Raw genomic sequence first — 144,179 nt, forward strand, 5'->3', positions numbered from 1 at the left:
TGCTCCCAGACTCTGTGCAGCCCTGTCTGTCACTCGGCCACTAATGTTCATAGCACGGGGGTCTCCAGATTGTCCTTTGCCAAGGAGTGAGCTCTCTCAGGTTAGTTCAATTGGCAATTACCTTGAGGCAGGAATTTTCTCTGCCCCAGTTTACCCATGTATAGAATACGGCAAATAATCTCTCGCAGATGCACGTTGGGAGGATTAGTTAATGTTTGCACAGCACTTCGTGTGTGTTGAGTGCAAAGCAATTCCACATATTAGTGGTGCTAAGTTTATGCTGTTATGTTTCAATTCCACTATACAAGTCGCTCAAGCCCCTTTGCTAACTAGATATTTATTGATTCCTCTCCCCCCTTTTCTTTCTCTACTTGTACTTCCCACGTTGTGGTGCTGCTTTGCCTTTGCTATGCTTGACTATTGCCTTACTGCTTGAGCTGTCCCACTGAAATCAGTTGGTTTCTTTGATGAGCCAGATACCATTCGATTTATATTAGCTAAACGTTGAATATGGCTGCATTATGTTTAAAGATGGTTGGCTCTGGGTTATAGCCATACTACAAAAATGTTAACTCCAATACAGATATCATACTGTAGATATTTATGGCTGAAATCACTTTTAATTTTTTTGGCCCTCACTCATAGTTATTCCTGAAAACTAGATCAACTTTGGTTTTTTAAAAGCCCACTGCTTTGGAACTTCTTCGGCATAACTATCAGTAAGAACACATCCGTACTTACTGTGATAGAGATCAATCTTCAGGCATTCGATTTAGCAGGTCTAGTAAAGACCCACTAAATCAAATGCTGAGGGTGCCCCTGGTCGGCACTGGTACTTCCCTGCTAAAAGGTATTGGGTTACAGGCACAAATATAGATTAAAGCCGAGCACTTGAAAAACTCTGCTGTCCTTTCATTTTTGTTATGCCAGTGCACATTGCACTGCCTAGCATGTTGCTAAAGTCTTTAGTCCCACAGGTGGAAGAAACCAAAACCGTGGCTCTAAATACATGGGTATATTTCTATCCACAGTCATCTTTAGGTGTTTTCCATTGGTGCAGCTGCCTTATGTTTTAAGCAGAGACTCTTCTAACAGAAATTAAGCATTCTTTTAGCCAAAAAGAAAAAGGGAAGATCACTGTTATGACAGGCTACATCTACATTACCCAGTCTTGCGCAAGAACATATGCAAATGAGGCATGGCGATGACTATCACCGCACCTCATTTGCTCTCTTAATGAGCCGCCATTTTTTGTGCAAGGGGCGTTTGCACAAGAGCTGTTCTGCCTGAAAATAAGTGGCAGAACAGCTCTTGTGCAAGAGGTTTTTTTGAGCAAAATGGCGGCTCATTAAGTACACAAATGAAGCACGGAGATATTCATCACCATGCCTCATTTGCATATGTTCTTGCGCAAGACTGGGCAATGTAGACGTAGCCTTGCAATTGTGTAAATGGGGTTATTGGACAATAGAAACCATAGGTGCCTTTTGTGTCATGCAATGGCTATAATTGCTGTCTGATATTTTATTAGCAGGGCAGTTGTCATAGCCTTTTTCCTTGATTTATTTGCTTTGGTGCTATAAAACAGACCTGACCTACATTAAAAGTGTTAGTCACGGCATGTATCTTTTGCTGTGTCCATTGTATTACAAAATGGAAATTCAACATAAGAACATAAGTATGACCGTACTGGGTCAGACCAACAGTGGCCAATACCAGATGCCCCTGAGGGAGGGATCACAGCAGGTAATCCTCACATGATCCCTCCCCTGTCACCCACCTCCAGAGAAACAACAGCTAGGGACATCATTCCTACCCATCCTGGCTAATAGATTCATGAAGGTTAAGTCCATCAATGGCTATCTCTTTTTTGAACCCTGTTAAAGTTCTAGCCTTCACCGCATCCTCTGGCAAGGAGTTCCACAGGTGTGCTGAGTGAAGAAAAACTTCCTTTTGTTTGTTTTTAACCATGATGCCAGCAATAGTTTGCGCTACTCAAAATAAGTCACCACAATAATCCAGTCAGTTGCCTTATGGCCTAACAATTTTTTAATCTAAAGCAAAGGCCGCAGCAAAGGGCTATATGATCTTTCTAAAGTAATTTAATATCAAATATTACCCCTAAGAATTTGAACTTTTTAAATATATTTGTTCTCCACACAGATACTATTTACATTCATTTGTAGCTTTCCTTTTTGTAAAGAGCAGTCCTTTGGCTTTAGCAATGGAGAACTGGAAACCCCATACATTTCCCCAGTCAGAAGTCTTTTATAACTATTTGTTGATTCTTTTTTCTGCTCAATATTCTTGCCCCTCATCCATAGGGCACCACCATCTGCAAACAGAGTGACGCCTACCACAATGCTTATTTTTTGGGGGGAAGATCATTTATCATAATCGTTAAGAAAATTGGGCCACAGAGCCAAGTGAGGTCCCTCCTGTATTCATACATCTGTTGAAGATGAGAGAATTTTGCAAACTTGTTCCTGTATGGAGAAGAATCTGCCTCTTGATTTCTCCACAGAGATGTTGGGCCATTCCATCCCAGCCAATCTCAATTGCTGTGAAGGGACAGATTGACTTTCTTGTTTATGAACTGAAGTACTACTAAGTGCAGACCAGAGGGCACAGGTGAGAGGTAAACCTATCTTTTTTTCTGTTACATGATCAATGTCATTTTCACAATTACATACAAGATTTTGATTTGCGTACACACTTGAGACTGATTTCTGTTCAGCGATACTGCAGGTGTGCACCACATTTTCCACACCCATTCCCAGATATTTGCACAATTTTCACACTAGCACTCCTGTAGAAAATTGTGGCTCACGTCTTACACTCTCCTCTAGCATGATGCCAAAGACTTTTACATGTGTAAACCCTTGAGGAATCGCACTAATGCATTCTGCATTAACCGTAAGTGATTTTACTTAATAAATACTTTATTGTTTTGCTATTAAACATACAAGTAATGAAAGTTCTTCACACGTATCATTGGGCTTTCTGAACAAAGAGGTCAAGTTTCACAAACATATAAGAAGCACCCAGTGCATAATTTTAAGGCAGAATATTCCCATATATTTCATAGAGTGTTTCATATTTACATATACCAACTCATGTGAGACACATTGAAAGGCAATATGACATGCTGGTCCCAACCCTGCTAAGTTCTTCTCACTTGAGCAGTCTCTAGTCACATGAGAAGATGCACTGAAAGCATGTGCAATCCTTACTTGCATAAATGTTTTGCTGAATGAAGCTCTAAATGACTAACTACTCCCTTTTCTCTCCCAGACTAAGATGATACAATCTTGGCATAGGAACAGGCTTGAAGGATAGCTCCAAATAAAACATCATTTAACATTTATACTTGAGTAGCACGCAGTCAGGGTTCAGGGCCACAGTGTGTTAGATTGTAAATGTGTCAAGGCAGGGGTTGTGTTTTAGGGTACCGTTATTTCGAAATAACTTTCCTAGTGTCTACACAAGCCAACTGCTATTTCGAAATAGCGGAGGGCTTATTTCGAAATTGGTAAACCTCACTCCATGAGGAATAGCACCAATTTCAAAATTGCTATTTCGAAATAAGCGCTGTGTAGACGCTTATTTCGAAATAGGGGGCCTCCAGCCCTTCCCAGGCTGACCTGCTGGCCACCCTGGCCACAAGGTAACTTTTGACCTGATGCCCTGCTGGAACCAGTTCCAGCTGGTCTTAAATGCGATTCAGCATCCAATCAGTGTGGACGTGCTATTTCAAAATAAGATATTTCAAAATAACTATTTTGAAATTAGATATTTCAAAATAACGCTGTAGTCTAGACATACCCAGAGTCTGTTGGGCTACGTATAGACTGGCATGATTTTCCGGAAATGCTTTTAACGGAAAAGTTTTCTGTTAAAAGCATTTTCGGAAAAGAGCGTCTAGATTGGCACGGAAGCTTTTCCGCAAAAGCACTTTTTGCGGAAAAGCATCCCATGGCCAATCTAAACGCACTTTTGGGCAAAAAAGACCCAATTGCCATTTTCGTGATTGGGGCTTTTTTGCGCAAAACAAATCTCAGCTGTCTACACTGGCCCTTTTCCGCAAAAGTTTTGCGCAAAAGGGACTTTTGCCTGAACGGGAGCAGCATAGTATTTCTGCAAAAAGCACTGATTTCTTACAGTAGGAAATCAGTGCTTTTGCGGAAATTCAAGCGGCCAGTGTAGACAGCTGACAAGTTCTTCCGGAAACGCGGCTGATTTTCCAGAAAAACTGGCCAGTCTAGACACAGCCTTGGAGTCTAAGGCCCCAATCCTGTAAACTTTTATGCACGTGCTAACCCTTTACTCATGTGAGTAGTTCCATTAGCATCCAAATGGAAATGGAATCCATTCCGCATGACTTGGTACAATGAGGTTTGTTGGTTTGAGAGACACCTGAGAAGTATTTTGAGGCATAAGGTAAAATACTCAATGCCTTCAAGTCTAAGTGTACCAATCCCAAGACTGGCTTACTCCAAATGCTGTATCAACTAGAAATTATGTCTCCATATAAAAATGTTAGCTGCTGTGTAGACTGTTGATTTGTTAAAAATCCCTGGTACAGAAAGAAGAAAAAAATTCATTATGCCACCAAAACACTTGGTTCTGCATGCTCACAGGGTACCCATTAGTCACGTGAGCAAGGATTGTAGGGTTAGATTCCAAATTAACCAAAACAGGTCTTTAAAAAACTAGTGTTGCCTCCGAATTGCCTCTCAGTACCAAAAAGAATATTTCTATTGATAATTAAGAATTATTATCCCCCCCCCCCAAAAAAAAGATGTTAACTTTCAACATTTACTTTTCAGGGAGTTTTTTATCTTATCCCCACCTTAGAGCACAATGGGTCAAATGGTGCCATAAATACACAGGCACCTGTTGAGAGGCATGGAAGAGTTCCCTGGATGATTCTTCCTCTGAGCAGCCTGCCATGCAGAGGGACTGTCCAGGCTAGCAGAGCACAAACTGCTTCTCCCATCGTACCCGGCACATTGTACAGGGCTTAGCTACAGAGTCACCTCCTCCTTAACCCCCTTCCTTTCCCACTTTTGGGCACTGCATAAGAAGCAGGTGAGGTCCTATACGTTCCCTTCCCCCTCTTTTGTCCGTGTGCACAGAAGGGTCAATCAGACCCAGCACATCCTTTCAAAGGCCGGTCACAAATCAAGCCTCACACGACACAACCAAAACAACGAGAAGGAGCCTGGAATCTCATACATCCAGAATGGGAAGTGACTGTCTAGGAAGGAGTACTGAAGAAAGGGAAGTACTGCAGAAAGTACTGCACAAGCTAAATATGCGTCAACAATGTCACACTGTTGACAAAAAGGCAAATATGATTCTGGGTTGCATTAACAGGGGCGCTGTGAGCAAGACATGAGACGTCATTCTTCCCCTCTATTCTGCGCTGATTAGATCACAGCTGGAGTACTGTGTCCAGTTCTGGACATCACATTTCAAGAAAGATGTGGAGAACTTGGAGAAGGTCCAGAGAAGAGCAACACAAATGATTAAAGGTCTAGAAAACATGAAAGCTCTGAGGGAAGACTGAAAGAAATGGGCTTGTTTAGTTTAGAAAAGAGAAGACTGATTGAGGCCATGATAGCAGTTTTCAAGTATCTAAAAGGGGTGTTACAAGGAAGAGGGAGAAAAAATGTTCTCCTTGGTTTCTGAGAATAGGACAAGAAGCAAGGGGCTTAAACTGCAGGAAGGGAGATTTGATGTTGGATTTTAGGAAAAACTTCTTAATTGTCAGGGTGGTTAAACACTGGAATACATTGCCTAGGGAGGTTGTGGAATCTCCATCACTGGAGATATTTCAGAGCAGGCTAGATAGACACCTGTCAGAGATGATCTAGATGGTGTTTGGTCCTGCCGTGAGGCCAAGTGATGGACTCGATGACCTCTTGAGGTTCCTTCCAGGTCTAGGAGTCTATGAGAATGGGCAAAATAGCATTGCACACTGCTTAGGTTAAACTCTTCTACTTCATTCAAACACAGTTCTACTCTCTTCCACAGGAGCTACTCATCTGAGTAAGCCAAGGAGGACACTGTCCTTAGTTAATCATAGCAATAATTACCTAAGGATAGGCTGCTTATTACAGTATTAATGAGTAGCTGACAGCAATGTTTGAGAAAAGTCTCCGAGCTATTTCCCATGAGATGCCTGTGTCCTGAATAGTATTATTTACCGTATGAAATAAATGACTTATGACTCCCGCCCTCATTTCTATCCGTCCAGGCTGCTTTGTTCTGGTGTGTTCAATTTATGAAACCAATCCTGATGCATTTTCTGTGTGTATAGATATAGCTTTCTTCTTGACCATTTATTGTCTGCACACTCTTCCTCCTTTGCATTGAATAGTTTTAATACAATCATTTCTTTATTTTGAGCTATCTGGGTATAAATAGAAGTTTCACACTGACAGCAAAAGATACCATGTCCGTGTTAAGAATATCCGGATTACCACTGAAATCTTATTTCTCTTGAAAGGCCTCCATGACTCTAAAATATACCAACTACATTACCATTTGCACAGAGGCATTCTTCCAAGCTAAGCACCTGCCCTGAGAATTTTCATCTGGGATAAGATATCAAGTCTATTCTAAATAATTACATGTTAAGTACGGTCATTTTAAATTGCCCATATAATATTTCATTGGGTGTGTTCAAAAGAAAAGAAGCACAAGGGCAAGATATTCTGCTGAGGTAAAGTCAATGGAACTATATGCATTTACACTAGCTGGGAACATGCTCCTCAAATTTTCGAATGTCAAGCACACAGCTCAGTAAAAATGATTGGGAGGGGTTGCAGTTGCTGGAGAAAAGGTCTAAAGTAAACAGGATGAAATTCAGTAAGGACAAATGCAAAGTGCTCTATTTGGGAAGGACAATCAGCTGCATACATACACAATGGGAAATGACCATCTAGGATGGAGTGTTGTGGAAAAAGATCCAGAGGTCATAGCAGATCAAAATTAAACATGAGTCAACAGTGTGACACTGTTGCAAAAAGAGCAAATGTCATTCTGGGATGTATTAGCAGGAGTGCTGTGAGCAAGACATGAGTAGTAATTCTTCCACTCTATTCCACACTGGTTAGGCCATAAATGGAGTATTGTGTCCATTTCTGGGCACATTTTTTGAAAGATGTGGACAAATTGGAGAAAGTCCAGAGAAGAGCAACAAAAATGATTAAAGGGCTAGAAAAACATGACCTATGAGGGAAGACTGAATGGACTGGATTTGCTTAGTCTGGAAAAGGGAAGACTAGGAGTATAATAGTTTTGAAGTACCTAAAAAGGTGTTACAGAATCACAAGATCACAGAATCAGAGAACCGGAAGGGACCTCGAGAGGTCATTAAGTCCAGTCCTCTGCCTTCAAGCACTGGTTACAAGGAGGAGGGTGAAAAATTATTCTCTTTCCCCTCAGAGGATGGGACAAGAAGCAATGGACTTAAATTGCAGCAAGGGAGGTTTGGGTTGGACATTAGGAAAAAATTCCTGTTAGGGTGATCAAGCATGGGAATAAATTGTTGAGGGAAGTTGTGGAATCTCCACCATTGGAGGTTTTTAAGAGAAGGTTAAAGAAACACCTGTCAGAGATGGTCTAGATGGTGCTTGGTCCTGCTATGAGTGCAAGGCACTAGACTTGCGAACCTCAAGACGTCCTTTCCAGTCCTATGATTCCATGATTTTCATAACAAATGATGTCTAAGTCATTTGCTTCAAGTTTGCACACTAGTGACTAGTACACCCATCATTCTATATGCAACAAGAGTGAAAAGGATGTGGCTCATTTGGGTAATTAGGCCAGTAAGTGGCCTGTGCAGAAAAATGTATAGACACGCCACTAGTAAGGTCTCCATCTGGCAGTCTTTGCTCAGGCAGAGGTGCCCCAGAATTCCACGCTATCCTGTACATAGATACACACACCCATCAAGGGCAATGTGCTTGCACAGGTGTCACTGGGGGCAGAATTTGATCTGCAGAATCTTTATTACTGGGGATGATGCACATGCAACAAAGAACCCAGCTTGATTCTCAGATTCCATGGAGAACTGGCAGGACTGACAGAAAAATAACAAACTTTCACTCTTGCAAACTGAACTGTCTCTAGTGGACACAAAGGCTGTGTCTACACTGGCATGAATTTCCGGAACTGCTTAAAACAGAATACTATTCCGTTTTCAGTTTTTCCGGAAAAGGAGCGTCTACATTGGCAGGTTGCTTTTCCAGAAAAGCCCTTTTTCCGGAAAAGCGTCTTTGGCCAATGTAGACGCGCTTTTCCGGAAAAGAGCCCCGATCGTCATTTTCGTGATTGGGGCTTTTTTCCGGAAAAGACTACTGGGCTGTCTACACTGGCCCTTTTCCGGAACAGTGTTCCGGAATAAGGACTTATGCCCGAGTGGGAGCAGCGTAGCTTTTCCGGAATAGTGGCTGATTTTGTACAGTAGAGCGTCGTTGCTTTTTCGGAAATTCAAGGGCCAGTGTAGACAGCTCGCAGCTTATTCCGGAAAAGCGGCTGATTTTCCGGAATAAGTGGCCCAGTGTAGACACAGCCAAATATAAATACAAGAACTGTCACACCAGGCCAGACCAATGATTCTTCTAGTCTAGTATCATGCCTCAGAAATATTACTCCTGGGAGAAATGTCAGCATCTCTGCAATGGAAAATTACGGAATAACCTAGCCACGAGGAAACTTTCTTCCTAACACATTCAGCTAGTAATTGGCTTAGGCTCTGAAGCAAAAGGGTCTGTATCCTTGATATACAAAAAGTCATGACTAAGTTACTAGTCTGATCTCATAACCCATATAAATATCTACATCTTGTTAATACTACTACGTTATTGTCTTCAGATGTCTATTAGTGGAGAGTTTCGCTGCTAATTTACGCACTGTGGAAAATTATGTACCATTTAAATTACACATAACATTACATTGGGTGTGTTTATCCTCAACTAAGCGAGAGTCTTACAATTCTGTTTTTAAGTATGTTTTTAGCCAGGTTTCCTGGTGCTAAAACAAGGCCCACTAATCTATAATTCCCAATATAGCGCCTAATACCTCTTTCTAAGGGCTTGTCTTCACTATGTGGAGGATTGAGGCTGCCACGGTCGATCTTCTGGAGTTTGATTTAGTGGGTCCAGCTCCTGACATGGGAAGCTGGCATGAGCCTCTCTCTGTGGAGATGGTGGGGAAACTCAAACTCGACTGTGGCTATGTAATTAATGTAGCTGGATTTGTGTATCTTAATTCGACCTTTCCCTGTAGTGTAGACCTGGTCTAACATAGAGACAGTATTCACTGGCCTTCATTCCTTGGGTATAGAACATCCACTGACTTCAAAAGGCCTTATATCAAGCCCCACAAGAACAAAACCACACTCCCAGTAGTGGTGATTATTTTAAAAGAATGGCCCATTTAGCCTGGTATCCTGTCTCGGACAGTGGCCTGGGCCAGATGATTCACAAAAGGGCAATTTCAAGGGATCCATCCCTCATCATCCAGTCTCAGTTTCTGGCCAGTTTAGGCCTCAGTTTATGGAAAAGACCCCAGGGGCCTGAACCCAAACTGTGTGTGCGATGGGCTTTGAAAATATCAACCCATCAGTTAGTGCAAGAACTGCTCATTATTAGTCTATTTCCAAATTTTAACTAATAGGAATGAAGATATCTACCACTTTGCTTTCCTCCTAACTGCAGCACTGGCTAAGGATATCTGCAATTTACCCTGGCCATTTTTACCAAAAATCTAATATGAGAAAGAGAAATAAAAATCCACTTGTCCTTATATGAGCCTTGCCCCGTGTCCAAGAATTTGGTTGACAAAGCTATTGCCAACACTGCCCATGTTAATAAATAAAAAAGGATGCACCGTTTTTTGGAACAAGACTCTGAATACGCTGGTAAATCAGGACCTGATCCTTCTAGGTTTCTAAAATCTTGGTACTGTTCAGCCTCTTATCAGATTCGGCCTTTAACTGCAGAGAAGCTACATACCTGGTACAAAGTAAAGAAAACAAATTGCTACAATTTTATCATAATTGAGGGGCATTAAATAAGGGTAACATGATTCTGTCCTCACAAAGGAGTATCTGCTTTTGAGCCCTTTCTGAACTCGGATGCAAAGAAAGGTGTGACTTAATTTACAAAGCCATTTCTAATGCACGGGCTTTTTCCATGAAATTCTTCTTAAATGGCATCATGAAGTCATCAAAATCCACCTCATAAGTAAAGCGTTCACGACGCAATTCCCGCTTTCTTATTAGATTGGCTGTTGTAGCTTCTGGGCTCCAACTCTGGAAAACACAAGTAAATACAATTGTAACAATTAAGCCTCAGTATGGTCAGAATGTTCTAATTAACTAATAATACTTACACAATGCTCTCAACATTTTTTTTTCAAATTAGAATAAATACCATAGAGATAAAGTGATGGTTAGTTAGTTGCATATTTGCTTTCTTAGATGAGAGAGATCTGTGATTTAAACCCTGGAATGCACCAGGATATTACATTAATTGCATCCTAACTTTCATTGACTTCCAATGGGAATTGGAAAACTAGTTCACTTATCTGCTTCGGAAAATCCTATTCTGTGTCTCTTATACACTTCTAAAAAGCTCACCCTAAAAATAGACTGTATAGTTATAAAACCTCTTCCAGATTCAGTAAAATATTAGTGGGCATTGCTTCCTGCCTCAATACCTGGCACAACCAAAAATCTTCCCTTGCTGAGAGATGACACAGGGACAGAGAGTCCCCCAGTAAAATTTCCAAACATCTTTAACCACCATCTTTAACCTTTGCCATATTCACGTCAGCGTCAACATGCTACAGTATTGAGGCTCTGCAAATATACTTACTTTTCTTGGTGTGAATGTAATATCAACTTTCTTAGTGGCTCCACTGGTTATCAGAGAATTCAGATGCGCGACATTGTCCTTATGGGATTCTTTCTTTTCTTCAAAAATTGATTTTTCTACAACTGGTGGAGGTGGCTGCAAATGTTTAAACACAAGACGAATATGTCACTCTTTCAAACACTGTACATACTAGTTGCTGTAGGATTTTTTTTTTTTTTTACCAGCCAGATACATGAGAGTGCATATTCAATCCTGGAAAGGATTTTTTTATTGAATGTTTTTTAAATTTGTAAGCATTTATTAGAAATAAAAATCAGGGAAGCATTTTAAGAATCAAGCAGGGTGGATGCAGTTCTTGGGAATTTACAGATGAAACGTTAACATTTGCAAAGGAATTGGTTGGCGAGCTTGGAAAGCTTGATGCTTTTTACTATGAACTAGGGATGTTAAATGTCAATTAATTAGCTAATTGAATAGTCGATGCAATTTGCATCAACTATTCGATTGCTCGATAAAGGCGCCTCCGCCTTTGAAGTGTAGCAACAGCCCCAGGGCTGTTGCTAACTTCAAAGGTGAAAGCGCTGTGGGAAGCATGGGGCCAGCAGGCACCCCGCTGGCCCCATGTTCCCTGCAGCATTTCAAAGCGGCAGCGCTGCATGGAACCCGGGGTCAGCACAGGAATCCCCAGCTGAGCCAGGCTCCATGCAGTGCTGCCACTTTGAAATGCTGTGTGTAGCCTGGAGCCAGCTGGGCTGCTGCTTTGAAGCACTCCCTCCGCTTCCCCTCCCCTTGCTGCCTCTTTCTGAGAGAGGCAGCGGAGGGGGGGGGGGGAGAGGGCAGCAACTAGTCAACTAGTGTGTCGACTAGTCATTCGCATGCCTACTATGAACCTCAAATATTAACTAGCAAGCCTGTGAAGAAAACCCCCAGAGGGCATTTGCACTAAGGAGTTGACTAGAGTTTAGATTCTAGTCTGAGTCACATTTCCCCTAGATTGTCATGGACAGAATTACTCGGGGGGGGGGGGGGGGGGGATAGATAAAGCTTTTAATCCTGGAGGGAATAATTGCACTGCCTCTAATTAGTGTCCCCTGGGACTAATTAAGAAGCAGCGCTAACAAACTCAGAGGAAAGTCAGGCCTGAAAAGGTAATAACTATGATGAAGTTGCAACAGCTGGTGTTAGAACATGAATTAGAGGGAAATGATCAGGTACTCAGGGCTGCGGTTGGGACACAGAGACCCCACAAGGGAAAAGAACACCCAGAACAGATGCAAGGTTTGAAAAATACGAGTCAAATAGCTCAACCTTTGCAAAGGCGGATTATGCAGTAACAGCAGACTCACTGCTGTAAAAAAAAAAAAAAATTCAAGGGGCTTTATCCAAAGCCCACTTAACTCAATGGAAGTCTTCCCGTAGACTTCAAGAGCTTCAGGTCAGGCCGTAGATGTGACAAGGTCTTCTTTTAACAAATCATGATCATCTGCAGCTCAGGACTGGCCTATCCCACTGCGGGCCATCGGCCTAAGTTGTGCAACTTCAGCTACACGACTAACGTAGCTGAAGGTGACTAGGCCTGCTTCCAGCAGTATCTTCACAGCAGAAAGTCAACAGCCGACACTCTCCCATTGACTCTGCTTCCTCGTCTCATTTTGGTGGAGTGCCAGAGTTGTGGGGAGAGTGCTCGCCAGTTGATTTATTGTGTCCATACAATTCTAGGTGTGATAAATTGACCCCCACTGGACAGATTGCTGCCATCGATCCAGCAAGTAGTGAAGACATGCCCATGGTCTCTACAGTACCATACGTGATGACAATAAAGATTACACAAGGGAAAAGGACATTTCTCTACTTTGTATTTAGATACCATAGAACACACAATTCCTGAAATATCACACATCAACCAGGACAGTGGGTGATCCTGCACTAAAATACTTATCCAATCTGCTGTTTTGACTGATGGATGAGGTGAGTCATTCAGAAACTATGCAATGCAAGGTACAGACTTTAAACAAAGTACTACTCTTGATGAGGGAAAAGTGCTATAATCATACATATAGGGTATGTCTAGACTACATGGCTCCGTCGATGAGTTTACTAGACATAGCAAAATGAAGCGGCAATTTAAATAATCGCCGCTTCATTTACATCAAAATGGCCACCACGCCGTGCCGATCAGCTAATTGTCGGCACAGCGTGGTAGTCTAGACGCTCCGTGGTCGACAAGGGAAGCCTTTGTTGACCGCTCCGGTAAACCTCGCCGCTTCATTTTGCTATATCTAGTAAACTCATCTACATGGCTTTGTCGACTGAGCCATGTAGTCTAGATGTACCCTTAGATACCTGCCAACAGGAGTGTTAATTTTTTTGCACGCTTTCGGTGGCCAAATCCATTGACACAGCAAGCATGGTTCTGGGTACTGACCAATGTTCCTCTAATTTTTCCATGTGCAGAATAAATATTATTACATGCACCAAGGCATGTGCAGAGGTGCACCACCAATAGAAACACATGCTGCCAGTTGTGGTACAGTGGGTGCTCTGCTAATCAGGTGGGGGGCATTTGAATCTCTCCTGGGTGGCCGCCCAAGCGTTCAGCTTATGGGGACCAGTGGTACTGACTGTGCAGCTTAGCAAAAGGGAAGGCTGAAGTTGTGGGTACAGTTCTGGCTCTGATGAGCTGGGTTTGTGGCTCTGACACAGACTTCTGGTGTGATCTTTGGAAAGACACCTAACATACTTAGATTGAAATCTCTTTGGGTCAGGGACCATCTTGTTTTTGGGTGTCTCTACAAAACCTCACCTAATGAGGCCCAAGACTGGAGCATCTAGATATTAAAGCAATACAAATTAATAATAAACTCATCATCATCATCATAATGATAAACTCTGTATCTGACTTCTTCTATCTGCAACACTCTCCATTCCCATGGGTGACTTCTCACTCCCACAGAATTCTTTACCCCGGCCCTCAAGCATTCTAGTTTGGAGGTCAGGCAGACGGTAACACTTCTGGCCTGACCACCAACAGCTGTGGGAATCACAAACCAGCGCAGCTAAAGCCTGACAATTGAGCTCTAATTCTGCAACATTCTCCAGAGCTGTGAGGTCCAGACAGCCCGTCCATCACTACTTCTGCTTGGTATAAATCTCTAGCATTCATGCTCAGGGTATCACCCCTCTCACCCTCAGGATCCCAAAGAGCTAAATCCTTTCCCACCCCAACCTGCATTACCACCAATACTGCACTTGGGAATCCGATCTGTAATACCCGTATCTCATGCTGAATCTCCTGGGATAGTACGTAACGATATTGCAAACTCAAAAATATGGGTTACCTTGGCCAAAAGTGATTTACTTAAGGCCAGTGTGACAGGACTGCAGCACCTGATGGGGCACTGATAACTATGAGGCAGGAGTTCAGGGACCAGAGACACAAAAAAGCAAGCTCAAGTTACTGAGGAGCTGCAATGCTCCTTATGCTATTGGTCTGGGGGGGATACCACACACGCTCTTATTATTACAATAGTGCCCAGAGGCCTGAGTGATGGGCACTGTCCCTGTCCCAAAGACTTTCCAATCTGAACAGACATTTTCCAGAGGGGGAAGTGCCTATGGTCATACAAAGAAGTCTGTGGAGGAGTTTGGTATGGAACACTGATCTCCTGTTATCCTCTGCCTTGATGCTTTCTCCCAGCCACCTGTTTCAGTGCTAGCATGAAACAAAATACAGGACTATGTAGCACTTTAAAGACTAACAAGATGGTTTATTAGGTGATGAGCTTTTGTGGGCCAGACCCACTTCTTCAGATCAAATAGTGGAAGAAAATAGTCACAACCATATATACCAAAGGATACAATTTTGTTTTGTATTTTGTTTCAGCTACACCAGACTACCACGGCTACTTTTCTATCTCTAGTGCTAGCATGGTTTGCTTAAGTATTTTGTAGATCAACTTCATAGCGTTTACCTGGAAAATAAACTAAGAAAACCAGCATTTTACTAATGGTTGGCAACCCGCATCACCACCTTCGCTGTATTTCATTACCCAATGTCGTCTATCATACCTCTTCTTTCACAGCTTCAGCCTCCGCACGCTTGGGCTTAGCGGCTGGTTTAGGCTTGGCAGGTTTCTTCCCTTTCTTCTCTTTATCCCCTTTGGCTTCTGGTGGCTTTGGCAAACGGTCCAGTTTTTCTTGAAGCAGGTCAATGAGTCTAAAGTCAGCATACGCCTTTGCAATGTCCAAAGTATTTTGACCTGGTTGAAAAGAAAAACAAGAAGCAAACCAAGTTTGTGATAAGAATCACTGGCAGGGGCTGTCAGCCATGACAATAAACAATAGGGTTGATAACTTTAACTGCATAATGACACTGAACTCAGAGCTCCAGCTTGCAAACCATTAAACACATGAGTGGCACACACTCATGCCAGCAGCCTTGCTGTCATCAATGGCAATACTTGCAAGAACAGGCAGTTGCAGGGCAGGGGCAGGGCGGAGGAAACTTCATGCGTTTTCCCCCCGCCCCCAAACCCTGATTTGCCTGGGAGCAGAAGAGGGCGTGCACGAAGTCTCCTCCCACTGCCGGGGCATGGGCACCTATGGGGAACCTCTGAGGAGGCAAAGACTTTATGCACTCCCCCACCACCAGACCAATCATGGTCTGTGGGTGGGAAAGCAGGGAAGTATCTTGGCCCCGCCCCTTCAGCCTAGGACCCCGCCCCTTCTGGTGTGGCCCAGGGCCACTTGCATATTTTTTTACTGGGGGCGACGTCAGCAATTTTTGCCCACCCCGATATAAATAGTTACCTTTTCTGTTTTCCATCTGGACTTTCGCCCCAGAATCGATTAAATACTGCACGGAGTCCAGTCTACAACTCTCAATAGCTCTCATCAGTGGGGTGGCATAGTTGATTGTCACTGCATCTATGACTGCTCCAGAGTTCACCAGCAGTTCTGCAATGTCCTGTTGACCTGCGTGGCACGCATGGTGCAGAGGAGTCCACTTGAAATTGTCAGTTGCGTTTACATCAGCCCTACCAATGAATAAATATATAAGAATACATGAAGAGCCATACTGGGTCAGACCTATGGTTTACCTAGCCCAGTATCTTGTCTTCTAACGGTGACTGATGCCAGATAGTCCCGAGGGACTGAGTGAAATAAGGCGATTATTGAATGATCCATCCCCTTGTCGTCTAAATCCAGCATCAGAGGTGAAAAGATTTAGGAACACCCAGAGCATGGGGTTGCATCCCTGATCATCCTGGCTAATAGCCATTAGTGTACCCATACAGTGTGAACTTCTATATTAGGGTACATCTAAACTACATGCCTCTGTCGGCAGAGGCATGTAGATTTATTTGTTCAGCAAAGGCAAATGAAGCCGCAATTTAAATGATCACGGCTTCATTTACATTTACATGGCTGCCGCGCTGAGCCGACAAACAGCTGATCAGCTGTTTGTCAGCTCGCGCGCTAGTCTGGGCGTTCCCCCTGTCAACATCAAAGCCCTTTGTCGGCAGCCCCGGTAAACCTCATTCCACGAGGAATAACGGGGCTGCCGACAAAGGGCTTTGATGTCGACAGGGGGAACGTCCAGACTAGCGCACGAGCCGACAAACAGCTGATCAGCTGTTTGTCGGCTCAGCGCGGCAGCCATGTAAATGTAAATGAAGCCGTGATCATTTAAATCGCGGCTTCATTTGCCTTTGCTGATCTGTCTAATCTACATGCCTCTGCCGACAGAGGCATGTAGTCTAGACACAGCCTTAAAGAGGCACTACGTCTACGTCTACACTGGCATGAATTTCCGAAAATGCTTTTAATGGAAAAGTTTTCTGTTAAAAGCATTTTCGGAAAAGCGCGTCTAGATTGGCAGGATGCTTTTCCGCAAAAGCACTTTTTGCGGAAAAGCGTCCGTGGCCAATCTAGACGTGGTTTTCCGCAAAAAAGCCCCGATCGCCTTTTTCACGATCGGGGCTTTTTTGCGGAAAACAGCACTATGCTGTCTACACTGGCCCTTTTGCGCAAAAGTCTTTCGGAAAAAGACTTTTGCCCGAACGGGAGCAGCATAGTTTTTCCGGAAAAGCACTGATGATTTTACATGAGATCATCAGTGCTTTTCCGGAAATTCAAGCGGCCAGTGTAGACAGCTGGCAAGTTTTTCCGCAAAAGCAGATGATTTTGCGGAAAAACTTGCCAGTCTAGACACAGCCTATGTGTATATAGAGGTGAATGTCACTGTACAATACGCATTAGGTGCACAACATTTTCTCAGTGCAATAAGCCTTTTCGTGGATTTTCATCTCACTTTCATACAGCTTTGCAATGTTTGAATGTGTCTGATGTGGCTTACCATGGAACTCAATGGATCTGAGGTGTCTGTATGACATAACTAGTCCCATCTTGGAACACTACAGGGTGCCTACTCACCTTGCCAGGAGAATGCTTTCCCTGCAGAGAGGAACAATAGGGTTGTAAATCATTCATGTCACTGATCAAACATATTGTTTCTACAGTGCTGCCATGTGTGCGCTCTGGCTTCCTTTCGGACCAGATGATGTGATCGTCTAATCCTTAGGGCGACGTTGTACCCTCCTTAACACAAGATCAGCATTCTTCTTAGGTTCTTTTTGCCAGAACAATTCAGGCTGTGTGTCACTTTACAACCTGTCCTGCGTAAGAGTTGCCTGGGGTTATGCTGCTCCAGAAGCATTGATCGAGGGGACAGGAATCTGCCTTTGATCTACACTAAGAGGAATTTACTTTTCACAAGTGAGTAGACTCCTCTGTGTTGGCTCACTGTAGGAAACAGAGTCATAGCCACTTCCTGTCCATGCCTGCCTTCCCATATGACCCTACAAAGGTTGCTCTTTCCACAGTGTCCAGGCACCTTCACACTCCTGTTACACATACAGGGCAAGCGGGGATCTTGCCCCTAATGGAAAAGAAAGTGGAGATGAGATTGGAGGGTGTTTGCACTTGGAGGGTAGCTTTAAACCTAAGTGATGCTTATGCTGGAGTTCATAAAGCTGAAAACTGTAGGTACTGTGGGTACTTATATATATATTTTTAAATAAGGGGTACTTATAATTTTTTAAATGGGTACTTTATAAAAAAAGGTTGAGAAACACTGTTCTAAGGGACTGGCCACCATAGATGTGAGGCAGAACCCTCCCAAGTAATATCTTTAGATTCTGGTTACTTATTTCAGTTCCCTTCCCAGTAAAACATTTCACCCATTGAACATTCTTCTGCAGAAGGCAACAGCACCCACAACACAAAGAACTACTAGGAATGACAGTGAAATGAGACATGAAAGATAAGCTCATACAATTATCAGATCATTTCTTTTCATTTTCTTGTTATTTTTCTCAACTGTTTTTTAAAAAACAAGGAGCAGTCCTCTGGCACCTAAGGGTATGTCTACACACAAAATGCATTTCAAAATAGCATTTGGCTATTTCGAAATAGCGCGTCCACACTGAGTGGACGCTGAATCGCATTTAAGGCCGGCCGGAACCAGGTCCGGCAGGGCATCAGGTCAGGAGTTACTTTGTGTGGCTGCTGCCTGAGGATATCTGAGGCCTGTGCTTAAAGGGACCCCCGCTGGACAGCCGGTTCTCAGCTTTCCCTGCTTGCTTGCCTACCTCGATGAGGGACAGCAAAGCATTTTTGTCTCTGCGTGCCCTGGTTGCCTTCACTTGGGACACCACAGCACTCTGCAGCATGGAGCCAGAGGTGCCCCTGGGCACTCTGGTGCTTCTCGTGGACATGTTGCTGCAGAAGGCGTTATTGCATCTACACTGTCCTTTGTGTCTACACTGTCATGTCGACAAAGCGGCTTGCTTTGTCGACAGAACTGGATGTAGTCTAGATGTTCTTTGTCAACAGAAACTTTGTCAACAGTATCTGTGTGTGTCTAAACTACACCCCTCTGCTGACAGAGGGATGCAGATTAGGCTTATCGCTATTGCAAATTAAGCGGGGATTTAAATATCTCGTGCTTCATTTGAATAGAAATGGCCGCCGCTTCTTGCCACTGCGGCAAAAAGCGGCAGTCTAGACGGGGATCAGTCGACAAGGAAAGCCTTTTCTGACCAATTCTGTAAACTTTGTTGCACGAGGCATAAGGGATCAGTTAGAAAAGGCTTTCCTTGTTGACCGATCCCCGTGTAGACTGCTGCTTTTTGTGAGCACAGTGCCGCGTCAGCAAAAAGCAGTGGCCATTTCTATTCAAATGAAGTGCAGGAACCGTTTCATTTGCAATAGCGATGTACCTAATCTACATCCCTCTGTCAGCAGAGGGGTGTATTTTAGACACATCCTAAGGTGCCACAGTCTTTAACTTTAAAAGCAGTCTTTAACTTTAAAACCTAACACAACTACCCCTCTGTTTTTTAAAAAGTCAGTGCACTTGATTTTATTCTGAAGTAGTTACATTTTAAAGGGGATGTGGCCAACTGGTTTATAATCCAAATTTCACAATAGTTGAATGGATGCATATTGTAGAATCAAATATTTCTCATCTTTGTTTTTAACACTGAACAGACTTTCTGATTATGAATCACCAAATCTCTGGCATAAATCAGCATAGCTCCATTGAAACAAAAGTATCTGTGTTGATTTATACAAGCCGATGATCCCGCATGGCATGTCTGTTTGGCTTTAGGTTAGAAAATGTCAGTATTTTAGAGCAATTCTTTAATTATTCAAAGATAGAAAGATTGATATTAAAAACTGCACACTGGTGTAATCAGGGGATGTTTTCAGTGTTGTTTTTCTAGTTTATCCCACATAGCAGCACAGTAAGGCTATGTCTAGACTGCAAGCCTCTTTCGAAAGAGGCTCTTTCGAAAGCATCTTTTGAAAGAGGCTCTTTCGAAAGCATCTTTTGAAAGAGCCTCTTTCGAAAGAGAGCGTCTAGACTGCACGGAGAAATTTCAAAAAAGCGGCTTGCTTTTTCGAAAGAAAGCATCCAGTGAGTCTGGATGCTCTCTTTCGAAGACGCCCTATTTACATTGAAGAACGCCTTCTTTCGAAAGAGGAACTTTCGAAAGAAGGCGTTCTTCCTCGTAAATTGAGGTTTACCGCCATCGAAAGAAAAGCCGCGTTCTTTCGAATTAATTTCGAAGGAACGCGGCTTGAGTCTGGACGCAGGGGAAGTTTTTTCGGAAAAAGGCTACTTTTCCCGAAAAAACCCCTGAGTCTGGACACAGCCTAAGGGTGGAATATGCAACATGAGAGAGGGCATAAGAGGCTAGCAGAAAGAATATAAATATTTTATATTATTACAGAACAGAAACAACCAGCATTGCTGCAATATTGTTGATACAGCTGTTTCAGAAATTGTGAACTGAATAGCAATCTTCAGTATGCCTCCATTCTTTCTAAATCTTATACTGATTTTTCCCTTCTTCCATATTCCCTTCTGGTTAATTAATTTTTTTAGTATTTCCCCATTAATATCTTTTGCATTTGCTCTCTATTTTATTCACTGATTATTTTATTTTATTACTTTCTGGAAATGAAAATTCATACGCAAAGAATTGGATTAACACAAATGCAGTGATTTGAGAGGATGTCTTCAGTCTAAGGCAAGTAGATCCAGGGATGCAGACATCTTTGAGCATCTATGCAGGACTAGAACCCTGCTGATTGTGGTATCTCTTCCTCAGGGGGACCTCAGAACAGGAGGCGGTCCATCAGTATCTTTTTCTGGTTACCAGGAGCTGATGGAAACTCAGAGAGGAGACCCAAAAGCAAAGTCTGGAGAGTAAAAATCACCAATGTTCCTTCACAGTTACCAAAGGGGAGAAAGATGCTGCCTCCTGTTTCTGAACAAGCCATAAGCTCTTCCCACTGCATGCACACACATCAGCTACACCAGCTTCACTGACTATGGAACTGTCCCATAGAGGTACAATGTAGAAACTGCTGCACTAGAGAAACCATTAGCACATTAGTCCAGGAGCCAATACCAGATGCTTCATAGGAAGATGCAAGAAACCCAGCAGAGAGAAGATGTTTCAGAGAAAGTTTCTTCCTGATCTGCTCTGGCCAGAAGGTCACATATGCCTCAAAACACAAGGGTTTTCATTCCATCCAAATGTCTTTTCAATTCTTTACTAATATAGTCCTGGGTGGTCTTGTAATCTACATAAATGTCTAATCCTTTTAAAAATCCTGCTGACGTCTCGCTCTCAGTGATATCTTGGCAATGAGTTCCACAGGCTAATGGAGTGTTGTTTATTTACCAGTTCTAAATTTGTTGGCTTTCAGTGTCATTGAATCTCACTTGATTTTGTATTAGGGTGAAACATAGCACTCAATCATCCTCATACCATTCATTATTTTATACAGCACTATTATTTCCTATTCATCTCTTTTCTGGAGTAGATGATTCACAACCCTACCATATGGAATATTTTCCATCTCTGCAATTATTCTCCCTGAACCTCCTTCTTCCCCCCTCTGCACCCTGGCTTCTATTTTAGGTGCAAACTAATCAGATCTGAACAGAATATTCCAGGCAAGGGCATAACATTGATTTACACAGGACTTGCACATTAGCATTTTCTCTTGCTGTATTTTTTAAATCAAACTGATTTATGATACGGTTCCAAGCAAAACTGTGCAAGTAAACCAAAGCACGCACTGTCAATTTATGTTTAAACTGCACTGTTTTCTCTGACCTTAGAGCACACACGGAACTCTGTGCATTGCACTCAATACGATTGGTTGAAAGACCATATTGTAAAAAGGAGCCCTGTTAGATTCCCTTAGCAAAGTTTTCTACTTAAATTCTCTCTCGCTGAAAGGTGCAAAGCTAACATTTACTATAGCACAATTCCTCTGGATTTCCTGGTTTTATCAGTTTAGAATCCCAAAAACAACACTGCTTTACCATGTTGCGAGGTCCAAATATTACACATAAGGGGCAACATTTATCCAGGCTGTAACTCCACTGAAGTCAACTGAGGTTTTAAGTTAGTGGAAATTAGTTGGTCCAATGAGCATAACCACCTGACCCCAAGAATGCAAAGACTTCCACATGTACGTAACTTTGCAAGTGTCCCCTTAATATTAGTGGGACTGCTGAAATGTGTACACTTCCATGAGTTTAAGTCTCTGTAGGTATAGATAATGCAGGCCTTGCTGGAATTCAAGGAACAACTACCAGTACGGACCAAAGGCTGTGAACTAGAGAAGGCCTTGCCTTTGCAAAAATTCAATCCACCAGGTATTAGTGAACGCCAATTAAGAGATTTAAATATTTGACTGGAGAGGACGGTACACAAACACTCAGTGTTCTCAAGTCATTGCATGAGCGCATTCTCTGGGGGTTATTCTGGGGCAGACAGACCCCCTCTGACAATGGATGAGGAGGTTTTATTAGAACTAGCCGGTGCAAGGTAGAAGAAAATAACAAGTGCGTGGAATGTAACACGTCACTTCCTTGAGTCAATGCTAGCTGGAGGCAATATGAGATGGGAATCTTTGTGCTGGCTTAGGTGTCCTGATGGAGCTGGTACCATTGTCATGGGCATATATATATTAGCGTACCTGTAGCTCCTACGGGGCACACATTAGTACAGGCAGTCCCCGGGTTACGTACAAGATAGGGACTGTAGGTTTGTTCTTAAGTTGAATTTGTATGTAAGTCGGAACTGGTACATATTGTAGGGGAAACTCTAGCCAAACATTTCTCCAGAGCTCAGTTTTATTCTCCCACACCTCACTTCCCTCAGTCCTTTATTCTCAAGCTGAGGTGTCTGCTGAGAAAAGCCGCTCCGCGTCTCCTTTGTCCGCTGGGGGGGGGGGCGCTAGCTTCGCGTCTCCCTGGTCTGCTGGGGGGAAGCAGCTTGTGCGGGGTTGCCTCACCCCGTTTGTAAGTAGGGGTCCGATGTATGTCGGATCCATGTAACCCGTGGACTGCCTGTACTGTCTTCTGTTGACAAGGAACCTAGCCAAGCACTTTTGCTGCTGAACTGAACCTGTGGTCTTTCTTTACGAACCACAGTGGCATGGGCATGAGAACTAAGGGTGCAGGGGGTGCCTGGGGTCCCAGCTGCCATCCCCATGCTGCACTGCATGACAGGGTCTCTCCTATCGATCTTGCATGCTGGGATCCCAATTCAAGCTCCGTACGCTGGGGGCCTCCCCTGCTGCTGGCCGTCTCCCCTGCTGCTGGCCGCACACGCAGAGTCCTGCTGCCACCTCACACACCAGGTTCCCAGCTGTTGGCCCACATGCCAGGGGTTCTGCTGTTGACCCCATGTGCTGAGGTCCTGGTTTGAGCCCTGTATGCTGGGAGGCCTTTGCTCCCAGCCTCAGCTGGGGGTAGGGTTGGACAGGGGTAACAGAGTTCAGGCATCACCCCTTTTAACAAAGTTCCTGCACCAATGAATATTGAGTTCTGCAGAACTGGCAAGCTGTTGGTGACACTGACATTGGATACAGCACCTACCAGCCTCTGCAAGGCTCCACTAACAACAGAGCCTAAGATTAAGTATCAGAGGGGTAGCCGTGTTAGTCTAAATCTGCAAAAGTGGTGAGGAGTCCTGTGGCACCTTATAGACTAACTGAAGTGTAGGAGCATAAGCTTTCGTGGGCAAAGACCCACTTTGTCAGATGCAACCTAAGAGCCTAAGATTGTAAGTAACTGTGCTTATCCTGGCAAACGGTGAGCTGTCTTGCTATATGTGGGAGTGTAACGCTAACGTAAATGTCATTGCCTTTAAAATTTAAAAAAAAATGTTTTGAAAAAACCCGCCACGAGTGTGTAGCAATTATTGCATCGAAACATACCAGATTTCTCTGTGAACAGACACCCTGTCATGCTCTGGTATTGCCCTAGAGTCATTCAGATAAATGCTTAAGGGAACCTCTTCCAAATTACTTTAATGAATCGTTAACTATCCTTCAAAATGAAACCCCTCGCTTTTATCATTAAGATTTCCCCAAAGTGTGTCTGCTGACTGCAGTCTGCTGTCGAACTTTTAAAGTGGTGAATAAATTAAATAGCTGTGTCTGATGACAGCCTTACCACGAATCTATTCAGCACCTGATGTGTCAGCCTGCTCCGGCTGGAAAAGAAAAGTGATGCTTTTATGCAATGGTCACGTACACCCTTTTGCCTCTAAAAGCAGGAGAACTGGGATGTATTTCCAGGTCTGTCAGACTGCTTATGTAATCTAAGGCCAATCCCTTAGGCCAACATTTTCAAAAAACATCCACTAATTTTGAGGGCCTCCATTTTTGGAATGCCCACTTTGGAACTCACGGGGTCTGATTTTCGAGAGGTGCTGAGTACCTATAGCTCCTGACTTCAAGGGGATAATAGGTGAGGTACCCAGTGCTTCTAAAAGTGTTTGCTCAGACTCTCCAAAGTAGCAAACACTTGGAAAATGTTACCTTTACCACTTCTGAAGATCATCTTTAAGTACCTCTGGGTGTGTCTACACTAGCCCCCTAGTTCGAACTAGGGAGGCTAAAGAAGGCATTCGAAGTTGCAAATGAAGCCTGGTGGAATCTCCCTCTCTGGAGATATTTAAGAACAGGTTGGATAGACATCGGTCAGGGATGGTGTAGACGGAGCTTGGTCCTGCCTTGAGGACGGGGGGCTGGACTCGATGACCTCTTGAGGTCCCTTCCAGTCCTATTATTCTATGATTCTATGACTTAAATATCCCGGGCTTTATTTGCATCTTCCCATCCGGGTGCCATTTTTAAATCCCTTTAGTCCGAACTAACTGCCTGCGGTTACACGCGGCAGTCAAATGTTAACTCGGACTAAGTCCTTAGTTCAATTTAACTGTTACACCTCGTGGAATGAGGTGGAATGAGGTGTAACAGTTAACTTGAACTAAGGACGTAGTCCGAGTTAACGTTTGACTGTCACATGTAGCCGCGGGCAGTTAGTTCGGACTAAGGGGATTTAAAAATGGCGCCCGGACAGGAAGATGCAAATAAAACCCGGGATATTTAAGTCCTGGGCTTCATTTGCAACTTCAAATGCCTACATTAGCCTCCCTAGTTTGAACTAGGGGGCTATTGTAGACATACCTTCTGTTTCCCTATTTTCTAAGCAAGGATCACAATAACAATACCCTACCTCTCAGGGGTGTTATGAAGCTAAATTCATAAGTGCTTGCAATGCTTTGTTTACACAGTGATAAACACGACACAAATGCTTACAAAGAAAGTTGAATAGCTCCAAGTTTCTTTTTGGGGGGTTTAAGTGACTATCAAATAAGAACATAAGAACAGCCATACTGGGTCAGACCGAAGGTCCATCTAGCCCAGTATATTGTCTGCCGACAGTGGCCAATATATACTCTGTGCAAAATATATATACTCAATATATATACTCTGTGCAAAATCAAGAACAAGAACAATCCTCCCCATGAAAAAATAAGAAATCTTATAAAAAGGAAAAACATACCCCTTCTCTAAAAGGAATTTCACAGCGTCCATATTCCCACTTCCACATGCAGCCATCAATGGAGTTTTATAATATACATCTCTAATGTCCACTGGTACCCCCTCTTCAAAGGCTTTCTTCAGTGACACTATGTCTCCTTCTTTACTAAGATAGATAATTTTGGTGTACGTTTTCTCGGGCTCATCAATGTACCATGCAGAGTCGTCCTGCAAAGGATGTTCAGGGGGGTGATCCCGATTAAAACGGCTACTGTCGGTAACATTCTGATAGGTCTCAATCATGTACATAGGGGGCCCTCCGTCTGTTCGACGTGGGCACAAGCTCTCTGGAAGGACACAGATAGGCATGGGTATGGAGAACTTGCCTTTCTTGCCTTTTCCTTTCTTGCCTTTCTTCTTTTTGGGTCCAAACGATGAAATGAGATAGGCTTTTTGCAAGTATTTGGAACCTTTAAAAAACTCTTCAATGTTAACCCCCCCAGCGCGAGACTTATCATGCGCCTGGGCAACCGTTTGTATTTGTTCAGCATCTACAAAATCACACTTCTCCTGAATAATGGATGCAAAGTCATCTTTGGTTACTGTTCCGTCACCCCTGTCCACTATCTCAAATGCCTCGCGAAGGGCTGTCTGATGTTCTAAGGACCAGTCATGCAACCTCATCGCCCAGCGTGGATCATCATCCTTCGCACCAGGTTTGGAGACTTTAGCATGGAATCGTTCAATTTTGCGCAGTTCCTTTGAGGCTGCTTTAAAACCACCTTCTTTGGCGATCATCCTTGGGGTCTTTGTGAGCAGGTTCTTCCATTTCGGATCGCAACCTAAAACACAGAAATGGTTTTACTAAAAATACCAGATGGTGTATGCAACTAGCTAAGTCTTCATACAGATTTGCAACAAACTGCTGTAGACAATTATTAACAGAGCCTATCATTTCTGGGATTCAGACAGAACTATTAAATTGCATTTCTAACTATAAAGTGGGATAGTTATTAAAGACAAAAACAACACTGAAAGTATTAAAGTTTGTATTTAAACTTAAAAAAGAAGCCATAAAGATCAGAGCTAAGGTTGAACTATTATTTTTAAATTCCCCATTCTGTACCCAAGAATTGAACTTTGGCTGTGGGTGGTGCCATTACTTAAAATGTTCAGACCTCATCAACAGAGGATGGACAGGTTTTGCAGTTTCATAGGGAAACAGTGAAATTCCAGGTGTGACACTGGATTTGATTTTTGTTAGCATGACATAGCTTCTTTGAGGCTTGATCCAATGCACATCGGAAAGTAAGGGGAGTGTTTCCATTAACTACAAGAGGCTCTGGATCAGGCCCTTGAAGCGTTTAGTGCTACAATGACTATTTTGCTTGGAAATGTAGACTTTTGAAATGCAGACGTTTCACAAGCACTGTGGACACTTACTTCTGGAAGACTTAAGTCCACCCCAATGCTAATGGAATGTCATTTCCAATTTTGTAGGCTTAAATGTTTGGCTCAGTATAGTTTTAAATTATTTAAACCTTTTGAGATTCCACTGCCTCCCTGGAGAATTGTTCTACAGGCTTACAGCCAGACTGACAGAAATTTTTTCGGACACTCTATATTTGATAGTGCAGGGGTGGGCAAATACTGACCCATGGGCCAGATCTGGTCAACTAGGGTTAGCTCTTGGCGGGCCACCACTGCCATATTTACCTGCACCTCTGCAGATATGGGAGATTGCAGCTTCCACTGACCGCAGATCGCTGTTCCTAATGGCAGCTGCAGGAAGCAGTTCCCACTGGTCCATGCTATTTCCCATTGCTCCCACTGGCTGGGAATGGCAATCCACAACCAATGGGATCTGTGATTGCTGGTACCTGTGGCTGTGCAGGTAAATATAATGGCAGCGGACCTCCATGCACTAGCCCTACAAGCCACTTCCATGTTATTGCCCAACCCTGTGTGAGTGGATTAAGTGCTCAATAAAAGCACCACTATGACAGTCCTGGAAAATCAAATCCTCCATTTATGTAGAAGTGAAATCCTGTATTGAGCATAGAAGACAGCAAAGATTTGTATGATCTATGTAAGTATGCATTTTTGTTTACCTCTTTGCCCTATAAATTTGCAGCAATCCGCAAAACCCCCAGCAGCAGCGTAATGAAGTGGCGTGTTCCCATTCATAGCAATAAGCCCCACATCTCCATTATAAGCTGAGATTATCCTGAGGATCTAGAAGAGCAAAGTCAATGCCATTAAAAACCCTGTACTAAAGATACTGGGAATTGTGGGTTTTTTTAATTAATAATTGAAATTAGGGCTGTCAACTAATTGCAATTAACTCAAGCAATTAATTCAAAACAGATTAACTTGATTAAAAATTAATTGCAATCAGTTGCAGTTTTAATTGCACTGTTACACAATAATCAGAATACCAATTTAAATGTATTATAAATCTTTTGGATGTTTTTCTACATTTTCAAATATATTAATTTCAATTACAAAACAGAATACCAAGTGTACAGTGTTCAGTTTATATTATTTTTATTACAAATATTTGCACACAAAAAAGATAAAAGAAACAGTATATTTCAATCCATTTCATGCAAAGTACTGAAGTGCAATCTCTTTATTGGGTAAGTGCAACTTACAAATGTATAGTTTTTACATAACTCAACTTGAGAACAAAACAATGTAAAACTGTAGATCCTATAATTCCACTTAGGCCTACTTTTAGTTTAGCCAATCACTCAGAAAAATAAGTTTATTTACAGTTACAGGAGATAATGCTGCCTGCTTCTAATTTACAGTGCCATCTGAAAGTGGGAACAAGTGTTTGCATGACACTGTTGTAGCTGATGTTGCAAAGTATTTACGTGCCAAATATGTTACATATTCACATGCCCCTTCATGCTTCAACTGGTAGACTTGTTCATCATCTTTACGGTGCAAACATTTGTAATAAAAAAGAATAATACAAAGTGAGTGCTCCACACGTTGTATTCTGCACTGTAATTGAAATCAATATATTTGAAAATGTAGAAAAACATCCAACAAGATTCATAGTAAATTTAAATTGGCTTTCTGTTCTTCACAGTGAGACTAAAACTGTGATTTATTACATTAATTTCTGTAATTGTTTGACAGCATTCCTTGAAATACGGTGTAATCCATAGCCACACTGTGTGGCTCTCTGATGTTCTCCACTGCTCAGTCTGCATATAAAAGTTTATCAGGTTGCCATAGTAGTTATGTGGTTCTTTAATTTAGGCAGTGGGAACTTGAGCTTTTAGATCCAGAGTGTCCATGTTCAGTCCCAGTTCTACCCACCTATCTGAAGCTGTTGTGTTTTAAGATGCAATTAAGGGTGGTAGCTAGCTGGAGCGACCTAGAGCCAAACAACAGGATACCAAGGGGATGGGCATTATCATTGGGATTCTCTCTAGCAGAAAGGTAGAGATATTTTGGGGCACGATGCTGCGGGGAGGAAGCTACTGCTGATCAGTTCCCCCACATCTGTTGAAATTTCAGGGGGGAAATCCATACCACAGCTGTCCTGAACATGGAGAGACAAGAGGGAAGAAAAGAAGCCATTTCCTCATTATTGAGCATCTACAAGCATTAATTCCAAGTGCTCTATTATAACAAAAACACCTCAATCATGAGACGCACCCATGACACACAACCTCATGAGATACCTCTGCCCTGGTGGAGCCATATGCATAAGATGTAGGCAGCTACATGTATTTATAAATCCATGTATTTACAGGAAACGGTGGCACATTTAAAAGAGAAAACCTGTAATTTCTAAATTCCCTGAATGGTTTAATAGAAAGCATTCATGAATATTGATTTTTCTGCTTGGCTTGGAACAAGCAGGCTCGGTTGCTTTGAAGTTAACTTTCAGTCCTCATAAAAAAAGATACCTCAAAAAAGCCTCCTTTGGCAGCGAAATGTGCAGCATTGTGTCTTTCATTGTCGAATATGTTAACATCTCCTCCTCTCTCAAGAATGCCACGCACAACCTCTATCACGCCTTCTCTTGCCGCTTCCATTAAGGCAGTCCGACCTGTAGCCTGCAAGTTAAACAGACGTGTTTTATGTTCGTTTTCGTGTTAGATAATCCAAGTCAGTGTTGCAAGGGGATATCAGAACTGTAGGCCTCCTCTATGAATCATAAAAAAGCAAAGCAAGGTACAAGCCCAATCATTTCAAGTCCTTGGGAAATCATTCCCCTTCTTGGCCCGAAATAGCCTCTGTCTCTTGACCTTTAATGCACAGAGCTAAGCCCATCTATTCTCATGCTCATCCTGAGAGACAAAAGTGTGGTGGGGGACAATGTTTGTGGGCACACGAGGCATGTTCGGACTGTGCAATTTTAACTAGAAGGAGAAGAATATGCTCCTGGATTTGTGGTTACCTGAGATGTATGGACCATTGAATGTGCCCTAAGCAACGGTCTGGCTTTTTTAAACACATAAATGACTTGGATTGTAGCTGCCCGTTGCACAGAGGTGCAAATGGAAAGGAGGGTAAAGGGCACAGTTTCTTGGAATATCTCATTGTCTTTGGTTTTTTGCCGGGTCGGCCACATTATACTTCTAATTTTATTGAATAGAATTTAAAACAATAGACCAGATCTCTTGGCCAGTGGGCACAGCTTCACTGACGTCAACAGGGATGTAGCAATTCACACTATTAAGAGAGCTGGCCTGGCTGTTTTTATGCATATAAATAATTGGATCACAACCTACCAAAATCCAAAAGAGGAGAGAAGTGATCCAGGGTGTGGGACCGCAGCAAAATAAAACAAGAATGATGAAGGAGAGGCACCATTGCTAGCAATAACCTATGCATTGCCCGGATTATTTCACATTTAAAGATTTATGGTCACTTATTGTCGTGGTCCTACAACAGCATTACAACAGTATGTACACATATTGAATTATAGGCACATTCCTACTGGGTTTATTGCATTGGGGTTTGCTCCTCTTTCCAAAAATTTCATACACGTTTCTTTAATCTCATGGGCTTGTTCACAAGCTTGCAGGAATACTGGCTTCCCATCAGTAGTACAGTTGTTAACATCCGCGCCGTATTCTAACGCAATCTGAAAGCAGCGGCAGTGCCGTTTCGTGGGTAAAATACAGTAAAACAAAATGCCTGCAACAAAAAAACAGAACAGCTGTTAAGCAACAAAACAGGGGGCTGAAATAAAAAGCACAAAAGCCCCTAATTCAAAGACAGCCCCCTTAGACCAATACAGAAATGCTCTAATATCTCAGGTATAAGGGTCTGTCCATTTGAATCCAATTATAGGGTCAACAGCTTAGAGAGTAATACATGAAACAATATTTGGGATTTCAATGGGACCAGTGTGTAGAATAAAGCAATATTCAATGTGAGTGAGTATATTAGAACCTGACCTTTAATAGTTAGACACATCTACAACTTAATACAGGTTGGACCTCCCTGGTCCGGCTGTGACGGGGTACACTCACCCCGCCGTGGCGGTGCGGACTCGCCCCGCACTCAGCCCTCTCCAATCCCCGTGCTTCATGGGGAGCATGGTATGCGGCCCGCCACTTGAGCCACATGTTCTGGCACCATGGCACAGCTGATCGAAGTCACGGCTGGGAGACACATGCCCGAGCCATGCTAAGGGCACGTTGGGCTGGACGCAAGGGAAGGGTGGTGGGGGCCTCGAAGGGCGCACGGAGCATACGTCACCGGGAGGGGCCGGCATGGGAGGCCAGGCGGGAGATATAAAGAGGGTACGGCCATGAGAGGAGAGGAGGCTGGAGGAGCAAGGGGAAGGAGCACCAGGAGCAGGGGAGAGAGAGAGGGAATGAGAGAGAGAACGAGAGGGAGGAAGACGGTCGCCGGCGGTACGCTGGCCATCTGAACGAAGAGGCAGTTGTGAAGGAGAACGGTCTCCCCCCAGCTGCACTTGGGGGTAGGAAGTAGCCAAGGGCAGGGCTTTCCTTCTGGTAGCCTGCAGACTGCTATGTTACGGCAGGAGGCCCCACCAGCCTGACAGGACCCTAACTGACCCTGTCCGTAGGGCCCTGGGCTGGGACCCGTGAGAGAGGATGGGTCCAGGACTCCTTACCCCATCCACCACAGGCGGTGGTGAATCTCACAGGACTGCCACTAACAGTGACTTTGATAGACTACCAGCAAGGCACAGGAGCCTTGAAAAACTCTCTATAAAAGGATGGCTAGGCAGCCACGAGGCCCAAGTGTGACTGAGAGGGAAGGGAGCAGGGAGCTTCACAACTGGTGGAGAATGTGGGTACGAGTCCCGGTATCCCTGGACTGAAGGGAGGACTGGAATAGCGGGGAGAATAAGCTTCAGTGCAGTAGGATTCTCTGTCTTTCTGGGTTTTTTTTTCTCTTCTCTCCCGTTGCTAGTTTGTTTTCTTTTGGAAGGAGAGATGGAGTCTGCCAAGATGTTCGAATGGCTGACAGAAAACTAAAGGCAGCAGCAACAACAACAGACTTTGCTGATACAGTAGCTGTCATCAGCAAAGGCAGCTCATGTGGGAACTGGCAGAGCAGTACTGAGCGCAACACGAGCGGTGGGTACAACAGTACGGGACGCCGGCGCGAGGCTGGGATGTGCCTCTGGTGAGCCATGAGACTGACCAGGGCTCGGTACAGCAGTTGCCAATACAACTGGCTAAAATTGGCCCAACAGATGACCCTGAGGCATTTTTTATAACGTTTGAGCGGGTGGCCACTGCGGCACACTGGCCAGAAGAACACTGGGCCACCTTGCTAGCCCCATACCTAACCGACCCAGCCCAACTAGCCTACCGGAGTTTGAACCCCAGAGACTGACCTCCAGAGGTTCAGACAGGAATGGTACCCCCAGGGGGCGAGGCCCCGAGTCATCACGCAAAAGTTGAGAGAGTCAGGGTGGAGTTGGCTGGAGCCGAACCAGACGTCGGGGGCCCAACTGGCAGATCCAGTGATTTTGGAGCAATTCTTGCACATGCTACCCGGTGGGGGACAGCAGTGGATACGACAACACCACCCCTCTACTGTGAACGAGGCAATCACGCTGATGGAGGACTACATGATGGCGGAGTTGGCTGAGGTAATAGGGAAACCGGCTCAGGATGTTCTCCCACTGAAGCCCGGAACTGACATAGCGACCCGACAGAAAGAAAATAGTGTGGGAGAGGAGGGGAACGTGAGCGCAGGGAAGAAGTGAGGGACGACGACTTAGCCCCAGTGTGGTCACCTCCTGTGCAAGAACCGGCACCCGCAAAGGCCCTTCGGGCAGCCAAAAGGGACCGAGCCCAGATGAAAGGCGGGCCTTCCAAGGGCGTGTGTTTCCAATGCAGGCAGGAAGGGCACTTTCAGAAAGAGTGTCCTTATATGGATTGTACATATGGTCAAGTTTTGATGGGAGAAAAATCCTCTGGGGGCAAGAGGGGTGGAGAATTCTGAGAGCAATTAAAATAGAGGGCGTGTCTATAATGGCACTAGTAGACTCCGGGTGTGGACAGACCATAGTAAGGGCTGATTTGGTAGAGGAAGGCGGACCTAGAGGACTGCCAGTCTTCGTGCCATGTGTGCATGGGGACATGAAACCGTATCCTATAACGTGGGTGCGAATTATAGATGGGCAAGTGGAGGGATGGTGTTATGTGACCATCGCCCCAACGTTGGCCTACCCCGCTCTCTTAGGGAAAGATTGGACGGGGTTTAACCGTGTGGTCGAAGAGTGGGGGCGTCAGGTCCGAAGGAAGGGATCTGAGGCCTTGCTAGAGGAAGAAGTAAGGAAGGAAGAAATGGAGCTAGGTATCCTGAACCCCAGCCCCACAACCCATGATCAGGCTGCAAACCCCAACCAGCTGATTGACCCAGATCTGGCAGCCCGACCTGAATTTTGGGATGGAGATTTCATCCAGGAGCAAAGGGAGGACCCGTTACTACGTCATGCCTGGGAGAACGCCAAGGAAATTGACAGACAGGGAGACTCGGCCGTCTGGATGATGACGAGTCTCCATTTTGAAGTACACCGCAATCATTTGTATAGGGTCACAGAAGGGGTGGAGGGCAGCGGGACGGTCCAACAGCTATTGGTCCCAAGGAGATATCACAGGCAACTCCTAGAACTAGCACATGCGAACCCATGGGCCGGTCACTTAGGGTGGCAGTTGCTACAAAGGTTTTATTGGCCGGGGATATACCGGACGGTGAAGGACTTCTATAACTCATGCCCTGAGTGTCAGAAGGCTAGCCCAAGAGGAGTACCCAGAGCCCCTTTAGTCCTGTTACCCGTGACTGAGGTTCCCTTTGAGAGGGTCACCTTAGACCTGGTGAGCCCTCTCGAGAAGACACGAACAGGGTATCAGTACATCATGGTCTTGATAGACTACATGACAAGGTACCCCAAGTCCATACCCTTGCAGAATACTACCGCCCCTGTTATTGCCGTGGAACTAGTGAAGATCTTTTCATGGGTGGGGATCCCCCGTGAGATCTTAACAGATCAAGAGACTAATGTGACTTCAAAATTGATGGAGGAGCTTTGCCGGCTGTTGCGGATTAAAGCACTAAGGACCTCTGTTTATCACCCGCAGACCGACGGGTTGGTAGAAAGGTTTAATAGGACATTAAAAAGTATGTTAAAGAAGTTCGTGGAGGAAGATCCTAAGGAGTGGCACAGGACTTTGCCCGCCTTACTCTTCGCAGTCCATGAGGTACCTCAGATATCTACCGGGTTCTTGTCATTTGAGCTTTTATACGGGTGGTAGCCCCGGGGTATATTAGATATTGTTAAGGAAGCCTGGGAGGAACAGGCGATCCGGGTACAAGGTTCAGTGCAGTATATACTTAAATTGCAGGAAAAGTTGCATAACCGGGGGGAGTTTGCAAGGGAAAACTTATTGATGGCACAAGCAAAGCAGGCTAGGTACTACAACAGAGGGATACGCTTAAGAACTTTTGAACCAGGAGACAGGGTCCTACTTTTGCTACCCGCACAGGATTCCAAGCTGCTGGCCAAATGGCAGGGGCCCTTTGAGGTGGTCTGCTGGTGGGAGAGGTTGACTATGAGATAAGGATGCCGGGGAAATGAAAAAATACCAGAATTTATCACGTCAACCTCTAGAAGGCTTGGAGGGAGCAGGAGGGGTTAATGATTAACCCGGTAACCCCCGAGTCTGAGCTGGGACCCTGGGGAGGTAGGGACACTAACCCTACAGCTGGGTCGGGAGCTGACACCAGTCCAACATACCGAACTACAGCGCCTGTTACACACATTTTCACAAGTCCTGACCAATCAACCAGGACAGAGGACTCTGATTTATCACCATATAGCAACAGAGCCCGGTAAGAAGGCCCAAGACTCGGTGCAACCCCTCCCCCAGAAGATGTGGGACACGGTATGGGAAGAGGTCCAGCGAATGCTGCTCTGGGGCATGGCGGAGGAATCTCACAGTTAGTGGAGGAGCCCTGGTACTGACAGGACGTAATTGCTCCCAGACGAGGGATTTTGCCAGGCCTGGGTAGGTCATTTCTGGACCCCCTGGTGCCAGCTCCACCCCCTGCCCTGCCATTCCACTGGGCTTCCCAACTCCCTCGGCAGCCCAGATGGATCACACGCCGGGTTTTCTGATCCCTTCCTCTGATCCTCCCCCCTCCTCCCCTCTCCGCAGCCCAGCTGAGCCACATGCCAGACTCCCAGACTCCCCCGGGCAGCCCAGTTGGGCTGCATGCCAGGCTCTGCCTTCCCCGCCCCTGAATAGAGCCGGGCTCCTGGCTCCCCCCATCCCCCGCAGCACACCAGGACTCTCTGATCCTGGAAAATCCATGGTCTATTGCCAGATCAGAGTGTTCCCGTTTATAGAGATGCAACCTGTATCGGAAAAAGCCACAAACGAAATGCCTGATCCAGCCAAAATGTCTTCACTTTCAACATCACAAAAACTCCTACGAAAAAAAGGCTTTGTTGGGTGGTATGTGTAGAAAACCCGCATCTTGGACTAAACCCTGGGATGTTTAGAGTAGCAAGCCATAGGCCTTTGCTACATGAGCAAAAAAACCCAGTCCTAGAGCAAAAGACTCTTCCCCACTATGCTGACCAGCCATTAGAGAGGGAGGGGCACATTACACACATGGCTAGCACGTGAGACGTGGCGAGACAGCCGGATGCAATTTGTAGAGTCTGGCTCCAAAGATACTTTTTCTATAAATATGATTAAGCAGGACTCCTTTTACCTTTTCCTTCATTATCAACTATGGTCATGTCTGCCTCGGCCTTTACTAGTTTATCCAAGGCTAACTCATGGCCCAGGTCAGCTGCTTTCATGGCAGGAGTGCACCCCATTCGGTCTTGGACGTCAGGGTGAGCTCCTTGCTCCAGCAGGAAGCTGCACATATTAATGTCATTTGCGATGCATGCCAAATGCAGGGCGCTGTCTCCGTTGACCGGCTCGGTGAAATTAATGAGTTCTGGGAATCCAAGCTTGGTCAGTTTCTCTATCTGCCGCTTGTCCTTCTGGCGAACACATTGGAGAACTTTGTAGATCTGCAAGTTTTCAAGTCTTTTGTCCGTCAAAGACATCCTTGACCAACTGAAGTTAGTCTTCTTCAAAAGGAGCGCTTTCTGGACAAAATAAATAACCATGTAAACACAGAAGAAGTCATTTATGGGATTGATCCAAATAACATGTGACAAAGTTTTTCCTTTTGACTTCAGAGGTGACTGAGCAACCTCATTATTCTTGATTTTATATGTGCATATGTTCATATTATATACACATCTAGGTACAGACACACAGACAGTACCGTATTTTCTGGCGTATAAGACTACTTTTTATACTAAAAAACATCCCCCAAAAATCGGGGGTCGTCTTATACGCCGGGTATAAACATACTGTAGCTTCGGCTACATACAGAACGTCCCTGTGCTGATACTGTATGTACCGCGCTGAGCCAATCACGGCAAGCGGTGTCATCTATTAATGCATACAAAGCCTGCTCGGATTGGCTGAGTCAGAGAGGTGGGCTATTACAACCTTTGCCAATCCGAGCAGGCTTTGTATGCATTAATAGAATACACCGCTTGCCGGGATTGGCTCAGCGCGGTACAGACAGTATCAGCACAGGGACGTTCTGTATGTAGCCAAAGCTACAGTACTGTATTAGGGCACATCCAGCGGGCTGGTGTTTTTAAATGGTGTTGCCTCAGAAGGGGGGGGTAGTCTTATACGGTGAGTATAGGCCAAAACCTATGTTTTAACTGGAAAATTAGGGGGTCGTCTTATACGCCCAGTTGCCTTATACGCCAGAAAATACGGTAAGCACACTTAGCACTTTGAAAATAATTCCTTTACAAACCATTTCTGATTATCAAGTGTTTAATTTGGTATGAAGAGGTTTTGTTTAAAGTGGAAATTAAAAGCTGGATTTAATGCAGTTCGGAGCTAACATGGAACATAACATAAGAACAGCCGTACTGGGTCAGCCCAAAGGTCCATCTAGCAAGTATCCTGTCTGCTGACAATGGCCAATACAAGATGCTCCAGAGAGAGGGAACACAACAGGTAATCCTCATGTGATCCTTCTCCTGTTACCCATTTCCAGACAAACAGAGGGTAGGGACACTATTCCGACCCATCCTGGCTAATAGCACTGATGGACCCATCTAGCTCCTCCTGTGCAGAGGGTCAGCAACTGAACTCTGCCCCACTGAATACCAATGGAGCCCTGTTTTGTAGAAGTGGTGTGTGGATCCTCTGTTAGGTCATCTGCGCAAGGGTTGAATTGCACACCCGTTGATTCCTGTGATAGGTCTCCTGAGGGAGGTATTTTGGAGACAAGAACTCTAGTATTTGGGCTAGGCCCTGACGGCCGTATTTACCCTAGTAGAGGGGACTCTGATATTGGACTAGGCCTCTCAGGCTGTATTTACCCAAGCAGAGGGGACTCTGATATTGGACTAGGTCATAGCGGCCGTAACTATTCTAGGGGGGGGGGGGATACACCCCCACCCCCCCGACACGGGGCTCTGCAGGTTCCTCTCCCCTCCTCCTCCCCTCACAGCTACAGAGATTGGGGATTTCCTCTCCCCACCCCCACACCTACTGGGACTTGCACACTTCCCCTCCCTTGCCACTTCACACAGGCAAGGGGAGATTCAGCACCCCATGCTGTGAGGCTCCTGGGGGAGGCACTAGCGATTTCCCCAACACACACTTCACCTGGAGAGAGTGGGGATTCCCTTGGGACTATTACACCACCAGTCACACAGGAGGATACAAATACCAAAAGGCCTCACTCAGGGATTAAGGCCCATTGCGCTAGGATCTATGCATGTGTAACCCACACACCTAGGCTATGTCTACACTGGCGGGTTGTTGCGCCAGAAATATGCAAATGAGGCTAAGTGTGGAATATCGCTGAGCCTCATTTGCATCTCTAATGAGCCGCCATTTTGAGGAAGAGGCTCTTGCACCAGAAGGAGTGTCTACACTGCCCCTTCTTGCACAAGAAAAACCCTCTTGCGCAATGCTGCTGTGCTGATTATTTTCACCAGGACCGTGCACGGGATAGGCAGCACCCCAGGATCTGCGTGCGCCCGGGCCAGCCACACTCCTCGCTGGCCTGTTCCCTCCCAGCCAGCCCCACATCCCCCAGCCCTCTCCTGGCCAGCCCTGCTTCCCGCTGCCCGGTTTTCCTCTCCCCTCCCTGATCTCCCCCGGCCAGACCCACTCCCCTTGATCCCCTCCCAGCCAGTCCCACTCCCTACCGGGTGGTTCCCCCCCATTTTCCCCAGCCAGCCCCACTCCCCCAGACTCCCTCCCGGCCAGCCTCACTACCCTCCATTCTGGTCCGTTGTCCTGCCCCTCACCAATCTGAGATCAAGTGTGTCCGGTATTTTTTTTGAAACCATCTGGTAACCCTAATTTTGACTGGTGTAATATCCAGCGGACAAAGACATTGTGCAAACTGCCTAGCCCTTGTTGAGTGTTTTGTGAGACACAGAGGCTACGTCTACAGTGGTGCATTCTCACGCAAAAACTCTTTTGTGGAAGAGTTCTTCTGCAAAATCTCTTCCAGAAGAGAGCGTCTACACTGGCATGTGCTTTTGCACAAGAGATGTGGTTTTGCACAAGAGCATCCATGCCAGTGTAGATGCTCTCTTGAGCAAGAAAACTCTGATGGGCATTTTAGCCATAGGGCTTTCTTGCACAAGAAATTCTTCTGGAAGAGCTCTTGTGCAAGAGGGCTTCTTCCTGAGTGGGAGCGTCAGAGTTCTCGCACAGTAAGTCCTGATTTTACACATTAGAATGTCAGTTTACTTGCGCAAGAACGCGCAGCCAGTGTAGACAGGCAGCACGTTTTTGCGCAAGAGCGGCCGCTTTTGCACCAGATCACACCAGTGTAGACACAGCCCGAGGCTATGTCTAGACTACACTGATTTATCAGCAAAAGGTATGCAAATTTTCAGAAGAGGCTTTTCTGAAATTTGGCCCGTCTACACTGGGCCAAATTTTGGAAAAACCTACTCTTTCAGAAGAGCCCTTCTTCCTCGTGGAAGGAGGAAGTCAGGGCTTCCGAAAGAGTGCGTCTGCTCTTCTGCAAAAAAAAAAAAAAAAAAAAGAGCAGATGCATTCCCAGGACATGGCGGAGTTTTTCCGGGATACCTCTGGTATCCCGGAAAAACTCCATAGTGTAGACATAGCCAGAGTGAATTTTAAGGAGTGAGGATGTGTAGTGATGATGTAGATCTTCACAGTAAATGCCTCCCATGAATGAGAGGCAGTATGGGAGAAAGTGAGAAAATGCTCATTAGAAAAAATAAATAATGGGCACTAAGGGATAGCATTGGTGCCAGAGCAGAACTGGAGTTTGCCAGCAAAGCATGATTTTGTACCCTACAGGGATGGGTGATGTCCCTTTGTGAACTCCGCACAGGCTCTGGTAGAGTTAATTGGAGCAGAAGAACTCAATTAGGCCCCTGGTTGCAGCTGGAGAGTGTGGACCAAGCCCAATTAAAAACAATGCCCAGCTGGGGGAAGATGCAGGTAGTTACCATGCAGAGTAGAAGAGGGCTGCAGGGAGTGAATGCTGAAATGCCTCTCTTAGCAACAGAAAGGAAAGTAGGTGTAAAGAGGAGACCCTGGACTCCTCTCCTGCGCAGAGAATTTTTACACAGAGCCAGGAACAAAGCAGAGAGGTCATTGGTTTGGAGCAAACTCTGGCAGGGAGACCTGACCGAAAAAGGCCTCACCTGGTGCCCAGGGAAGCATTCAACTGAGGAACAAAGCTTGGGGAAACCTGGAGTATGGCAGGGTAGAGTTGAGCTGCTCTGAGGCAAGGACCATAGGGTCTACGGTTCAGGGGGCAGAGGCCTGAGACAGTCTTGAAATTATTTGATGGACTTCTTTTTGTGGGGGGTTTGTCCCCCTGTGGTGAGTGAGGTGGAAGAGTGGGGTGATAAGTGATAAGCTGGAGGGCTGAGTTCCAGGAAGACAAAGACCATTATGTGGCTAGAGTGACTGTCCCTCATGAGGAGAGCCTCCTGCCTCACTCCCAGGCATGTGCCAGTGTGGACTCCCACTTCTTTAAATACGTGGGTTGGCCTGAAATTGTTTACACACTTGTTCTTTTACTTCTCTGAAATTCTGGTAGTCACTCTACCTGTGTGGCAAGGAAGGCACCTGACTAGGTCCTCAGCTTGTATACGTTAGCATAGTTCCACGGTCTAGCCCTCTGTTAATTCTCTTGCTTAGCTTGGCTACCAGGCCTGCAAGAGATGGATGCAACCGTCTCATTGAAGTTGCTATTTGCGTTCAGTATCAAGTCACTGAATGCAATCTGACACCGCTGTGTACAGCCACTGTTAGGCAAAGCAACAGAACTAAAATAGCAGGAGGGTTGCAGGAGGGGCTCCCCTGACCCCATCCTCAGGCTGCTGCGCCCCCAGCCCATAATCCCTACTCCCACGCCCCTCAAATACCTGAGCAAGGGATGTTGTGACCTAGCATGTGGGGTCACAGTGCTGCTCGGGTTTAGCCCAGCTGCTCCTTTATCATGGTCTGGCCCAAACAGGAGTGGCACTGTAACTCAGTGTATCAGGTTGCAGTGGCTCAGGTAGCCATCCATTGCATTGTGACCTGGCATGTGAGGTGATGCATCTCTTCTGTTTGGCCCAGCCAAAAAGAGATTAGGCCCTGGGGCTGGATGACTCCCACTCCAGCTCCATGGCCTGTGGAATGAGAAGAATTGCCACTTGGGTGGAGAATGTTTGTACACTGCCCAATCACTAGCATGGCTTGAAAACTAACAATCCCTTGCTGTGGGAATTTTTGAAAACTCCATGTAAACTTTGGTATGTACTGGAAAGCCACGTTTTGTTGAAAAAGTCTTGCCCAGTTCTTACATCCCGCTATACTTGAATCCAGCAACAGCAGCAGCTCCTTGCTTTGAGTATTGCATTAGCTCAGAAAAAAATGTGCAAATGTAATCCACGCACCTTGTGTGGTTCACTGTCCCATGCCCATCCCCTAGACCACAGCAACAGATAAGAACAATAGACCACTACAGCAGGAGCTGACAATCAGTTGGCCTTATAGCTCAAGATGTAGAGGTGCCTGTATTAAGCTTCTGAAGTCCCAGGTTCAAATCCACCTGGTGGCAGTTACCCAAGTGTTTGTGGTTTGTAATGTAAACTTGCCAAAAGGCCTCCAATGGATACCAGCCTATCATTTCTGGAATTATAATTATGTATTTATATTTAATCTTAGAACAGCCAAAGTATCCTGTATTCTGACAGTGGCCAATGCCTGGTGCCCCAGAAGGAACGAGCAAAACAGGTAATCATCAAATGATCCAACCCCTGTTGTCCATTCCCAGTTTCCAACACCACTCTGGCCTGAAAGCCAATGATGGACCTATCCTCCATGAACTCATCGAGCTCTTTTTTCATCTCTGTTAGGCTACGTCTACACTGCCCCTTTTCCGGAAGGGGCATGTAAATTTCACCAGTCGTAGTAGGGAAATGCGCGGGGGATTTAAATATCCCCCGCGGCATTTAAATAAAAATGTCCACCGCTTTTTTCCGGCTTTTAAAAAAGCCGGAAAAGAGCGTCTACACTGGCCCCGATCCTCCGGAAAAAGCACCCTTTTCCGGAGGCTCTTATTCCTACTTTGAAGTAGGAATAAGAGCCTCCGGAAAAGGGCGCTTTTTCCGGAGGATCGGGGCCAGTGTAGACGCTCTTTTCCGGCTTTTTTAAAAGCCGGAAAAAAGCGGCGGACATTTTTATTTAAATGCCGCGGGGGATATTTAAATCCCCCGCGCATTTCCCTACTACGACTGGTGAAATTTACATGCCCCTTCCGGAAAAGGGGCCAGTGTAGACGTAGCCTTATAGTCTTGCCCTTCATGATATCTTCTGGCAGAGTTCCACAGGCTGAGGCTACGTCTAGACTGGCATGATTTTCCGGAAATGCTTTTAACGGAAAAGTTTTCCGTTAAAAGCATTTTCAGAACAGAGTGTCTAGATTGGCACGGACGCTTTTCCGCAAAAGCACTTTTTTGCGGAAAAGTGTCTGTGGCCAATCTAGATGCACTTTTCCGCAAAAAAGCCCCGATCGCTATTTTCGCGATCGGGGCTTTTTTGCGGAAAACAAATCTCAGCTGTCTACACTGGCCCTTTTGCACAAAAGTTTTGTGCAAAAGGGACTTTTGCCCAAACGGGAGCAGCATAGTATTTTCGCAAGAAGCACTGATTTCTTTCAGTAGGAAGTCAGTGCTTTTGTGGAAATTCAAGCAGCCAGTGTAGACAGCTGGCAAGTTTTTCCGGAAACGCGGCCGATTTTCTGGAAAAACTGGCCAGTCTAGACACAGCCTGACTGTGTGCTAGTGGGAAGAAATACTTCCTTTTGTGTGTTTTAAACCTGCTGCTTATTAAAGCTATTTATTCCGCAGGAGCTCTGCCTCATTAAGTACACATGAATGAGCAGCTATTCAGTATCTCGTTTAACCCTTAGGCTACGGTTACACTACATGCAAAACTTGCAGAGCAGCTACACTGCACACGCATTCTTGCACAAGTAAATTTACAGTAAAGCATTGGAACAGAGGGCTTCTTCCGCAATAGTTATTCCTCTCCCCACGAGGAATAAGCCCTCTTGTGCAAGAGCTCTTGCGCAAGAAGGCTGTGTGGATGGGCAACAGGGGTTTCTTGCGCAAGAGAGCATCCACACTGCCATAGACGCTCTTGCACAAAAGCACATCTCTTGCGCAAAAGCACATGGCAGTGTGGACACGCTCTTGTGCAAGACCTTTTGCACAAGAACTCTTGCGCAAAGCAGTTCTTGCACAAGAAGCTTGCAGTGTAGACGTAGCCTCAGTGTTCAATGTCTGAGTCTAGGACTTATTTACTGCATGCTATTCAAGCCCTACTCTGAATACAGGATTATTAATTCCCTCATGGGCTCATCACTGGGAGTGCTTCACTAACATTAATTTTCTCCACACATCTATGAGGTGAGGCAGTAAGATTCCCTCTGACGGGCATCTGCACCACAGTGGCCCTTTAAGGGTTAATACCCAGCCTGGTGGAAGGGCTGGAGTGGTAGAGCCAGCAGCTGAGGTAGAGATCACCAATTAGGGCCCAGCTAGGGGTATATAAATAAAGGCTGCTGGAGGGGTGGAGACACAGACTCACTCCAGCTATGGAGGAGGAGGGACCTAGCTGCCAGGGAAGCTAGAGGAGTCCAGACTTAGAGCAGGGCTGGGAAGAGGCAGGCAAAGCTGGGGAAGCTCTGGTCAGGGGATTTCCAAACTGGTTGCGGGCTGCCCTGAAAGAGGTGGGGCCTCAGAGGGAACAGGTGGGGCCAAGAGACTTCAATTGCACTCCTACCCACAAACCCTGATTGGCCTGAGGGTGGGGGAGTGCGTGAAGTCTTTCTGCCCCTCGTCCTGTCAGGGGTGCCCAGCGCCTAGAACCCTGGCAGTGTGAGGAAACATCCCGTGCTGCCTCCGTAGGGTCTGGGGTGGGGGAGCACGCAAAGTCTCTCGCTCCCCAACCCACCCTGCCAGGGGCACGTGGTTCCTTCTTGCCAGGGCAGGTAGAGACTTTCCGTGCTCTTCTGCCCCCAGGCCCTGATTGGCCTGAGGGCAGGAGAAGCGTGCAAAGTTGCCTGCTCCTCCCACAAGGGGCACACGATTCCCTCTGGTGCCATGCACCCCTGGTGGGGAGGGGGGGAACTTTGTGCACTCCCCCATCCCCAGATCTCAATTGCCTGCAGGCGGGGGAGCAGCGGGGGAGCAGCAGGGCAGCCGCAGGCTGGGTCAACCCATTTGGCAGGCTGCATCTGGCCTGCTGAGGCCCATCTGCCCACCCTCGCCTTAGAGAATAACAAATATATAGTATCATGAGCTTTTGTGGGCACAACCCACTTCTTGCTCCACTCATCTAAAGAGGTGGGTTGTGCCCAGGAAAGCTCATACTACTATATATTTTTTGTTAGTGTTTAAGGTGCTACAGGACCACTCGTTTTTAAATCTTTCACTAAACTCATTCTTGGAAATCACTGATCCATTTTTGCTGAAACTTTTCTAAATAATTCCATCTCAGACTAACACTCAGCATGGAACATTCCAGCCCAGTTATAATTTGTCAAAGATACAAACAACTGAAAACAGGATAAGAAAATGGGAAGTGTCAGGAAGTGTTAAAATATAAGTGGTTACCAACACCAGCTAAAATTCAGTGCAATTTGCATCTACATTGGTGTTGATTTAAAAAAAAATCATTTAACATCTTGCTAGTCTGTGGTAAGCAACAGACTCATTAGATAGTTTTAATCGGCTTTTATGGGACATATTATTCTTTGCTGGGAGGAAGAACTGATCATAATAGCACAGCCTTGAGTCAGGTCCAATCTAGCAAACATCACACATTGCTATGCCAATAAGCCTAAATGCCAACCTCTAACACTTCCATCTCTCTAATCTGATAAACCCGGAGGGAGATTCTAGCTAATCTTCCCAGATTCCATCGTAGTGTTGTGATGGACTAGGCTGAGAAGCAAAACCCATGGTTTAATTTATTTCTCCACTTCACCAATTAATAGGCCCATCCTTTAAGCAGATTCCTCTTTTTTCATCGAATTTGCCAAACTAGCTTGATGCACAAGGGGAAACTCTTCAAGGGCACAAGTTCGAGTTAGCTGTCCAACTCTCATTTACTGACTTTTCATGGAAGCTGAGGGCAAAATTGCACCTGAATGACTTTGAAAATCCCCTCCCCCTGCATTTCTCAAAGGCCATTCTAAACCATTAAAATATCACACCACTGTCCAGCTTTTTTTCCTGATATTGTTACCACTCCAGTAATCCCTAAGGCACAATCCTGAAAACACTTCTATATGTACTTTGCTTTACTCACCAATGTATTCTCAATGATTACAGTAAATCTTTGCAAGAGCAAGGCCTTAAGATTTGAGAAAAGAGAAAATTGTTTTCCTGTTTGTTTACTGCGTGCCCATGAGAGTACTTTGTATACATACATACTCAATCATGAGCCCATTTGTTCATAAGCCTACCCCCCGCAAGTTAACAAAAATTGTATTAAATTGCAATGATCCGTTCATAAAATGATTCTGTATTGGCAATTTGTAAACTTCTGATCCCAGCTTGTCAGTGTAAGCTGCTGGCACTTTGAGATGTATTGTTTACCTGGAATGCATGCAGGCAGGCATGGAGCCTCTCAGCTCCCAATGGGAGCTACAGGAAGCAACACGGGCCAAGGGATGTGCTGGCCACCACTTTCCGCAGCTCCCATGGACCCAGAATGGCAAACAGCAGCCACTGAGAGCTAAGTGGCTCTGTGCCTGCAGACGCTCCAGGTATATAAAATATCCAGGTGTGCCAGCAGTTTGCCCTGCTGGGCTAAGAACTGAAGTTTGCCAATCCTCCCAAGTTTAAAAAGAAAAAAAAAAGGTAAAACGCAATGATTTGTTCATGAGCCGACCCCCACTCTTTACTACGTCATTTGTTACACAAATATTTGGCTTATGATTGATTTTATACGGTAGTTGGCTCTTTGCCATTGTTTGCATAGGAAACAACCCACCACCACCACCAACAATGAAATACTTTAATTAATAAATAAATAAATAAGAAAACCTCCCAGCCCTGAAAGACGTAAAGCCACAAAAATTGGCCGAGAAACTCAGGAACATGTGCAATAACTGAAACGCCTTTTCCAAAACCTAAATTTCAAGTTGACAAAAATTAATAAACAATGTTATCACTTAGAAATTTTAAAATGCTTATTTAAAAAATACGAATTAGTGATACATATTGACAGTGTGTATCAAAGCATGACCCTTACAATAGGACATAAAATAACTTAATATAATAACAGTATCCTATGTGTTTATTGCTTTACACAAATATATACAGGGGACGTCAACTGCATGACTAAATTTGACCCATGTTTAATGGGAACTGAGCAATAAAGTCTCATGAACACTTATCCCAATACATTAAGTACCCTCCACACTTGAGGCTAAAGTTAAGGCTCAGTTAGATAACCCCCTACCCTTTTAAATCTTTCACTTTTAAGTCATATGTAACTTTTCCAAAAATGTTCGTTTGGACCAAAATATACTATATAACAGAGAGTGATGGACATCTAGAAAATTAAAAGTCAGCTTCAGTGTCTGTTTCTAATGTGTAATGGCCAAATTTCCAATTCCTACTCTGAGCCGCTCACAGAGGGTCCTCTATAAAAGGCAGAGGGGTGCCACACCAGCATAACTGCCTGCCTCTGCAGAGCTACTGCAGGACTGGGGTGTATGCAGGGGAGCACAGAACAGCCTCCTCAGGCCCCCGGGCAAGGTGGGGGGCAGCTCTTTGTCCCCAGAAGAGGAGGGGCCAGAGGTGAAAATAAGCAGGTGCGCCCTGGTCAGTGGCGGCGTGAGGCGGGCTGCGGCAGCTGGCGCCCCAGGCGGAAGGCGCGATCGGCGCCCCCGCCTGCACGGCCGTCAATGGCCATGACATCGTCATCGGGCACCCTAGGCGACTGCCGAGTCGGCCTATGCTCACGGGCTGCCCCTGGCCTTGGTGCGGGGAGCTATTGAAGGAGCTGGTGGGGACCTGGGTTGCAATAGGATAGTACCTGTAAGAAATTAAAAGTTACGTTCCCCGCTGGGTGGGGCCTTGTGCAGAAAGAGTGGGGCAGGGCAACCCGCCAGCCCTCAGCACAGCCCTGATTGCAGCTGGCCTCCCGCCAGCCCTCCACGCTGCCCGGACCCCACAGCACGATGCCCTCCCCTCCAGGCAGTCCTAAGAGCCCAGGCACCCTGGCGGGGGTTTGAAGCGGCCACAGTGGCTGTGAGCCCCAGACCCCTTTGAATCGCCAGCCCCCGGGGCAACTGAGCCTGTGGGCAGGCCCGGGTCTCTGGGCGCCACAGGGGGAGCCAAGGGCTCCCTGGATCTGGTCTTCTGCCAGATGGGCACAGGCAAGGGGCAATGCAGGCAGGGATGGGCTGGCACGCATCTCCCCCCGGCTCGCCCTCCAGGGAAGGGTCCTTCAGAAAACCACCAGAACTGGCAACGCAGCGGCTGCATTGCTACGGGCAAGACGCACGCGCGCGCGCTCCCGCCGCCATGCAGCCAGCTCTGGGGCGGAGCGCGGCAGCGGAGCAGCGCGCCCCTTACAACGCCCTGCCTCTCCCGTGCACGGAGGTGGAGCTCCAGCGCGCGCTCTCCCTTCCTCGTGACGTGCGGGGAGGGGGGGGTCGCGCGAGCCGCGGGACTCACCTGGCGGGGGCCGCTGGCGCGAGAGCCGGCCGGCGCCAGGGACGCTTTAGCCCGCAGCCCCTATAGCAACGGGAGCCCCGCCCGCACAGACGTAACAATGCCGCCGCCGCGCGACGGGGGAGGCCGCTCTCTGGGGGCTGCATCCCGCCCCCTTTCCCTGCACTGCGGGCCGCACCTTGCGTTCGCCCGGAGCTTGCTGGAGGCAGGGTCGGCCCGTGCATTTCGCAGCCGGGGTGCTCTCCCGGGCAAGCCAACCTTCCAAACAGGGCTCTCAGCCTCCCCGGGCCGCCCTGCCCCTGCAAGGGGGGGGCCTTGCTTGGCCCCCTCGCCTAAACGCCCCTGGCTTGCAAAGTCAGACTTGCAGATACACCAGTGTCACAGCCCCACGCGCTCTCAGCTTCACTGAAGCACCCTCCAGTAAATCGGCTGGATTGCAAATATGCGAGCTCCACTTCAGCAGCTCCTCTATGGGCAAGGCTGCCTAGGGGTTGCCAGATGGTTTAACCAAAAAACAAACAAACAAACAAACACACACACACACACACACACGAAAAAAATCTGTTGAGGGGAAAAAAGGGGGGTGGGGGAGACCAAAGTTGTTGAACCCCCCCCCCCCCCAAAGGACCTCAAGAGTTATTAAGCAAAAATAAATACATAAAACAGCCGTGGGGGATATTTAAATCCCCCGTGGATTTGCCTATTCCAAAGTGTCTAATCTGCATCCCTTTTCCGGAAAAGGGGTGCAGTGTAGACACAGCCTTGATGTTTTGGAGTTTCCTCAGGAAGTCAGTGGTATCCCGGAGGTAGCTAGGAGTGTTGGTAGCATAGAGTCTGAGGAGGGAGTCGATATAGCCAGATAATCCTTTGGTGAGTGTGCCAATGCTGGAGATGATGGGTCGTCCGGGATTTCCAGGTTTGAGGTACCCCTTGGAAAACCTCTGCAGACCTTCAGGAGTAGGTGTATCCCTGATTGAAAACTTAGGTGCCTGAACTAGGGGTGCAGGGTGGAAGGGGCACCCCTGACATGAAGTGGTTTCCATAATGCACAGAGTTTGCAGTTTGATTCAGCACCTCCACTATAAAAGTTGTCCCAGCACCCTGCTTGAGAGCCACTGCTCTAAAACATCTTATGTAACCGTTCGCTCTTGACAGGTCTCCTAGCAGGAGTGCCATTTGCATGGTAGCTCTTTCCAGCTAGCTCTCGCTTATGATGGTAACCTAAGTTAGCTGGACTGTGGGTCAGTTATTACATTCAGCTGATCATTCCTGCTTTGGCAGAGATACACGCCATGTTCCATTAGGCTGGTGTCACAGTGGTACTTTTGCATGACAGGACAGAAGGCAGTCTGCTCACCCATATTGTTGCTGCCAATGCTGTATTTTTGTGTCTTCCAAAAACAAGACTTAGGCCAGGTCTACACTTGACCCAGAAGGTCAAATACATAGCTGGAGTCAGATTACCTCAAGCTGAGCTTGGCACAATCGTCACAGAGGGAGTCCAATGGGAGAAAACACCCCTATCGATTTCCCTTACCTCTCCTGACTGCCAAGAGCAGCAACGCCAACCAGTGTCGCCCTCAGCATTTGATTTGGCAGGTCTTAACTAGGCCCGCTAAATTGAACACCAGAAGGTTGATCTCTGGCGTGGCAAGTGAAGACATGACCTTACACTAACATAGACGGCAAAATTCTATGCTGAGAACTTTTGTAAAAGTTACTTTTTTATTTTTGGATTTTATAATTTCATTAACTAGACCATTGAAGATGGGAAAAGCCAAACCGCTTAATCTGAAATGTAGTTTTATGCCAAAATATAGGAGAACCCATTTAACGCACACACAGATATAAGAATGAAGCCTTCAAATTAATAGATTATGGGAACTTTGAGATTTGCATTCTAATCTAAGTTGTGTATACCCTCTTCCACAGTGACTGCCTCATTCCCTCAGAACATGCATTCTGATTGTCCTATATCCTGCCATGCCTTTGAGATTGATGCTGAGGACTCATGATTCTAGGGGGAGACATCCCTCTTCAGCAGTTTTGGAATACAAAATTAGGCATTTCAAAGCATCTTCATCCCAAAGTGAGACCTGTCTTTTCCTGGATAATTGGCACCAAGACATTAGGGAACTCCCCTGACCAAACTAGAAGATCAGACTAGGTCAAAGTCCTGCATGAAAAATTCTCAGCAACATAGCTCATCAGGATCCAGATGGGCCAATGAATGAAAACTTCTAAAAAAAAAAAAAACCTTCTCCAAAAAGAATGATACAGGAATTGGAGCCTCAAGAGGTTTGGCTTGTTTGGGTAACATTAAAAACAACTAACCATCAAAGCCCTAAAATTAGGATACCCCTCAAAATACAGTCAAAGGAAAATATCCAAGGAAGTTTCTTTGTGATGACTTACAAACAAAGCTGCGTTTGAATGGAAAACCTATGTTTATCCAGTGAGAAGAAATGTTGACTTTTTCATAACACTTCCTCCCTTGTCTAATAGGGTATCAGAGAATGGCATGTACGGACTCCTTACAGTGAAATAGAAAATGAAGAATGTTCATGGTCAGAGAAGAGCTTTTGATAGCAACATTTCTAATTAATCTGAACTATTTATAGTGAAGCAATACAGATGAGGTAACACTTAGGCCTATTCTTTTCTGGCATACGTGTAGTATTTCCCCATTTCTTCTTTTACATAGATTTGCTCCTCTGCTTCAAATGTTATTGCTGAGAGAACAAAGGTACATTTCATGTTGTAAGGTATAAAGAAAAGATACACAAATGTGTAATGATAAATAAAAAAAACCTTTTCCTGGGAAGGGTGACACAAAAACAACATGAACTAGAAACTGCAATGCCAGCAGAAAGTATCCAGAAGTTAGATAACTGAGGCCATTTCTTCACTAAATCAAAGATTGCCCTGCTGGGATCAATCTTCTGGCGTTCAATTTAAGTTAAGACTCACTTAGCTGAACTCAGAGGGCACCCCTCTGGGTATTACTGCTTCTGCGAGGAGTAAGGGAAGCCGACGAGCTACATAATTAACATACATAAGAATGGCCATACTGGGTCAGACCAAAGGTCCATCTAGCCCAGTAGCCTGTCTTCTAATAGTTCCTAATGTCAGATGCCCCAGAGGGAGTGAAAAGAACAGGTAATCATCAAGTGATCCCTCTCCTGTCATCCATTTCCAGCCCTTGACAAACAGAGGCTAGGGTCACCATTCCTACCCACTCTGGCTAATATGTGTTGATGGACCTAACCTCAGTGAATGTATTTAGTTCTTTTTTTAACCCTGTTAAAGTCCAGGTCTTCACAACATCCTCTGGCAAGGTGTTCCACAGATTGACTGTGCTGTGTAAAGAAAAGCTTCCTTTTGTGTGTTTTAAACCTGCTACCTATTAATTTCATTTGGTGACCCCTAGTTCTTATGGTATGGGAACAAGTAAATAACTTTTCTTTGTTCACTTTTCCATACCTGTCATGATTGTATAGACCTCTATTATACCTCCCCTCCCTTAGTCGCCTCTTTCCTAAGCTGAATAGTTCCAGTCTTTCAAATCTCTCTTCATATGGCACCCATTCCAAACCCCTAATCATTTTTGTTGCCCTTTCCTGAACCTATTCCAATGCCAATAAACCTTTTTTGAGATGAGATGACCACATCTGTATGTAGTATTCAACTGTGGGCATACCATGGTTTTATATGGAGGCAATAAGATGTTCTCTGACTTATTCTCTATCCCTTTTTGTAGCAGTAGTTGCATATCTTGACACAACATTCTCTTTTAGTGTTGGCCTAACCTGATGTTAGCGCATACATAATGTATGGATTACCTAAAATTTAAAGAGTTAACATGCTAATACTGACTGGATAAAGACTAAGTAATACATAATGGGGAACTGTATAAATGATCTACATGAACATGGGTCCAAACATGAAAGTCATTGGACCAGAAAACTGAATAATAGGACTGCTGGACCAAGCCAAGAGATTGGAGAGGGAAGAATTTGGCATCTTAGACCCACTTGCCTTTCTCTGTAATTTTATGTCCAACATAAATGTATGTGCAGACACTATGGGTGAGTCTAGACCAGGAGCAGCCCTAGACCAGCTGCTGGCAACTGGCGCCCTAGGCAAAATATGAGATTGGTGTGCGATTGGCGCCCCCGCCTCCAAACCCCTCAATGGCTGTTTAATTTGGCGCCCTAGGCAACTGCCTGGTTTGCACTTATGGACAGGCCGGCACTGGTCTAGACTATGGGGTTTTGTTGACAAAAGTGGACATTTGTTGACAAAACTATACCTGTGTCTAAACTGCTGCTGAGTTCTGTCGACATAATGTCGACAGAACTCAGCAATTTTGTCAATGGCTGTAAACCTCATTCTATGAGGAATAACGCCTTTTGTCAACAGAGTTCTTTCGACAGAAGGCGTTATTGAATCTACACTGTCCTTTGTGTCTACACTGTCATGTCGACAAAGCAGCTTGCTTTGTCGACAGAACTGGATGTAGTCTAGATGCTCTTTGTCTACAAAAGCCTGTAGTTTAGATGTACCCTATAAGTGACAATAATTCTGTTGGCAATTGTATAAATAAAGGCAAAAATAGATTGTCTAAATTCTCAGTTCCTCTACCTTTTTACCCCCAGTTGGCTCTTCTTGATTGACAGCTCAGTGCTGGAGATGACCCATGTATGATGCCATGTACGCTGTAGAGAAACTGGATTCACTTAGGAAACATAAATGGTACAGAACCTTGAATAGGCCCCAAAGATTCATGACTGGAAAGAACAGCTTCCATAGATAGAGGGATCAGTCAGCCCGAGGAAGTGAAAACTTTGCATCAAGACACAGAAAAAACCCCACACTCTGATCTGGCCAAACGGCCATTGATGAAGCAGTGATCGCTGCAGACAAAGCCACTGTGAGCTACCTTTGTGCTCCTCTGATCTGCAGAGCCAGTTTAACCCATGTCATAAATTAGGACTGCCTTGGAGATGCTTTATCCTGCACTAGCTTGTAACAGCTCCCAAAGGTCATTAAGCAGTCCCAGAATCACTGGAGTGCTGCATGAGTTGTCCACTCCCTATTATTCCCAGCACACCTCTTTATGCTACAGGGGCAAGCAAGGTTTGTATAAAGCTGTCTGTGCTGGCTGAGGATTCTCCCACCCGTGGCGAATTTTCAGCTGCCCCACTTAGGGCAGCTTTACAGTCCTGTTAGTACTTCTGGGGAAGGAAGACACAAAGGCTAGGATCTGCCCTTGACTGTGATAAACAAAAGGAAAACTGAGACCGATGAAGCAAACTGAAGTGTTCCCTAAAGACCCCAGGAATGAATTTGCTCCATGGCCAGAACAGGATTCAGGAGGTTATCACTTTGGTCACTATATAACAGCAGATTCTGATAGTTAGATGATCAGAAATAAATGAAGGTTTCGTTTCTAAAGGGTGCTCTGTCAATAAAGTGTTAAATTTGTCAGAAGGGAATTTGTTTCACTCTGTTTTGTAAATGCCAAGTGTCAACTTCCTTGACTCAGCCAACATACATGCCTCATGTTCTGGTGGGCAAAGCTCCTGTTACCCATATGCTCGTTTTGCAGCAGTTAGAATGAGCTAGTTACACATGAAAAGGTTTTCGCTGCAGCACAGCTGCTTCCGAGTGCTTGGAATTTATATGTAAGAGCGTTTGAGGGTTTTGTTCAGTGCTGGTGGAAGGCGCCGGACTGACAGCTACTGGAGAAGCTCGTGCTGCCAGACAGACACAGCTCACTGCTGTCAGGCAATATACCAACTTGCTGTACTTGTGTAGTGCCTTTCATCCTTGGATCCCAGAGTACTAAAATCATGAACTAAGCCTCACAGCCCCTCAGGGAAGGTGTCAGAAATATTATGCAGATGGGGGAAACTGAGGCACAGCATTTCTGTGCTTATTAGCCTAATTGACCTCTGTAGAAGCTGGTTTAGAGTCTAGCACAATTAGTATTACTGAGCATGTTCGTGACTTAAATCGGTTGCTCCTCCAATCATTGTCTTCCCGAGGTTAATTATTCCTGTACTCTTTCACCTCCTCCCATGTTAGTACAAGAGTTTTTCTTTGTGGCATGCTGCATCCTTAGACGTATTCTTTTGCATACCAGCTTGCAAGCCATGTGCAATGACTCAGGACCAGCATGTGTCTTATTATAATGTCCATCTCGCTAATAAATAATGTTAAAACCCGCCAAGTGTTAACTTGCAGGAATAGGAGATCACTGTAGCTTGACTAAGCAATGTGCTCGTGTTAATAACACTTTGTTCCTAGCAAAGGGGGAGGTTGGGCCTATCCCACACCTGGCACCGTAGGGAAGGGAGAACTCCTGCACAGCTGTCTAAGAGCTACTCACATCACTCCTCCAGACACGTGAGGGAGCACGGAACCACTCAAGAGCAAATGAGGGCGGATTGGGTAGGGAGGGACTGGGACTGGACAGAGTCTTCACACTTCCCCTCACAACTTGGCCACTGGAGCTGGATAGGTATACAGGGTTGGGGAGAAATCATAGAGGGGTGTCTCAAATTACTCTCTCTCCTCTAGCTGACCCAGAGTGAGTTTTGTTCTGTTTTGTTTCAATTGTTTCACCAAGGAAGCAACAACAACAAAAATTAATTTGGGGTCAGTTTAAACCAGCTTTTTGGTTCAACGTCTCACTGCAGATGAGGAACTGAACAATCAATAATTCACACACTCTATTTGCCTCCCGGCTTCCTAAGGACACGACAGGCCCTAGCTTGCATTCTTGCCCACCCGATGCTCCTATGAGTTTCAGCAGGTGCACAAAAGAGATGGAATCAGGATTTTAAAGTGCTGTGGGAGGATCACCACTTTACCCCTTTAAGGTTGCTTCAGTGTCTTCACACTCTGCTCTTGGAAAGGTGCTACTCCATGCTCCTGAGTCCCTGGAACTGAGGGTATATAAGTAACTGTCCCCTAGCCATTCCTCGGGTCATCTTTGTGCATTTGTCTTGGACAGTGTTTCTTAAACTTTCTGAGCCCATGGAACACCAAACAATAATATTTTTTTCTGCAGAGCATCTATGAAAATTTTCTTCCAAAACAATTGTGGTCAGACAAAAAAAGACAAAAACAAAGAAGTAACACACAAAAAAAGAAGAGGTCGCGGCACACCTGTGAGTTGTTCATGGAACACCAGTGTTCGGCGGAACATAGTTTAAGGAACACTGGTCGAGGAGCCAAGGCCAAACCCCATTGAATACAGTAGTCATGGGTCCACTTCTTTCATTAGTCCTTCATAGGCAATGATCATGAGGCAGGTGGGGAGTTGCTCCAGCCCCACTGGTTAACCTGAACCAGTTAACCCATTAAACAAGAGCTACTAAACTTTGGAAGCCCCTGGGGCCACAATGATACTCATAGCACATGCTGAGGGCCGCAACTTAAGTGTGGTTGAATATACATGCAAATATATGCAAATCGCTTCTTTCACATTGACAGGCATGAATACAAAGATTAAGCCTTAAGCCACGGCGCCGGACCCAATAGTGGCCAGTGAGATCCAGTCAGCACCTTTCAGGCTCTGCTCACAAGGCTAAGCAGCCAGCACTTCCCACAATGCCCCGGGGCTCCCGGCAGCTCCTCCCTCGGGGCTAGAAATGTCAACACCCTGTACCCATCTGTTCCAGCCAGCCTGTCCGCTTGCATCTTTCAATGCTCACCCTGCCTGGGAGACGCCTCGCCATTGTGGTTCATGTTTCCAGTGGAGGCCATGTTCAAAGGATCCCACTCACGGGCCACGTGTTGAAGCCCACGTAAACCATGTAAAACCACGTAAACCACGTAAACCGCACCACAGGCCCCAAACAAACGGGCTGCAGGCCGCATGCAGCCCATGGGCCCTGTGTTGAGTAGCCCTGCGTTAAACCTTCAGATCTCTAGTTAGGCCCCCAGAAGTAAGAGAGTTCTTTATGTAGTTCTTTTTAGTTTATGCCAGTGCCATAAGGGTAGATTCGTAGTGGTGACATATCGCTTAGATTCCATTTGATTCTACAAACACTAATGTCCAACCCATTGTGATGCTGGCTTTTGCATTCTCACTATTGTCTGCTAATATGCATTGAAGGGGCTCGCTTAACTTTGCCAGCCTGAGGAGAAACAAGGCCTTCAAGTGAGTCAATCATCTCGAATTTCTTATGAACAAGGCAAATGAAATCTTGAGCACGCTCATCCCACATGCAGGAAACTACGGAGTGATTTTTCAGCTGCAAATAAGCTATGTTAGAAGTGGAGAGGGGAAAGCTGGTCTTCTGAAAGGCCTGCACACCCTGAGTGATTGCTGAACCTCTTGCAAACCTAACCTGTATGGTTAGGACAGTAAAACAGCATGTACTAGAAAGAAGAGACAGAAAGAGGAGAATGACTGTGTGCCATGTGTGAAACAAGAGACAGGACTATGTAGCACTTTAAAGACTAACAAGATGGTTTATTAGGTGATGAGCTTTCGTAGGCCAGACCCACTTCCTCAGATCAATATGTGGAAGAAAATCAGCACAACCATATGGGTCTGGCCCACGAAAGCTCATCACCTAATAAACCATCTTCTTAGTCTTTAAAGTGCTACATAGTTCTGTCTTTTGTTTCAGCTAGACCAGACTAACACGCTGCATCTCTATCACTGTACCATGTGTGTGATTGTGAAACCCTTACTGTTACCGAGCAATCCCCCTACTCCTCAAGCAGTCTCACTGATTTTAAAGGATCTACACTGTGAGTGTATCAAACACTAACCTCATGTGAGCCAGACACACAATTTACTGACCCTATGGGAAGAATGTGTAGACGAACCAGATTTTCTAATGGAAGGAAAGCTGGCTGCAATTCACAAAATAAAGCAACTTGGCTTTGAGCAGAAGGAGAGAATGTTTTCCAGATGCTAAATCTGAACAAAGCCCCATCCTTTTTACCTGCTTGGCCTTTCTCCTGTGGGGCTAGATGAGGAGAGCAAGGGCTACAGACCTGAACATCCAACTACTGGTGGGTAGAGAAAGGAGAGGAGTGAGAAGAGCTCTGGTTTGATCTTCCCTGCTTGGTAGCCAATGTGGCTAGTCAAACATGATGGGGTAGGGACGGAGAGTAAACTGTCATTTTCCATCTAGATTTAGCTGTTTTTATAAAACTTCTTTTAGTTGTCAGCTGGAAATCTGAGTTGAAATGGAAACATTAATACACACTGTAAAAGTATATACCTAAAAAAGTATGTACCTAAAAAAGCATAATAGGTGTGAAAAATATGAACAAAGACTTGCATACATGACAGATGAAAGCTGCGATGCGATGCAAATGGGCATTGAGTATTAAGTCATTGTGTATGTTATTTTGATGTCAGTGGTAGGCCAACTGTTGCATTTCCAGATGTTCAGGTTATAGAAGACACATTGGCTGCATCCGCGAAAACCCCCCTTTTAGAAAAGTCAATTGCTTTTTACTTGGGCTCCAAAGTGGCTGCTTGTGCATTTGATGGAACTACAGACTTCACTGGAGGACATGGTGGAGTAAAAGCTTTGCTCAGAGAAAGTGTAACCCTAATCTCTCTTATACACACTGCAGAGGCCATCTACTCCTACTAGCACAAGTTGCAGAATCTTCAAAAGACATAAACAAAGCCATACATCTAATGCCTTCATAATACAATTTTTTAAAAAAAGATTTCAAAAAGACAGAATGGCTTGGAGAAAATAGAAAGTGCTCTGGGACTGAAGTTCAGATTAGTCCAACCTGGGAAAATTCGCTGGCTGTGTCTAGACAGGCAAGTTTTTCCACAAAAGCAATTGCTTTTGCGGAAAAACTTGCCAGTTGTTTACACTGGCTGCTTGAATTTCCACAAGAACACTGACTTCCTACTGTAAGAAATCAGTGCTTCTTGTGGAAATACTATGCTGCTCCTGTTCGGGCAAGAGGGCCAGTGTAGACAGCACAGTACTGTTTTGCGCAAAAAAGCCCCGATGGCTAAAATGGCGATCGGGGCTTTTTTGCACAAAAGCGCATCTAGATTGGCACGGATGCTTTTCCGCAAAAAGTGCTTTTCCGGAAAAGCGTCCATGCCAATCTAGACGCTCTTTTCCGCAAATGCTTTTAACGGAAAACTTTTCCGTTAAAAGCATTTGCGGAAAATCATGCCAGTCTGGACGTAGCCGCTGGCTTTCTCATGAGCGATCTATGGCTGTTATCTCTAAATTACTGCAACCCTTCTTACTGGCTTTGGAAAGTAGTGAGACTGATGGACTACTACATTCGGAGACCATCGCTATTCTCCCTCTTGTGAGTCTACTGTTGAAACCACTTGAGTCATTAAACAATGCCATCCAGGCAACTGTTACATCAGTAGTTGCCAGCAACATTTGGATCAGTCCATGAGCTAGTAATTGAAAATGTACTGAAGCAAAGACTTCAGTCCAGAAGTTGACTAATGAAGGCACTTATATTGAACCTTTAAGTGAAGGGGACAAGAAGTGTTTGTTATGTCAGCTGAACACATTAGATCCATACAAATCTACAACTTCCGGAATCTACTCAACCACAACATGGTTTCTAAAGATGCCTGTCTTATAAAAGATCAACTGGGGAGTGCAGTGAGACACTTAACAGTGATCAGGACAGAATGGAGAATTTGAATACAGAATGGAATGTCACATGGCGAATGAATGAAGATTTGACTTTTCCTTTTTATCATCACTAGTGACTTGATTCGATCTTGGTGCTATGTTTCTTGAAGTGAAAAGAAGTAGAAAATCACCACTTGCTGCTCCCAGTCACAACAGCTACACTGAGCATTCTTTTTTGTCACAGAATAGAATTTTATGTTCTGAAAGAAGTCACCTTCTGCCTGATGAATGACTGAATGACTGAATGAATGAACATATCAATGGAAGGACCGGACGTACTGGACACATGAGAAGCCATCAAAGATGAGTATTTGAGAAGCCCATTAACAAAATAATGCAAAATAGCAGCAAGAGACCAAGGAGGATGTAGATTTAATGCTCCTTCAAAGTCTTGAGTAGCTAACTTTAATCAGTGTGATGATGTTTTAAACCAGAGTTAAATCTAAGAAAATGGCCATGAAACACTTTTCAGTGTTTACTATTGTGCCATACAGCCCACCTACATCCTTGTGGTCTCACCCGTGAACTCTCCATTTTCCCCTCCTCCCCCTCCCCTGTAAATTTGAGAACCTTGTCTAATGTCAGTTCCTGGGGAAAATGCTGCCAGGAGCAGTTTCCTGTATGGAGGACGATCAATGGGGTAGCAGCTCCATATGTGCTAATTTAGCACATTTCAGGAGCACTACATTTATTTACATCCAAAAGCACTGAGGGTCTGAGACTTTTTCCATTGCTTTCAATACATTTTTCATCAGACCCTTCATGACTTCCTATATTAACAGAAAGAAATGGCATCTCTTAACTGTCAAACTGAGTAGCAAGCTACATGTGCAAGCTTTCCTCAGCTAGTAGTAGCTGATTGTGCAGTGCTAACTTGTTGCTAACTTTTGCATTTAGTTCTCTGGGTGCACTTCCGCTTAATGTGTTGGTTAATCTTGACATTAGAGATAGGTGATAAATTGTACCAGCAATGAACACGCATTTGTAAGTAGAATATGCTAATTATTTATTTTTCAAAGCAAATGACATTTTCTATGATGTTACAGATTTTAACAAAATATATGTGAGCTTAAAATACTTCACCGTTTTCATTGTTTTCATTGGTATAGAGCTAAGCGTTCATAATTAATTTTAGGCTTCCTAGCTTTCCATACCCTCCTGACTCCATTCAAACCTATTCCAATGCTCATTTCTCATTCCTAGCCTAAGACTCTTAGTTCTGCTGCTCACAAAACAATAAACAACTGTTTCACACTCTTAAAGCTATTGCGTTCTTTATCCCTGCATTACTGTATCCATCAGTGCTACTATAGGATAAACTCTACTTGTAACTAACCTGGAAGCATTTTGTGGTACTTTCATATGAACCCGTCAATAAAAAAATAAAAAGCAGTAGATGTAACAGGCAAGGAATACGGCAGCATGAGGGTTTATCCTGATAAGTGGAAAAATGCTATGTCCCTGAATCCAACACGTTAATTATTTTACATTCAATGCCAGATGCATTTTGGTATTCAGAACTTACAGGCCTGTATTAGAAGTTGATCCAAAGCTCATTCCCATCAATGGAAGTCTGTCCATTGACTTCAATGGGCTTTAGATCAGGGGTTTTCAAACTTTTTTTTCTCATGACGCAGTTGAAGAAAATTGTTGATGCTCACGACCCAAGATAATTTGACTAGACTAGAGTGTGGGCTCTCGGGTAGAGCAGAGAATGAGAGCTTTGGGATCTAGAAGGGGGCTCCAACTTTGGGGGGGGGGGTGTCAGGGATGAGACAGGCGGGGCTTACCTTGAGTGGCTCATGGTCAGCGGTGCAGCGGGGAAGCTAAGGCCACTTCCTGTTCTCCTGGCACCACATACCATGCTGAGCAGGTTCCCAGGCAATGGAAGTATGGAGCTAGTGCTCAGGACAGGAGCAGTGCACAGAGCCCTGTGCACTCTGCACTCCCCCTGTACACCTAAGAGCCGGGCCTGCTGCTGACCTCTTCTAGGGCACAGCGCTGTCCGCGGTGCTAGGACAGGCAGGAAGCCGCCTTAGCGCCCCCACTGGTCACCCTGTAGCAATGAGACCCAGAGCCTGACATTCCACCACCCTGTACTGGGTTGCACCCCATAGTTTGAAAACCGCTGCTTCAGATCACACTGTACATTATTTGCTTACAAAAGTGATCCAACTTGATTGACAGAACAGAAACAGGCATCAGTATTCTCTCCGTGGGACTATGTGAGTTTTACTTTACTCAGTGCATAGGACATAACCAAATCCATCACCATAGTTGGGAAAGCTGTGCATATGAAAACTAACAGCTTCTCCTTCAGCTTCGCCACCAAATAACGTGCCTTGGGCACGGGTGACATTAAAGCATCCATGATGGCATCCACAACTTCATGGCCAGCGGTGCAGCCTTCATTAAGTATTTTGTTGACAAAGTCTGCCCGTTCTTGCACATACTCTTTACTATAGACGGCCTTCTCCTCCTCGTTAAGTTCACTCCAGATCTGTTCCGCATTGATTGGCGGTTGAATATTAGTTGAGCGTGCATAATTTCCTGGCTGAATAATACACACCTAAAAGGAAAATAAAATTAGGAAATAACTGTTAGAATACAATCAGCTGCTCTTAATTCAGAAAATTAATATGAGCAGGAGAACTGGCTGATTTATTTTTTTTAGCAGAACAGTTCTGTTGGAAAATGTGGTTTCTGTACAATCAAATGTTTTGTGGGACTGTGTTGATTAGAATCAAAACGGAGTTTTTCATTATGATTTTATTTCAATGTTCTTGTTTCACTTCACTTCGATTAAAGGTTTTAACTTTCTTCATTTTTAATGGATGTTTCTGTATTTTCTGCACTTTAGCAACACAAGGACCCCTCTTTTGATTGAAAAATTGTCAGTGACCTCCAATTCCCCCCATTCAGCCCATCCATGTCTTGTCTCCTTCCCCAGGGTTCTGCCCCTTCTCTAAGGCTCCGCCCGTGCTCACTCCATCCCCGCTCCTTCTGACACTCCCTCTCCTCCTCCCTCACTCATGTTACCAGGCTGGGACAGGGGATTGGGGTGCAGGAGAAGGTGTGGGTTGTGGGCACTTGGAGGGATTTTGAGTGTGGGCAATGGACTGGGATAATGGTTGGGGTGCAGGAGCCACTGAAGGATACAGGATCCCATCAGGCAGTCCTTGCCTGGGGCCGCTCCCAAAAGGAACAAGCGCATCCCTCTGGCAGTGGTTCATAGGCAGCAGGCCAGGGTTGTCACCATGTGCTGCCCTTGCCTGCAGGCACCACCCAACTGCTCCCATTGGCCACAGTTCCCTGCCAATAGGAGCTGTGGAGTAGGAGATTGGGGTGGGGGCAGTGCACAGAGACACCTCCCCCCCAGTGGCCAGAAGAGGATGTGCTAGTTGCTTCCAGGAGCAGTGTGGAGTCAGGGCAGGTAGGAAGCCTGCCATAGATCCACTGCATTGTCAGACATTTAGCATACGGGAGGAACTGTGAGGGGGTGTGGAGTTGTGCAAGGGAGGGGGAAGAGATGATCCACAGGGCCCATGGGCCCACTGGGGTACCCTCAGGGACCCTCAGTGGTCCATGGACCCGAGTTAAAGAAACACTGATCTAAATGAAACATTTTGATAAGGTCACTTTGATGTTTCCAGAATGAAATATCCTCGAGTTTCTGTCACATAGTACATTGAGAAGTTTCAACTTTTTGTCTCCTTGCAAGATGGAAAAAAAGTATGAAATGTCCGAGTTTCTCATGAGATGGAAATTCTGTTTCCCTATCAGTTGTAAGGAACAGATAATGGCCTTTGATTTCCAAGTATATAGGGATAATGACCCTGTTTCTGATCACTCTGGCGTCTGTAGCAAAACTCGCCCGGATTGCTGTGTTGATCAGCTTACATCCAAAGCTGCCAAATTCTTTGCTGCTGGGTCTCCCATGTCCTTGACTGCATTGGAGCTGCTGTTCTGTTAGTTTCCCAGAGATCTCAGGGGAATGTTAGGGCCTGTTTGGCATTACAACAGGTGCATCTTACCTGGAATAGCTGAGTGCTGCTAAGTGGTTAACAGCATATTTGTTACAACTGCCTAAGTCATGTAACAGTGACACTACATCTACACTGCAATTAAATACTTGAGGTTGGTCCCTGCAGGTGACTTGGGCTAAGGGGCTATGTAATTGCAATGTGGATATTCTGACTTGGGGCAGAGGCTCTGGAACCCTGAGGAAGAGGGAGGTAGCTTAAACAGCCCCTCGGTCCTAGCCCTGGGAGCCCAAGTCAGCTAGCACAGGCCACGTAGCAGATTTTAATTACAGTGGAGCCTGCAGTGGCAGCACAGAATTCCAGTGCCAGACACGGCGCACTGGACCTCACACGCATGATGGGTCTGAGGTGATGCTGGCAAATTGGCATCCCCCAGACAAAACCACGTCTGGATTTATCTCTGCCCTGGACAGGAAACAAACCTTAAAGAAGTAGGATTGTTGTGGAAACCGGATGAATGGGGCTGCCTAGCTAAGGGGAGCACAAACCTGCCTAGCTAGGGGGAGCACAAAGGGATAAGGTACCTCCCTCATCCTCAGGGTATCTTATCCCTTTCATAGACACGACACACTGTGCTGCAACATGGGCAGTCCGGTTGGCTGGTCGGTGTACAGAGGCAGGGAGTCGTGATTCCCCCTCTCCCGGCCCCCTTTTGGGAGAGTGGCTGCAGGAAAGAGGAAGCGACTATACAGGAATGCACTTTGCCAGCCTTTCGGTGGGCTGGACAGTGGTGAAGAAGGACAAGGGGAACTAGCTAAAAGCCAGCCACACGTTAGCCCATAGTGAGCGACTATAAAACTAATCCCCACAAATATTGCCACCATAGCTCTTCGTGAAGGTAATTATTCGAGACATATTACTGAACATTAAAGGCCAAGCAAACAAGAACAGCGAACCTCTTAAACTAAGCACTTCCATGCTCTCAAGATTATCCTTAGCTAAGCAGTTCAAATCCTCACCATGCCATAGATAGTTCAGAGTGTTTAAGGCAAGGGATTTTACAGCATTTTTTTAATGTTTTCCAAAAAGGGGGCTGTCAATGAAACACAGTGGCAGCTTTTGCACAACCAATCTGCTAGAATCATTTCCTCAGGGGAACACTTAGGGCACGTCTACACTAGCAAATTGTTTTGAAATGACTTATTTCGAAATAATAACTCCAGAAAAAACAATTTCAAAATAAGCTTATTTCCTTAGGCTATGTCTACACTTCAGCACTATTTTGGGATACCAGAGGTATCTCGAAATAGCTATTCTGCATCTTTTGAGCGCACCCATTATTTCGAAATATGACGGGCTTGCTATTCTGACATCCCTGGAAGCCTCATTCCACGAGGAGTAAGGGACATTTCGAAATAGTGATTTATTTCAAAATAAGTGCTGCGTAGACAAATTTTGAAATAAGCTATTTTGAAATAACATAAAAATAAGATACTATTTTGCATAGCTCAAATTGCGTATCTTATTTCGAGCTACCGTGCAAGGAAAGCAGGAGTTATTATTTTGAAATAACGGGGCGGTGTGTAGTGAAGACGCTTTGCTTGTTATTTAGAAATAAAGGGAGTTATTTCAAAATAACTCCCTAGTATAGACCAGGGCTCAGTGAGCACAAAATGAGGATTTAAATGGAGGAATGATTCAAAGCAGGGGGGGGGGGGAGCTAAAGAGCTGTTCAAGAATCTAAGTTTTTGGGTTTGGTCATTAATGTTTCCTCCATCACCATCAACTTGGCTCAAGGAAGTCCACTGGGGAGAGATGGCTTCAGCACTTGGGTTTTCTACCAAAGGAATAAACCTTTAACTTCTCCTGGAAACCACATGGCAGTTCTGTGAGGGCATGTCTGCACTAGGAAATTATATCAAAATAACTTATTTTAAAATAATAACTCCTGAAATATCTATTTCAAAATAAGTTTATTCCCCCGGGGTATAGCTATACCGCACAGCTATTTTGGGATACCAGAGGTATCCCGAAATAGCTATCCCATGTCTACACAAGCTGCCAATTATTTCAAAATATTTTTCGAAATAACAGGCATTCTATTTCACCATCCTGGTAAAGCTCCTTGCAAGAGGGATAAGGGATGGCTCGAAATCATGTGTTAGTTCAAAATTTGGTGCTGTGTAGACGTGCCACATTTCAAAATAAGCTATTTTGAAATTCAGTCGAAATAAGGTACACAATTTGCATAGAGCAAATTGCATCTCTTATTTGAGTTTAAGGTGCTGTGTAGATGCACCTCCTGAAAGCAGGAGTTATTATTTCGAAATAACCAGCCCCTTGTCATATATATAGGAGCCCAATGTCTGTGACTCTGTAACGCTGTAGCGTTACGAGTCACCCCTGGGGGGCGCTGTGGCACTCGGCTGAGTTCTGTGCCGCTCAGCCGGGCCAGAGTTCTGTGCCGCTCAGCCGGGCCGCCGTGGGGGAGAAAGCAGCGCAAGCGGCCGTTTAGGCTCTGCGCTCCCCGTGCTGCATGAGGAGCATGGAGCCCAAACAGCTGCTTGTGCTGCTTGCCCCCGAGTGAGAGGCAGGAGGGGGAGGAGAAGAGAAAGGGAGAGTGAGAGGCAGGAGGGGGAGGAGAAGAGAAAGGGAGAGTGAGAGGCAGGATGGGGAGGAGAAGAGAAAGGGAGAGTGAGAGGCAGGAGGGGGAGGAGAAGAGAAAGGGAGAGTGAGAGGCAGGAGGGGGAGGAGAAGAGAAAGGGAGAGTGAGAGGCAGGAGGGGGAGGAGAAGAGAAAGGGAGAGTGAGAGGCAGGAGGGGGAGGAGAAGAGAAAGGGAGAGTGAGAGGCAGGAGGGGGAGGAGAAGAGAAAGGGAGAGTGAGAGGCAGGAGGGGGAGGAGAAGAGAAAGGGAGAGTGAGAGGCAGGAGGGGGAGGAGAAGAGAAAGGGAGAGTGAGAGGCAGGAGGGGGAGGAGAAGAGAAAGGGAGAGTGAGAGGCAGGAGGGGGAGGAGAAGAGAAAGGGAGAGTGAGAGGCAGGAGGGGGAGGAGAAGAGAAAGGGAGAGTGAGAGGCAGGAGGGGGAGGAGAAGAGAAAGGGAGAGTGAGAGGCAGGAGGGGGAGGAGAAGAGAAAGGGAGAGTGAGAGGCAGGAGGGGGAGGAGAAGAGAAAGGGAGAGTGAGAGGCAGGAGGGGGAGGAGAAGAGAAAGGGAGAGTGAGAGGCAGGAGGGGGAGGAGAAGAGAAAGGGAGAGTGAGAGGCAGGAGGGGGAGGAGAAGAGAAAGGGAGAGTGAGAGGCAGGAGGGGGAGGAGAGAAAGAGAGATGGAGAGAGAGGCAGGAGGTGGAGGAGAGCTGAGAGAGAGAGGGGGGAGGCAGGAGGAGGAGAGACAGAGACAGAGATAGAGACAGAGACAGACACGGACATGGAGGAGAGTCCCGAAAAAACCCGTTGTATGACGGATTATTGGCTAGTTTCGAAATAACAGCCTTGGTTGTGTGGTCGCTCTGCTTGTTATTTCGAAATAAGGGGATTTATTTCAGAATAACTCCCTAGTGCAGACCAGGGCTGAGTGAGAGAACCCTGGTCAGTACACTCCCTAGGCACCCTGGTCATGCTTCCTTCTTATCCCACACCACTCAAGTCCTCATCCCTTCTTACCCCACAGTAGAGGACCACCGAAGGAAAATTGTAGTTACACTGTGTCATTGTTTAGACAGGCATTGTATGAATCCAGAGTGCCTCTTCGTTTTGACAGGCATTGTATGAATCCAGAGTGCCTCTTCGTTTTGACAGGCATTGTATGAATCCAGAGTGCCTCTTCGTTTTGACAGGCATTGTATGAATCCAGAGTGACAGTCAGTTCCTGCCCCCAAGGCAGACAAAGGATGGGAGGGGAAACACAGGGGAAGTGACTTCCTGAAATCCTGCAGCACCAAGAATAGAACCTAGCGACCCACCTCCCACGGCAGTACCCTATCCACCCCACAACGTTGCCCGCTGGCGACGATGGGCCTAGAAACCACTATAAATCCTAGATGAATCTGCATCGTAGACATCCTGGGACCAGAGGCAGCAATCCCCGAGTTGACTCGACTCCAGTGCTTTCATCTTTCCAGTGCTGACGTACTCAGTTACATGCAGTTTACTAGGAAGGGCTTTTAAATATGACTTTTCACAAGCGTAAGAGTCTGCTTGGCCAAATTTTCCCTTTCCTTCTCCAATATGCACTATCTTCTAGGGCAGCAGTGTTCAACCTTTTTTTCTCATGACCCAATTGAAGAAAATTGCTGACACTCATGACCCAACATAATTTGACTGGAGTGTGGGCTCCAGGATGGGGCTGAGGATGAGAGATTTGGGGTGTAGGAGGGGGCTCTGGATTTGGGGGGGTCAGGGCTGGGGAAAAAGGGGCTTACCTCGAGCAGCACCCAGTCAGCAGGGGTGCTGAGGCAGAAGCAGCCAGCTGTACATTCCCTGCCAATAAGAGTGCAGAACTAGCGCTTGGGGTAAGGGTGGTGCACACTGCCCTATGAACTCTCTTCTCCACTGCATCTGGGAGCTGGACTTGTTGCTGGCCACTTCTAGGGTATAGCACAGTCTGTGGTGCCAGGACAGGCAAGTAGCTGCCTTAGCACCCCCACTGGTCACCTGATCCCCCAGAAGCAGCAAGATCCAGTCCCTGACATTCCCGTAGTTTGAAAACACTGCTCTGTGGAAGCCGGTTGCCCCACTTCATCCCAGAAATAACGGCAGGTCAATGATGTAGGTACAGTTTCAGGAGGAAAGGTGCTATATAAATATCAAATTCACCTTCCTGCAAAATTAATGGTTATTCCCGAAATATATAAACAGCTTGTCTGGGTGGGAAAAGCTGAAGAAGTATCTTACCAGCACTCCAAACTTCTTCATTTCCAGTCTTAAGGAATCACAAAACTTTTCTATGGCTGCCTTGGTCATAGAATAAATGCCATTCCCCAAAGTGCAGTACGCATTAATACTAGACATAAAGACCATACGTCCTGGAGAGGGAAAAAAACCAATATTGTTTAAATGTTCAAATCACGTAAATTAATATTTAAATCCCTTGTTTCCCCATAATTTTCCCCTCATAACTGCCTTACTGTGCAGTGAGGCTAAGATGTGCATTCCTGACATAACCTCGTGATAGTATATTCAGCTCTGAAGATCAAAAAACCAACCTTCTTATAAAAGTCTTATTTCTTGGCTATTTGCAGCTGCTGGACCAGACTAAGTATAATATATCACAACTTGCATCCCACCATTTCTGAGCCATTAACTTCCAATATAAAGCATGAGGACATAAATGCAAAAAGCCAGGCTTTAGTTTAACCAGCAACTGGAGAATTCCCTGACCACAAAATTCCTACATTTATGATGCCCACTGCTGAAATATATCCCGGTCCTTTATGGAAATTGTGGAAGACCAGTAACTGTCTAACCACTCCACAGAGAGGAGGAAAGAGATTGCAGCAAAGCAACCTCTAAAATCTGTGAGTTCAAATAAGAAGTAAAAATGAAGGGATTGTGCATCTAAAAGGAGGTCTGTAGTAGGGGAAAGAGACAGTGTCTAAGTATCCACCGTGATGGTCTGATTCCACTGTAACACCAGCTTTATACCAGTGCAACTCCACTAAGTTCAAAAGTTAACCCTGGAAAGGTAAAAAGTCACAAAGGGGAAGCTGTGTTAGTCTGTAACTTTAAAAACAACGAGCAGTCCTGTGGCACCTTAGGCCACGTCCACACTAGGAAATTATTTCAAAATTACTAAATTTGACTTAATAACTCCTGATTCAAATGACCTCTGACTTAGAGCCCCAGGAAGCACTGGGAAGAAATTAGTTCGAATTACTCTGGGGTGTAATTATTTCAAAATAGCAGTACCGGAGTGTCCACACTACTGTTATTTCAAAATAACTATTTCGGAATTAGCGTTACTCCTGAGGAAAAGCAGGATTACAGATTTCGAATTCCACAGCCTATTATTTCAAAATAACAGGCTTGGTAAAGTGGACAATCCGCTTATAAATTCGATCAAAGGGGGATTATTTCGAAATAAAGCCCTAGTGTAGACCAGGACTTAGAAACTAATAAATATATGTATTCTGGATCTGTCATTTCCACTCCAACTCATCTGATGAAGTGAGTTTTACCCACGAAAGCTCATGATACAATATAACAGCAAAAGCAGTTACCTGTTAATTGTAGGATCAGTGTTAATGAAGCTAATTAAGTCAGGCTGAATGTGTCCTATTCATAGCTTTTGATGTGTAAATGCAAATATTAAAGGTGGGGGAAATTGCCTTTGTAGTGCATTAACCAATTAATATTCAAGCCCAAATTGATAGTATCAAACTTGTAAATGAATGACAGCTTGATGTCCACAAATGTCTGTCTTCCTAAACTATTTGATAGTGATTTCCATGGCTTGTCCCATGATTATCCTCATTTTATGATTTTTGCCGCATGTACCAGTCTACTAATGCTCAAAGGTGTCCAGAACAAGGACCTGCACCCTGCAATTTACTCCTGCAGCTGCAACGAATAATTATGCCATAGCACCAGAAACATTTACCAGGCTGATGCCACCACAGCCACTGAGAGGAAGGACGGTCTTGTGGTTAAGAGCTCAAGAGATCTGGATTCCACTCCTGTGTCAGAGCTTGCCCTGTGAAATGGGAACCAAGGTGCCGCCTTTTGTCTGCCGTGCCTATTTCGAATGTGAACTGTTGGGCTTAGGGACTGCATCTTAGTATATGTGTGTGTACTGCACCCAAAGCAACGGGGCACTGCTCTGGGTTCTGGCACCTAGGTGCTATTGTTATAACTTCTGTGCCAGGACGACACAATGGCCCAGAAATCTCAGGGTAATATGGCCACTCTGAAATCAGTGGAGAGGGTTCACTCTGCACGTCTCTTGCACTGCACCTATCTACATTGGCCAGAATGAGAGGGTGCTGAGATCAGACAAAATAGGAGCTGTTACATTCCTGTCAGTGTTTCAGGAATAACGTCAATGGGTTGCCATTGAATGCCTACAAGGAAACAGATGCATAAATGTCAATGCAAGATCTGGGTGAGAGTGTTAGCAGCAGCAGCATATCACAGAAGGAGGGGGATTCCACCCCACATGTAGCAGCAAAGCATTTTTGTGTGCTGCATGCTTGTGATACTAACCTAACCTAGCCATCAGTTTTCAAGCGTGTCAAGGTTTCATTACATTTTTTCCCCATACATTGAAAAAATCATAAGCAATGGTACTAAGATACCGACGAGCTGCATATTTCTGGCTAAGGGATAAATGGTGGGATAAAAGCATCTGTTTATGGATCACAGGGCACTTTCTCTGTTACTGTAGCACCTCCAGATCCCCAGCAAGAACTCCCGACCTCAGAGGTCCTGTGTACACATGTAGCAGGAGACAATTCTTGCCTCAAAGAGCTTAAGGCAAGTTAGACAAAGAGTGGGAGAAAGGAATATTATTATCTCTCTCTGCTCAATGGGAACCACAGGGTCACAGAAAGATTAAGTGACCAGCCCTAAGAACTCAAAGAACCTGTGGCAGAACCAAAATTGAATTCAGATCTCCTGAGTCCTTTTCTACAAGATCCCCCTTCTTCCCAGAAGCCACGAACAATAAAACAGTACAATTGAAATACCAGAACAAGTCCTAGCCCATGCTGAGTGTATCCCCGGGCCAACACACAGAGAGTTCTCTTGCACTTGAAAGAAGGCTGCTAACAACTAGCTTGAAGCTAGATATTGATGTCATTAATGTCCCATAAATTAAAACGAAGCACTTTTTTCTAGCCCTCTTTTCAAGATTAAGTTGCCCTCTCAGGTAATGTTTCAGGAAATTGGATCACGTACTGGTTTTGCTTCAGCTGATCGAGAGGGACAATTAAAACTTCACTTATAGCTGCTCTATTACCTTATTAAGAGTAAACTAAGTATTCTGCCATCGTAAATGATGTTAGATTAGGATTACCCTTATATTTCCTTAGAAGGGGAAGAAATGCCAACGTTGTCCGTATACTCCCAAGGAGGTTCACATCCACAAATTTTTCATACTTCTCCATAGACAGCCATCCAGTCTCGCCGAATGTCGATATTCCAGCATTGTTCACCAATCCCCAGAAACCTGAAGGAGAGGGAAATGTTGTCTCCTGTCTATAGAATATTTAACCACCAAACAAACTGGACACAATACCATCAGAGCCTTCCTCCATGTTCATGGGATGGCTGCAGTCATGGACTGTGCCTATGAAGACTGAGCTTCCCAGACAGAAATTGGGCGAGGCATCGTGAAGGCCAAGTTGTTCTGCCCACCTGGTCAGAACTGATATAGAATAAAGCAGAGTTCTTGCAAGCAGCTTGTATACCAAGTGATCACAGAACACCACAATGGGAACAATCTGGTATATGTTATTGGCTGCATTATGTTAGATTTATACTTATAGGCATGTGCAACCTTTGCTTAATGAAGGAACATAATTGTGACCATTTTCTGGACCATATCAACCTGTTCAGCTCTGTTTAATAATCATGCCCTACATTGTCTCCTTAAGTTATTTAAGAATAAAATTATGTGAGGGGCCGCTTTCTACTGTCAGAACAGTGTGCCAAGGTATTTTAATGTCATTAATCACGCTATGTATTTATGAGCACTTTTGTGAAAACAGACACTTTTGAAAATGTTATCATTCGGGCTTTAGTCTGCTTAATACTAAGTAACTTAGCAGCAGAAATCCTATTTTAAATAGTGATTTGATATTGGTCAATTGACTCCTAAGACATTTTAAAAGAGGGGACTGAGTTAGTCATTTTTAAAAACATTTAAAACATATGCAAATGAGGCTAAGCATGAAATATTGCTGAACCTCATTTGCATAATTAATGAGCGCCCAGTTTTTGCGCAAGAGGTTTTTGCGCAAAAAACCCCTCTTGCACAAAAGGCGTTCTTCCGGGAAAAAAATGCTATGGGGGGTTTTTGCGCAAAAGCCTCTCGCACCAAAAGTGGGAGCTCATTAATTATGCAAATGAGACTTGGCAATATTCCATGCTTAGCCTTATTTGCATATTTCTTGCACAAAACGGGTGCAGGATAGACATAGCCATAGGGATGTCTGTACTGAACTCAATAGCTGAGGCCTGGTCTACACTAGAGTAAGGTTGATGTGGCATTGACCTAACTCTGTAAGCATTTACACTAAAATGTAGCTCCCGCCGATGTAACTGACCCACTACAATGACTTAAAAACTCTGTCCCAGAGCTCCCCCATGCTTCATGAAAATTGCCATATGAATGTGCATAACTCAAAGATGCCTTAGGCAAAATGCTTCATGTGACATATCATTTTTAAAGTTATAGTCTCTTGAATGTGCATATTCTATTTTTGCATAGGTAAAAATATAAGTGGGAACTTATTTTGTTAGCCCAGCTATTCTAATAAAAGCCATTATTTTCCCATGAAGATGAGGAGATCAAACAAAGGGTTCCTGCCCTAAGGGAAAATCTATTTAAGGAATGGAAAACAACCAAGCTTTTGTCTTCAGCTGGCTAGAGAAATTGCCTCCCAAACCTAAGAGGATACACACGAAGGCACCCCAGAGAGTAGGTTAGCAGACTCAGTGGCATGACCAGCACCTCTGTGATCAAACCTATCGCAAACTCCTTCTCTGTGCAAGGCCTAGCTCTTAGGTTGATGTAGTTAGGTAGATGCAGCGTCAGTGTGGACACTGTGAAACTCCCATTGACCATAAATGCCTTTCAGACATCATCAGTTACTGCCCCAGACTGACAGGACAGGTGGTACAAACACTCCTGCTGAGGCCATGCTCAGCCAGCATGCGACATGCGAAAGCGATTTAATTACGATGGTGACTGTAAAGCAACATAATTTAGGTCGTCTTCATTTTTGTAGTTTGGCTTGTCCTAAGTCTCTTCCAGGCTTGTCAGCTTTGCTCGCTGCTTAGTGTGAGCCCTCCAGGGGATCTTGCACATGCCTAGCTGAAGGCACCGCTTTATACAAATGGTCAGCTTCACAGGCCCTGCACAGAATCTGTGAAACATGGAGTATTTGTAGGGGTTTGTGTGGGTAATGGAATATTTCCTCCTAAGCCTGACACAGGGTGCCAGACACCTGCCCAGCTATCTACCAGACAATAGCAGGGATCGCAGCCTGCTGCAGTCACATCTGCAAGGTTCCTGGCTGGTGGAGCTGAATTGTTCAGAAATTGCTCCCTCTTCCCCCCTTCCCCGCCCCCGCAACACACACACAAGTTAGACATGGGGCAATGTACTGATTCTATCAGAAATAGAAGGACTGAAGCTGCAAATAGAATTAGAGGCCAGGGTGGGGAGAAGAAGAGAGATTCTTGCTAACACCGTGGTCTTTAAAATGGATTCTGAGGACAAAGATTAACAGATAAAGTAGAGAATCTGGAGGTTCACTTTAGGAGACCTCATTTAAGATTAGTGGGGCTTCCAGCAGGGGAGTAGCTTCTTATGTGGACAAAGAAAAATTCCTAACCCTCCCAGATAAAATTATGTGTCTTTCGTACAGATACCCATAGATGTGATACCTTGGAAAACTGTATGCACATTACGACATCCTCAAATCTCTTGGCACATTGTAAAAAGCTAATAAATTCCTTGACTCCTTGAAAAAGGCTATTGAGCATTTAAGCCCACAATCTGTCAGTCTAAACAGCTCCCTACTTAGGAAGCTGTACTCAAAACCCACAAATCAGAATCCAAGATGAAAAGAGGGTGAAAAATGTGAAAAGCAAAATAAAAAAAATGCTGTTTCTGGGTTTGTTTCTCTTTTGTCGTTTCAATTTTTTTTTTACTTTCTCCAGGTTATGCATGAGCAGTCAGACAGGAAGGGATGTTTTATATGTGAAAGGGACTATTTGACCAAGGACTTTACAGAATATCTAACCAGATGGATATCAGTTGGGTTATTGTTTCTGTGAAATATATTATAATTAAATATTCCTTGTATGTATAGAGGTGGGCTAGCAATTCAGAAAATAAAGCAGTTACTAGAAATGGTTGAACATTTTTCATTTGAAATGGTCTTTTTTGGAAAACAAATTGTCATTGTTTTTTTTTTAAATTGTCACCATTTACCAATGGCAATATTTCATTTTTTTCACTTCTCTGTTCTTTTCCTTTCTGTCCCCCCATTCAGGGTACATCTAGACTATGTTCTTCTTTCGAAAGGAGATATGCAAATTCAGTGCTAATTTGCATATCTTCTTCCATTTGCTTTTTCGAAAGCAGGTTTTTTTTTCCCGAAGAAGAAAGCAGTTTAGACGCGGTTCTTTTGGGGGGAAAAAACCCTTTTTTGAAAGAACACTTCTTCCTCAAAAAATGAGGTGTGCAGGTTTCTTTCGAAAAAGGGGTTTTCAAAAGAACCTCATCTAAACTGCTTTCTTTTTAGAAAAAAACACGTTCAAGAAAGTGATTGGAAGAAGATATGCAAATTAATCCCAAATTTGCATATCTCCTTTCGAAAGAAGAATGTAGTCTAGGAAGAAAAAAGATTGATTTTTTTTTTCTTTGTGAGTATTTGTGTGGTTTGTGGTCAAAAAGTAATAGCAAAATGCTTTTAAGTACATCAGAAGCAGGAAGCCAGCTAAACAATGAGTGGGACCCATGGACATTCGAGATGCTAAAGGAGCACTCAAAGATGATAAGGTCATTGCTGAGAAACTAAATGAATTCCTTGCTTTGGTCTTCACAGCTGAGGATATTGGGGAGATTCCTGAAACTGAGCCATTCTTTTTAGGTGACAAATCTGAGGAATTGTCCCAGATTGAGGCGTCATTAGGTGAGGTTTTGGAACAAATTGGTAAACTTAACAATAACAAGTCACTAAGACCAGATGACATTCACCCAAGAGTTCTGAAAGAACTCAAATCTGAAATTGCAGAACTATTAACTGATTTCTAACATATCCTTTAAGTCAGCTTCTGTACCTAATGACTGGAAGATAGCTAATGTGGTGCCAATATTTAGAAAGGGCTCTAGAGGTGATCCTGTCAATTACAGACCGGTAAGTCAAACGTCAGTACCAGGCAAATTAGTTGAAACTATAGTAAAGAATAATATTGTCAGACACATAGAGGAACATAATTGATTTGGGAAAAGTCAGCATAGTTTATGTAAAGGGAAATCATGCCTTACTAATCTATTAGGGTATGTCTACACTACCCCGCTAGTTCGAACTAGGAGGGTAATGTAGGCATACCGCACTTGCAAATGAAACCCGGGATTTGAATTTCCCGGGCTTCATTTGCATAAGCGGGGAGCCGCCATTTTTAAAACCCCGCTGGTTCGAACCCCGTGCAGCGCGGCTACACGGGGCTCGAACTAGGTAGTTCGGAATAGGAAGCCTAGTCCGAACTACCTAGTTCGAGCCCCATGTAGCCGCGCTGCACGGTGTTCGAACCAGCGGGGTTTTAAAAATGGCGGCTCCCTGCTTATGCAAATGAAGCCCGGGAAATTCAAATCCCGGGCTTCATTTGCAAGTGCGGTATGCCTACATTACCCCACTAGTTCGAACTAGCGGGGTAGTGTAGACATACCCTCTGAGTTCTTTGAAGGAGTCATCAAATATGTGGACAAGGGGGAGTCAGTGGATATTGTATACTTAGATTTCCAGAAAGCCTTTGACACGATCCCTCGCCAAAGGCTCTTAAGTAAAGTACATTGTCATGGCATAAAAGGGAAGGTCCTGTCATGAACTGATAATCAGTTAAGAGACAGGAAACAAAGGGTAGGAATAAATGGTAAGTTTTCCGAATGAAGAGAGGTAACTAGTGGTGTCCCCCAATGGGCCATACTGGGACCAGTCCTATTCAAAATGAGGAGTACAGGATCTTTCGAAAAAGCCTGCCATTTTTGACAGAACCATGTCTAGACTGCGATTATACTTTCAAAATGGCGCTTTTTCGAAAGAGCGCCATTATGAAATTATGCAAATGAAGCGCAAGATATTTAAATCCCCGCTTCAATTGCAATTTCGAAGTGTCTAATTTACACCCCTCTGTCGAAAGAGGATGTAGTCTAGACACAGTCTGTTTCTCAAACCTTTTTATTAAGTACCCCTTTTTCAAAAAAAATACCTACATTTTTCAGACACACAATTTTTTTTCTCCCATTGCAACATATTTGTTTGAACAACTCAATCATAGTGAAGTGAGAGATGAAATTTTTGGGTGCAAATAGAACAAAAATATTAAAGTGCTGTAAAACTTAAAACAAAAATTGTTTTCTTCAAATTTCAGTTGTGTTGACGTACCCCCTAGACTTCTCTCTAGTACCGCTTCTCTCTAGTAAGGGTACTCATACCACGGTTGAGAAACACTGTCGTAGCATATGGAATTGTGGAATCATAGTCTTTTTTAAGCAGGTGGAATTTATTACAAAAAGCAATTGTATCTGCAGACACAAGCAACTGGGCCTCCAGACAGCTTGAGTTGCTGTCCATCTGGATTTGTTCACCAGATGCTACGTTTTGTCTGGCGCTCTATGCAGCACTCGAAGTGCAGTATTCATCTAGTGCAGGAGTAGGAAACCTATGGCTGGGGGTCACATCCGGCCCCCAGCTTGCCTGGATCTGGCCCCTGAGATTCAGGGCTCCCCCCTCCCAGCACTGAGGGGCTTGCACGCCAACCCTGCAGCCACCCTCTTGCCCAGACCCCACACTCCCACTCTGCACACTACCTCCCTCCCAGACCCACCAGCCCAAAACTCACTCCTATACCCTCCCTCCTGCCCAGACCCCATACTCCAAGCCTGCTTCCTGGCAGCCCTCACCCACACACTGAACTCTTTTTTTGCCCCACCCAGAGTGTAGAAAGGCACACAAAATCTACTAGCCTCAACTCTCCCTCTTCCCCCCACCCTCTGGCTCTGGTGTGCAAGGGGAATGTGGAAGTTTTTTTGCTTCTCACTTTGTGCAGCCTCTAACCCAAAAAAGGTTCCCTGCTTCTGACATTGGCTAAGAAATATACATACATACCATGTGTCTAATGGGTTGTAGAATTGTACCTATAATATTACTATATGTATTTTAAAAAATCAGGGGAGAAGGTTAAGATCTAATTTCCATGTTTCATTCATTTAGACTCTGATTCTGCAATCCTTGCTCACACTGAATAACGTGTACTCAGAGACGCCGAACTGAAACCAAATAAGGTGCATACTTTCGGCAAGAATCCCAATGTGGTGGACAGTGTGAGTAAAAGGCTGCTGAGTTGTGTCTTTCTGGTATATACTGGGAGGTGCACTGTCCGATGGACAGCATACATATCCTGAGCTCCAGGTTGCACTGCAGGGAAAGTAATTGATTATGCCCTATTAAGGAGCATCTCATACTAGCACCTGCCCCTGCCCCCCCAATCTCTCCTGCCCTCTTATGGTGAGTTGCTTTAGGGCAGTGGTTCTCAAACTTTTTGACCTGCGGCCCACCTCGCTCAATGCAAACCTTTCCGTGGACCACCAGCCAACCACCCATGCTGACAAAATGGATGCAGGAAGGGGTAGGGAATGAGACATCCAAGCAGGAGGGAGGGTGCAGGAGCAGGCTGGCGGTGGGGGTCTGGCCAGGATGGAGGGTGCAGGAGTGGGCTGCGAGTGGGGGCTGGGTAGGTGTCTAGCTGGGAGGGAAGGTGCAGAAGGGGGGTGGAGTGGGGAGTCTGGGGTGGGGGAGGGTGCAGCAGTGGGCTGGGGGTGCAGGGTCTCCGCAGGAGAGGGATGGGGCACGCTTACCCGGCTCCTGTCCTCCAGCCGCTCATAGGCCCTGCCCCCCGCTACTCCCATTGGCTGGGATTCAGGCAAGCAGCTTCCTGCACTGCTGTTCCTCCAGCTGGGGGAAATAATAGCCAGTGCACGGAGCTGCTTTCTCCACAACGAGCCGGATCCGGCCCATGAGGCTCTGGGCTCCCACACAGAAGGAAGCCAGTGATGGCGCTCCAGCCTTGTGAGGTGAAAAGTCCCACGCTCATGGCCTACCTGCAGGACAGTTGGGGACCACTAGTGATCCATGGACCACACTCCTCATGCTCTAGGGAGATAGGAAAAAGGAGGCAAGCAATTCAGATGCATTCCCTAAAGACAATGCCTCCTTCCACAAGCACAGGGTAAGGACTTCTCTTAGAGACCTTGTCCAGTCCTCACAAAGGAGGCAGGGTTCTCTCTCCACCCACACTGGGCAGTTGAGAAAGAAGGGAGGGCCCATTACAATTAAAGAGTTGTCGCACCACATCCTTGCTTGCTGAAGAAGCCCATGCAGCGAGGTAGCTAATGTCAATCCCACACACGGTTTGTTGGCTTTTGTTCCACTTGAAATGAAATGTTTTATGCCCCTACATTTTCCTAACTCCTAATAAAGCCTTTGGAATTCACTGCATTAAATCAGATACTAAATTAAGCTGGCGGCTCCATTGTCCTTAATGTTAATATACTCATAGGAGAAAGTACCTAGTAATTTAGAAATAAAATGCATGGTGGTAGGATTTCTAAAACCACTTTACCTTTTGACCACCTGGTTTTCTTCATAGTGCACTCAATAGTTGCTCAAGCTGAGAGAGGCTGAGCTAAAAAGTTAAGGGCCATCAACGGATGTATAATACATAAAAGGTGCTGATGATATATAATGTAATATTATAGAATAGGTATTACTGGTTTATTAAGAGTCTGGTTCAAAGCCCATTTAAGGCAAGGAGAATCTTTTCACTCCCTTAGGTTTTGCATGAGGCCCTAAAAGTCTAGATGTGCTTAAGATAATGTATCTATTATGAATGGGATATTCAGTGTAAAATGCACTTGGAATATTCCCCTCCCTGCTGCACCAATGAATCAGGTCTGTCAGTAAGGGTTTTGCACAATACCTCCAATCTGGCAAGCTAACCATATTAATCAAGGTGTCACTATTGCATTGGTATAAGGTACAACTCATTCCTCCTGAACAGGAGATTCAGGATGATGCTGCGTTAAGTCCCTGGGCTCTCTCTTTAGCCAATACATACCTTGTGATTCAGCTGTTGTTTCTAAAGCTGGGAAAAGAACCTAAACAGGGAAGACTTAATCAGTTGAAGTCAGGATAATCCATAAATACACGTACTTAATGAGAGGCTTTTTTTTTGTTGGCTTCCTATATTCTTGTTTCTTTTCCCCTGACATGTGTGAGTAGTAGTCAAGAATGTGCCCTGCATTTCAGCGGTTTTATCATGTGCTTTATTTTTCATTATAACTTTTATACTTAGACTTATTTGTTCAGAATTACAGCTACACTTGATTTTTGTTTTGAAGTATGTATTGGGCTAAATCCATCTCTGATGCAGCTCCATTGGCTTGAATGGGCAATGGATTACGCTCTGCAGACTTAAGTCTACAAAGAGTTTTTGCCCTGTGTGGCGCCCATAAAGTCATGCTTGGTTTTGGTCCAAGTCACAGCAGCCTGTAACACTATTCTGATAAGGTAAGCAGGGTTTTGTGCTACCCGCAATTATGCTGTGCAATAAATACACCCTAAATTCATTGAGTTATAAGATCAAGAACACATATTCCTGCGCATCCAGAAATATAATCTATGCTATCATGTGCCGAAAGTGTCCGTCTGCTATGTACATTGGACAAACATCTCAGACACTTCGCCAAAGGATTAATGCCCACAAAACAGATATCAGACAAGATCACAAAGAGAAAACAGTTTCTTGCCACTTTAACCAGAAAGGACACTCTCTAAATGACTTAGCCACCTGCATTCTGCTACAAAGACCTTTTACATCTGCACTTGAAAGGGAATCCTCTGAACTGTCATTCATGTTAAAATTCGACACTTGCCAACAAGGACTTAACAAGAATTTGAACTTTCTCACCCATTACCAAGACAGTTTCCCCAATTATCACCTGTAATACCATTAACTCACAAACATCCCACTCTCCCTACCTTTAATATCATCAATTCACAGACACTTACCTTCCTTCTTCCCCCTCCCCCCACCCACATCCCCCTTCTGTTCTGCAATGTGATTTGTCCTTTTCATATTTGTTCATTTTTTTAATTGTATCCTTTGGTATATATGGTTGTGACTACTTTCTTCCACTATTTGATCTGAGGAAGTGGGTCTGGCCCACGAAAGCTCATCATCTAATAAACCATCTTGTTAGTCTTTAAAGTGCTACATTGTCCTGCATTTTGCCTAAATTCATGTATTATGTGGAGGCTAATGGGTGCTGTCATCCCCTCACCAACTTTCTACCCAACAATGCAGTTCAGGTGCACTTGTGTACATCCAGTACACAGCTCTAATGTAACTAATGAAATTCTATGCTGGAAAAAGATGTCCTCCTGGAGAGTGTGAGAGGGAAATTCAACCTTGATGCTGGGGAGGAGGGGCAGGGGAGCTAGCCAAAGGAGGCTTTCAATGCATGTTTCCATCTCTAGCATGTCCACCTGATTAGATGCTGATTAGATGCTGTCCCTGAGTTAAGGGAAATAGCCTCTTTTTTTGCTACCAACTATACCATGTCCGATGAGAAGGGCAAATGAGCGTATCTCCTCTCTTCTCCATTCGGTGTCAGTCAATCATGCTGTCAGGTTTAGACTTCACATTTTCTTTTCAACATCCATCCCAAATCTGAACAAGTCCTATGCCAGCTATTAGAACAGTGGTTCTCAACTCGGTTCACTCCACGGATCACGGGGCCAATCAAAAAAATTTCATGGACCACCTCCTTTTTGAGACATGATAAAAAAGAGCAGACAATGAACATTTTGGTTTGAAATGTATTTCCTACTAACAGATTGTTGGTGCCTGCTCACGCCATGTGATTTTGAACAAAGTTCCTGTGGACCACCGAAAAAGTCACCATGGACCACCAGTGGTCCAGGGACCACCAGTTGAGAACCACAGTATTAGAATGATACATACTTGGTCATTTTTGGTACCAGAGTTTTCATCTCTGCCACTTTCCTGCATTTATTCACCTCTTTTCAAGCCTCTCCCCAAACTACTTTTTCATTCTTGCTTGTCCTGCCTAATGACTCTCCTCCTTGGTCTTGCCTGTGATTAGATCTCTGCAAAATGCCTGCTAAACAAGTAACATTTGATAGGTTTCTCCTCCCTCTCCCCCCCATTAGAAACGTGAAGCTTAGTCAAAGTTCACGAAAACGCTGGTGCTTGTAAAGGATTTGGGAAGGGACTACCTTTTCGTGCTGTGTTTGCACAGCATCTCACACAAAGGGGTTCTGAGGCCAGGAAGGGCCGACCACCGTACAAGTTTGGGCTGGTGCATGGCTACATCTCAAAAATCGGGTGGTGATCATGCCAGCTGACAATTTGGTTCAGATGTTTTGGATTCATCCCAACTCAGCGTGCAAGCCCCAGGCAATCAACCCTCAGGAGAAAGATGTCAGGAACCTTTGTCCCCAGCACCATCCACTTTTCAGCAGCTCTGCTCTTCTCCGCCAGCCCGGGGTGCCCTCAGCTCTGACACATGGCTTGGCACAGGGCGGTTGTGAAAGGCCCAGGGGACGCATGGACTAGCCGGACAGGCTGGCGGGGAAGGGGGCATGTGTTTCCAATGTTGTTCCTGTTGATCTTTGAGGCCAGCTCAACACACAGGGCCGCTCGCTGCCAGTCCCGCACCCCTATCTCCCTGGCCCCGGGGAGCTGGTGGCAGCTGTCTCTGGGGAGGCTCTTTGGCCGGGGGGCGACGCCAGAAGCCGGCGGCCCAATCCGGAGCGAGCAGCGCCCGTGTGAACGCGCTGCCTCCGGAGCTAGAGCTGGGCGCGGGCTGCTCTCACCTGTCTCCGGCAGGTTGCGCAGCACCAGCTCCTTAGCCGCCGCCACGTCCTGCTCCCGGGTCACGTCCAGCGGCAGCACCCACAGACGGCCGGAGCCGGCTTCCCGCTGCAGCCGCTGCGCCCCTTCCCCGTCCGGCAGGAGGCAGCCGGCGAAGACGGAGAAGCCCAGGCGGTGCAGGCGCAGCGCCAGCAGGTACCCGAAGCCGCTGTCGCAGCCGGTGATGAGCACCGCCCGGCCGGCGGGCTGCAGCGGTGGGCCCCGCCGGCGCCGGGCCCGGAGCATCAGCGGCAGGAGCAGCAGCAGCAGCGCCGCGGCGGCCGCTTGCCACATGGCACCGCTGCGGGCCGGTCTCACCTGCTGGAAAGACCCGCCCGGGAGCCGGAGGAGCCCGCGCTGCCCTGCCCACTGGGCGGAGAAAGGGGCTGGCGAGGTCCCACCCCGCGCGGGGAGCCAGGTCCGCAGCGGGGTTCAGCCCCCAGCCAACCCACGGGGAGAGTCCATCCCGCTGCGGTCCCCGGGGCTCGGAGCGAAGACTTGGCCAAGCGGACAGGCCGCCTCGCCCTGCTGCGGTCTCGCTTCACAAGCCTGGACTCGGTCCACGCTCGGAAAATCGGTTTCACGCTCAGGAGTCCTGCCGAGACACGTTTTTTAATCATGAAAAGATGTTGAAGTGCTGCTCTGCCGCTTGGGAAAGGGCGCATCCTTCAAGGCAGATTTATTACCCACAAAAGACCCAATATTTCAAAGGACAGAACGATGTCTGAAGTAATATGTCCTTGATAGTTCTCCGTGTGATGTACTGACCTGATTTTAAAACAGTCCTTGCCCTTTACTTGGACTGTGTATTCATTATGGTCTGTGGTTTTAGTTAGGTTGCTCTGCCAACTGACCTTAGAGATGGACAAAGAAGCTGGTGTTGAGATCCGGATTAGGTTTATCCTAGGGATGGCACAAGCATCATGTGATTCTTCTGCTGTACAGTCTTTTGTAGGGTTCTCCTTTAGCCAACGCCTGGCTGGCAAATTGTACCTTGAAAGCTACGCTTTCATTTTAAAATAGCTACGATTCCAGTCCTCGTGGCTGAAAAGACAACCTGGAAAATAGAAGCTAAGGGTATGTCTACACGACAGCGATCTTTTGAAATCTCTTATTTTGAACTGGTTATTTCATTTTGCTAGAATGCATTTTGCTATTTCGAAGTAGTGCGTCCACACTGAGGGTACGTCTAGACTACAAGCCTCTTTCGAAAGACCGCACCAGCTGTGTTGTGTAGAGTGCGGCTGAGGTGTGGGGGGGGGATGTCCCCTGCGTCTGTGTAGAATGGCCTTGTGGAGGGAGGGCGTCTTGCTGTGTCCCACCCCGAGGCCAGGAGCATGTCATGTCTCTTGACACATGCGTGTGGCTAACTGGCCCAGACCCCTGTGTAGCAGCCAGCGAGGGCCACATGCCCAGGGGTGGCACGGCACATGCACGCACGTGCACAGGTTGCTGCGTGATCTGTGGCAAGCAAGGCCCATGCGCGCGGTCCCTGGTCTCCCTCCCCGCCCCCCAATAAGGGGACAGGGATGGCACTCACATGTTGTTGCCTCCCCAGATGACACTGGTGACAAATCTGCTGGGACGGCTTGGGGATCCTGGATGTGTGGCATGCTCCCTCTGGGGTCCTGCGGCTCCTGGTGCTCCTCCTCCATGCGCTGGTCAGGGCCCTCTGCTCCAGAATCTATGACCCCCGGGGTGGCACGGACCATCCCGCCCCCCAGGATGCGGTCCAGGGCATCAAAATAGGGGCAGGTGTCTGCCCCTGTGTGGGAGCTGCGCCCTGTGGCCCTGGCATACGCCTGCTGCAGCTCCTTAATTTTCATGCGCATCTGCTCCTAGGTGCACATGTGGCCTTTGGTGGCCAGGCTGTCAGCCATCTGCCTGTAGACGGCCACGTTCCTCCATCTAGTGTGGAGATCGTGGACATTGGAGGCCTCCCCCCAAACTTCAATGAGGTCCATGATCTCTGCACTGGACCAGGAAGGTGCCCGACTTCTCCAGCCCCTGGCAGGCTCCTGGGATCTGAGGGACTGGGTTCGGGGAGCGGTGGAGGGCTGGCTGGCACTGGCTGCCTGGCTCATGCTGGGGCCACTGGCTCAGGGGCAGCGACTGCTGGCTCTGTGCTGGAAGGCCTGGAGCTAGCACAGGCACTGTGGCCAGAGTCTACCCCTTTAAGGGCTCCGGGGAGGGGAGGGAGAGGAGTTTTCCTGGTTGTGCCCAGAGTGGCCACCAGGGCACCCTGGGAAGGGCTGGAGGCCCCCTATTTCAAAATAAGCATCTACACAGCACTTATTTCAAAATAACTATTTTGAATTTAGCGTTATTCCTCGTAGAATAAGGTTTACCAAATTCGAAATAAGCACTCCACTATTTCGAATTAATTTCGAAATAGCAGTTTGTCTATGTAGACGCTAGGAAAGTTATTTTGAAATAACAGCTGTGTAGACATACCCTAAGGCTACGTCTAGACTGGCATGATTTTCCGGAAATGCTTTTAACTGAAAAGTTTTCCATTAAAAGCATTTGCAGAAAAGAGCGTCTAGATTGGCATGGATGCTTTTCCGCAAAAGCACTTTTTGTGGAAAAGCGTCCATGCCAATCTAGACGCGCTTTTCCGCAAAAAAGCCCCGATCGCCATTTTTGCGATCGGGGCTTTTTTGCAGAAAACAAAGCTGAGCTGCCTACACTGGCTTTTGCCAGAATGGGAGCAGAATAGTATTTCTGCAAAAACACTGACAATCTTACATGAGATCGTCAGTGCTTTTGCGGAAATTCAAGCGGCCAGTGTAGACAGCTGGCAAGTTTTTCCGGAAAAGCGGCTGATTTTCTGGAAAAACTGGCCAGTCTAGACATAGCCTAAGTGTTGTCCTGAGTCTCTAAATAGACTGCCAATGTTCATCTTACTATTATGTTTACTCTGAGACCTACCAATTTAAATGTTGTTATTATTAACTGTTTAATTGCTGGTCATTTTAGCAGGAATATCCAGCAAATATGTAGAGCTCAGCAAATCCATGGATGTGGATACAAATTTTGTATATAGAAGTTGAACTCTGCAAATTTGCAGATATCCTGTTTATATCCGCAGATAGCCACATCCACAGATTCTGGTGCGTATCTTCATTGTTGCAGATACAGATGCGGATGCAAATTTTGCATCCACATAGGGCTCTACAAATATGCTTATCCCATAAACCTAAGCTGCTCCTCACAAGTGTCAAAAGCTCCCTCTGTCCCTTTATTCACCTATCAAAACCTCTACATTGCTCCTTGATATCTTCTGTACTGTAATTATGCATCACCTGTATAGAAATATGTGGCATATCAAAAACTGAAAAGCTCAGGACAGCATAAAATAAATTGAATTTAATATTAGAATTAATAACCTAGCCACTGCTGTGCTCTCTGTTTTATTCATTTTCATATTTAATTAAATCCCTCAATTGATAAGCTTAAATGATATTACTACAGAATTTCCAGTCTGGCATGCCAGAGTGCTAGAGGATGCAAAGTATTTAAAGAGATTTCAATCAAGTTTGTTGCAGAGTGCACAGGGCCTTGATGAATATGGTGCAGATACCCAGGGTAAGCAGTTGAAAGCTAGGGTTTGCATGGAAGGAGGATCTTGTGGTGAAGGCACTGGGTTGGAACTCAGGAGATCTTGGATCAGTGCTTCTCTTTGTCAAGTTACTTAATTCTTTTGTGCCTCACTTATCCATCTTTAAAATGGAGATAATGCTCCTTTTTTTTATCCCACACTTTCTCCAGCTTGTATTTCTACTGCTCTTGAGGGTATGGCCTCTTCCTTACTATGTGTATGTACAGTGCCTAGCACAATGGGACCCTAATCCCATTTGGAGCCTCTATATCCTCCTAATGCAAAGAATAAGTACAAAGGTGTTTTAATACCAAAACAGACTGACTGTTTTACAGGAGAGTAACACTTGTGAAGGAATATGCCTTGGATAGTTCTCACCGTGCAATCAGTTCAAGGTAGAGTACCAAAATCTTCTGAGGTTGGGTCCAATACAGAAGCTATCATGCAGTATTACTTGATTTCTGCCATTTTCTTCTGGAAAATAGTGAGTCCCCTTTCCTAAGTTTTTGGATGTGTCCCAAGGTCAGACCTAAAATTAGGGATACAAAGTGAAAGGTCAGACCTAGAATTACGAATACAAATCCAAGCCCCACTGTGGCTCACCAAAACCTGGGTTTGATCTTATGTCAGAATGTCTATACTGAGTCAGTCCAAAGGTCCATCTAGCCTAGTATCCTCTCTTCTGACAGTAACCAATGTCGGGGGCCCCAGAGGGAGTACACAAAACAGAACAGGTAATCATCAAGTGATCCCTCCCGTCACCCATTCCCAACCTCTGATAAACAGAGGCTAGGGACACCATTCTTACCCTTCCTGGCTAATAGCCATTAATGGACCTAACCTCCATGCATTTTTCTAGGTGGATTGTTTTTTTTTTAACCCTGTTCAAGTCCTAGCCTTCACAACATCCTCTGGCAAGGAGTTCCACAGGTTGACTGCACATTGCATGTAGAAATACTTCCTTTTGTTTGTTTTAAACCTGCTAAAACAACCCCATTGCTATGAGAGACTTCAGAAGTAGTACTGATGTTGTAGCAAGATGGAAACTCCTACATCCGGTAGAACAGGATTTTAACGGCCTTCAATGTTACATTCTGAGCCAGAATTTGATAAGGTGCTTGACTAAGGCAAGCTCAAAGTCTCTGGCTTGGGAATGTAAAATACCTCAGCTCTTCCCAGGAGATGATGAAGGACCCATCCCTTGTTGAATGGAGATTCTTTAGTGGCAATAAGAGAGGAGGAGGAGTTGGGTTCAGCTGCATTTCCCACAGGGAGCTGCCCAAGTCACTGTGGGAGGGGAACGTACTTGATATCAACCTTATCTAACAAAAATTAAATGGAAAGATCCAAATGATGCCAGGGGAAAACAATTGTGAACTAAGACTGGCCCATGGAAAAGGTAACGGGGCTGATTCATCCCCCAATTGGTGCAGACTGAGGGAAAGAGATTGCAATGTGTACCTTGCCTATTTAGAGTAGTGAGGGACCTCAAGAGCTGGCCCAACTTGTGTCCCTATTGTAATGGCTTTCAGAGAGATTTGCAGGGGTGCAGAAATCAACCTCCAGTCTGCTCTGTCCCCTTGTTTGTGGCCTGCCGCAGAATGCCTCCTGTACCCAGAGCTGCTGCACAAGCAGTTCTGAGCTGATGGAGCAGGACCCTGCCCCTGGTGTAGGGACACGCTGTGCTAGAATATTCCCCAGGGATGGGGTGGGGTTGTCTTCTGCCTGCCTCGGGGCTGGTCCCGTGTGTTTCAGTCTCACTCGTCCAACGGGGCTGTAGGACAAATAATGAACTGAGCCCAAATCAGAGACAAAATAATAACATGCAAGAGCTGGTTGAAGGGAACTGTGAATTCCTGTGCCATCGTGTCTACTGGTTGCCACTCTGCCTAGATCAGGGGTGTGAAATAATTTTCGATGGGGGGGACCACTCCAAGAATTTGGTAAGTGGTCAAGTGCCACACTTTTCTACAATATCAATGGAGGGAGTGTGGGGTCTAGGGCAGAGTTTGGCTACAGGACAGAGCTCTGGGTGGAATGCAGGAGCAGACGCAGGGTCAGAGAAGGAGTTTGGGGGCAGAAGGGGGTTGTGACCTGCAGCAGGGTTTCTGGTGTGACAGGGAGTGCCAGGTTCAGGCTCTAGCCGGAGGACGCTTACCATCTTGGCTTCTGGCTGGTGGCCCGACAGGCTCTCAGGCAGGCTCCCTGACGACCGCAGCCACACATGCGGCTCACAGTGTGTGTCTCTGCACTGCTCTCCCCTTGAAGGGAGGGGCGTCTTTGTGCCCTGCCCCTGCCCTAAGAACATCCTCGCAGCCTCTCATTGGCCAGAAACCATCCAATGGGAGCAGCAAGGGGAGTGCTTGCAGCTATATGCAGCATGCAGGGACCTGCTGCTCCTCGCGCTCCAAGGGGCAGAGACACAAGCTGGCCTCAGCAGTCAGTCACTTTGAGCAGCGTGTCCTGCTAGGCCAGGGCAGGCTGGATCCAAATGTTTGTCAGGCCAGATCCGGCCTTTGGGCCATATTTTGCCTTCCTCAGGCCTAAATGCTCTGTGAGAGGCCCATTGAGAGGCAGAAATGTCTTTTCCTTTATGTGAGAGATGTCTGCTTTCAACACAGACAGCGAGGCTGCAAGGATGAGTGTCTCATGTTGTCATATGACAGTAGGAGCAATATCTTTCATACGGGAAAAAAACACTTACAAAGTCTTGATACAATCTCAGGAGCTAATAACACTGTTTTCCCCACCTGGAGACTCCCCCATCAACATGCTCCCAGCATGGGCGTTGGGATGGTAGGGGATGAAGGCTGTGCCATCACCGACTCCTCCAGACCCCTACCTATCTCCTTGTGTGAGTAATCTGCTTCCCTGCTCTCTCTGAAGTTCAACAATTGTCCCAGGCCCTTGGTAAATGAAATGACAAACACAGGAGGGACCCAAACATCTTTTTCCCTCAATAATAAAATGTGGCTTGACTAACATAGAACTTTTGTCCTACCCCTGCTACAAACAAACTTGTAAAGATATTAAACACAGTGAAATGTGCAATCTAAAATCCTATCAGAGAACAAAAACATTATGTTGTTATAGCAATGGGAAGTCTCAGACTGAAAGGGATGGAATAGGGATGTAAGGCTATGTCTAGACTGCAAGCCTCTTTCGAAAGAAAGCGTCTAGACTGCACGCAGAACTTTCGAAAAAGCAAGCCGCTTTTTCGAAAGAAAGCAGCAAGTGAGTCTGGATGCTCTCTTTCTAAAAAGCCCTGTTTGCTTTCAAGAACGCCTTTTTTCGAAAGAGCACTTTTGAAAAAAGGCGTTCTTCCTCGTGAAATGAGGTTTACCGCCGTCGAAAGAAAAGCCACGTTCTTTCGATTTAATTTTGAAAGAACGCAGCTGCAGTCTAGGCGCAGGTGAAGTTTTTTCGAAAAAACCCGAGTCTGGACACAGCCTAAGAGATTACCCTGTAGAAGCAGAAATACCTTCATGCACCCTAACTCAATAAATAAAACCATTGAGATACATGGTAATCAAAACTAATATTTGCTGCAGAGTTTCTTTTTTTGCTCTACTGGTTTTCTCTCTCCTCTGGCACTTTATTATTTTATTCCAATTCACATACTTTCTATTTTAATATAAATTCAGACTGTGACTTTCCAGCTCTGTGCTTTATGCAATAACTGAATTTGCATTGTAGTTTTCACAACACAGTTTAGTCTTCATTCCTCTCTCCCCCCATCTCATAATCTCTAAGTGCTATGTAGCTCAAATCAGATGAGATTTTCCTACAGCAAGCTTGATCGGAAATCTAGATTTGGAGGAGAATAGTAAAAACAAATGGAAACTGGATAAAGGCCAGTTACTGATGATAGTCCAAGTACGATTCGTTATAAACTAATATGTGTTGGGATATGTAAATTAATGGGGGTCTGGGATGACTATACATCAGCGGGTAAAGGGTCTAGCAAGAATAGTCATTGTCATTACCCTTTAAGCATGTTTTTCCCCTTTGGAAGATGGTTGCACTAAACTCTATCTTGTTTTGTCATCGCACTTCTCTGTAAAAACATTTTCAGGGTCGAAGCGTTTTCTCCCTCCCTATAAGCCGCTGATTAAAACAGTATGAAATGCTGATTCAACTAAAAACGAGTAAATAACGAACAGGGGTGGGTATAACTGTATTCATCACCTACTTATTCATTGCTTCAGAGGGGTAGCCGAGTTAGTCTGTAACAGGAAAAACTTAAAAAACAACAAATAGTCTAGTAGCCTCTGCCATAAATAAAGACCATGTTGAAACGTTTTGTGTTTGACATAGTATTTTATTTAAAAATGAAGCGTGGCCAACAAGCCCCTAATTGGGGCCAAGCCCCTATCTGGCCACAGCATCATATTTCTCTTGCACACCCCACAGACCCCAACCCTGAGCCTAATCACTGGAACCCCCTGTCCTGAGCCTCCCACATCCCCGGTCTTCTGCCACAACACTCCTGTACCATCCACACACTGCAAATCTGTGTCCTGAGCCCATCATACTCCCAACCTCTTTGCCCTGAGCCCCTCATGCCCCCCAACCCAAACTCCTGCACCCTCACAGCCACAAGCCTGTGGCTTGTTCAGCACCCCACCCCTCCACCTGACCCCAACACTCTCCAGCCTGGAACCCCTTCCCGAGCCAGCAACCCCTTCTCCACCTGCACCCAAATTCCCTCCCAATTTTGCACCTCTCACCCAAATCCCTCATTCCCACCCCAGAGCCCACACCTCCTGTCTCAACCCAGTGAGGGTGAATAAGGGCTGGGGACAGCAAGTGATGGAGAGGTTGGGAACAGAGAGGGCAGGGCCTCAAGGAAGGGGTGGGGTAGATTTTGGCTTGCCCTGACATTTAAAAAGTGACCTTGGATGTAAAAAGGTTGGAGACCGCTGCTCTATGGGGTGTGAGCCCCCAAACAGCTGATTTCCAGGAGAAGGGACACACAGGGCCGGCCCGAGCCCTTTTGGCGCCCTGGGCCAGGGCACGTGGCGCTGCCCCTGGGCGCACGGCACATGCGCGGGCCCACCTGTGGGGGCGTGGGCCTGCCCCCCTCGGGTGTGCGGGCCCACCCCCAGGGCGTACGGCGCATGCACGGGCCGGCCACGGCCGCTGGTGCGCAGCCCAGAGCCCGCCCCTAGGGCGCAAGGTGCATGCGCTGCCCATCCCGGCCCGGCCTGCGCTGCTGGCACATGCACCGGGTCGTGCAGGGCACCACGGCCATGGGGGGAAGGGTGCTGCTGGTAGGCGCTGCGGGGCCGGCGCTGCGGGAGCCAGACGCGTGGCGCCTGATGGCATCGGTTGGTGCCCTGGGCAGCTGCCCGGTTCACCCATGCCTCCGTCCGGCCCTGGGGACACATGGGGGGGGGAAAGGGTCAGGCCGAGACAAGCTGGTACGCGACAGATGAACTGTAAAACTGGTTGGAGGATGGTATGCTGAGAGGAGTATTAAGGAATTCGGATCCCTGTGATCTATTGGAAGTGTCATTTTGGGCAATAAAGCCATTCCGTTTACCCCATCCACTGCTGGGTTGCCTGTTTCTTCTCTAACAATATGACCGGGTAACTCACATTTCTTATGGTTCTGTCAAAACAAAAAGACAAGTTCTGGGGACACAAATCTGGGAAACAGTAAATAAAATGTTTCAAAATGGAACATTGGAAAAGTTTTGATAACATCCATTGACTAGGCACCTATGAAATAACAAGCCATCGTAATTAAAGCTCATGGTCAAGATTTTCAAAGATAGGAGCCTAAAATTAAGACCTTTTTACCCACATTTAAGCCCTTGAATATATGGGGAGATGATCAAAATTATTGATCCCTCAGGGTATGTCTACACTACCCCGCTAGTTCGAACTAGAGGGGTAATGTAGGCATACCGTAATTGCAAATGAAGCCCGAGGAGTAACGGTAGTTCGAACTAGGAAGCCTAGTTCAAACTACCTAGTTCGTGCCGCGTGTAGCCGCGCGGCACGGGGTTCGAACCAGCCGGGATTTAAAAATGACGGCGCCCCGCTTATGCAAATGAAGTCCGGGAAATTCAAATCCCAGGCTTCATTTGCAATTGCGGTATGCCTACATTACCCTCCTATTTCGAAATAGAAGGGTAGTGTAGAGATGCCCTCAGAAAGTTCCATTGACTTCAGAAGGAGTTGGTGGGTTCTTAGCACTTTTGACAGTCAGATCACTTGATTAGTCTTAGTCTACACATAAATCTACGGCACTCATGGGCGTGAAAAATCCACACTACTAATTGGGATAGCTATGCCAATATAAATGCAGCTAGGCTGATGTCCCTCCTTCTCCAGGTGCATCTAATTCATTCCTGTTGGAGATGAGGGCTCATGAAAATACGTTGAAAGAAAGAACCATTAAATGAATCAGATTGTACCAAATGGCAGGGGGGGTTCCCAAAAACTTTACAAGAATATCCCTGGATTTTTCTTAAAAATAGCTGTAAGGCACCTCCCATTTCATATAGAATCCCAGGACTGGAAAAGATCTCTGAAGGTCATTGTGTCCCTCCCCCCTATTAAAAGCAGGTTCAATCCCAACTAAATCATCCCAGCTAGGGTTTTATCAAGACAGGACTTAAACATCTCTAAGAATGGAGATTCCACCACCTTCCTAGATAACCCATTCTAGTACTTCACCACCCTCCTAGGGTATATCTAGACTACATCCCTCTGTCGGCAGAGGGATACAGATTAGACAGGTCGACATTGCAAATGAGGCAGGGATTTAAATATATCATGCCTAATTTGCATAAAAATGGCCTCCACCTTTTGCTGACTCAGTACTTTGTCGGCAAAAAGTGTCAGTCTAGAGAGGGATCTGTCGAGAAAGAAAGCCTTTTTCGACAGATTCTGTAAACCTCCTTGCAGGAGGCATAAGGGATCTATTGAAAAAGGCTTTCTTTCTCAACAGATCCCCCCACTTGAGTTGGCAAAACGCAGAGGCCATTTTTATGCAAATTAGGCACGGGATATTTAAATCCCTGCCTCATTTGCAATGTCGGCCTGCCTAATCTGCATCCCTCTGCCGGCAGAGGGATGTAGTCTAGACATACCCTTGGGCTACGTCTACACTGGCCCCTTTTCCGGAAGGGGCATGTTAATTTCAGCGATCGTAATAGGGAAATGCGCGGGGGATTTAAATATCCCCCGCGGCATTTAAATAAAAATGTCCGCCGCTTTTAGAAAAGCCGGAAAAGAGCGTCTACACTGGCCCCGATCCTCCGGAAAAAGCGCCCTTTTCCGGAGGATCTTATTCCTACTTTGAATCCTATTTAAATCCCCCGCACATTTCCCTATTACGATCGCTGAAATTAACATGCCCCTTCCAGAAAAGGGGCCAGTGTAGACGTAGCCCCAGTGAAAAAGTTTCCTACTATCCAACCCAAACCCTCTCTGCCTCCCACTGCAATGTGAGACCATTGCTCCTCAGTCTTCCATCTGTCACACAGTACGAGACCTTCCATATCTCTCATATATTTTATTGAAAAGCACAGCATCATTTTAAAAAATGGAGTGAGGTTTTAAAGAAGTGTGTTACTTTAGATAGGGGCCGTGCATCAAGTTCCAGGTTCAGCCGTTTGTCCCTTCCTAGGTGCACTGATAGTTTTGAATTTGCTTTTATCCTTTGGCACTGCAGCAGAACAATCTTTGCAGTGATCAGGTTGGTTGAGGGTGGCGGTGGAGCCCCGATACGCAGCTTGTCAGGCCCGAAAGCACTAAGCTTTGTTGTGGGATCAGGTTCAGAACACCTTGTTTATTCACCCCCACAGAAATCACCCATTTTGAATGGTCTCACTGGGAGGTGATACTAAAACACTTCCATTTAGGCTACGTCTACACAGCAAGATTTTTGCGCCAAAACTGCCATTTTAGCACAAAAACTCGTGGGGTGACCACACCTCAAGTGCGCTTTTGCCAAAGTAAATTGACAGAAAAAATGGCAGAACAGAGGGCTTTTTCCGGTGTAGGTAAACCTCCTTTTACGAGGCATAACTCCTTTTTGCAGAAGAGTTCTTTGCTACATCAGGTAGCTAACAGCATGGCTCTGCAGCAGCTGCAGTGTCATATTTGGAAAAACACCTGGAAAAACACCTGGACAATTAAATGCAGATTCCCAGTATTTAAACCATGTAAAGGCAGTTAGCAAAACAGACATAAACCTGCATATGGTGAATTCTACTATGTAATAATTGTGGTCAGAAACCAACGGTAGAAGAACATCCTCCGATGAAGAAACACTCTTTGATGTAGAAATATTTTTGTGCACTAGTATTATTTCTAAAGCAATATAATCTCTTTCCAAGTAAACAATACGCAAAACTTGAAGAAGACTGAATAGGGACAGTATTAAGTTTATTGCTTAAACTGTTGGTGTCATATCTGTATATGTACAAAAATGTTTTTTAAAGAAACCTATTGCTAAGAACATATTAACATACCAGGTAGAGGTCTAACCCTTTGTTGTAAGTAAATGTAACCATGTCATCTTTAGTAACCTGGAATGGCATTCATTAGCTCTATATATATTTAGTATTAAAAAGCTCATACAGTTAACCAGAAATTAGCAACAGTAATCTTGCCAATATTGTACTGGTCATTACTGTTTTACAACAAGAAATGGACAATGCCACTTGTTTAATTCTTAGGGGGAAAGTATTACTAAAATAATTTGTGGGGGGGGACGGGGGACAGTGACATTGCACCCTAATTAGATCCTAATTTAACTAAAATTATTTTGGCAAAACTTTGTGTGTCCTCTTCACAGTCTCTTTACCTGTGTTTGATCACCTCGAAAATATCATCGACAATAACTCCAGCAACATACCTCCTCTGGTAGTATATCACCCAAACAGAAAATTGCATCAATGGCCTGTTACTCTGAAAAAGGGTATCAGTACATGGGTAGATCATAATATGTTTGAGGTGAACGCACCATGATGTGGCCAGGACGAAGATACCATAGGATCCGTTGCCATTCAGTCTCTGAATGCACTTTCCAATGAGGGCTTGTCTAGACTACGGGGAAGATTCGAAAGAGGATATGCAAATTCTGCGGGAATTTCATATCTTCTTCCAATCTCACTTTCAAAAGAGAAAGAAGTTTAGACATGGCTTTTTCGGCAAGCCCTTCCCTTTGTTGAAAAGCTGCGTAAACCTCTTTTTTAGGAAAAGCAGCTTTTCGACAAAGGGGGGGAGGTTTCGCCGAAAAAGCCACGTTTAAACTACTTTCACTTTCAAAAGCTCTGAGCTTCTTCTCCCCCTTGCCTCCCCCCTGCCAGCTCCCTCCTCCCAGGTTTCCCCCTCCCCTCTCCCACTCTCCCTCCTCTCCTCTCCCACCTTCTTTCCCCAGTCTCACCTCAGTTTCATTCCCCCGCACTCCAGTTTTGTTCAATAAAGAGGCTTTGTTGTAATGAACATGTGTCTTTTATTGTACAGTAAGAAGGGGGGTTAGGGAGGGGTAAGTGGAAGGACGTAAGGGAGGAATGAGGTGCAAGCCCCCAGTGGGGCACACCAGGGAGACTGTTACTGCCTGCAGAACGTGCTGCCAGGCTCGCAGCAACATGTCCAGGAGAAGCACCAGAGTGCCCAGGGGCGGCTTCTGCTCCATGCTGCAGAGTGCTGTGGTGTCCTGAGTGAGGGCAGCCAGAGCACCCAGAGAAAAAAAATGCTTTGCTGTCCATCAGCGAGGTAGGAAAGCAAGCAGGGAAACCTTAGAACTGGCTGTCTGGGGGGGGAGGGGGGGTGCCCTTTAAGCACAGGTCTCAGATAACCTCAGGCAGCAGCCACACAAGATAACTCCTGAGCTGATGCCCTGCCAGAACTGGTTCTGGCCGGCCTTAAATGTGATTCAGTGTCCACTCAGTGTGGACGCGCTATTTTGAAATAGCGAAACGCTATTTCGAAATGCATTTTATGTGTAGACGCGTTATTTGAAATAAGGTATTTTGAAATAACACTGTAGTGTAGACATCCCCTGATTTCTCATCTACAGCTGCTACCTTCGGCTTACCCCCAGCAGAGCGTGATTCTTGGGGGCTAATAAGGGCCGTCTGTCAGACCGCGTCCAGCAGGGTGTCTATATTTGTGGGTTCTCCCTGTCTCCACCACCCTATCGCCTGTCGGATCAGCGCAGGAAATCCCTGGGCAATCAGCCGCAATTCCTCTGTGGGCAAATTAATCTCTGTCAGTGTTCGGGAGGAGGGGAAGGTTGTCCGCCCATCATGAGAGCTTCCCCTGGCCACACAGACAGGCCAATATAACCATTCTTTCTATGAAACACACAGGTTCTTCTCCAGGGGCGGCTGTCGCCAATACAAGTTGAGCCAGTAGGGCACGTGGCCCTACTGCTGGGGCCATCCCGAGTAGCACATAAAAAATACCGGCATGTGCGACAACCACGGCTTAGCTCCCGCTAAGTCTCCATCCAATCCGGACTCTGCTCTAAGCACCCGGCGTACTTCAGCAACATTTAATTCCTGGTCGAGACACAGGGTAACCAGATCCCTTGCCCACCTGCTGAAGGCTGAGCGGCTGGGCCCGTCCAATGTTTTAGCTAGTTCGACTGCTTGGGCAGGAGTTATTTCTGCCTCAGAGACAGTGAGTCCGAGTTGGGGCCTTTCTCCCCAATGCGCCCAAAATTTGAGCCACCTGTTGTAAGGCCACTACTGAGTGGTGGGGTGTGTGTCATGGGCCCCCAGAGTCTGAATGGTCAGGTTGGTGAAGGCCCTCATCCCATTTGACTTCAATCCTCAGGTCCTGGGGCACCCTTCTCTTACGCACACTCATGACGGAGGCCGGGCAGCTCTCACCCCATATCTCCCATGTAGCTCCCTGTAAAACGATGTCCCTTAAACACGTCACCTGAATAAGGGCAACGTTCTCTACCTGCACCCCCTTTCGCTCTTCCTCTGTGGCCACCACTGAAACGGCTGCCACTGAGAGAGAGGAGGCCTGGGCACTTGCTGTCAGTGCCTGGGCTCTCCACGTCTCGCTTTTTCTCAAGCTCGCGTTGTTTTTCCTTCAGCCTGTCCATATCTTGTGCCAACTGTTTAAGTACCCCCTTAAAAAAATTATAAGTACCCCCAGAGGCTACAGTTTTCAGACACACACATTTTTTTTCTTCCATTGCAACACATTTGTTTAAACAACTTAATCGTAGCCGGGCAGTGTAAAAAGTACAAAAATAATAAAGCGTAAAACTTAAAACAAAAATTCAGTTTTCTTCAAATTTCAGTTGTGTTGACGTACCCCCCAGACTTCTCTCGAGCACCCCTAGGGGTACGCGTACCACTGGTTGAGAAACATTTCTCGAATACACAGACCTAGTCTCTAAACAGCTTGTTCCAAACGTTGCCCACTAGATGGCACTGTGTGCAGTGAAAAAAGGATGACTGACCTGACTAGGTATAATTGCAGATGAAGAAAATTAATCAGGACCTTATTAATTTGTCAGCTATAGTTTTGCAGGGAGCAGACTGAAATGGACGTGCTGCCTACAGTCGTGTACAAGGATAGCTGATGGCTGCCAAGTGCACATAAAAAATGTGGACAAAAATGTAAAATGCCAATTAATGCCATACAGATATGCCGCTGCTAATTATGTTCTGAGAAATCTGGCAGGTGTTAAACACATGTGACAATGTGGGAAGTGTTGCAAATACCACTGAGCACAGAAAAAAAGCATTCAAAGGGTTTTTCAGAAGCTCGTGAATATGGTGGGGAAATAACGTGACGGAATCCAAGATAATAAATCTAGGGGGTAGGGAATAATATGAAAGAGACATGAGAGAGAAAGATTCTACAGGGACCTAGAAGTGGTGACGTGTGCAGTACTATATGGAAGTAAAGTGGTCTGTAGGTACAGGAACAGCAAACAGCAGCCAATGAGATGTGAGCAGCCATACCTGCGGATTCAAAGTAAGCATCTTGCCAGCAGCTTACCTTGACAAGCCATGTGCAATCCAGGGGCCACAGGTCACATCTGGGCTGCATCTAAATCTTGCCAATTCTTGCTGGATAGCAGCTCTAAGACTACGTCTAGACTGCAAGCCTCTTTCAAAAAAGAGCATCTAGACTACAATCGGTACTTTCGAAAAAGCAAGCCGCTTTTTCGAAAGAGAGCACCCAGGCAGTCTGGATGCTCTCTTTCGAAAAAGCACAGTTTGCATCACATAGCACCTTTTTTCGAAAGAGCGCTTTCGAAAAAAGGCGTTCTTCCTCATAAAACGAGGTTTTTCGTGGTCAAAAAAACTGCCACGTTCTTTCGATTTACTTTGAAAAGAACGCAGCAGCAGTCTAGACTCAGGGGAAGTTTTTTCAAAAAAGGCCACTTTTTTTCCCCGAAAAAACTCTGTAGTCTAGACACACAGATACAGCCTTTCCTACCCATCCCTGCAGTTGTTGGGCCCAGAAAAACAAGGCCTGGTCAACATTATGCTAAGGAAAGTTAACAAAGGCTAATTTCATAGGCCTCTGAGTATTCTTGACCAGAAATAGGAATCTGGTTCAAACAGAGGCGCACCCTCCATGCTGGCTTAGGTTATAAAAGTAAGGTAAGTGATAAATTACATATTTGTACCTACTGTAAGTAGAACAGCTTGCTTTAGGAACTGGTCAGTAACTCCCTGTTTCTGTTCCCCTTTGCTGATCTTACCTCCCTATTTTTGCCCTTTGTTTGTGCCCAACTCCCTTGTCTCCTTGTTCCTGGTACCTGCCTTTTGTGATTGATAAGAAAGTTGCTGATGCGTTATGAAGCGCTTCTGGCCACAATGAATGGTTGGCCAAGATATGCATCGATACTTAAAGTTTTAGAAAGGGGGATGGGTTGCTTGGGTGAAGAGTTTATGACGTGACGGAACTGTCTTTATAAGCCTACCTGTTACTAAAATTGCGGCTGGTTCTCTTTGGAGACGGGCCGCTCTCTATTGTTGTGTGCACTCTTCAATAAAGAGCTTGTGATTGGACTTTGCTGGTGTTGCCTGTCTCTTTGTGGTCAGACAACGAACTGAGCCGTCTGGGCTAGAGTCCCTGACACAGCTAACATTCTCATCCAGGCCCTCGCTGTCTCGCATCTTGTATTACTTACTGCCCCTTCCTTCTCTTTACCCTTGACAAATGCAGTTTTGCCTCACTCACATGCATGTCTCTGCAGAGAGGTTCCTGCTTTTGGCTTATTGTTTGACCATTATCACCCCCTTTATTTTCACCCCCCACGGCCACCGCCTTCTCTATGGCTTCAAAGACAAACATTTATCTTCACTTGCAAGGCTCTGCAACTACCCATCCCAACTCTATGTAATATATGTGCTGGTAAAATACATTACTTTGTCTTGCACACAAAGTCCCACCTCCGGTGGTTACTAGACACCCTGTGGCTCTGGTGCCCTTGCTCACAGTGTACTTATATTTACCCTACCTAAAATTGGTACTTTCGGTTCAATAAAGTATTCTTGCCATGCTGTGCTAAACTTGAATGGGTCCACTGTGCATTGCTGGAGAGTCACTGTTATTCCTCAGGGGTGGCTACCTCATATCACCCGGGGGTGAAGAGATATCTAGGGTCAGGTGGTGGTTTTAAATCTAGCGTGAGGGTGCCAACCAAAACCTCCAGAGTCTGCTTACGCCAGAGCAGTAGCAGTGTGAGCGTCTGAAAAGGGACATTCTGGAATCCAGCATCTGGGCGACTCCTGTGCTGCCTTGACTCTGGTGGTACAGAAGTGGGATGTGGACATTTTTAACTCCATCCCTTTTAGCTTACACCACAAGGAAGCGCCAAGGCAACATAGGCGCGGTCCTCAACAGGGACAACAGTGGTGGGTAGCAATCGGGATGGTTGATTGACCAGAACCAGAGTCTGGTTCCTCATTTGCCAGTCACTTTGAGATGGAAGGGACGGACCCAAAGGAGGCAAAGTATTCTATTAAAATAACTACGCAGTTCCTCACTCTCCTGCACCAGCATGCAGTCCCGATTCAGCGAGGGTCCTGCACTTGTGCTCATCTTCAATCAGATAAGTAGCATCTGATCTCAGTGAGCCTACTTACATCCCTTGCTGAACCCTGGCCTTGTTTAGGAGTTGACATGGGAGCTGCTGGGTGCTGATCTCTTTTGAAAATCAAGCCCCATTTTACCAAGTGAGGTAGGTCATTCTGGACAATCCTGCAGAACCCAGGAGGGACCAAAATACAAGGGAAGGGCAAAGCTAATTCCTATCTTCCAAGTGGAAATGAAGCTGTCCAAGAAATTCCCCCCTCCTTCGTCTAACATCCATGACTTGGTATTAGGGTAGGTATTTTTATGTTGTAGGTGCTGCCAGGGGGTGCTTGCATCTGAAGATAATCTCATGGACTACAGCAGAAGGAAGAGAACAACCAATAGGGCTTTATTTTCTTTTTACAAGACAGCTAAGGAAGCACCACAGAGGTGGGTGATTAAGAGGTGCTTTGCTACAGACCGTGTAGGGGCCTGGAAATAAAATACTTGAGAGAAGACACTGCTAATTGCCTGATCCACTGCACTTAGTCAGATCCCCATGAAGGATGCTACAGGCATTATCCAGCCGCCAATCAGCCACCTGCCCTGCATTGATAAACACGGCTGTTGCTCTTCAGAATGAATTGGATCAACATATTTGATGTATCCTAGAAAGCCAGTGCCATCAATAAGTAATGCCTGGTTTCGATGGCCCGGCTCCATTTCCTGTTGCCTGCAGAGCTATCGAATGCATGCAAACACACTCTCATGCATCCATGCATGTGCATGCATGTCCATGCACAGGATAATTTTGTGTCCCCTCCGCATGTGAATAATGTGCCAGGCCAGGTTTCTGATCTTGGCTAAGGTAACCAAGTGTCTACAAAACTGTTTTGAAGCTGTAGGAAAGCAGTGTGGCCCACTTGATTGTGCACTGGAGTGGGACTCTGGCAGCCTGAGAGTCTATAGTTGTGGCTCTGACACTGGCCTGCTTAGTGACCTTGGGCAAGTCTCTTCACCTTCCCATGCCTCAGTTTCTCCATCTGTAAAACTAGGATAATGGTGCTGACCAGGGGCAGATGAGAGTTTTGCAGGGCCCAGAGCGCGGGACCTATTGAAGCCCGGGGCCCGGGGCAGCACAATTTTGCACATGCGCTATGGCCACAGCCGACAGGTAGTAGTGCATGCACGGAGCCTATTGAAGCGTAGGACCCGGGGCAGCCGCCCAGCTCGCCCTGCCCTATATTTGCCACTGGTGCTGACTTTCTTTGTAAAGTCCCCTGATGAAACATGCTAGAGAAGAGCTAGGGACTATTATTAATATTAAAGGGTTCAGTTCTCTTCTGTGCCTCCCGAGGTGTTCAGAACAGTAGGCACAGCCCGAAGGGTCTCCCCAATGCTCTGGCCAACATTTCCCTGCCTGGATGCCTGTGACATTGGCACAGAGGAGCGCAAAGGAAAGAGGGCTGGTTTTTTGATAGGGGTTGAGTGCACCCAACTCCCACTGAAGAACTTCTGCAGGGGTTCAGAACTTCTAATAAGATCGGGCCCCTTTGGGGTAGGAGCCTAAAAGTGGATCTAAGAGTGATCCTCGGAGCACCCCGGGGTGGAAGGTGTGGCTGAAGGCACTGCGTGAAAACTCAGGCTCGATGTTCACATCTGGATTTTGATGTGGGTCACCCGTGGGGTGTCCTGACATGTATCATGCTCTTTCCAGTGATGGTAACCATTCGGCTGCAGGCGGGCGCACCCCTTGTATATTGTGCTGGGCTCTGTGCAGGCAGCCAGCTCAGTAGATTCCACGAGAACCCCCAAAGACCACAGAATCCGATAAGGGATACAGGCCAAGTACAGGGAGAGTTGTCAGCAGACTCTCCTGAACCACTACGCTTATGTACTCCCTGACAAAGCACCCAGCTCAGTCAGTAGGATGTCCCACTGCCTCCTACGCTGGACAAAGATAGCCTCTCCAAGAAGCGTCATTTCTCACGGGGACAAACAAGTTACAAGTCACTCCTGACGCATCTCGGACATTACCTAGAAACCACCCAACACCTTACACCTGGTGGTTCGATCCAGACATTGCTATCCATCATGCTGTCATTTTAGACCTGTCCTGAACCTCGTCGGTTTGTCCCTGTAATCTGTGGGGAGTGTGTTGTTACCAATATGTTCCTTAACGCGGCGGTGTTACCATTCCTCTGGAATGTACATACAGCCTATGTCCTGTCCCAATTTGTATCAGGGGCCATTGACCCACAGAAAAAATCCGTCGTGGACCCCACACAGCCCCACAGAGGCTTGAGGCTTCCTGCTGCAGTGGGCTAGCTGGCACTCACAGCTCCAGCCCCACAGGAGTGGGGCGCAGAGGCTCAGAGCTTCCCCTAAGCTCTGGGGTGGGTCCAGAAATGAGGAGTTCAGGATTTGGGAGGGGACTCCAACTAGGGGTCTCAGGGACATGCCAGTGACCTATTGTTTGCGGCTCCAGCCATATCGGGCATGGAGGTTCGGGGCTTTTGGTTCGTGCTGCAGTCGTGCCGTGAGCCCAATGAAATGAACCAGCTGGCCAGATCTCGACTGTGGGCCAGAGGCTCCCCACCTCTGAATTAGTCTCTCTTCGCTGTCAGCCCTGTTCGTGCCAAGTTCTGTGAGCAGGCCCTGTTTCTTGCTCACAGCAAAGTCTTGGCCATTGTTGCCTAGGCCTTAGGCCTCACACCAGGCCTGTGGTACATTGGCTCTCCTCTTACTACAAGCACGTCCCACCTCCAGGGTCTGGCTCTGAATCCAAATGGTGTACACCTCCATTAAACTCTGTACCACGGTTTCTACCTCATTGACAGTAAGGCTCTTTCTACACCACGCTGGCACTGGAAAGGAGCCTTCAGGAGAGCATCCATTATACTTAGGACCCATGTACAGGGTTAAGGGGTCTTTTGGGGGGAGGGAGGGATAGCTCAGTGGTTTGCACATTAGTGTGCTAAACCCAGGGTTGTGAATTCAGTCTTTGAGGAGGCCATCTGGGGCAAATCTGTCAGGGATGGTATAAAGTCCTGTTGTGAGGGCAGGGGACTGGACTCAATGACCTCTCAAGGTCCCTTCTAGCTCTAGAAGACAGATCTATCTCTATATATTCAGAATCCAAACTTCTGGGCTGTGTTCAGTTTGCAATTTCTGGTTTAAAACCTGCTTGCCATGGTTGCAAGAATATGTCTGCCTTTTAAAAGCGATATAGAAAGCAAGGGTTGTTAAATAATACATGGCATAATAAATAGGTAGTTAAGTGCTGACATTACAAAAGAGCTGTCTTGCTAGCACCAGCTTTTTTACATAACCGCAGCTGGTAGAGAGTGCAGATGCAGATTCATTCTCAGTGCTTTTCTCTTTGTTAATCATTTTTTTCCCTTTCCCCCGTAAAATAGATTTGATCAGAATTAACTTTTCCCAGGTAAGGCCAACAACATGTGTTTAGCAGTTACCCCTCTACATGACTGTGCCTTCTTTGTTAACATAAAAGGCATTAGCTAAAGCCCATTCACATAAAGGGAGACAGCAATTGAGTTAACTTGCTCTTTAGATCAGGTTCAGGGGTTTAAAGCATTTCAGTTCCCTTCCAGAATTGTTTAACAATAAATGGATGGGGGAAGGGTTATACGAATCTGTTAATCAGATTCAATAGTTGAAATGCAATCCAGCTGTGAATCTAGGCCCCAATCCTGCAAAGATTGAACCCTGTGTACATGAGTGATCCGTTTGCGCTCCTTTCTCCACTGAGCCTGAACAAAACGTGGGCAGGTGCAGGCCGTGGGAACTCACAGGAACCTGATCACGCTTCCTTGATTCTGTTTTGCTCAGCTCCAGTGTAATTTAAAACTGAAGGGAAGCCACTTTAAATTACACTGCAGGAGCAAAGCGTCTGCCAGGAGGATTGAGGCAAGGATCTTTCAACCACACCCACTGCCCTTGGCTTGCCTCTCCTGACACACCTCTGCCCCAGAAAGAATAGGCAGTGCAGAAAGAATAGGCTGCAGACCCAATTCTACCCACTTAACACAGGCCAGAAAATTCTCTCTATTTGGGGGAATTTTCTAGGTCTAGGGGAGAATCTCCAGTCAGTTAGCAAATCCAGAGAATCCCATGTAATGACTAGAGCAGGAGACCAGCCTAAGACAAGAAACAAGTAACAGGCGGAGACAGAAACAGGGTAAATTCATCCCAAAGAGATTAGTCTATGTGGGAATTGGTCCCGGATGGGAAATTGGGCCTTTGAATTACAGCCAAGTGGTGTAGAGGGGAGTGGCTAGCAATGTGGAGAGTGACAGCCAACCAACTTTCACACTTGGGCTGTGTCTAAACTACATGGCTCCATCGATGGAGCCATGTAGATGAGGGTTGTAGGAAAAGGGAAATGAAGCCGTGATTTAAATAATCGCGGCTTCATTTAAATTTACATGGCTGCCGCACTGAGCTGACAAACAGTGGATCAGCTGTTTGTCGGTTCAGCGGCTAGTCTGGACGCTCCCGCGCCGACCTGAAAGCCCTTTATCGACCTCCCCGTTATGCCTCGTACGATGAGGTTTACCGGGGATGTCGATAAAGGGCTTTCATTTCGACAGGGGAGTGTCCAGACTAGCACAGTGAACCGACAAACAGGTGATCCGCTGTTTGTGGGCTCTGTGCGGCAGCCATGTAAATTTAAATGAAGCCGCGATTATTTAAATCACGGCTTCATTTCCCTTTGCCAAAAAAACAAATCTACATGGCTCCGTTGACGGAGCCATGTAGTTTAGACGTACCCTTAGGGTCTGATTGTGCCAGTCTTCCTCAGGCTGGAAAGCACTTGCTCCTGAGAGGAGTGCTAATTTATCCAATGAGACTGTGAGCAGCAGTGGTCACCCACGTTATCACCCCCTTCAAGCAGGATGATGGCATTTAAATCCAAGCCCTGCGTAGTATGTGTGTGTGCAGTATTGTATCACCCCAAGAGGAATCCTGTGTTTCAGTTCAGCAGCATGACACCATCAGAGGTGGGATGGGTTTCCATTGGTGTATGTGCATTGAGGCGCAAATGAAGCATTTAGCACATAGTTCACTTCAAGCACGTGAATCACCCTCTTGACTTCCATAGGACTGACCCACCTCCGGGCAGTGACACGCACACACAAGTGCTTTGCTGGAGTCGAACCTGAACGGACGGTGGGTGCTCGTGAACCCCAGAATGTTACTGACAAACTGGACGTGCTCTGCAATGAGATGATCGTAATAAGGAAAGAAGGGCTTGTTATGAGGCAACAACGATTTACACTGAATGTACCTAGTAAATTTATGAGGAGATAACGAAGGCCAGAACTGCTTCAGCATTTTCATAAGGAACCGGCTGCTTGTGGCTCCATGCCTGAAGCCGGTGTCTCTGATAAACTCAATTAGTAAGCAAGTCTGCTCCAGACTTCAAATCTCCTGTGAGCAGCTCACTCAGACTGGCTCACTCCCTTTGCTCTCTCACATTCCCCCTGTTAATTTCTGGGCTCTCAAGCGTCCTCTGTTAATTTTTACTGTCGAGAAACAGCTTGTTTGCCAGGCAAGGTTTCTCCAAGTTCTTACAGCAATAGTGGTTACGTGCAGACATTACATGATGCATGGAGAGACGGGGGGGGGGGGGGGGGGGTCTTTGAAGTACCTCTCAAGACTTGATTTGGCAATTTGGCTGGTTCTCTTCAAATGAGAACAAACAAGAAAATAGGAAGTTCTCTTACCTGGAGGAAACAGGAATGATTTTTTGCAAAGACAATATTTCAGATTCATTATTTAGGACAGTGCAAGTCTAACTCTAACCTAGTCTAATTCCCCGGTAGATTTCAGTAACTTTGCCACAGCATAAATCTCTGTCTTCAAAATGTAGGAACACGCTCTGTATCTTTCCATTACAGAACTTACACTGCAAAAGAGTAGCGGCCAGTATGTTACACAGAAAGAAGGTGTCAGATGATCACCTGATTGATCAAGATTTGGACTCTTTTTACAGGTCCAGTCCTGTCCTGTGTTACTCATGCAAGTATGCTCATTTGGGTGACTGTCTGCAACTAGATCTGGATTCAGATTTTTGAATTAAGATGTTTTGTAATAAAGGCTAAAACCTGTTACCCAGATCTCAGTCTGAGAATCAGTGTTATCTAGTGAAAGACACAGGAATGGGATTCTGGAGATCTATCCCAGTTCTGCCACTGACATTCCTTCCAACCCTGGGCAAGTCATTTTGCCTCTCTGTGCTGCTATCCTTTTCCTGCCTTTTAACTATCATGTCAATTTAGACTGACAAAATTCTGTACGATTTTTCAGATCAATCACTGTCTTTTCTGCTCCAATATTATAAAGACATATGCAAGCACGTTATGTACTGTGAATAACTCCACTGACGTCTGCGGAGCTACTGACAGGGTGGAAAATAAAACTGAACATATGCATAAGGTGTGGTAGGATGGAGGCTGTATTATCTAGCACAATAAGATCACAATCCCAGTTGGTGCTTCTAGGTGCTATTGCAATGCAGATCATTAATTATAATGTTAATGGTTCCAAATACAGATCTAATCTGTTTTGCTACTGAAGCCCAGCTCTTGATTTGGTATTACAAGTCAAGGAGCTGTGATTATGCACATGACACTAGTTGTGGGTGAGTTATCAGTGTTTGCCTCTGTTTTCACACACTGATGGGGTCCCTAACACTGGGCATAAATTAAAGCACCCTCAAACTGTTACCCTCTTTTGTCCCAAGATTTCACGCAGTTTAAAGTCCATCTGGATGAGCTCCCTGGAGAAGCTGCTGTGAGCATGGTTGTGTAGTTTAAATCAGGTAATGTTACAATTTTCAAAACCCATTTAACTTTGTGTGCCTGTAGATGGGGCATCAGTTGTTGAACAGAAAAAAAATAACCCCATCCAAAACCAAGAATAAAATCAATGGTCCAGACTGTCTAAGAGCTGAGACAATAACACCGCCTGGAGTTGATTTCTGCAGGTTACTTTTTTTTCTTGACGTGCCAGCATAAATCAGAGATGCTAAATCAAACTAGTCTTATGGCCATACATTTCAGTGTCCCTCTGTTTTGGAACATCACATATAAGGTTCACTGAACAGACATTGCCGGTAGCATTTACAGTTGCAATTATGTGGAATTGCTTGGAGACTGAAATTTATAAGCAGCATAACCTAAGCTAGTCTTTGAGCCTATGGGGGCAAAGTCTCATCTGGCATAAATCAGCTAGCTCTATTCAGCCCCATTGGCTTTAGAGAGATAGGCCATTTTGCAACTGTTGAAGATCCGGTGCTAAATTTCTGAAAGTTAATTTCTTGGAGTCAACCACCGAGAAAGTCTCTTCTCTCAGCTCAGAGGCAATTTTATCCCTTTATAATGTAATTAGCATTATCCTAAATTCTTACTACGGATGAATTAGCTTTTACGTGTCATGAAACTACCTGCTAGTCTTTATTAGTCCTTTAGGGGATTTCAAAGAATCAGTTAAAGGTAACTTTTTTCCTCCTTGTCCAACCGTATTATCAACAATAAATAACGTAAGCAAGGCCTGTGGCTATGTAATATCAAATGCCCCACAAGGATATTTGTCAGTAAATGATAAATAATTTTGTGTTAAATAAATTGCAAATGCAAGTAGTTCATAGCGCATACATGATACGGCCAAGGTTTCAACATAAGAACATACGAATGGCCATATTGGATCAACCCAATGGTCCATCTCGCCTGGTCTCCTATATTCTAGCAGTGGCCAAAGACAGGTGCTTTTGAGGGAATGAACTGACCAGACAATCATCAAGTGATCCATCCCATTGTTTACTTCTGGGTTCTGGCAGACTGAGGGTAAGGACACCCAGATGACAATGTTGCATCCCTGACCATCTTGGATAAGAGCCATTGATAGTCCTATCTTCCAGGAACTTATCGAAATCTTTTTTGAATCCTGAGAGTTATGACCTTCACAACATCCCCTGCCTGCCTGCTCACTTGGTGTGCTGGCAGGCAAGATGGTGGAGTCCCCGCCCTGCTGGCCATTCCCTTGGTGGTGCGCTGGCTCCAGTGGATACTGCAGGATAGCTGTCCCTTGCGGGCTCACTCCCCACCATGGCCACTCTCATATCTTGTCCCTTTGAGCAGCAGCCCACCCCTTTGTATGTTGTGGAAAACTGTCCTTTTCCTGAGGTTGTCAAGTTGCCCTGACATAATCAAATCCTGACCTTGCTATAAGTTAGGAGAAGAGGAATCTGCCTATCAAATTTGGTGGCCCTAGCTCTTACTGTTTAAGAGGAGTTCTTGAACAAATGGACTCACAGACAGACAGACACACTAGGGGTGTGTCTAGACTACATGGCTCCATCGACAGAGCCATGTAGATGAGTTTACTCGTCAAAAGGAAATGAAGTGGAGATTTAAATAATCACCACTTCATTTACATCAAAATGGCCACCGCGCTGTGCCGATTAGCTGATTGTCGGCACAGCACGATAGTCTAGATGGGGATCAGCCGACCTCAGATCCCTTTGTCGTCAGATTCTTTATGCCTCATGAAACATGAAACGAGGCATAAAGAATCTGACAACAAAAGGATCTGGAGTCAGCTGATCTCCATCTAGACTACCGGGCTGTGCTGACAATCAGCTGATCGGCACAGCGCGGAGGCCATTTTTATGTAAATGAAGCGGCGATTATTTAAATCTCCACTTCATTTCCTTTTGCCGAGTACACTCATCTACATGGCTCCGTCGACAGAGCCATGTAGTCTAGACACACCCTAAAATGTATAGATGAAGAGAGATTAAACAACAAGGATTTCAGTACAGATTCCTGGGGGACACCATTATTTACCTCTCTCTATTCTGGAAACTGACCATTTACTTCTACCTTTTGTTTTCTGCCTTTTAACCAGTTACTAATCCATGCTGGGAACTTCCTTTTTCTCCCATGACTGCTCACTTTGCTGGAGAGCCCTTGGCGAAGGACCTCATCAAAGGCTTTCTGAAAGTCTAAGTACACTATATCATCTAGATCACCCTTGTCTATGTGTTTGTTGACCCCCTAAAAAATCTTACCGATTGGTGAGGCATGATTTTCCTGTATAAAAGCCATGTGGACTCTTCCCCAACAAATCATGGTCATCTATGTGTCTGATCCTTCTGTTATTTACTATCATTTAAACCAATTTACCTGGTACCAAAGTTAGACATACTGGCCAGTAATGATCCCGGATTACCTATGAGGAGTCTTTTTAAAAATCAGCATGAAATTAGCTATCCTCTAGTTACCTGTACAGAAGTTGATTTAAGTGACCACCATACTTAGCAATTTCATGTTTGAGTCCCTTCAGAACTCTTGGGTATATGTCATCTGGTCCTAGTGACTTAATACTGTTTAATTTGTCAGTTTGTTCCAAAACTTTCTATGTTGACACCTCAATCTGGGACAACTTCTCAGATTTGTCTCCTTAAAATAAAGGTTCAAGTGCGGGAATCTCCCTCACATCCTTTGCAAGTGAAATCCTGATACAAAGAATTAATTCAGCTTCTTTGCAATGGCCATATCTTCTTTGAGAGCTCCTTTAGCACAATGATTGTCCAGTGGCTCCACCGACAGCTTGGGTGGCTGCCTGTTTCTGATATACTTAATAATTTTTTGTTATTTTTGAAACTTTGACTAGTTGCTCTTCAAAGTCTTTCTTGGCATGCCTCAGTATACCTTTCCACTAGACTTGTCAGAGTCTATTCTCTTTGCCATAGGGGCTGGCTTTTGTTGTTGCCGATGGGTATTTTTGAAGAGTTGTGTACCGTTGAGGGGGTCTGTGCCAGTTTTGGGGGAAGCTATTTTCAGAATATTTATGCATTTTTTTATATTCTAGTTATTGAATATATGCCTATCACTGGTATCATCACCATTTTAATAATGATTACATTGGTATGAACTACCTAATGAGGTTAGTATGAATTATGGTATATTGAAATCATTGCACTCACCTACAAGCTGTCTTCACTAACGTCCCGGTGTGAAGCCATTGCATCTCACTGTAGCTTTCTGGATGAAACTGTCAGCAATTTTATGCACATCAAGTTCCGTGGTATGGTCTCAAAGCACATTCAGTTGTGTCTGTCCCATTGATGACTGGAGAAAATTTTTAAGTTTTCTGAAGCTAGGGGATGAGTGTTCCACAGTTGAAGATGCTACAGGCATGAAGGATTTTATAAATTTGCAGTACTATGGAAGCATGATCTCAAATGCCCAGGATCTCTTTCTTGATGGGCAACAGCTCATTGACACCCCATCGCTTTGTATGCATAGTTGGGATTATATTTTGCCAGGTGCATTGCTTTGCATTTAACATTGAATTTCATCTGCCATTTTGTTGCCAAATCACACAATTTTGTGGGCTCCCTTTGTAACTCTTCCCAAGTCACCTTTGGACTTAATTGTCCTGAGTAATTTTGTCTCATCTACAAATTTTGCCACCTCACTGTTTGCTCATTTCTGGATCACTTAGGAGAACAAAAGAACATAAGAACAGCCATACTGGGTCAGACCAAAGGTCCATCTAGCCCAGTATCCTGTCAGCTGACAGTAGCCAATACCAGATGCCCCAGATGGAGGGATCACAACAGGTAATCCTCACACGATCCCTCCCCTGTCTCCCAGTTCCAGAGAAACAGAGGCTAGGGACACTATTCCAACCCATCCTGGCTAATAGCCATTGATAGATCTAACCTCCATGAATCTATCTAGCTCTTTTTTGAACCCTGTTAAAGTTCTAGCCTTGACCGCATCCTCCGGCAAGGAGTTCCACAGGTTGACTATTTTGCTGAGTGAAGAAAAACTTTCTTTTGTTTGTTTTAAAACTGCTGCCTATTTATTTCATTTGCTGACCCCCTAGTTCTTATACTGTAGGAATAAGTAAATAACTTTTCCTTATTCACTTTTCCCACACGAGCCATGATTTTATAGACCTCTATCATATTCCCCCATAAGTCTCCTCTTATGTTAAAGAGCACTGGTCCCAGTACAGATTCCAGGGAATCCCATTATTTACCTCTCTCCATTCTGAAAACAGACCATTTGTTCCTGCCCTTTGTTTCCTATCTGGTAACTGGAGTGCCTGGCAATGCTTTCAGGATCATCTAACAATCCTTAAACCTTTTGTTATCTTCGTCATCCTGCCTCTGTTTATAGATGAACTCACTACTCCAAGGACAGAAGCTAGAAGCAGCCCAGAAGGTATCACATTGCATACTCCACCTGGGGTTAGCGTGTGCAGTGTAAGTAAACCTCAGGTACAAAACTTGGGGGAGAGGGGAAAAGAACCATTCCATGAGGAGTAATGGTAGTTCGAACTAGGAAGCCTAGTTCGAACTACCTAGTTCGTGCCCCGTGTAGTCGCGCTGCACGGGGTTCGAACCAGCGGGGTTTTAAAAATGGCGGCTCCCCGCTTATGCAAATGAAGCCCGGGAAATTCAAATCCCGGGCTTCATTTGCAAGTGCGGTATGCCTACATTACCCCGCTAGTTCGAACTAGCGGGGTAGTGTAGACATACCCTAAGTGCTCTTGCTATGAAAAAGAAAACCCACCCTTTTGTCTGGGAAATATTTTTCCAGGGTTACTCAGGAAAAGTGGGTGTATTTACAGCTTGTGCATGTGAAATGAATGGGCATATTGCTAGTGAGTTCAATGGGAGAAAGTTCCGGGCTTTACTGCTCAGGTCGATTGTCAATTCCATGGTCAGTTCTTGAATTTGAGGTTTTATTTGCCTTGGGACTGAGCATTTGTTGCCCGGCTGCATTTTCATTAGAGCAGGCTGGAAAATGGTATCTTTGGGGGAACTGGGAGAGGGGATTGTTTTCCAGGAAAAGTTCTCAAAACTTTTTGAATTTTTGTCAGTGTTCTGACCAGAACAAAAGAAAAGAAAAATCCACCCAGAAAAAAAAATCAAAAAACAAAACAAAAAAACCCCAAACATTGAATAAAAGGAAAGGTATTCATTTTCACACCTAAAATGAAATTGTGTTTTTGTTTTTTAATTGTTACACTTTATCCTTTTCTTTTATCTCCCTTTTTTCATATTTCTATTTTTTGGGGAAGGGTCTAAAAACCTGAAAGTGACCTACACCATGATGCCCTCCCTCCAACTGGTTATTTTTTCTGAAGCAAATGTTTTCATGGCACATTCTCTCTGTCTCTCTCTCTCTCACACATACACACACACTCACACTCACTCATCACACACACACACACACACTGAAAGATGTTTTTTGAGGAATGGAGGAAAGAATTTTTTGTGAAAAAACATTTGCTTAAGAAAAAAGAGCGTTTTAATTGATCAAGTTTGCTCTGCTCTGTCTTTTGTGTATATATTTTGGTCTGGTAAAAATAGGTTGTTCTTTGCCTTTTAAGTGGTATACTAAAGCCTGCTGGCTTTAACAGTGAACTATGTCAATGTTGTTTCAAAATAGCTTTAATGATTTAAGTGGCTGACTACCACTGAAATAGAAGGGAGTTGGGCATTCAAATCTCTTAGATAGCGTTGAAAAACTCCACATACATCTTCTGCATTACTTTGATGTAGCTAATTTGTATTAAAACATTTTTGGGGAATGTATATCATGACTGAGTTTCAAAATGGAATTGCCTTATAGCACTAATTTTATAAATGTGTAGTCCCTTTTATCTGAAAGGATAATAAACCATTATAAACAAATTCTAAGCCATCATAATGTGCTTAAGCAAACAAAATTTCATTGAGGCCAACAGGTAGTTTGTCCAAATAAGGAATTTAAATCAGACTGTACATACCACTGTGAATATAAATAGGTATCGTTCACCCATCTTTGAAATAGCAGCCATTTAAAAGTGCGCATCAATGATATACAACAGTTCAGCAGGGAAAATAAAGAATACACTTATCCATCTGAACCATACAAAGAATTTCTGAACAAAATGTTATTGCTCACCAGAGGCTGGTTAAAAAAGTTCCATTGAAACTGTTTCTCAACTGCAAATTTGAGAATTAAGTGAATTATTTAAAATGTCTGCTTTCCACAGAAAATTTTTACTTTTTGGTGAAAAACAGATTGCCTGAAGATCAAACATCTTTGGCTAGAAACCAAAACTTTCAATTCAGAAATATTAAAACATTTCATTTCAATACCTTTAATCAAAACAAAACCTTTTTTGACATTGTTGAATTAAAACGTTAAGTTTCGGCTTCGTTTGACATCTAACTGCGGTTCTTTTCTGTAGGCTGGGACTGGACTACATTTCACATGTGCAATGGTTACTCTGAATTGCAATTTGAGAGATGAAAGACCAACATTTTGTCCATCGATTCAGCCAGCTCATGACACAGTGTACATTGAAAGCTTAACATTCAGAAGCCTTTCCAAAAAGTTTTCCATTAGTCCCTTTCAGCTTAGATCATTTATCCCGGTACAATTTCAACATCTCACCCGTGCTCTCGGTTACAAATATGATTTGAAAGTACATTACAGACCTGCAATACAATTAGGAGAATAGTCTTCCATCCAGATCTAATTCACAATGATGTCTCATTGTCTTATGAATGAGTTTGGAGCTATCATTCAGCACTTAATTCTAGCAGGTCAGGAATCAATCAGTTCTTTTCCCAGTTGCTCCATGCTGTGGCTCTTTTTCATTGTGGCATTTTTAACATGTTGAGTCATTCCACAAGTTTCCTTCCCTGCTGAAATAAATATATTTGGGGAGCTTATCTCTTTATTCAGCATTGAACAATTTCATTCATTCTGATTTCATTCTAATGGTCCCTTTCAGACTCAAATGGTTTCCCTTCCATATCACATCCTCACTGTTTGTACACAGCCACCGGTGAGTATGCACAGACAAAAGTAGAGAGACATTCATTTCTGTTTCAGAATGTTGAAAAAGCTACCAGAGGAGAAGCTGTTATGGATTTGGTTTTAACAAATAGGGAGGAACTAGTTGAGAACTTGAAAGTGGAAGACAGTATAGGGGACAGTGATCATGAAATAATAGAGTTCATGATCTTAAGGAAAGGTAGAAGGGAGACCAGCACAATTGAGGTAATGGATTTCAGGAAGGCAGATTTTGATAAGCTCAGAGAACTTGTAGGTAAGGTCCCATGGGAAGCAAGACTGAAGGGAAAAACAACTGAGGAGAGTTGGAAGTATTTCAAAGGGACGTTGTTAAGGAAAGATAGAAAATATGGCAAAAGACCAGCTTGGCTTAACAAGGAGATCTTGCATGATCTCAAAATAAAAAAGGAGTCATATAAAAAATGGAAACTAGGACAAATAACAAAGGATGAATATAGGCAAGCAACACGGGAATGCAGGGGCAAGATTAGAAAGGCAAAGGCACAAAATGAGATCAAACTAGCTACAGGCATAAAGGGAAACAAGAAGACCTTTTATAAATACATTAAAAGCAAGAGGAAGACCAAGGACAGGGTAGGCCCACTGCTTAGTGAGGAGGGAGAAGCAGTAACAGGAAACTTGGAAATGGCAGAGATGCTCAATGACTTCTTTGTTTCGGTCTTCACCGAGAAGTCTGGAGGTGTGCCTAACGTAGTGAATACAAGCAGAGAGAGGGTAAGTTTAGAAGATAGGATACACAAAGAACAAGTTAAAAATCACTTAGGAAAGTTAGATGTCAGCAAGTCACCAGGTCCTGATGAAATTCATCCCAGGATACTCAAGGAGCTGATAGAGGAGGTATCTGAGCCTTTAGCTATGATCTTTGAAAAATCATGAAAGACAGGGGAGATTCCAGAAGACTGGAAAAGGGCAAATATTGTGCCCATCTATAAAAAGGGGAATAAGAACAACCCAGGAAACTACAGACCGGTCAGTTTAACGTCTGTCCCAGGGAAGATAATGGAGCAGGTAATTAAGGAAATCATATGCAAACACTTGGAAGGTAATAAAGTGATAGGGAATAGCCAGCATGGGTTTGTGAAGAACAAGTCATGCCAAACTAATCTGATAGCTTTCTTTGATAGGATAACGAGTCTTGTGGATAAGGGAGAAGCGGTGGATGTCATATACCTAGACTTTAGTAAGGCATTTGATACGGTCTCGCATGATATTCTTATTGATAAACTAGGCAAATATAACTTAGATAGGGCCACGATAAGGTGGGTGCATAATTGGCTAGATAACCGTAGTCAGAGAGTTGTTGTTAACGGTGCTAAATCCTGCTGGAAAGGGATAACAAGTGGAGTTCCTCAAGGGTCTGTTTTGGGACCCGTACTGTTCAATATCTTCATCAATGATGTAGATATTGGGATAGAGAGTACGCTTATTAAGTTTGCAGATGATACCAAACTGGGTGGGGTTGCAACTTCTTTGGAGGATAGGGACATAATTCAAAATGACCTTAGCAAGTTAGGGAAATGGTCAGAGGTAAACAGGATGAGGTTTAATAAAGAGAAATGCAAAGTGCTCCACTTAGGAAGGAACAATCAGTTCCATACATACAAGATGGGAAGCGACTGTCTAGGAAGGAGCATGGCGGAAAGGGATCTAGGGGTCATAGTGGACCACAAGTTGAATATGAGTCAACAGTGTGATGCTGTTGCAAAAAAAGCAAATATGATTCTAGGTTGTATCAACAGGTGTGTTGTAAGCAAAACTCGTGAAGTCATTCTGCCGCTCTACTCTGCACTAGTTAGGCCTCAGCTGGAGTACTGTGTCCAGTTCTGGGTGCCACATTTCAAGAAAGATGTGGAGAAATTGGAAAGGGTACAGAGAAGAGCGACAAGAATGATTAAAGGTTTAGAGAACATGACCTGTGAAGCCAGGCTTCATGAACTGGGCTTGTTTAGTTTGGAAAAAAGAAGATTAAGGGGGGACATGATAGCGGTTTTCAAATATCTAAAAGGGTGTCACAAGGAGGAAGGAGAAAATTTGTTCCTCTTGGTTACTGAGGACAGGACAAGGAGTAATGGGCTTAAAGTGCAGCAGGGGAGGTTTAGATTGGACATTAGGAAAAAATTCCTAACTGTCAGGGTGGTCAAATATTGGAATAAATTGCCAAGGGAGGTGGTGGAATCTCCCTCTCTGGAGATATTTAAGAACAGGTTAGATAGACATCTGTCAGGGATGGTGTAGACGGAGCTTGGTCCTGCCTTGAGGGCGGGGGGCTGGACTCGATGACCTCTCGAGGTCCCTTCCAGTCCTATTATTCTATGATTCTATGATTCTGATTTATTTCCATTTCTAATAATCCTTTCAAAATGCACCTATGCCAAGTTAACTTCAGTGGGACTTCAATCAGGCTCTAGGGCCCAGGTCTGAAAAGGTGGTTAGGTGCCTAACTCCCCTAGAAATCTGTGGGATTGCCTGAATACCTCCGAGGTGCTTTTGTGGGCACCGGAAATCAAAGCACAAATCCAGTTCTGAATTTTGCCAACAGCCCCTATTTCCAAAGGGTTGAAAGTAGCCTCAGGTCTGAAGTCCCCAGATTTTGGGATGACCCTGGTTTTTGAAGTTTGGGGCAGTGGCTGCTTGGAAGTGTGATGTGAATGGAGACTAGCTAGCTCTGTCAGGCTGGATGTATCTGGGATGCAGAGGTTGTCTGACCTGTCAGTTTTTGGATTTCTTCGGGCTAGTAAGTAACTGCAGGCTTTTCTTCTTTGCAAAAGTCACTGCATAGTTCACAGGGAGGAAGAGAAGTGCCATAAGGAAAGCTGCAAAGATAAGAATGCAACCGTGGACACGCTGCTGCTTTTAAACACTAGCTCAAGCAGACCCAGCATAGGTGCATCAATGTGAGCTCGGAATAACATCTGGAATAACATTTCAGATGTAGACATTCCCTTACTGCATAGCAGACGTGCAGGAGAGAACTGCACCCTAGCTTGCTACAAATTAAGTATTAGCCCAGGCCAATACTCTCATCATTTTCTATTTAGTCAAATGTATGAAAAAAAAAACAGAGGAAAACTCTTCCCCAGATAAAGACCCGATCCTTTAAGATATGAAGACTCTCAAAAATTGTTATGCCTTGTTCTTCACCCCCATTGGCTTAAATGTCAACCACCATGACAGCCATGGGAACCAAAGGTGCTCAGCACCTCAGAGAATTTTGCCCCTCACATCACAACTGGGGCTGGGTGACATTTTATCGTGAATAGTTTATTGACTGAAAAATGAAGTGTCAGGTTGACCAAACTTGTTCATAAATTTGGGTCAAATTCAGAGAAGAGTTTTGACTTTAAAAAAGCCCTATGGGGGTAAAAAAAAAGTATCAAAAAAAGTGATTTGTTAAAAAAATAGATATTTTCAAATCAAAATGCTACCATTTTGTTTGGAAATGTAACAGGAATTAACTTTTTAAAAGGGTGGCACCCAAGAATTAAATGAAACGTTTCATTCAAGCTGAACCGATTTCTCTCCCCACAGCCTAGTTTGGTCACTGAACAGGAAAATTGATTGTTTGCTGTTTTCTAGTGACAGTAAGGCCCTGCTTAGAAAAGAATATATGTGTGAATTTAAATATGTTTTTAAAGGTAATTTTTGTCAACCATGGTGACAGGTGGAGTGTAAAGTTGAGTAGGAACAGCTACCATATTTTTAAAGGTATTGAGCCCTGTCATTGGAGGTGTGGAGTGATGTTTAAAAACCATCTTTCTTAAAACAAATAGGCTGTGTCTAGACTGGCCAGTTTTTCCGGAAAATCAGCCGCTTTTCCAGAAAAACTTGCCAGCTGTCTACACTGGCCGCTTGAATTTCCACAAAAGCACTGACTTCCTACTGTCTGAAATCAGTGCTTTTTGCGGAAATACTATGCTGCTCCCATTCGGGCAAAAGTCCTTTTGTGCAAAACTTTTGCGCAAAAGGGCCAGTGTAGACAGCAGAGATTTGTTTTCCGCAAAAAAGCCCCGATTGTGAAAATGGCGATCAGGGCTTTTTTGCGGAAAAGCTCGTCTAGATTGGCCACGGACGCTTTTCTGCAAAAAGTGCTTTTGCGGAAAAGCGTCCGTGCCAATCTAGACGCTCTGTTCCGAAAATGCTTTTAACGGAAAACTTTTCCATTAAAAGCATTTCTGGAAAATCATGCCAGTCTAGAAGTAGCCATAGGCTTACACATTTTTTCCAATACTTTTCCCCCTGGGCTCGTCTACACTGGCCCCTTTTCCGGAAGGGGCATGTAAATTTCACCAGTCGTCGTAGGGAAATCCGCGGGGGATTTAAATATCCCCCGCGGCATTTAAATAAAAATGTCCGCCGCTTTTTTCCGGCTTTTAGAAAAGCCGGAAAAGAGCGTCTACACTGGCCCCGATCCTCCGGAAAAAGCGCCCTTTTCCGGAGGGTCTTATTCCTACTTTGAATCCCCCGCGGATTTCCCTACGACGACTGGTGAAATTTACATGCCCCTTCCGGAAAAGGGGCCAGTGTAGACGTAGCCCCTGTGTCTAGAAAGGGATTAAGAAGGAGCAACATATTCAAATGTGCTCAACTGTCTAATGTTTATCCTACCTGGAGTGATGCAAACATTCTTCCATATACAAGTCGTTTTTTCCTCAGATAATTTGTTTGTTTCTGGCTCCTGTTCTTCCCACATCAGGACTGAAGGCTTCTTCATCAGCCCATACATGCCTGTCAAAATGACATGAGATGACTTATGTTAACTTTTAAAATTAATTGTCATGTTATTTCATAGTGTTGCTCCGCACACAAATGAAGGTGACAGATATTCTGTTTCAAAAGGAACATTGCCAATATTAGCCACATTTATATTAAAAAATCTAGGGCAAATCTGAGCCATATAACCCTTAACTACTCTGATATACAATTAGACATGGATCCAAGCTGGCAGACAGATTTGTCTAAAGTTCTCATATTACATACTTCATATTAGAACTGACTGAAGGTTGATGAAAATGTCTGGCAAAAATTGTAGATACCTTTACTGAAAATGTTTCATCAACATTTCAAACTTTTCCTTTTAAAAGATGTAGCCAAAGAAGTCAATGAAAAAAAATGATGGAAATCTTCAAATAATTTGCATGAAAATGTTTTGAATTCAGAAAGGTTCAACCAGCTCAATGCAACATATTTCCAATGTTGCATGAAATAAATTGTGAAAAAGTGTGCTGCAAAGTCCAGGGTATTCCCCTACCCCTGTATCCCATCTCTGCAGAGCAGGGGTCAGGAAGAGGAAGACACGCAGTTTTGGAGTTGCTCCAATCTGAATTGTAGATGGTAAAAATGACTCAGAGGAGGGCAGGGCGGAGGAGAAGGGGAGACAACAGAGCAGGGCAGATTTCCTTAAAGAGACAGCATGTGCCTTCTCTTAGAAACTTACGCAGCAGCAGCCAGCACTCACACAGACTGTGTCACTGTGACATACCCCCAGTCTGTGCCACACTGTCTCTGTGCCACACACACAGTCACTGTCGCATACACACTGCCTCACACACTCAGTCTGTGTCACAAAGTCTCTCTCACACACACAGCATCTCTTTCACACTCACATGTTCTCTTTGTCTCTCTCTGTAGCCCCCAGCCCCACCCGTTCTGCCTGAAGCCCCGCCCCTTCTGGGAGGCCCAGAGCTGTCCCAGGACCACATATCAAAATTTGTGAAGTGGCCCCCCTGTGAAAATTATTGCCCACTCCTGGTCTACACACTGGCTGGGAGGTGTAATTCCCAGTGCGGGCAGACATATGAGCTAGTTCTGCTCAAGCTAGTCCACTGAATATAGCAGTGTGGCCATGGCAGGACAGGCTGAGGCAATCGCCCCCAACCTCCTGGGTATGTATATGGGTGGTCAATCGGTGCCACTGTGGCCACACTAGTATTTCTAGCATACTAGCTGAAGTGGAGCTCACGTGTATATATCTGCCCTCGCTGGGAATTACAGCTCCCTGCTGCTGTATCAGCAATACCCATTACACTCAGAAACATCATTGATGCTCTTTGTAGCACTGGTTTTCTGTCTTTGAAATGGAATGTAGGGAAGCATTGGTCTCTAAGCATGGGACTCGATCCATTTAAAAGTCATATTTCTGTTTAGACCCTTTTTCCCCCACTGTTGTCATGAGTATTATCTGAGATCTCTGTTAGTGAATGAAGCTGAATTCGCAGGAGAGGGGATGTGTCTCTGCGGTTATTTTAGTTCATTTACTTTTGTGCATTAAAGCAGCATTCTGCATGCAGTCAGCTGAGCTGGTCAGGAATCGTCCGTCCATGTTTGCTTGGTCATTGTTTTTTTGACAGAAAATATCAAAACTGAAATTGAGATGGAAATTTTCCAATTTTTGATCCATTCGAATAGTCAGTTTCACTCTGGTCATTTAATAGTGAGTTCCCTCAATTCTTTATGCAAATATTTTACATGGCAACAGAAGAGAAAACCTTTATTTTAAATGTGAATGTAAAGCCACAAATATTGGCAGTGTGGCAAAGGGGCAGGTATATTACTTGCCCCCAGTTTTAGCTCTACTTTGACTACATATGTTTCAATTAATTTGATTATACTATTTAATTACATTTCAATTAATTTCTAAGAGCGTGGGGGGTATCTGGACTTTTAGCAATCATAGTGCACTATTAATGAAAAAGGACCTTTTAGTTGCATAACAAAACTCTCTGGGCCATATGATCCATTACCATGCCTTTAAGAATTAAGTGGTATTTGACGGGTGCAGACGTCTTTTCTTGGCCCTCTGTATAGCGGAGAATTTTGTCCCATTTGAATAGACATGTGCTTATGAAGAAGGGTATGACATTTGTGCAGGAACAAACGTGCTTGCCAATTCATTATTTACAATTGGATAATCACCATTATGTATTAATGAATTCCTTTGTGTAAAGCATTTAATCCGTCCAGTAAGGGTTCTGGAACACCACCACATGATCTAGGTGATCTGCTTTGATCAAATAACCAAAATGAAGAGCCTTCAAACAGCTCCTAGGTTAAATTATTTGGCCAGACTATTCTTTGAATATCTCTGAATAACAAATGCAGTCACTGCTGTCAGGATGAGTTGTTCATGAATGGAAAAAAGGCTCAGTCTTTGGGATAATTCATTCACAATGAAAATAATCCAACCAGCTACAGGTGGGAGTAAAATCTAGGAAGTTTATTATTTTGCCTTTCCTTTTGCCATTGATGAAACTCACTATTTTTCATAGGCAAAACTTTCTGCCTCCTGATGCAAGCAGTGACTCAGCCTTTCAGCAGGTATAAACCAGCATCATGTATTGAGGTCAGTGGTGCTCAGACAGTTTACACAAGCTGAAGATACGTCTCTGGCCTGGTATCTTTAAGAACTGCAATGCCACATACTGGACCTCTGAGGCAATTCCTCGCGTGACTTTTCTAGGGAAACCGAGGAACAATTTCACTCCAACAGTGAGGAATTGAGTTGACTGCAGGCCAGGCCTAATCTGATGTTCTGCAGTTACTAGAATTCTGAAGGAGAATGAACAGTCTGAGAGGAGAAGCGAGCTATCCTAGAACACAGACTTTATGTACAAATCACTGCAAAATGCACACACACGCACAGGGCCGGACCGAGCCATTCTGGCGCCCCAGGCAGACAGTTTGGGGGAGGGCACTTGCGTGGCCCCGCCCCCATGCCAGCATGAGGGGGAGGGTGCATGTGCGGCCCTGCCCCCACCCAGTGCGTGAGGGAGGGCACATAGAGCTGGCAGGGGAAGGATGCAGGTTCCCAGCCTGCCCAGTCTGGCTACCGCCGCTGGCGTACAGCCCGGGGCCACCCGGGGCAGACCGATCCTGGCCATGCAGGGCTGGGAAGGGCGCTGCTGGCCGGTGCTACTGGGGTTAACGTGGCCCCCACCCCAGGCAGTTGCTGCAGGGTGGCTGCTGGGAGCTGCTGCAGCCCGCGATCCGGGAGCCGGGCACGCAGCGCCTGATGGCAACTATAAGGGGCACTGTGTGCCCCTTACAGCTGTCATCAGCCCCCCCCCATAGGTTGGCGCCCCGGGCAGCTGCCCGGCTAGCCCATGCCTTAATCCAGCCCTGCGCACACACACACACACACACACACAGCCCTGCTGGAGTCAATGGAGCCATGTGTATCTGCCCACAGAAGCTTACGGCAGGATCAGGGTCCAAGTTCCCATCTTCTGAGTGACATGGACCAGCACGGATGCAGGACACTTGTGCTCACGTCTGCACTGGGTGCTGTGCCATTCATGCTGCAGGACAGGGTATTGGACCAGACAGCCTGGTATTTGCGGCATGTGTCCGGTAAAAAAACAGAATATCAGACATGTAAAATGTCCAGTACTTTCTGTTTTTCTCGGATGGAAGGTCACTTGGGACATTCTTTCCCCACTGTGTCTGGCGGGTGCAAGGGGAGTGTGGGAGTGTGTGGAGATTTAAAAGGGCCATGACTCTTTTGTGTGTGTGTGTGTGTGTGTGTGTGTGTGTGTGTGTGTGTGTGTGTAGTTTTTGTTTGTTTGCTTGTTTGTTTTGCGCAACCAATTTTTTCCCCACCATATTCAGTATTTTTTGTGAAACTATCTTGCAACTCTGAGCTTTAAAATCTGACCCGTCTGGGACTGGGTGAGCTGAAAGCATCGCTCATCCTGTAGGCTGTTAAAATCCTCTGAGAAATCCGAGACCTCTGAGCCTGTCAGCTGAGAGGCCTTGCTGGAGAGCTGCTGCCTCTGGAATTTGCTCCACTTGGCAAAAGTGAGGCCCAGGTGACCTTGAGGGCAGGATGCAACAAGTCCTGCTTTGCACTGCGCAGCTGACTAACCCTTTGGGCCTTGCTCCCTAATTCCTGTGTTTAGGAGGGTGTGATGAGGTGGGGACTGCATTGGCTCCGCTCGCTTTGTTGTGTTGCATGTGATTTCTGCTGTCCTGTAGTGGCCTGGTGTGCGTATCTCAGTTTCCCTGAGCACTGCACCAATACCTAGATGGGGATGGGAATTTTGGGTGTGACGCACTGAGGGAGGCTGCTCCAGCCCCAGCATGTACACAATGGCCAAGGCGTTCTGTAAGCGGAGCCTGGGAAAGGGGGTGCAACCAGGTGACACCTTTTGCCCCGGGGAAGCTGGACAAAGGAGGCGGTAGTGCTGCCTGCAGGGCTGGGGCGGGTTGCTGAGTGTGTGAGTGAGTCTCAGCTGGCTTAGGATACAAGGAGGGGGCTGAGGGCCTTGGCTCTGGTTCCCCTTCTCCCCAAGATGGATGGCGCTGGCTGCTTCTGGTGTTTGTACTGACAAGTCTGTTCTACGCTGTGTCTCTGTGGAGTAATAAACCTTCTGCTCTACCTGTTGGCTGAGAGGTGTGGATGGGGGTGTGGGGCCCAGGGACTCCCCACAGCCTGGTGACAGAGGGTGGCTAGGTGCCATGGTGAAAAGCACTAGAGGAATTAATCAGGCTGATTGGCAAGAGCTGTGTTCTGTTTTGCCCATCTCTTTTCTGGGGTAGAGGAGGGGCTGCTTCACATGCATAAGGATCTCCCCAGTTCTTCCTTGTTTTCTGGTGCTCCCCACAAGCATTGAAAGACCTCAACAAGGCATAGCAGTCCCAGGCAGTTTGTCCAGGCGGCAGCACACACATGGTTAACAGCAGTCCCTCTAGCAACTGGACCCCAGATCCATTCATGCAACGTCAGCAGCTCTTGCAGCATTGGATGGTTTTCTTAGGGTGCGTCTACACAGCTGCCTTATTTCGGAATCACGGCCATGACTCCGAAATAACAATGCAAGCGTCTACACGGCAATTCCGTTATTTCAAAATGAATTCTAAACAGACGGCTTATTCCGACTTCTGTAAACTTCATTCCGCGAGGAATAACGCCTCTTCTGAAATGGCTATTTCGAAATAGCGGTAGCATGGATGCTCCACTGTAGTTATTCCGAAATAGCTCCTCCCCAGGGCTATTCAGAGTAATTACTCCCTATTGCTTCCTGGGGCTCTGAATCGAGGTAGCATGTCCACATTGCAGGAATCTGCCTCGGACTAATTTTGAGGCTTCCTTATAGTGCAGAGTATTTCTTCCAGAATAGCTTATTCCGAAATAAGTGTGTAGTGTAGACGTACCCTTAGACCCCAGCTCCTGGAGGCACATGATTCTCTCTCTCTCTCTCTCTCTCTCTCTCTCTCTCTCTCTCTCTCTAAATGAAATGTAAGTTTCTAGCTCTTACGGTTTCAAAGAAAAACTTAAAATAGTGGCCTAAGGGCACCCCAAAGGGTCAAATTCTGGAATACAAATTAAAAAAGACCCAACATTTCCCATTTTTAAAAATCATGATTTTTAAACCAGTCTCATGATTTTTCAGAGGGGTAGCCATTTTAGTCTGTAACTTTAAAAACAATAAGTAGTCCTGTGGCACCTTAGAGACAAACAAAAATATATAGATAGGACCATGATCTTTCATGGGTAAAACCCACTTCGTCAGATGTTTTTTCGGCAGGTGACTCGTGTTTTTCTGCTCACCGGGGTTTGGCAAAACAGCATGCCTGTGGAGAAAGACAGGGCTGTGTAACCTGCCAGGAGCTGCATGACACATAGATGACACATGGCCTAGGCAAGAGGATCTTTCACTAGACCTGTTCCCTGCATGAGCTGGGCATTAAAGCTTGACAGAGTCATAATTTTTTGAGTCCAGAAAGGAGCACTCTGTTCACCAAATCTGATCTCCTGTACAACACAGGCCACAGAATGACTGCAGTTGCTCGACTATTCGTAAACAGTGTGTCGTCTTTGTGTGAGAGCTGCCTTTTTTCCAGCCTCAGAATGTGTCTCAGGCTGAGCTATGTATCATGCTACCCTTTTGGGGAAAAGAGCATGACTGATTTTTTCATAGGGATGAAGAAACCTATTAGCCATGTAGACTGATTATATCTTCCCCTGCATCCTAAACAAAATGGTTCCCTTATCCAACCTGTGGCATCCTACTCACCTGGAGATGATGGTAAATAGTCATACTACAGTGAAAGCTTTGTTATCTAGCACTGATGGGAAATGGGGGTTGCTGGTTAATTGAAAGTACCCAATAACAAAGCTTATTGCTCTGTCTCTGCTCCTGGGAACTGGAGGCAGGTGTGGGGGAAGGAGGTGCCTGCTGATCACGTCAGCCGGCAGTACCAGCTGTCAAAAGCCCCATAACAGGTGGCTGGACAATCAAGAGTCAGGTATGCACAGCTGAAGGTGTGGCGATATTAGGCTGGGGGCAATGCCGATTAACAAAGTATTCCGGTTAACAGAGTGCCGGATAACAAAGCTTTCACTCTATATTCACACTGCTGTCAGTAAGACTTCTAGCACAATCAACAGCTCACTAAGGCCACTGAGAATCTGTCCCAAAATATTTGTGGGCTTTAGCAATGCATATTTGGACCTGCAGCAACACCGCTGTAGATCTTAACGCATGCAGGGATTCTGGTAGGATTTATAAACACATGAGGACGCCTGCACAGACTGCAACGTGACCAAGGCATCTGGTTAATTTCATAAAATACCCGACAATTTCATGCATGCACTGAAGTTCTCTTCTACCACTATGTGAGTGTAAACGGGCCTTAAAGCAGGCATTCAAATAATTTACACTGTCATGAATGTAGGAATAGCCGGCCAGAATCAGATCCAAGGTCTATCCAGTACGTTATTCTGTCATTGACACCAGGTAATTTCTGTGGAAGCTGCAGAACCTCGGCAGTAGCCAGATCTGGGATAATCTATCCCCATATTAGATTCATGGATTCCAATAAGGGTCCGCTGTGATCAACTAGTCAACAGCCCATGGAACCTAACCAAAATAATTCCTCGATAATACCTTAATCAAAACACCCAGTCTTGATTTTAAAATGCCCACTGATAGAGAATCCATCATGACCCTTAGTAACTTATTTCAATGGCTCATTACTCGACTGTCAAAAAATGTACACCTTATTTCCAGTCTGAATTTTTCCATCTTCACCTTCTAGCCATTAGACCTTTTTTGGCTGGATGGAAGAGCCCATTATGAAATGTTTGCTCCCAAGGTAGGTATTTATAGATTGGACACAGGGTGTTTCTGAACCTTCATTAAGCTAAATAGATTGAACTCCTGGAGTCCATCGTTAGCAGGTAAGTTTTCTGATTGTTCAGTCATTGTGGTCACTCTTCTCTGAACCCTCTCCAATTTACCAACAACCTTCTTGATTTGGCGGTACCAAAACTTGTCTCCTGATTGCTGGTAGTTAAAGATTGGCATAAATCCTGAAGTCTGAGGTTTCATATCCCTTCCAAAATGTTTGTTGGTCTCACCTATTATAACCCTAGAGAATTTTTTCATTTTATTTTTTGATTTTTAAAAAGGATCCTACTTAAACCATTAGACACATGTACAACCACTTACAAAGATCATTCAAATCCAACGGGCCCGTATCAGGATGGATCCTACCCCTCAATATAACCCTTAAATTCTCCCTTTTTCTTTAAACACCCCCTCCGGCTAGACAGCACTGACAGCATGACGAAAGGAGAGACTGCACTTTTTTAGCCAAAATGTCTCAGAGGGGTAGCCGTGTGAGTCTGTAACTTTAAAAACAATGAGTATTCCTGTGGCACTTTAGAGACTAACAAAATATATACATAGTATCTTGAGCTTTTGTGGGCAAAACCCACGTCTTCAGATGAGTTCAAGTGCAGAAAAAAGACAGGGTCAGACTTTATAACACAAAAAGAAGGGAGAGGGGGAAAAAAGTACCTGTCAATTGTATTACATGCTCTCTCCCCATGTTTGGAATCTGTGGAAACCAGGCACGTCGCCTTTCCCTAGGGCACTGATCAAATCTCTTCATCTCTTGCTCATTCCTCCAGCCTATCAGCGTGACCTCTTCAGAGGTGGCCCTAGCCCTCTGTGCCCATAAGAACACTAGAATGGCCATACTGGGAGACCAAAGGTCCATCTAGCCCAGAACCCTATATTCCAACAGTGGCCAATGCCAGGTGCCCCAGAGAGAATGAACACAACAGATAATCATCAAGTGATCTGCCCCTTGTCACCCATTCCCCTACTCTGACAGAGGCTAGGGACACCATTCCTACCCATCCTGGCTAATAGCCATCGATGGACCTATCCTACATGAATTTATTTAGCTCTTTTTTGAACCCCGTTAAAGTCCTGGCCTTCACAACATCCTCTGGCAAGGAGTTCCATCGGTTGACAGTATGTGGACGCAATATTTCCTTTTGTTTTAAATCTGCTACCTATTAATTTCATTGGGTGACCCCCTAGTTCTTGTGTTATGGGAACAACGAAATAACTTTTCCTTATTCACTTTTTCCACACCAGTCATGATTTTGTAGATCTCTATCATACCTCCTTCCCTCCACCCTCACCCCCTGCTCCTTAGTCTCTTTTCTAAGCTGAAAAGCCCCATATACCCATATTTACCCAGGCCATGGAACGAAGGAGCAGAGAATCTGCCCAGCAAGAGGCCCAGTCTCTTCCATGCCTTGGGTTGCTCACACCTGGTGCTATGGAATGGCTTACAGTCCTGCTGCTAGAGAACCCTCCACCGGCATTAGCACCAGGGTTTGCCTTTTTGTGCATGAGAACTAGAAGTGAAATTGACTAGTCTATTTTCCTTAGCAGATCGAAGTAAAAAAGAGATCTGTGCTTACTGCTGCCTTCCTAGTTTGCTGGTAAATTAGGACACTCAAGCACAGTCTTGCCCTAAATATTACCTTTCAGAGACAAGTGCTTTTCTATCAAGGTTTTCAATGTCATCTTATACTCGTCCTCCGAGATATGGAGCTGTGCCATCTTCGTGTTTGGCGAACACTCCCTCTTCAGAACCTTTGCCCAGTTTCTTTCAGGTGGCCAGCATGCAGTGGTCACTCTGAAACCTGCCTCATCCAGGTTCCTGGCAAACGTCCGCCCGATGGAGCTGTTGGACATTAGAATCACAATGGCTCTTCCTTTGATGTCAATATTTCTCTCCATTTTCTTCATAATGCCTAAGGAGACCACGATCACAAAGCAGGTCAGGAATGCAATGCAGAGGCACACAAAAGCATACAGAAAGCAGGAAAGAGCCAAGGCGAGCATTAAATCAGCAGCTAGCAGGAACAATTGTCTAAAAGCGAATGCCATTGTTTCAGGAATTAGCTTGCTCCTCGCTCCGATGTTTCCTGAGAAATCTGGTCGGAATCACAGCACACAGTCATGCTGTTATGAAGCTAGTTAGCATTGCAAAACATGCAGAGGCAAGTCCCAGTTCCAGGAGAAGAATGAATCATCTGCCTGGATATAACAAGGAGTCTGATTTCCCAACCATATTCATTTCAGCAGACGCCTGAGTGGCTCATGATATTTGACATTGCTACATTGTACATTTCATGGCCTACTAGGCTGAAATCTAAGAATTCAGTTCACAGGGGAATTACAAACAAGGGTCAGTGACAGATCTTGTCAGTTTTTAAATGCTAACGTTTCAGGGGCTTGTTCTGAAATATCGTGTCAGAAAGAAATTGTGCAAGGCTCAGGCAGAATGATAAGAGTTGCAATATTCCTAATTTCTTACTGGCATGCTCCTAAATGTACCACTCTCTGTGCCTTAGCAAATCTGGCTAAAACCCAAGGGCACAGTATTGAAATTTTACCCATATGCAACCATTTTAGTTTTAGTTGTAAAATAGCCTCTGTAGAGAATATTGTGCCTCCTGTTTGCAGGGACTTTGCAAATTTGAAAATTTTGGTAGTAGCTAAGTTAGCTACAAGAGAATATGAGTAAGTCCTGGGGACATGAGAAAGTTATACAGTTTAGTAACTGGTACAGAGAAGGAAAGTTGGGCTCTGCTCTGGGTAACCCACATACTTACTTGGTTGCTAATGCTAAGGCTGTAGAGCAAACTCATTCTCTCCCTAAGGGGTTTCAGTGTCTCTAGATGGAACAGTACACCACACCCAGGAGGTGTGTGGGTTACACCTGCACTACTCATAATGCATTAACACGGGCCCTTCCAATGACATTGACAGGGAGTATATTGAACACAGATGAAAGAAAATACTTTGTTCAGGCCGTGCATAATTAGCTTGCAGCAATCATTGCCACCGCTGAGGCCAAGTGTAATGCCAATAGGCAGAACCGAACCTGGGATCTCGGTGCATGAGCCTCTGTGGGTTGAGCTAAAAGCCACCTGGCTCGTAATTCGGTCTATAGAGCAAACTCAGTCTTCCTATTGTAAGGGGTCTAAGTGCCTTTGCATGGGACACTGCACCACACCCACAGCTGTGTGGGTTACACAAGCACTTAGTAGGATTTGAAAATCAGCCAGACCTAAGTAACAAGACTATTCAGCATTGTTGCAACTATTTTGTTTTAAATGAATTAATTCTGGAATGGATAAAACACCTCATGCTTTAGGGCGTCTCAACCTTTGTAGGGATCAGCCAGCAGCTTTTCCTACAGACTGGTTTCCTACTGCTACTGTGGCACTTGTTACCCCTTCATCTGGTGCTGGCCAGTCTTAAAGACGGGATATTGGCTAGATGGAGCACTGCTCTGATTCAGGAAGATCGACTCCTAGCGCAGAAATCCTGGTTTCTGAAAGAGCATCTTTTAAATGTCCTGGTTTTTAAAAAATTCTTCTATGGCAAGTGTAGGAGAGTTCCCCTGTCATAAGAACATAAGAATGGCCATACTGGGTCAGACCAAAGGTCCATCTAGCCCAGTATCCTGTCTGCCGACAGTGGCCAGCACCAGGTGCCCCAGAGAGGGTGGACCAAAGACAGTAATCAAGCGATTTGTCTCCTGCCATCCTTCTCCAGCCTCTGACAAACAGAGGCCAAGGACACCATTTTATCCCCGGCTAATAGCCTTTTATGGACCTAACCTCCATGAAATTATCTAGCTTCTCTTTAAACTCTGTTATAGTCCTAGCCTTCACAGCCTCCTCTGGCAAGGAGTTCCATAGGTTGACTACACGCTGTGTGAAGAAGAACTTTTTTTATTAGTTTTAAACCTGCTACCCATTAATTTCATTTGGTGTCCTCTAGTTCTTCTATTTAGGGAACTAATAAATAACTTTTCTTTATTCACCCTCTCCACACCACTCAAGATTTTATAGACCTCTATCAAATCCCCCCCAGTCTCCTCTTTTCTAAACTGAAAATTCCCAGTCACTTTAACCTCTCCTCATATGGGACCCGTTCCAAATCCCTAATCATTTTAGTTGCCCTTTTCTGAACCCTTTCCAAGGCCAAAATATCTTTTTTGAGGTGAGACCACATCTGTACACAGTATTCAAGATGTGGGCGTACCATAGTTTTATACAGGAGCACTAAGATATTCTGTGTCTTATTTTCTATCCCTTTCTTAATAATTCCTAGCATCCTATTTGCCTTTTTGACCGCCGCTGCACACTGTGTGGAAGTTTTCAGAGAACTGTCCACGATAACTCCAGAATCTCTTTCCTGATTTGTCATAGCCAAATTAGCCCCCATCATACTGTACGTATAGTTGGGGTTATTTTTCTCGATGTGCATTACTTTACACTTATCCACATTAAATTTCATTTGCCATTTTGTTGCCCAATCACTCAGTTTGGTGAGATCTTCTTGGAGTCCTTCACAGTCTGCTTCTGTCTTGACTATCCTAAACAGTTTGGTATCATCCGCAAATTTTACCACCTCACTGCTTACCCCTTTCTCCAGATCATTTGTCCTCATGCTGTTGTTTATTAGAGATCCAGAGTGGACAGATCTGTGAGCAAATACTGACTTTATGGCCTTTCTTCTCCCGTCCCTGCAAGAATGCATACAGATACTGGATATGCCACCTTCCCAGGGAAATGTTGCTGAAGGCTTCACAACAAGACAGGCTATGACATGTTTCAGTGCATTTGCCAAGAATGATTGTGCATACAGAAGATGGAAGCCTGGGAAGCCACATCCCTGTCAGATCCAAACAACAAGCAGAGCCATAAATGCAGGGAAACTGAGAGTAGCAAACAGCAAAGACAGGTGACTACTATAGACCTTTCTATTGGGGCATTCTTTTGTGGGCCTCTCATGTCTATCTAATCAACACATGGATGTTCTTACCCTGTTGGTCCAATTTCCTTGTGGCATGGGGGCTTTGAGCCACTCACCAGGAGTGGGATATTGTAAGTCTCCCATTTAGTTTCCATTGCTACTGAAAAGATTTTGCAGCATCGGCTATTATTAGAGCGTAAACATGAGATGGTCTGGTAGCACTTCATAGACTAACAAAATATGTAGATGGTATGATGAGCTTTCGTGGGAATAGCCCACTTCTTCGCTCGTGATACCATCTACATCTTTTGTTAGTCTATAAAGTGCTACCAGACCATTTGTTGTTTTTTAAGTTTATCCTGTACAGACTAACTTGGCTACCCCCTGAAGCTTGTAAACATGAGGCTATACTTAGCATATTGCAGCATATTGCCAAAACATTTCTATTTTTCTTATCTGTTATTTGGAGTACAGGAACACCTAGAAACCCTCATCGAGATCAGGTCACGGTTAGATACTATATAAACACGTAATGAGATATAATCTGTGCCCTGATTGGTTTACAAGCCCAGATCCTCAAAGATAAAGTTAATTGACCTTAGTGGGAGTTAGGCACCTAAATATGTTGCAGGAGCTGGGCCACACTTTAATTTGCTGCTCTTGTGCTACTTATACCTTTTTTAATGGGATCGTTGCTCGCACAAACATGAAGACCAATCAGAGCACATCTAATACATGTAATTAAATAATTAATATTAGCTATTTCTACAACCCCCTTTATATTTCAGAATATCACAGCTTTAAGATCAGCTGTCTTGCGACCTACAAGAGAGAGAAGTGAATGCTCTATGACATTGTAAATATGGGGATTTCTTCTCCCCTAACAGGTCACTAGGTATTGGTCATTAAATTCTGCACAGAGGCAGTATGGAATATTGTCTGGGTTGCACCACGAATGTCATTTGGGGAAGAAAAATCCCACATTTGGGGGGTATGAGAGTGTATTATTTAATGCACTACTGCAGTTCCTAAAATGTAAAATTATATTTAGAGGTGGTCACATTTTCTAGTAAAACATTTTTCTGTCCGAAAATTATTTTTTGACTGTCATGCTGGCAGAACAGGTCAAATTAGGGCCAAAGAGCAATTCACTGGTGTATTACTATAAATCAAAATGAGTGTAAATGTAAGAGAATATTCAGGTGTTTAAACTCCATGAAAACTAATGGAATGTTACTTGCATAGTTTTCACATATCTGTCCCTGTTATAATGTACTACCCAACTTTTACATTGCGTACGCTAAATAACCCCTGAAAGGAATCTTGTGAAATGCTAATGAAGGACTTAAGAACTTTAAGGGTATGACTAGACTGCATCTCCCTGCCAGCAGAGGAATGCAGATTAGTCAGGTCGACATTGCAAATGAGGCAGGGATTTAAATATCCCACGCCTAATTTGCATAAAAATGGCCTCCGTGTTTTGCCGATTCAGCACTTTGTTGGCAAAAAGTGGCAGTCTAGAGGGGTCTCTGTCGAGAAAGAAAGCCTTTTTCAACAGATCCTGTAAACCTCCTTGCAGGAGGCATAAGGGATCTATTGAAAAATGCTTTCTTTCTCAAGAGATCCCCCACTAGACTGCCACTTTTTGCCAACAAAGTGCTGAGTTGGCAAAACTTAGAGGCCATTTTAATGCAAATTAGGCACGGGATATTTAAATCCCTGACTCATTTGCAATGTCGACCTGCCTAATCTGCATCCCTCTGCCGGCAGGGGGATGCAGTCTAGACATACCCTAACAGAAAATGCCAATTTCAAAGCAAGTGGCCATGATGATGGTCAGAGGTCAAAAGACTCTGGGCATATCTGCACTAGGGAGAGGATGGACTCTCTGGAAGTCGATTTTCTAGCATTTGACTTAGCTGCTCTAATGTAGACCCATAAATCAAATGTTGAGGGCAGCCCCTGCAAGTATCTGGTACTCCTCATTCTGTGAGGACTAAGGGAAGTCAATGGGACCATCTTCTCCCATCAACCTCCCACTGTGTGGATGTTGCCACGGCTTGGTTTAAGAGAAACTGACTCCAGCTACGCATTTTGCATAGCTGGAGCTGTGTACCTTAAATTGGCCTGTCTGATCTAGTGGGACCAGGCCTGAGTGCCTTCCTTACTCAGCATCGTCAAAGGAAAAACCCACATGAGTAGAGATGCTGTTAGCTTTTCTTCTGGCAAAAGGAAATATAAGAATGGATTTTTTAAAAGGCCATGCACCTCTGAGCTGTTTGGACTCTTACAGGAACATGCAGCAGATGCAAAGTGGAGAGCCCCAGAGACAAACTGGATACCATGAAAGATTTTTCAGAAACTGGCAGTTTATTGCTTCACATCCATCATTCAGAGTTACAAACTGATTTATCTGTACATATATTTTACTCACTTTAATCTCCCAATAGCTCTTCTTTTTTCTTAGCTAATAAATCTTTAGTTTACTGTAGAATTGACAGTCAGCGTTGTCTTTGGTGAAGCTCCATATGATCTGAATGTACCATTTGATCTGGGATAAATGACTGGACTCTTGGGACTGGGAGAAACCTGATGAAGTGCAAGGTTTGGTTTGTGACCTTTTATCCCAAAATCCTGTTTGTCTGGGTGGCAAGATAGACTGGAGAGGGTAAGGAGACTGTCTGTGATTCCATGGTAAGATTGCTATAGCGATCCAGGAATTCACATTTATTACTGGCTTGGTGAAATCTGATTATGGAACACAGCACGGCTACATCTACACTGGCCCCAAATTCCAGAAAAGGGATGCAAAGCAGGTAAGTCAGCATAGGGAAATCCGCGGGGGATTTAAATATCCCCTGCGGATTTAAATAAACATGTCCGCCACTTTTTTTCCGGCTTGGGGAAAAGCCGGAAAAAGCGTTTAGACTGGCGCGATCCTCCTGAAGGTAGGAATAAGAGATCCTCCGGAAAAGGGCTTTATTCCGGAGGATCGCGCCAGTCTAGATGCTTTTTTCCAGCTTTTCCCCAAGCCGGAAAAAAAGCGGCGGACATGTTTATTTAAATCCGCGGGGGATATTTAAATCCCCCGCGGATTTCCCTATGCTGACTTACCTGATTTGCATCCCTTTTCCGGAATTTGGGGCCAGTGTAGACGTAGCCCACCCGTTTGGGATAGCTGCCCCTGTTGTCTGTTTTGAGATAGGTTCTCACAGTTTTGAGCCATTTCAGACAACATGACACTGACTGAAATTTTTGCAAAAAAATTAAACCTGTTTAGTCAAAAATATTGAAAACCTGAAAATTGACCTTTTTTAGTTTTAGATCATGAATATGATGGGTGGAGGTTTTAGTGCTAAGTGTTTTGTTTTGTTTTGTTTTTTAATGAAAACTTGAAAAACTTTGACACAAATGGAAATTATTTCATTTCATGAAAATATTTCATGAGGAATGTAAGTTCTCAAATCACTCACATTCTCCTATCTCCAGAAGCAGTGACTCTAATTCTAGTTAACATGTTCTAGAAATCACTTCTGATCACTTCGGCCTGTGGGAAAAAAGGTGAACGAAACTGCAAGTCACTATGCAACAGAGGTGTCAGAAAATATATACTCATTCTCCAAGACAATAGAAATTGTGGCAATAATGTTAGGGTTAAGCCCAAATTTTTAGAAGTACCTAGTGATTTTGGATGCCCGGCTTGACACCTTCAGGGGACCTGATATTTATAAGGCAGGTCTCAGCAATTTCTAAAAATCAGGCATATTCTGGATTTCTCATGCTAAGAATCCAAAACAGGGAGCATGCAACATTACTAATTACTCTGAAAACACCTGACAATACTGGCCTCTGCACAGCATTTAATATGCTATTGAACCTGAAGAAATTCCCAAAGACTTGAAAAATTCCATGTACTTTCATGGAGTTCTCCTAATAGGCTCAGAAGCTTACAAATATTACTTTAATGCAGAGTTTATGAGTTTAATTACTTGTAACAATATTGACTTTGAATATAACATTAGCACCACCTATTGGTCATCATTATCCATTGCTACAAGAGGCGTAATCAGTATGAATACTTACCAATACTCGGTATTACTTCATCTCCGATTATTAAAATTACAGCTCGTATTACTTTAGCAAATTACTTCTGCCAGAAATTCTTTATCTGCTATTTTCCTCTCTGTTTATTTTGCAAACGTTGAAGTGCATATAAATGTTTATGTTGCTGTACAATATTTCCTTGTCAATTCTGTTTTCAATGTTGTATTTATATAGTTCATGTAAAAAGCACTGGAGTAAAATATGGTTAAGATTATGAAGTCAAGCATTCAGCAGTTAGTAGAGGGCAGAATTAAGATTGTCCGAACAACAGCCTGATTCACAGATTCATTGACTTTAAAACCAAAGGAATGGAGTTTGACCTCCTGTCTAACATAGACAATGGAATTTCACATCATGATTCCTTGTACAAATGGATTATATCTTTAATTACATGGTCATTCTAGAACTGGAAGGGACCTTGAAAGGTCATTGAGTCCAGTCCCCTACCTTCTTAGCAGGAGCAAGTATCATCCCTGATGAATTTTTGCCCCAAATCCCCTCCACAAGGATTGAACTCACAACCCTGGGTTTAGCAGGCCAATGCTCAAACCACTGAGCTATCCCTTCCCCCTAACAAGGGGGGGTAACTGCCCTGGGGCCCACTGATTTAAAAGGGCCCAGGGCTCCCAGCCACCACCAACACTACTGCAGCAATGGTGGAGGCTGGAGCCACGGACCTGTTCATTCACCACTAGAGCCATGGGCAGCACTGAAGGCTGGCGAGGAGGAAGGGTGCCGTGTGGCCCAGGCAGCACTGGCCCTGCCCCTTCTGCTCGAGGTCCCGCCCCTTCTGGGAGCATGGAACCGCCCCCCCCACACACACAAACACCTTGCCCAGGGGCCCAGAAACCCTGTTGACTCCCCTGCTCCCCGTTCAATGTGTGTGCCTACATTTATTGACCACGCACCACCAGAACCCTCCAGGGATTATGGAATTGTCAGTTCCTTTGGGGGTTTTTCTGTGGGGCTCATCAACATTGTTAAAGGTATGTCAGGCATCTAAAGAGGCAGAAAGGCCTCTAGGCCCAGTTCCTTGACGGTATTTAGACACCCAACACTCATCATTTTCAGTGGGACTTTGTTTCCTATGGAGCTTGGAGGTTCTGGGCCCTTGTGGTTCACGTGTGCAGGAAGAGCGCCTCTGCACTCAGTTGGCGCTCACATGGATTGCAGAACTAATACTAGTCAGCATCTCCCGTGTAGTTTGAAAACAGGCCTGTACTTTTTGAGATCTGAGAGAACCGTGTCCCCATCAGCCTTCAGGACTGTCTGCTTCTATTTGCAGGGCTGTCGATCCAAAACCTTCCATGACAGTAGTTTCTCAGCCCTCTCAAGACTCCGGATCCTGCTGTTAATAGTGCTGATGCACAGTAAGTTTAATAACCCTCTGGCATTTGCTGCTTTCTTTGTAAACACAAAGCCATTTTGCCAAGAGGTGGTCCAAAAGGATATTGTGAGGTGTCCCTTAGGTTCCCTTGCTGGCTACAATCCTATTTCTTTTCTTCCCTATAGTTATAGATCTGAGTACTTCCGAGTTTTTCTTCGTTTTGCTTCCCATATTTAATTCCTGACTCATACGCCACAGTACTTTACTGAGCTGATTCCCCCTCCCCTCCTTATCAATGCTCTGGTCAAGAAGTGACTGAATTATTTTATACTTCTGCACAGTACTTGCTTTGTGACCTATTAAGCAAGGTGATTAAACAAATGCAGGCCCACTCCACAAGACTGATTTGGTGCATGGGCTTCATTGTTCCCTTCAAAAGGATGGGAGCGGGTTCAGAAATTGGGTTGTAATGATTGACAGTTGTCATTCTGGTCCTGGTGGGGAGGCATGTCAAATGAGTTCTTTAGATTTCAGTTTTATTTGCCAATAGATCCACTTAAAAGAATGTGTGATGAGATGGATTTGGCCTGGAGTCCCCTGCTGGAAGTCCTGTGGTCCTATCACGCCCCACCCCAGACAAGGTCAGTGGAAAGAGTCCTCCAAGAGGCCTAGAGCAGATATGTGGGAAGCAGCCAATCAGAGAAGCTTCAGGGAGCAGCCAATCAGGGCTCAGCAGGCTAGTATCACAAGAGCTGCAAAGCCCCAGAGTTAGATCAGCTTCTTTCTGAGGCTGGAAGAGCGTAGATCAGGGGTGGGCAATAATTTTTGATGGGGGAACACTCCAAGATTTTGGAAAGTGATTGGGGGCTGCACTCTTCCATGGTATTAATGGAAGGGGTGCAGAGTCTGGGATGGAAGTTGCATGCAGAAGGAAGCTTGGGGTATCAGACTAGGGTACAGGAGGGAGAAGGGAGTCTGGGAGGGAGTTTGGGTGAAGGAGGCAGTTGTGACCTAGGACAGGGTATTGGGGTACAGGATTTTGGGATGTGATCTAGGGTAGGAGGGGATTGTGATCTCAGCCAAGAGATTGGGGTGCCAGATCTGGGAGGGGGTAAGGGTACATGTAGATTTGTGGGGCAGGATGGGGGGCAGAGGGTTGGGGAAGGAAGGGGCTGGGATGCCAGAGGTAGGCTCTGTCCAGGAGACTTACCAGCCAGCAGCCAAACCAGCCTGCCTGCAAAGCTAAAGTCTTGCAGCGCTTAAAACGTTTCTGCCTGCTCAGCCATGTGCTTAAGTGAGTAACAGAGCAGAGGGAGCTACAGGACCATGGACAGAGAAGTGCTGGCAGGGACTATGAGGAATGCTGAGTTCTGGAGACTCAACCAGGACCAGGCCCTATGGCAAGGGTGCAGAATGAACTGGGGTTGTGGGGAAATGGCCCAGGGAATTGTAATAGTGATGCAGTTTATTTATAAGTACATGGTGGGTAGCTGTTATCTATCGTGTCCATGGAGTGGGACGTTCTCTTCTCTTCCCCAATAGACCACTGAACTGAACTTCTTTGGTGACCCAGCTGAAAAGCTGAGGCTAGAAAAGTCCCAGAGAGGCAAAGTGTCCCCTGGGGGGAGAAGGGGAGCCCCAGGGGATAGAGCCCCGCACCAGGGCCAGGACTGTTTGAACAGCAGGAACAATTTGAGGTAGTCCAGAAGGGGCTGAGGCACTGTTCAGACCAGAGTACTATGCTAGGCTCTGTCGGACTAATTGAGGAATGTGTTCAAAGACAGGGCTGCCTATCAGGGGACCTTACAAACGGCTCTGAGATCCGTCCAACCGGGGGCCTATATATGTATATTCCAGAAGGGGGATTAGGGTTTTTTAATTATTATTTTAAACTCTCATACAGACTGTGATTTAGCTGGAGGACCAAGTCACCACTGACAAAGCAAGCACATGCACTGAGATGGAGGTGCTCATTAAAGGTGAGTGTACCTCATTACAGAAGAAGGCACATTAAGAATGAAAACATTTGCTATAAAGTTTCGTGGGCTGGAGCCCACTTCGTCAGATGCATTACAGAAAGTCACTCAAACGACCCATAGCTGAGTCAAGTAGTCTGAGCAGAAATGGAGGGGTGAGAAAGAGAGAAGAACCATAAGCATTACTAGCGATGCTCCCATATAGGAATAGTGATTAGGCTATACAAATGATCCTGTGACTCAAACAGTAGAGGCTGCAGCAGTGACTTTGGGATTCTTGCTCTGATGAGTGCCAGGAGAGATCAACGAGGAAGTGAATTTCTGATCACAACTCTGTTTTCGCTTTCCAAAATGTCACATCCATAAACTCAACACCTGTCCGCTGTTTCTACTGGGTGAACGGAGATGGTTTTGCATTGTCAGTGCAGAAAATGAAATAACGTTTCATTTCATCGCTAATCTCATTGTTGAGACTAGAGCGTCGTTAATCCTAATACTTGGTTTTCATGCAGTTTAGTGTATTCTAAAATCTCTAATCTAGGGTTGCTCTACCATACCAAGAATAAGCTACTGATAAAGCCAACGTTCATAGTCCTCCTGCTGCAATTTGATTGAAGATTTAGCTGTACTGTAAGTTACAAAAGTGGTATTTTCCTAAATGAGTAAAATCCTATAAGAATGTAAGATCTGACATAGTTGGCCAGATTAAAGGTCCATGTAACCTAGTGTCCTGTCTTCTGACAGTGGCCAAAGCCAAATACCCCAGAGGGAGTGAGCAGAACAGGGAATCATCAAATAATTCCTCTCCTGTCACCTATTTTCATCCTCTAATAAACAGAGGCTAGGGACACCATTTCTACCATCCTGGCTAATAGCCATTGAGGGGCCTAACCTCCGTGATTGTATCTAGTTCTTTTTTGAACCCTGGTCTTCGCAACCTTCTCTGGCAAAATAATAATAGAAATGTAGCCGTGTTAGTTTGGTGTAGCTGAAGCAAAATGCAGGACTGGCAAAGGAGTTCTTCCAATGCATTCAAAGGGCTTTGCATCAGTTGCTAGAGGCCAATAATTTCTGCCCAGCCCTAACTTGATTTTATTACACCCCACAATTCTGTACAGTGGTGTAGCCTCAATTATTTGCAACTATAGACAAAAATATGGTGCTTCAAAATATGATTCTGTGGCCAACTCACCCTTTTGCAACTTAGTGGAGTTACAAGAGGGAGGAGTTTAGTCCACTGTGTGATTACTTTAATTGTTTTTTATCTCTTTTTGTTTAGGGAGTCCCCTCTCAAAGGGTATATTACAAATCATATATATTTTCCCCACCCATTGGATGGGCTGAGTAGCGGAAGGGTCCTGGCGATATATTTTTGTGGCTGTGAAATACTCCTAATGAAGAGGTGCAAAGCGGGAGCTAGGCATACGATTTCACAGCTGACATAGACACTCACGCAAGCCCCCATTGAGCTAAAAATAGACTAAAAAATGTAGGGCTAGCAGGCACCATGAGAAATCATCAAGTTCTGCCTACTGCGCTGAGACAGAATGAAGTACAATTAGACCTTCCCTAGCAGGTGTGGTCCAGCCTGTTCTTAACAATGTCCAACAATGGGGATTCCATAACCTCCCTCAGAAGCCAGTTCTGGAGTATAGCCACCCTTCTATTAGAAAGATATTCCTAATATCTAACCTAATCTCCCCTGCTGCAGATTACACCCATTATTCTTTGTCTTACTTGCAGTGAAGACCAAAAACAACTGGTTACTGTCCTCTTTATAACTGCCCTGAACATATTGAAAGGCTCAGTTCCCTATTCAGCCTCTCAAGAAAAAACATGCCTGGGTTTTTTAACCTTTTTTATAGGTCAGGTTTTCTAAACCTTTTATCGTGTTTATTGCTCTCTCCAGGCTCTCCAATTTGTCCCCTTCTTTCCTAAAATTTGGCTTTTCTTAAATGTAGCTTGGCACTGGACACAGTACTCCATCTGAGGTTTCATCACTAGAGTGGAATAATTATCTCTTGTGTCTTATATAGGCTACTCCTGTTAATTCACCTCAGAATATCGGTCTTTTTCTCAGAGGCTGTGTCTAGACTACAGCTCTTTTCCGGGAAACCACACGTATCCCAGAAAAACTATGCCACATCCAAGGAACATGTCCACTTTTCTGAAAATTTTTTTGGAAAAGTGGACGCACTCTTTCACCATCCCCATAAACCTCTTTTTATGAGGAAGAAGGGATGCATCAAAAGAGGAGGTGTTTCTGAAATTTGGCACGATGTAGATGCACCAAATTTTGGAAAAGCCTTTTTCAAAAGGAAAGTGACCCCCCCCACCCGCAAATTATGGTTCACAATTTGCATCTCCTTTTTCAACTTTTCTTTGTAGTGTAGACATAGCCAGGTTAGGGGACTGGAGCACATGACCTACGTGGAGAAGCTGAGGGATTTGGTCTTATTTAGTCTACAGAAGAGAACAGTGAGGGGGGATTTGATAGCAGCCTTTAACTTCCTGAAGGGAGGTTCCAAAGAGGATGGAGAAAGGCTGTTCCCAGTAGTGACGGATGGCAGAAAGAGAAGCAATGATCTCAAATTACAGTGCAGGAGGTCTAGGTTGGATATTAGGAAAAACTATTTCACTAGGAGGGTGGTGAAGCACTGGAATGGGTTACCTAGGGAGGTGGTGGAATCTCCATCCCTAGAGGTTTTTAAGTCTCTACTTGACAAAGCCCTGGCTGGGTTGATTTAGTTGGGATTGGTCCTGCTTTGGAAGGGGGTTGGACTCGAAGACCTCCTGAGGTCTCCTCCAGCCCTAGGATTCTAGGATTCTATGATTATAGCCCCATACTCCTGTCCATGCCAACAGTCCTATCATGACACTTATCCCATGAAAATAGTAGTGGAGCTGTGGGCAGAAGTGACATGGGCTAACTGCTCTGTATATGAACCATCTCAAGTTACCCAGCAACCAGCTAGGGCTCAGGTCTAAGAAGGGGAAATGTGGTATCTCAGCCTTGCTCTATACTAGGAAGCTATTTCAAAATAACCTCCCTTATTTCAAAATATACACTAGAGAGTCCACAATACAAAGCCCATTATTTTGGAATAACGGGCTAGTTATTTCAAAATCTGTATTCCTGCTTTCCTTGGGGAATAAGCTTATTTCAAAATAGCTATTTTGGGAGTTATTATTTTGAATGTAGTTATTTTGAACTAATTTCCTAGTGTAGACATGCCATTTAGTAGAGCTGGGAAAATAATTGGTGTTTTTTTTCCAGTTTGGTGGCCATGCTGAAAAGATTCAAACAAATATCATTTGGGGCTGAGGAAAATTTTTTCCAGGGATTTTTTTGTGTTTTTAAAAGTCAGCTCAATTTCTAAATTATGTTTCAAAATAAAATGTTTTGACTCTTGGGAATTTTTTCCCATTTTTTTCCAGATGACTCTGTTTGCAAACTTATGTCAAGTTCAGCTAACAATCTTTGGTAACATAATGTTTCCTACATCACACAATTCTCCTGACACTCATCTTAACACCTGCTGCACTGTTTGCATTACATCTGAATGAAAAGCAATTGGGGAAATGCATTTTCACCAGATTAGGTCTATATTTTCCCTTCCAAAATGATTTTTAAAATAGCCTGTTCTTAAATGTAAAGTTCCTTGGAACCTTTCACATCTCTCAAAATGTCCTGGCTTTTGGACATAAAAATAAACAAAAAGAAGAGACTATTTTTTGTCTGGATTTTATACAGGTTGAACTTCTCTGCACTGGCACTCTCTGGTCTGGCAACATCCATGGTCCAGCATGACTTTAGTTAGCCAGATGTCCAGTCAGCACGAGTGTGGCCGAATTTCCTAGGGTCCCATAACGTTTGTTTACAGCCACCAGTCTTGACTATCAGTGTTCTGTGCTGTTCTTTAGCTCTAATTTGCCCCTAAATGTCTTCGAAGAGCTCAGTAAGCAGTGTTGGATATGCTTTTAGACAATATTGACCTCCTGAGGTTTGGCAATTTTTCTGGTTTAACCTGTAGCTGGGGTTTTTGTCCTGTGGTTCTTTATTTTTCCTTGTTTCCCCGCCCCAATGCACGTTTTTTTCTAGTGGCAAAATGAGAAAAGGAAAAAGAGGGAAGGCAGAATGATTGGAAAAAGGAGAGGGTTTTTTTTTCACTGAAAATGTGTCATATGGAAACATTGAAACAAAATTCTATTGAACCTCTGTGTGAAAAACTTTTTGAGCCATTCTGAACCAGACCCTTTTATGGAATTGGTTAATTTTGTAGTCAAACATTTGCACTGCTTCTCTCCGAGCAGGCTGAGTTTAGCAGAGCTGTAATCTGAAGTATGGATTAAATGAATGGGTTATTGACCTTTATAGTTCAATGGCAGCAACAAAAACTGAGTCCGATAGTACTGTGTGCCCTTTTGTTCGTTGGGATCTTGGCTAAGATTCATGAAGACGATCCATGTTGCTCACTGTTGAAGGGATACAAGCTTCCTTTGATGCTTGAACCATAGTGACTCAGCTGAAATTGTTCTCCTGATGAAGAGATCAGGCCACAGGTTAAAGAACAGACAAAGTACTAGTCTGTGTTTGTCACGGGGGAGTGAACGCGAGTGTCTTCCAGATCTGCGGGGCAAACCAGTGAAGCATAACATATTTATAAATTATCTCCTTAGAGCAAGCCAGAATTTTCTAACCCACTTCCCACTTTACCTCAGAGGCAGCTTTCCCTGTCCTTGTCTAATACTCGTGTGCCTGAACATCAAGCATTTATTGTGCACAGTTAATTGGAAAAAAGAAAAGGAGGGCAATAAAACTCAGATTGGCATAAGCAGTTTTATGTGATATCTTAATGCATATGCACAGTGGAGGGGGTGGGAAAATTAGGACTTTGCACACACGATAAATTCTAATGTTTCCTAACTTTTGAGCACTTGTCCCTGAAATCACAATGTTCTTTTAAAGGAATTTGAGTGTAATTTCTTACATTTATTTTAATTTAAAAATAGGGGTGGAGAATCCTATCAGGGATGGGATTTTTAGATTGACAACACTAGCTCTTGATCTAACAAAATAACTGGTAGCAGTAGAAGACGGTTATCTTCTATGTGGACCTGGCCCAACCAAGGGATGAGAGACACACTTTGCCAACAGGTATCAGAGTAAGTCACTAGATATCAATGGAATAATGAGGTTTGGGTTCAAGTCCAGGTGCTGCAGGAGTTACAGACCATTCTGTTCCATCTCCTACTCAATTTCTGACCTGTCCCCTTCCCTTCCGCGTGCTGATGAGTTTACTCATGGAATTGCTAAGCAGCCTGATATTGGAAGATATTTAGGCACCCAAACACCTTCCAAAATCTTGCCTCACATGCTTGCTGGATCAGGGCCAAATGCTCAAGAGAGCAACGTAATAGTGGATTCAGTATTGCCGGCTTCAAGCATTCAAGAATCATGAATTAGGCCTGCAAGAATCGGGGGATTGACATAAAACCCTTGAGTGTCTTTAAAAAATACATATGTGCATTTTTTATTTTGCTTTCTGCTCTCTGAACCTTTTATGGTACATGTGAGTTGTGTATTCAAGCTTTTCTTTGCAACCATGAAAGCTGGAAAGTTAGTTGTCATTTAAAAAAAGTAAGATTCTTGTACAGTCAGATGAATCCAGAACCTAGGTCTTTAAGGGAAAAAAACAGGAGCTACCAATCATTTTATAAAATTGCCGGACTTGGCAACACTGTCCCTCAGAGATTTTTATTAACTTGTTTGTTGAATAGGGATGTGTGTATGCACATAAGAAAGTAGCTTTTTGTCTTTATTACAAGAAGGTCTTGGAGAAACCGAGATGCTTTGCAATGTGTTCTGAAAACCATCAGTCTTAGGTCACTTCACGCTTGAAAGCTTTTGATTGAAAATTCCTTATCTCTAGGGGTACATGTACACCGCAGTGTTATTTCGGAATAACTAACGTTATTCCAAAATAACATAGTCCACATCTACCCTACAAGCAGCTATTTCAACATAATGTCAACAGTATGTTGAGCTGGAGGACTTCTTACTCCGACGCCTGTAACCCTCATTTCACAAGGAGTAAGGGAAGTCGAAGAAAGAGTGCTCGTTCTCAGATTTCCTGCTGTGCCAAAAGCCAAAATAAGCTATTTCGACTTCAGCTATGCAATTGACGTAGCTCAAGTTGCGTAGCTTATTTCGGCTTTAGCCCTGCTGTGTAGATGTACCCTAGCTCTCATGAGCTTCATTTGGACACTTAACTGCACACCCCATAGGAGGCTTGGAAATTAATATCAGGGCCTTGAATTGGCACTAGTCACTGGAAACTCTGAAGAGTGCAGAACACCAAAGCAAAGTATTCTTGGAAGCTTGTAAGGCATTATAATGCCAACAACTTTCACTAGAAAACCAGAAACACTCTCATAAGCCTTGGCAAAGGGAGGAACTGATGCTCCAACATTTCAATTTAGAAATGAACTGTCATCTCTTTATCCATTGGAAAACCAAACAGACACTGAAGACCAAGTCTCTGTCATTGTCAGGTATGTTCATAGGTTGTCAGGTACACTCACAGGTGGACTCTGTCAGGCCCAACGATGGAACAGAATAGTTATCTAGTCTGTAAGGGTACGTCTAGACTACATGGCTCCATCAATGGAGCCATGTAGATTAGTTTACTTGACAAAGGGAAATGAAGCGGCGATTTATATAATCGCCGCTTCATTTAAATCAAAATGGCCACTGCGCTGTACCGACAAGCTGTTTGTCGGCACAGCGTGGCAGTCTAGACGGGGATCTGCCGACCCCAGAACGTTTTGTCATCAGACCCTGTAAGCCTCGTTTCATGCGACATAAAGGATCTGACGACAAAGGGTTCTAGGGTCAGCAGATCCCTGTCTAGACTGCTGTGCTGTGCCAACAAACAGCTGATCGGCACAGCACGGTGGCCATTTTCATGTAAATGAAGCAGCGATTATTTAAATCGCAGCTTCATTTCCCTTTGTCATCCTGCCTCATCTACATGGCTCCATCAACGGAGACACCCTAAGAAAAATGTGCTCAAAATTCACTGAATGCAGTAGTCAGTTAATGGGCTCACAGTTTATTCAACCAGATCTATAAACTAAGATAATAGAACAAAAAAAAAAACGGGTAGACTAATTGGTTAAAAAAATGTAGCAAATCTGTTATTTTCAGCTAATGCTTTTCAGCCATCAGTGATCTACATTTCCCATCCATTGCAAAGGGTCAACTGCCCCGGGGCCTGGCAATTTAAAAGGACCCAAGGCAGTGGCAGTGCCTGGAGCCGTAGGCCCCTTTAAATTGCCTCCAGAGCCTTTGGCAGCACACCCCCAGCAGTCCCAGTGGCACTGAAGGCCTGGCTGGGAGTGGCTAGTTCTCAGCCCCACCTCTTCTGTTTGAGGTCCCGCCCCTTGCAGGAGCCCAGAACCAGCTCCCTCCACAGTCCAGCAACGTCTCTTATCTGCCCTTTCTCT

At 45.0% G+C, this 144,179-nt stretch overlaps 3 protein-coding genes across 6 annotated transcripts; all 3 read right to left on the bottom strand.

The window, feature by feature from the left end:
* Positions 1–8,471: 8,471 nt before the first annotated feature.
* ANKEF1 (ankyrin repeat and EF-hand domain containing 1) lies at positions 8,472–47,339 on the bottom strand. Of its 2 annotated transcripts, none has more exons than XM_025177960.3 (10): positions 40,306–40,444; positions 35,559–35,946; positions 30,286–30,485; positions 29,249–29,398; positions 27,431–27,554; positions 25,342–26,161; positions 15,702–15,928; positions 14,961–15,151; positions 10,893–11,027; positions 8,472–10,327 (listed from the first exon to the last, which is right to left on the bottom strand). In XM_025177960.3, the coding sequence occupies exons 2-10, from the start codon at positions 35,902–35,904 to the stop codon at positions 10,175–10,177; spliced, it is 2,346 nt and encodes a 781-aa protein (XP_025033745.2). In that variant the 5' UTR covers positions 35,905–35,946; positions 40,306–40,444; the 3' UTR covers positions 8,472–10,174. The 2 variants fall into 2 exon arrangements, with proteins under 2 accessions (XP_025033745.2, XP_075781789.1); XM_075925674.2 differs by lacking the exon at positions 40,306–40,444 and adding an exon at positions 47,125–47,339 and having other exon boundaries at positions 8,473–10,327.
* An 11,438-nt stretch (positions 47,340–58,777) lies between these two features.
* LOC102457499 (D-beta-hydroxybutyrate dehydrogenase, mitochondrial-like) lies at positions 58,778–81,348 on the bottom strand. The gene is made up of 4 exons (XM_075925676.2): positions 80,613–81,348; positions 69,776–69,928; positions 66,658–66,788; positions 58,778–60,357 (listed from the first exon to the last, which is right to left on the bottom strand). Exons 1-4 carry the CDS (start codon positions 80,941–80,943, stop codon positions 60,010–60,012), a joined length of 963 nt encoding a protein of 320 aa, XP_075781791.2. The 5' UTR covers positions 80,944–81,348; the 3' UTR covers positions 58,778–60,009.
* A 29,687-nt stretch (positions 81,349–111,035) lies between these two features.
* Positions 111,036–126,486, bottom strand: LOC102457077 (uncharacterized). 3 transcript variants are annotated; one of them, XM_025177969.3, is made up of 4 exons: positions 125,972–126,486; positions 116,794–116,913; positions 114,895–115,001; positions 111,036–112,013 (listed from the first exon to the last, which is right to left on the bottom strand). In XM_025177969.3, the coding sequence occupies exons 1-3, from the start codon at positions 126,378–126,380 to the stop codon at positions 114,898–114,900; spliced, it is 633 nt and encodes a 210-aa protein (XP_025033754.2). In that variant the 5' UTR covers positions 126,381–126,486; the 3' UTR covers positions 111,036–112,013; positions 114,895–114,897. The 3 variants fall into 3 exon arrangements, with proteins under 3 accessions (XP_025033754.2, XP_006136084.2, XP_006136083.2); XM_006136022.5 differs by lacking the exon at positions 114,895–115,001 and having other exon boundaries at positions 125,972–126,480; XM_006136021.5 differs by lacking the exon at positions 114,895–115,001 and having other exon boundaries at positions 111,036–112,016; positions 125,972–126,480.
* Positions 126,487–144,179: the final 17,693 nt, after the last annotated feature.

This window comes from Pelodiscus sinensis, chromosome 3 (assembly GCF_052426305.1).
Source record: "Pelodiscus sinensis isolate ZL-2025 chromosome 3, ASM5242630v1, whole genome shotgun sequence".
In the NCBI taxonomy this organism is placed as follows: domain Eukaryota; kingdom Metazoa; phylum Chordata; order Testudines; family Trionychidae; genus Pelodiscus; species Pelodiscus sinensis.

Excerpts from the sequence above, each read along its gene's own strand:
- LOC102457077 (XM_025177969.3), bottom strand. The coding sequence starts at position 126,380 with ATGGCATTCGCTTTTAGACAATTGTTCCTGCTAGCTGCTGATTTAATG. Across the intron at positions 116,914-125,971 it reads AAAGCACTTGTCTCTGAAAG|GCATGTATGGGCTGATGAAG; the intron begins GTAATATTTAGG and ends TCATTTTGACAG. Across the intron at positions 115,002-116,793 it reads GAATGTTTGCATCACTCCAG|CTTTCCTTATGGCACTTCTC; the intron begins GTAGGATAAACA and ends TTATCTTTGCAG.
- LOC102457499 (XM_075925676.2), bottom strand. The coding sequence starts at position 80,943 with ATGTGGCAAGCGGCCGCCGCGGCGCTGCTGCTGCTGCTCCTGCCGCTG. Across the intron at positions 69,929-80,612 it reads GCGCAACCTGCCGGAGACAG|GTTTCTGGGGATTGGTGAAC; the intron begins GTGAGAGCAGCC and ends CCTCTCCTTCAG. Across the intron at positions 66,789-69,775 it reads CCTTCTAAGGAAATATAAGG|GACGTATGGTCTTTATGTCT; the intron begins GTAATCCTAATC and ends TTCCCTCTCCAG.
- ANKEF1 (XM_025177960.3), bottom strand. The coding sequence starts at position 35,904 with ATGTCTTTGACGGACAAAAGACTTGAAAACTTGCAGATCTACAAAGTT. Across the intron at positions 11,028-14,960 it reads CTGAAGCTGTGAAAGAAGAG|CCACCTCCACCAGTTGTAGA; the intron begins GTATGATAGACG and ends AAACATTTGCAG. Across the intron at positions 10,328-10,892 it reads TTACATTCACACCAAGAAAA|AGTTGGAGCCCAGAAGCTAC; the intron begins GTAAGTATATTT and ends TGTGTTTTCCAG.